The sequence below is a fragment of the Eleutherodactylus coqui genome, chromosome 2, assembly GCF_035609145.1.
Source record: "Eleutherodactylus coqui strain aEleCoq1 chromosome 2, aEleCoq1.hap1, whole genome shotgun sequence".
In the NCBI taxonomy this organism is placed as follows: domain Eukaryota; kingdom Metazoa; phylum Chordata; class Amphibia; order Anura; family Eleutherodactylidae; genus Eleutherodactylus; species Eleutherodactylus coqui.
Window position 1 is genome coordinate 279,142,505 of NC_089838.1, and position 144,179 is coordinate 279,286,683.

Genomic DNA, 144,179 nt, shown 5'->3' on the forward strand with positions numbered 1-144,179 from the left:
TGAAAACCTTCCAGCAACAAATTGAAATTCTTTGCTGCCCTTGATGTACTGACTTTGTCTTTCTCTTTTTGAATTTGGCACTGATACTGTTTCAGGGTCTCTGCAGCCCTTGATGTCCTTGCGCTTTCCTTCTTTTGGAAGTCTGGCATCATGCTTCTCCAAGATCTCTGCAGCCCTTGATCTAGTGGCTTTTTCCCACAATACTTGGAGTCAGGCCTGACTCTGTTCTGTGCTTTTTGACACCATTGATGTACTGGCTCTGTTTTTCTCTTTTTGAATTCAGGCCTCATGTTGTTCCAAGGTCTCTGTAGCCCTTGATGTCCTGGCTCTTTCCCGTTCATTCTTAAATCATTGGTCACTTGTCTCACTCACTTGAAAATTTTACTTTCTTCTGTTTTTTGGAGACTTTCAGAATCCACCACAAGTTTGAATAAAATCCATCAAGGCATGTATGAGCCAATGAAGAAGAAACACATTTTCACTTACTGTATTTATACATACACTAGAATGTCACTTTTTCCAACAAGTTACTGCTGCTTTTCAGTTTACATCTCATTTAAGTGGATACTGTACTTCCTGGACCCAGCTACAAGGACATGAGATCGAGAGTAAAACTGATTGATATGGACAGTACAATTAAATTGATTTTTGAGAATTTTAAAGAATAGATTTAAAATCAAAAAGAAAAAAGAAGCAGTACTCACCACTTATTTTTCCTGGCGATCCAGCACTTACGTTCCTGTGGTCCTCCGAGGGCTAACGTGACTGCTGAAGCCAATCAGTGGCCACTAGAGTTGGGCGAATATACTCTGCCGAGCTTGATGCTCGTTCGAGTATTAGCGTACTCGATGGTGCTTGTTACTCGAACGAGCATCACGCCGTGTTCGACCCCGTCCCAGTTTTTGGCATCTACCTGCTCTATTTTGATGTTCATCTACCATTGGGAATTATACTAGGAGGGTCTATTATATATAGATCCCCCTCAAGTAAGTGAAGACTCTCTCTATTATATACGACTAACCTGCATTGGACTTTTCTGAGAGCAGGAATTCTTTATTTGTTTTCTCTTTTCTTTTCCGAAATTGCTTTGAGAATTTTAGATTTCCCTTGATGCTCTCCCTAATTGTGGGTGATTAAGGTCCAAGGACTACATTATCAGCAGATGGGGACTACAGGCCCTTAGGAAGTTTAGCTGTTAACTTTGTTGGGTTCAAGGCGCTATCCTTTTGTTTATCCTTATCTCTCCTTGATTAGCTGCATAGCTATATGTTGGCCGCTCATAAATAAAGAATAGGGCCACCTCTGGAGTGCAAGCTATGGATCGCGAAGAAAAACAAGGCAGTGAGTAGCGATTCTTTTTTTGTTTTATGTTTGTAGTTGTTTTAATTTTTCTTGTTTGGATAACCCCTTTACTTGTTTGGTGCCAATGGGAAGGCAGCGTTGAGGCTCGTGATGTCGTAGGGCTATAGATGCTCTTCTACAGATCTGTACATCTTTAGCTATTATAGAGCATTATTTTTAAAAGCTGCATTAGGGGATTCAACTAAGTGTGTAGAAACTATTCAGTATTTCCAAGAGTACATTTCTCTGAAAGAGGTTATACTCGAAAGATAGAAGCTAATAGTATCAGTGCAAGTAACAAATATATAGTCATTTCATGTATAAATAAAAGACATAGGGGTCAAATCGAGGCAACAATTATGATATGACCCTGAGACACGTGTCTATTCTGTCCTCAAATTCCAGGAACATAAAAAGAAATGCATTTTCTATTATAAAAACACTCCTTATTGCATTTCTCACTGTGTATTATTAATCTCCTTTTATAAGCATTGCATCTCCTTTAAGTAAACCAATTTAATCTTAGAGCCCCATTGATTTCAATGGATTCCCTCTAGAGATGAGCGAGCACCAAAATGCTTGGGTGCTCATTACTCGAGTCGAACTTTCAGTGATGCTCGAGAGTTCGTTTCGAGTAACGAACCCCATTGAAGTCAATGGGCGACTCGAGCATTTTTGTATATGACTGGTGCTCCGCTAAGGTTTTCATTTGTGAAAATCTTAGCAAATCACCAAAGTCATGTAAAAAACACAGAAATGGATAGGGCAGGCGAGGAGCAACATGCAGGGCTGCATTTCGAGCTCCGAGGTCTCACTATTAAGCCACAATAGTGGCAAGAGTGAGACCCCCCCCCCCCCCCCCGCACTGTCAGCATAACGATTGTTCCCCTCTGCCACAGCTGTAACAGCTGTGGCAGAGAAGAATGATGTTAGCCCATTAAATTCAATGGAGCCGGCAATACAGCCGGCTCCATTGAAAGCAATGGGCTGCCAGCAAGCGCGGGATGAATTTTCGGGAAGGGCTTAAAAATATAAGCCCTCACCTGAATAAGAAAGATTTTAGTGTAAAAAAGAATAAAAATGCAGGCATTCTCTTCAATGGAGCCGCTGCTGCTGCCAGCGACTCCATTGAAGACAATGGTCTGCTGGCACACCTGAATTCTTTTTCAGGGAAGGGCTTTACATATAAGCCATTCCCTGGAAATGAATTAAAAGTGATTTAAAAAACAAACCAAAAAATAGATACTCACCTCCCTTCAGCTGCCGGGGCACAGCCGCGTCTTCTCCTGCTGTCCCCTGCACTGTGGTGCTGAACTGCTGTCATTCAGCTGAGAGCTGCACTGCGCCAATGAGAGGCAGCATTCACTCACCCCCATTCATGAATTCATGAATGGGTGTGAGTGAGATCTGCCTCTGATTGGTCAGGCTGTGACCAATTAGAGGCAGCTCATTCAGCAGGCGGGGATTTTAAATCCCCGGCTGCTGAATACTACTCACAGCTGTTCAGAGCATTTCAGGAGAACTGCCAGCTGGCGGCAGCTGAACTCCGTCTGCTGGGACCAGGTGAGTATATATATATTTTTTATTTTTACACATTTCTGGATGAATTGCAGGGAAGGGCTTATATATTTAAGCCCTTCCTGAAAATTCATTGTGCGATCGCTGGCAGCGCATTGCTTTCAATGGAACCGGCTGTATTGCCGGCTCCATTGAATTCAATGGGCTAACATCGTTCTGCCGGGACAAGGTGAGTATATTTTTTTTTTAACTTTTTACACATTTTAGGATGATTTTTAGGTAAGGGCTTATATTTTTAAGCCCTTCCCGAAAATTCATCCTGCGCTAGCCGGCAGCCCATTGCTTTCAATGGAGCCCACTGTATTGCCGGCTCCATTGAATTCAATGGTCAGTGCTCGTTTAATCGAGACGAGCACCACGTGGTGCTCGTCTCGAGTAACGTGCATCTCGAGCACCCTAATACTCGAACGAGCATCAAGCTCGGACAAGTATGCTCGCTCATCTCTAATTCCCTCACATGTGTGAATTTTCCTGCACATTTAGGTTATGCCCCAGCCCCGCAGCATGCTCCATTTTCCTGCTCATTTGCACACTAAAGGTCCCCATGTAAGTCAATAGGGGTGTGCAGATGTGTGCGCAATACGCAAAGGGATGCATGGAACAGTGTGCAATTCTATTAGAAACAGAACACATCTGGAACTCATTGGACTAAATAGCCATTTAAATCGGCGCGTGTTTGTATGCCGCATGCAAATAAGGCTGCATCATGTAGTACACCAGTTCTCCCCCTTTCCACAAACAGGAAGACAGCTGTTACTCTACATGAGTCGGCCATGGAGAGGCTGGCACGGTGAGTCAAACTTCAAGGTAGGTTTATGCTGAGGCATTTCAGAATAACACATACAAAGGGTTACTGTATATACCAGTCTCGTGTCCATGCTGCCCGTGTCTGCGTTCGGCGGTTTTTGACCCCTGCCAGTTTTGGTCCACCTACAACATGAGGCCATTTTATAATTTTTTTGCAGGGCCACTCCAGTCTATCCCTGTATGAGTGTATTTGTAAATGTCCATAATATGGATCTATACCTGTCCAGTGTCATGCTACCAGTAGTGACAGGTTCCCTTTAACCCCTTCCTGCTCCAGGACATAAGGGTACATCATGGCAGCGGTGTACTTCCCGCAACTGGACGTAAGCTTACGTCATTTGAATAGCACGAGATCAGAAGAGATTTTGCGCTATCCAGCAGCGGGAGACGGTTGTCACCGATAACTGTCCTCCTGCTGCAACAGCGTGGGTGCATAGGAGCAGTGACCCCCGCTGTGAACCCCTGGGAAGCAGAGAGCCTGGCTGGTTGACATGGTAACAGGATGCCACCTACAGGCGTCCTGTATTACCAGTGCATGTGATCGCTATAACAAGCGATAAAGCATTGCAGGAGAGAAGTCCTGCAATGCCTTATCAGGCCTTAGTCAGACGGGCATTTTTTCGCACGATTTGCGGATCGCATGACTGATGCGCATCCGCAAATCGCGTGACCGGTGCCCGAAAATCGCCCGAAAATCTGCTCCTAGCCGCGTTTCATTAGAAACGGGCCGGAGCTGTCCAGCGCATTGCATTCAATGGAGCCGGCAATACAGCCGACTCCTTTGAAAACAATGCGCTGCGGGCGAGTGTGGGATGAATTGTCGGGAAGGGCTTAAATATATAAGCCCTTCCCTGCAATTCATCCAGAAATGTGTTAAAATAAAAAAATATACACTACCGTTCAAAAGTTTGGGGTCACCCAAAGAATTTTGTGTTTTCCATGAAAAGTCACACTTATTCACCGCCATGCGTTGTGAAATGAATAGAAAATAGAGTCAAGACATTGACAAGGTTAGAAATAATGATTTGTATTTGAAATAACATTGTTTTTACATCAAACTTTGCTTTCGTCAAAGAATCCTCCTTTTGCAGCAATTACAGCATTGCACACCTTTGACATTCTAGCTGTTAATTTGTTGAGGTAAGCTTGTGAAATTGCACCCCACGCTTCTAGAAGCATCTCCCACAAGTTGGATTGGTTGGATGGGCACTTCTGGCGTACCATACGGTCAAGCTGCTCCCACAACAGCTCAATGGGGTTCAGATCTGGTGACTGCGCTGGCCACTCCATTACCGATAGAATACCAGCTGCCTGCTTCTGCTGTAAATAGTTCTTGCACAATTTGGAGGTGTGTTTAGGGTCATTGTCCTGTTGTAGGATGAAATTGGTTCCAATCAAGCTGTCCACTGGGTATGGCATGGCGTTGCAAAATGGAGTGATAGCCTTCCTTATTCAGAATCCCTTTTACCCTGTACAAATCTCCCACCTTACCAGCACCAAAGCAACCCCAGACCATCACATTACCTCCACCATGCTTAACAGATGGCGTCAGGCATTCTTCCAGCATCTTTTCATTTGTTCTGCGTCTCACAAACGTTCTTCTTTGTGATCCAAACACCTCAAACTTGGATTCATCCGTCCACAACACTTTTTTCCAGTCTTCCTCTGTCCAATGTCTGTGTTCTTTTGCCCATCTTAATCTTTTTCTTTTATTGGCCAGTCTCAGATATGGCTTTTTCTTTGCCACTCTGCCCTGAAGCCCAAAATCCCGCAGCCGCCTCTTCACTGTAGATGTTGACACTGGTGTTTTGCGGGTACTATTTAATGAAGATGCCAGTTGGGTACCTGTGAGGCGTCTGTTTCTCAAACTAGAGACTCTAATGTGCTTATCTTCTTGCTTAGTTGTGCAACGCGGCCTCCCACTTCTTTTTCTACTCTGGTTAGAGCCTGTTTGTGCTGTCCTCTGAAGGGAGTAGTACACACCGTTGTAGGAAATCTTCAATTTCTTAGCAATTTCTCGCATGGAATAGCCTTCATTTCTAAGAACAAGAATAGACTGTCGAGTTTCAGATGAAAGTTCTCTTTTTCTGGCCATTTTGAGCGTTTAATTGACCCCACAAATGTGATGCTCCAGAATCTCAATCTGCTCACTGGAAGGTCAGTTTTGTAGCTTCTGTAACGAGCTAGACTGTTTTCAGATGTGTGAACATGATTGCACAAGGGTTTTCTAATCATCAATTAGCCTTCTGAGCCAATGAGCAAACACATTGTACCATTAGAACACTGGAGTAATAGTTGCTGGAAATGGGCCTCTATACACCTTTGTAGATTTTGCACAAAAAACCAGACATTTGCAGCTAGAATAGTCATTTACCACATTAGCAATGTATAGAGTGCATTTGTTTAAAGTTAGGACTAGTTTAAAGTTATCTTCATTGAAAAGTACAGTGCTTTTCCTTCAAAAATAAGGACATTTCAATGTGACCCCAAACTTTTGAACGGTAGTGTATATATACTTACCTTGTCCCGGCAGCCGGAGTTCAGCGCGGCCGGCCTGCAGTGGGTGTGAAGGGGGTGTGAGTCAGACCTGCCCCCTGATTGGCTCAGCCCCCCCCCACCCTGAGCCTGCTCGGACGAGAATGCAGTTACTCGAGAAGAGTGATGCTCGCTCGAGTAACTGCCTTATCCGAGCATGCTGGCTCATCTCTTTTACTATCCCTTTTCATCTCCGTGCGACACAGATGCCATGATGACCTCTTCCGGTCACAACGTGCCTGCAGAATTTGTCAAACCGACTTCTTTTAATCCTCAATTTTCCAGTTGACTTTAATTTTCACATCTCCTCATAATCATCCCTCCCACAGTGCTCCACTCAATGCCCCTCATGGCTGAAATTAACTCATGGGTGCTGTTACACAAGCAGTAAAAAACTATCACTAGTGGTCACTTTTTCCCGACCATTGGTAGCCTGCAACTGCAAATGTAGCCCAACAATTAGTACTATTACACACTGCTAAAGGAGTTATCAGAGTTATTTAAAGGCCTCTCATGAGGCCCCCCATGGTGTAGAATAACAAAGCAGTTGATACACTCTTCTCTCTGCTCTTTCCCACCAGCATCTCCAGGTTTCTGCTGTGTTGTGTTTTTACAGACTGCAGTCAGGCTGTTTTGTCCCATAAATATGCTGCTGCAGCCAATGACAGCGCTCAGCGATTATTACTGAGCGCTGTCATTGGCTGCAGCAGCTTATTTGGAGCTTAGACTTACTGTAGCCTGTAAAGATGTTGTCAGCAGGGAGACCCGGAGCTGGCAGCAGAGGACAAGTGGGGAGCAGAGAGGGGTGTCAGCTGTTTTACACTACTGAGGACCCACTGAGAGGCTTTTATATAACTTGTACAACCTATTTAACCCTTTGTTTGATAACACTTTGCCGGGTTACACCTGCGCTTGAAGGTGCAACCTGACATTTATTGGGAAAATGTGAGCACTAGCAGCTGCTCCTAGCACTCATGTAATATCAGCCATAATGTCCGTACTAACCTTCATTAACTGATAGTGTCCCCAAGGCCTGCATTAAGTCAATGAGCCTTCTGGCCTCCATTCATTGAGAATATATATATTTACTTTCATCGCTCCTCCTACTCCTGGCCTCTGCAATCTGCGCCGCCTGAACTGCTCACTGGGGTCTTCGTGGTAGAGCGATCACTACAAGCAGTTCTTGGCCTTATCAACACTAAGGCTAAGGCTGGATTCACATGAACGTATATCGGCTCGGTTTTCACGCCGAGCCGATATACGTCGTCCTCATCTGCAGGGGGGGGGGGGGGGTAGAAGAGCCAGGAGCAGGAACTGAGCTCTCGCCCCCTCTCGGCCTCCTCTCTGCCTCCTCTCCGCCCCTCTGCACTATTTGCAATGAAAGGAGGTGGGACGGGGGCGGGGATAAGTTCTGAGAATTAGCCCCACCCCGTCCCGCCTCTTCCCATTGCAAATAGTGCAGAGGGGCTGAGAGGGGGCGGGAGCTCAGTTCCTGCTCCTGGCTCTTCCAGTCCTTGGGTGAGCAGTGTGGCCAGAGGAGACTGCAGAGGACAGGAGGAGAAGAAATGATGCAGATGAGTATATATATATATATATATATATATATATATACACTACCGTTCAAAAGTTTGGGGTCACCCAAACAATTTTGTGTTTTCCATGAAAAGTCACACTTATTCACCACCATGCGTTGTGAAATGAATAGAAAATAGAGTCAAGACATTGACAAGGTTAGAAATAATGATTTGTATTTGAAATAACATTGTTTTTACATCAAACTTTGCTTTCGTCAAAGAATCCTCCTTTTGCAGCAATTACAGCATTGCACACCTTTGACATTCTAGCTGTTAATTTGTTGAGGTAAGCTTGAGAAATTGCACCCCACGCTTCTAGAAGCATCTCCCACAAGTTGGATTGGTTGGATGGGCACTTCTGGCGTACCATACGGTCAAGCTGCTCCCACAACAGCTCAATGGGGTTCAGATCTGGTGACTGCGCTGGCCACTCCATTACCGATAGAATACCAGCTGCCTGCTTCTGCTGTAAATAGTTCTTGCACAATTTGGAGGTGTGTTTAGGGTCATTGTCCTGTTGTAGGATGAAATTGGTTCCAATCAAGCACTGTCCACTGGGTATGGCATGGCGTTGCAAAATGGAGTGATAGCCTTCCTTATTCAGAATCCCTTTTACCCTGTACAAATTTCCCACCTTACCAGCACCAAAGCAACCCCAGACCATCACATTACCTCCACCATGCTTAACAGATGGCGTCAGGCATTCTTCCAGCATCTTTTCATTTGTTCTGCGTCTCACAAACGTTCTTCTTTGTGATCCAAACACTTCAAACTTGGATTCATCCGTCCACAACACTTTTTTCCAGTCTTCCTCTGTCCAATGTCTGTGTTCTTTTGCCCATCTTAATCTTTTTCTTTTATTGGCCAGTCTCAGATATGGCTTTTTCTTTGCCACTCTGCCCTGAAGCCCAAAATCCCGCAGCCGCCTCTTCACTGTAGATGTTGACACTGGTGTTTTGCGGGTACTATTTAATGAAGATGCCAGTTGGGTACCTGTGAGGCGTCTGTTTCTCAAACTAGAGACTCTAATGTGCTTATCTTCTTGCTTAGTTGTGCAACGCGGCCTCCCACTTCTTTTTCTACTCTGGTTAGAGCCTGTTTGTGCTGTCCTCTGAAGGGAGTAGTACACACCGTTGTAGGAAATCTTCAATTTCTTAGCAATTTCTCGCATGGAATAGCCTTCATTTCTAAGAACAAGAATAGACTGTCGAGTTTCAGATGAAAGTTCTCTTTTTCTGGCCATTTTGAGCGTTTAATTGACCCCACAAATGTGATGCTCCAGAAACTCAATCTGCTCACAGGGAGGTCAGTTTTGTAGTTCTGTAACGAGCTAGACTGTTTTCAGATGTGTGAACATGATTGCACAAGGGTTTTCTAATCATCAATTAGCCTTCTGAGCCAATGAGCAAACACATTGTACCATTAGAACACTGGAGTGATAGTTGCTGGAAATGGGCCTCTATTCACCTTTGTAGATATTGCACAAAAAACCAGGCATTTGCAGCTAGAATAGTCATTTACCACATTAGCAATGTATAGAGTGCATTTGTTTAAAGTTAGGACTAGTTTAAAGTTATCTTCATTGAAAAGTACAGTGCTTTTCCTTCAAAAATAAGGACATTTCAATGTGACCCCAAACTTTTGAACGGTAGTGTATATATATATATATATTTTTTTTTTTATTTTTAATTTCACTGCACCAATTAAGTTTAAAAAAAAATTCAGCCTTCCACCGACCCCAGGACCGGACCGGTCCCCCTGGGATTTTTCCTGGTGGGTTCAATGGCTGGTCCGCCCCTCTGCTCATGTAACACAGCCCTTGTGGTACCTAACTGCTTTAGAAACCCCTGAATGTGAGTTTATGTGAGTCATTCGAGAATGATTAGAAGGAACTGATGAGACAAATAAACTCTGCTGACAAAGAGCTACAAAGCTGCTTTATGTAATTACTCCGATTTATCTGATGACAGTACCTGTCTCTTCTTCTCGCTATGTCACCTTTAAAAATGTTCTTCCTCATTGACTTCCTCCAGAACGAATGTCACAGCTTGAAATATTTACTTGGTTTTCAATGCTTCCGCAAGCAAAATACAACATGCTAATCTAATGGCGTAATAGCGAATGTGACACTCATCCTACTAATATTCTCACATTGGGACCAGTTGAGTAACACTTATACCCAGACCTGCTATCTTGTCTGAGTTATTAGATCCTCGTCTGTCTGCTCTAATCATTTAGATGCCGCAGTAAACTCATAGGTATTGATGTGGCTACATTACGAGAGGAGAAATGATGATGTGGTCTTTGCCATACTCATACATACGGAGAGCGAATGATGAAGAGGATTGATGCTCAGTTTAGTTAGAGGGATTCTACAATGAATATGTCAAGGGAGAAAAGTGTTCTCTTAGTCATAATCATTGTACTCTGAAAACTGTAAGGCTTGGGAATTATAGGGTTAATAAATTGGTTTCTTGTGAACAATCCATTGAGAAGCCTAAAAAGAGTTTTTGGATTTAATTATGAAAGTGTGTATTCTCATGTAGAGCGTGGCCCAGACAAAAACCGTACGGCAAAACCATGGTTTAGTGCAAATTAAGGCAATGAGTCTATGCGGGTTTTTTCTGCATGATAGTTACATATTGTATAGGGTGTGTCAACTGTATTTTTAATGCGTAATAAAACCATATAGAGAAAAAAAACTGCAGTAATTTATAGTAAAATGCAGTTTTGCTGCACAATAATTATCCTTTTGCTACACTGCAGTTTCCAGCAGGCTTTGGATTACAATCTTGCCCGGTAGCTGGTTTTGATTGGGTTTCATATTTTTTTAAGGGTGCATTCACACTTAGCCCTCTCTCATGTTTTTTTCAACATGTAACGCTGCACTTCTAGCGCAGCGACAAACACTGTCAGAGTCTGTTCTAGTTTTGGCGGCCGAAGTAGAATGCAGCAAAGTGCCACAATTTATATCGCGGCATTTTCAGCAACGCCTGTGTGAAAGGGGCCTTAGAGATCGTCACTGGTGTAACTATAGGCGATGCAGGGGATGCGGTTGCACCCAGGCCCAGGAGCCTTTGGGGCGCATAAGGCCTCTCTTCTCCATATAGGGAGCCCAGTACTATGAATAAAGCATTATAGTTGGGGCCCTGTTACAGGTTTTGCATCGGGGCCCAGAAGCTTCAAGTTACGCCTTTGCCTTAAGGGATTAAAAGAAGTTGCGGGGCTCCAAAATAAACTTTTGCACCCAGGCCCATTAACCTTTAGCTACATCCCTGGAGATCGTATCCCCTTTTTGCCACAATTTTTAAATGAAACCCAATTGTAATCAAGCATTTTTGCCATGATTTTCGAAAGCTGCTAAAAAAAACAAGATATGACCACAACATTGATTATAACTAGAGATGAGCGAGCATACTCGCTAAGGCAAACTACTCGAGCGAGTATGGCCTTATTCGAGTACCTGCCCGCTCGTCTCTAAAGATTCGGGTGCCGGCGGGGAGCGGCGGGGAGAGCGGGGAGGAACGGAGGGGAGATCTCTCTCTCCCCCTCTCCCCCCCTGCTCCCCCCTGCTCACTCCCGCAACTCACCTGTCACCCGCGCCGGCAGCTGAATCTTTAGAGACAAGCGGGCAGGTACTCGAATAAGGCACTACTCGCTCGAGTAGTTTGCCTTAGCAAGTACGCTCGCTCATCTCTACTTATAACCTTTTACCAAAAATGTTCAAAGAAAATTTTTTCTCAAAAGCTTACCACAGTTTTCCTTTAGGTCTTTGGACTCACACCCACTTGCGTTTTTTTAATGCTGCAATATCGCTGTGTTTTTTTTACGCGATTGTCAATGGAACTTTCTAATGTTAAAAACGCATCACAAGTTTGTGCTTTGCAATTTTTGTGTGCTGCGTTTTTAACATTAGAAAGTCCCATTGACAATCGCGTGAAAAAAACGCAGCGATATTGCATGAAAAAAACGCCCAAGAGAAACACAAGTGTGCAGGAGCCCTTAGGGTGCCTTCACATGGGACGGAATATTCTGAAGGATAAAACATTTTTTAAAGTCCCGGACAACTCCTTTAAATCAGGCTGACTCAATAGGTTTAACTATATTTGCTCAACATTGCCATGCACATCTTTACTATATCATATAGTACAAACACAAACGTCTTAAATGCCACCTGCCATCTGTTTAGACTAGCAGACCTTGCTACAATTGAATAAAGAGAGGTATGCCATTAGTGTAATTATATATGCAAACACATAGCGGGTGCAGGAGATAATCTGATTATTCATTTGCATGGTAACAGTATGAACACTCTGCTTTTCTCTGCCGATTGCCACGGCTGCATTCGGAAATCCCTCCGGTGGTCAGGAATGGGAGATGTGTGCATTGTTGCGGCTTTCCAGTGATAATACGGCGTACACATCCTACATGTTAAATATGTCTCAAAAGGCTAAGCGTGCAGCTGCTGCCTAATAAGTCCTGAGCAGAAGAAAGCAGACGGCTTGAAGAAGAGATGGATACAAGGAAAGTCATCATGGACAACATACTATATTCGGGAGCAGAAGGCGCATTAGAGGTGATCTAGGGATTGTGAGCTGAGCATACAGTGCGCTCACTTGTGCAGAATCTCCAGCAGCTGGCGATTAGCTTGTCTGATGGCGTCCAATAATAGTCAATAAAGGGCTTGTACCAGAATTACAAGTTGATAATCGTGGGGGTCCCAACACTTAAAACCCTACTGATTCCGAGAATGGATGTCCCATGCTCCTCGTCTTCCTCGCTGTGGGCTGACTGTACCCCCTGCCGTAAAAAAATACACACATCTGATTAGCCCTATAGATTTACATTAGCTCCATATTATAATCCTCTCAACAACAACCTAATACAGAGCAAAACTACATTAGTCTGAAAGTGACCTAAAGGGTGGAAACACACAAAACAGCTGGCCACATGTGTTCAAATCATGCCCACCTGTGTTGGCCAATGGCCACTGAATTACTGGCAAACTTGTGCAGCCATTGGCTACCGTGGGTAGGTGCGATTTGGTTGAGTGTGGCCAGCTGCTTGCTCTCTGTGTTTCCACCTATTAACCTGCTGATCTTAATGCATAGATATAAGAATAGAACCAAGCTTATTCCATCAATACGGTACCAGAACAAGGAGTACTACATAGATTCAGTACAGGAAACAAGCTTGATGTATAAATACAGTACAAGAACCGAACTTACCACATAGATACAATACTAGAACCAAGCTTACTACATAGATACTATAGTAGAATCAAGCTTGCTGCATAGATATGGTACTAGAACTGAGCTTACTGCATAGATATGGTGACAGAACATTTACACACATGCATAGGTGCACTTTTGCACATACATAAACCCCCATAGGCATACATTTTATGTTCAATACATTTTTATTAATTTTACAAATATCAACATCCTGTACATCACTGGCCTTATAGGACTTGCAAAATAGAAATGACTAAAAAAGCTTATAAGCCAAAATTGGAAAGGTTAGGTTTGAATCCAGTCACCTCACAAACTATTCCACGAAACCCCAAACATGAAGGAACAGAAAAGACAGAAAACCAAAAAAGAAAAAGGAAGGGGGAAAGGTGGGACTTTATAATGTGTAATCGCTTTATTCACTGGTGCTGTCTAGTCAATATGGGGGTATTCCGGATATCTGTCCATATAGCCCATATGCGGTATAAGACATCATACCCTGCCTCAGAGTTCATAGCCATACATTTTATATTATATACATACGTAGGCATACTTTTACAGAGTCACAGATAAGATTATGTCAAGGCAAGAAGATCGCCTAATGGGACGTTCTATATTTTTACTATTATTATTCTAACCTGATCAGATTCTACGAGGAAGTCAGCTCTAGGCTGGACCTGGGAGAATCTATTGATCTCGTATATCTGGACTTCTCTAAAGCATTTGACACTGTACCGCATAAGAGGCTGATATATAAAATGAGACAGCTCGGATTGGGTGAAAATGTGTGTATATGGGTAATGAACTGGCTCAATGATAGAAAGTAGTGGGTGATAATAAACGGTTCATACTCTGATTGGGCCACAGTCGCTAGCGGGGTGCCACAGGGTTCAGTGTTAGGCCCCATTCTGTTCAATATATTTATCAACAACCTGATAGAGGGGCTGCACAGTAAAATATCAATATTTGCAGATGATACAAAAATATACTAGATAATTAATACAACTGAGGACAATGTACGGCTACAAACGGACCTAGATAAGCTGGAGACTTGGGTAGAAAAATGGCAAATGAAGTTCAATATGGATAAATGTAAGGTTATGCACATTGGCAGGAGAAACAGATGTAATCAATATACACTAAATGGCGTACTGCTAGGGAAAAGTAAGATGGAAAAAGACCTCGGGGTACTAGTGGATTGTAGATTTAACTGGAGCAACCAATGCCAGTCAGCTGCTGCAAAAGCTAATAGAGACTTGGGGTGCATTAAAAGAGGCATAGGGTGAGGGACGAGAACATTATTCTCACACTATATAAGGCACTTGTCAGGCCTCACATGGAATACTGCGCACAGTTCTGGACACCGGTGCTCAGGAAAGATGTTACAGTGCTTGAGGGGTTTCAAAGAGGGGCAACTAAATTAATAAATGGAATGAAGGGACTGGAATACCCAGAGAGACTATCAAAATTAGGACTTTTCACCATGGAAAAAAGATGGCTAAGGGGAGATCAAATAACTATGTATAAATATATTAGAACACAATACAAGGATCTGTCCGATGATTTGTTTATGCCCAGGACTGCAACGGTAACAAGAGAGCATCCGTTACGTCTAGAAGAAAGCTGGTTTCATCACTAACACAGAAGTGGTTTCTTTACTGTAAGAGCAGTGAGACTGTGGAACTCTCTGCCTGAGGACGTGGTGATGGCAAAATCCATAGAGGACTTTAAGAGGGGACTAGACGTCTTTCTAGAGCACTATGATATTACAGGATATAGACATTAGGTGACCAGCGGGTTTGTAGTTCCAGGTCTTATATTTAGGTAGGAACTATCAAAACTTCATCCAGGGATTATTCTGCCATTATGGAGTCGGGAAGGATTTTTCCCCCAAATGGGCTAATTGGCTTCTGCCTCTTGGGGTTTTTGCCTTCCTCTGGATCAACTAGGGGTTGAAACAGGCTGAACTAAATGGACATTGTCTTCATTTAGCCTAACATACTATGTTACTAAGTAACATATTCCTTTTTATATGTTAATAGATAAGTTGGCTGGGAACTCTGGTGACCATTAATCTGTGGGAAGAAAGGCGGTCTCAAAAAAAAGACATCTTATCTGCAGACAATGTGACATACACCTTCCAGATGAGTTTCAATACTCCCTATGCAGAAGGTATCACCCATTGGAGCTGACCGGAACACCCATAATGCATGATGTGGCTATCTAAGTAAAGAATTTCGACCAGGAGTCAATACAGGAAGCTCAAGGACTTCTTTACTCAGCATTCTAAATGTTCAAGATGCCAGAAGAGACCATTACCTAGACCCTCTTCTGATGAGGAGTTTCAGAGTCTGGACAAGACATATTCTTTTTTCAGTGGAAAAAATCCGCAAGCTTCTAAGATCCATTTGGTCAAAGGACCAAGATGTTGATTTGGAGGACCTAGGATCTTCAAAGCAGACAATGCTTTAAATAAAGCAATGATGGTAGAATGGAAGCAACCGGAGAAGTGTATGGTCCTTTCAAGACAGTATAAGTCAATGTTCCCAATTGGGGAGGAACAAATCAACAGCTGCAGGCTGCCCCCCCCCCCCCAAAGTTGATATGGCGATTGCGAAGCTATCATGTTGCCCTGTGGTCCCAGCAAAGAAGAGATCCAGCCTGCAAGATTCGATAGACTGACAGATTGCACCCTGAGAAGCTGCTAATCAGCATCATCTGCTCAATGCTCTGTTGCTGTAGCCTCCAATGATGTGGTTTATTAATTAAAGAAGGATCTAGCTAAGGTCCAGACATACATAGATGAGGGGTATCGAGAGATGATATTCTCTAGGCTTTTAAAGCGCTAAGCCTTAAAGTTGAGTTCCTCTGCAATGCATCAGCATAACAAAGCTTGCTGCCAAGAGTATGGGCCTTGCCTCAACAGCTAGGTGGACTCTGTGGCTTCAGCCATGGACAGTGGATAATACTTCAAACCCCTGTGGGGTCTGAAAGCCTGCTATAACATCATGTATTTTTGTTGACCATTAAAAGGTATCATATCTACAAGATTACTTGTTTTTTTCTGAGAACAATCACACTATACTTTAAAATATCAGCTTTGTGGCCAACTGTATGAATCGGACAAGTTGTTTGGCTTCAAACTTGATACGATAATAGAAGGACTAGCGGACAAGAAAGGGCTTTCAGGGCTGATCCTGTACATCAAGGAGAGGTAGAATTCGCCCAAGGAGTCAGCAAACAAGAATGCAATATCAGTGTAACTTTGGTCAGAAAAGGGGCACTAGACACTCAAGAGGCCATGCCATTTCTCATGCCATGTTAATGGTCCCCTCTCAGCTACATTAGACGCTCTGGTAGGAGGGTGTCTCATCCTCTTTCATTAAAGTTGATTAACATTAATACACGACCTATGAGTCCTAAAGATAATCATTTTGACTATGCTATAGAGTTCATACCACTTCCAAGAGACAGATATGTGTGCACCTCCAGTTTGTCCCGAGAGAAACAGATGGTCTTAGATGGCGCTATCTCCGAATACATAAGCAAGGCAGCACTAGGGAAAACAGATGAACAAGTTTAATCAATGCTCATTCACTTTCCATAAAGGGTTCCAGTATTTCTGATGGCAAGAATGATGCATTCTGCAACACGTTTGTTGGCATCAAAAATATTGAAGTCCTGATGGATCCCACTGTAAGTCAATGATGGGTTCTGTCAGGAGTTTTAGGAAGGGTTTGAAAATAGATGTATCGTGGCTCTCATAGCTCCCTTTTAAATGGAAGACATGATGCCAGCGAGAAGGTAATCTTGTGTGTCATGAGTGACATTTCATAGAATAGAAATGGAAGTGGCTTCCCAGGCATAGCAAAGCACATGAAATCAATATAATCAATAATTACACTATATCTTAATAGGCATCAAGTACGTGTGAAGTTTACAGCTGGGATGTAAAGGGCAGGAGAGTTTGGATAAGCAGATCTTTATCAGTGGTGACATTCTTGGTATGTAATATAAATGCCCAGACTGGGTAATGTGTCTCCCTTAAGATGGTGTTTCGAAACATATTGCTTCCTAGTAATGTGCAGTCATCCATCATTGTGTTGTCCAGTTATTATCTGCTAGGAGATAGAGCATTTGACATTTTTATTGAGAAATGTTATTTTCTATAAACCGCTTTATTGCTCAGTGTACATGATGTTTTCTGCTTCCTTCTTTCAATGACATGTACACTGTTATCGGTGATAGAGAAGACTTTCCAGCACAGTGAGGCCACGTAACCCATTGAGGGAAAACTGTACCTGTATATTATATTCTAGGTAAGGTGACCAGACGTCCCTATTTAGGCGGGATGGTCCTGTTTGGGACCCTGTGTCCCACTTTTAAGATATCAGGTCACCATTATCGCGATTACCAGCCGGGCTGCTGCAGCACCATTGGTACAGATTTTGACTGGAAATCAGCTGCAGCTATGCAGCTGATTTCATACTATTTGGCACTCCCCCTCACCTCCTTAGAAGACTTCCCGTAGTCATTGCTCCTCGGCTTCCAGTTCTCTGCAGCCTGGTCAGGTGAGGCCACTACAGTCCACTGGGAACGAGAAGCTGGGGAGCGCTGAAGGCGGTAAGCCTTTGGAGGTAGTGAGGGGGAGCGCCATATAGCATGCAACCAGCTGTGGCCGATTTCCAGTCAAAATCTGCATCATTGGTAGATTTTTGGGATGCAGAAATTGCTCCCTGTCTTGAGCCAGCTGTGTACTTTATAATGAAGGTAAAAAAATTGTATGTTGTGATGAGCCCTGCCCCTAACCAGACCCCTTCATCCCGTTTTGACTGAGAAAGTCTGGTCACTTTATTCTAGGGCAGTTTTATCAATATACATAGTTGTATGTTCTATAATACAGCGCTGCTGGAAGTTGCCCATTGTGGGCCTGCGGCACCCAACCTTTTGGGTTGAGGCATCAAACCCCTTATTCCCACCTTCCTATACAATCAATTTTTTGATCCAACATACTAATTAAAACTTCTTGCTGCCCTATAATCATTTCATTTCTCCTTGTAAGGTTTTTCCATGCTTGAGGTTCGCATAGTACCAGTTGGGGGGACCTTGGACTACAGTAGCTCACAGGCAGCAACCTATGAATTATCCTGTAGCAAGGACATTAAACACAATACTAATACCCTAAGAAGAGTACCTTCAGGTGGGGCACATCAGTATATTTGCTGCAGCAGTGGCCACATCCAGATTTTGATTTACTTGTGCAAATTTTACTTAATTGTTGAAGTCCACAGCATAAATAAGCATGCTATCGATCAAAGAGGGTGCATGTCTCTTACGGACGTTTTCTACTGCACGTGAGATTTTAGAAGTCTCCCCCTGGCTTTTACAATAAAGGCCATCTTCTCATGTGGCAGAATCATTGAAAGCATTGTGCAGAATACCTGCAGCAATTCTGTGGTGGCCAAATCTGCACTCAAATGATTGAGTTTGCTTGTGGAACAGCTGCAGAATGCAACCCTTGTATTTCAAAGGCCCCTTCCCACAAGGCACAGTCACTGCGAGCGTTCTGCACCTAAATGACTCCAGATTTGGCCATGTTTTAACCTGAACAGCTGCAGAACTCAATCCTTGATGCCCATTAAGAGTGTAGTTGTCCTTGTGAAGTGACCCAGTACATCCTGGTCCCCTCCATAAATGTCATCTTACGTTGATGCCCTGTGCAAGCCTCTCTTGTAATTTCCAGTGTGTGTTGCACAGCTGCAGCACTTTGGGTTTTATTGAAAATGAACCTTAAGACTGCATGTAAAATGTATCAGTTTGTCATGTCACATGGTATGAGAGAAAGTATAAATGGGTGTGCTGAGAGAGGGGAAAAGTGGTAGCTAGTCATCTTCAACCTGTGTTTCATCTTGGCTACCACTAACACAGAGCCACATGAAGGCACCTTCAGCCTTCTTGTGGTGAAAATGGAGGAGAGAGATTTCCCATGCTGTTTGTGTTCTGGATGCAAGTGGAGTGAGCCCCCCAGTAAGAGCATTTGTAAATAACTACCTCAAGGCCAGTGAAGAGGTACTACCTAACCGTCTAAGTTTTCCTACGCAGCCATCCTGAGCCTAGATCCCCGTGTAGAGACACCCTTTAATTGGCACACCCACGAGTCTACAAGTCGGGGGTGGAGGTACTGCAAGTTAATAAGTTTTGTTCGCATGTGTGTCTTTTAGCCATGTAGAGGTACTACTACATTCAGAAGTCATTTGCCTGCACTGTAAATGAACAGCCTTGTATTACCTTTTTCAGATTTTAAGTAAAATTTTATGCCGGGCTCTAATCATTCCTAGAGACCTGTGGTACTCAAGAACTATTTGTAGCTGCATTTATTCTCTGCCATGGGTGATACTGGTGTGTAAAGGAAGGGTGGGCATATTCCTATCCTAGGGGTATCCCTGGTGGCCTGCAGTGATACTCTGGCCTTGGCTGCGTGTCCCCCTCCAGGAAGGAGTCTGGTAAGTGCTTCCCTGACAAGCCAGCACTTTACCTCCCTGCTCCCCACATATGTCAGGTGTTTCCCTATGGGACACTGCACTTGTATGGTGAGGGTTGAATTTCACAGCAAAAAGAGAGGAAGTTCTGTAAAAATCAAGTTCTGCAGAAGTTTCCAAAACAATGCAAATTCAGCGTGGAAACTAGCCACACCATGCAAGGGGAGTTTTTAAATCTCTTCCACATGGCTTGTACTGTAAATGCTACAGGATTTCTGCTGCAATTCTATAAGCATATCCTGACTGAAGGCAGCCTTGAAGTGTTAGGAACACTAGGTCATGGTTTTGCAATCCACAAACCAACGTGGCTACATGGAGAGTATACTTGACCCACAAATCTCATATGCCTCTGGCTCACCATCAGAGCCACAGGCGCTGCATCTTTTTTATTTTATTTTCTTTATCATTTGATCTCTTGATATCTTTTTCAAGACGGCCCTCTAATAGGATTTGATCTATCTATGAGGTGCCTTATTGCTTCTATTAGCTAATATTAATGAGCCGCATCCCTATCCTTTGGTGGGTTTTGAGCACTGGAGTCACAACTGCTATCTTGAGCACCTTCTGTCAGTCCAGACAGGTGACTATCTTTATCCGCTAAGCGGCTGGTCCTTTGCTCATAGAAAAAAAAAAAAAAAAAAAAAAAACCCCGTTTCGGCGCGGGACAACCCCTTTAAGTTCTATGAGTCTATCTACATTTTTGTAGATTCCCTGAATTAATCCATCTCGACTATCTACACTACCCGCAAACACAACCTAGTGAAGAGCTGTGTAGCTCACTTGTGTTTTGCCTCTGATCTTATTTTATGATCAGACACACTAATAGTTAAGATCAAAGAGTGTCCTTGTTATCGACCATCGTGTCTCTGGTATCTAGTATCAGGACCTCTTGACCAAGAATATAAAATTGTTGTGTGGAAGGGATACGGTGACATCCCTTTGTGTTTATGTTTTGTGAGTCCCTTAGCCCATACATGTCTTTTTAAAAGGATCTTAATAAAAATTATTATTTTAGTCTATAACTGTGAAGGGCATAACTAAAAATTCTATAGACTTACCTGCTCCTGTGAATTACTTGACCCACAAAGGAGCAAATATGTCAAGTAGCTCAGACAAGGGAAGGTAGTATGTAGCCAAAAAGCAGGTTTACACAAATATCTATGGCCAATCTGCCCCAAGTGAACATAGATTTCTGTGTCCCTAAGGCAAAGTCTGCTACTCTCAACCCAAGTACCAGACATACTAGTCCTACAGAGACCAGTCAACATGCATGAAGCATACTATATCTCTTCCCCCAAACCAAGAATGTTGTCCATGTTAGGCAAAAAAAAAAAAAAAAAAAAGTTTGGTGAGACAGGATTAACCAAAATGTGTTTATTTCTACATAGATTCTTTGTTGGAAAGTCTTCTCAGAAGATATTTTCCAGCCACAGTAAGAGCAACAGCAACAACTACTAATGTTACAGAACCAATGGCCACCAGCACCCACAGCTGCAGAGGTTTATGTGTTGCACTCATTTTGGAAGCTTCAGGTTTTCCTGCTTCGGAGATTTGGCTAGGCTTGGGTCCAGTCACTAGAAGAGGACCTAGTGTGGCCAGGCCATGTTTCTCTTGATGAGAACCTGTCAGAAGAAACAGTGAAGAATTGTATACTTCATAGTCACAGGAACACCAGCTGTTTCGACACATGCTTATCTGCATATTAGAAGGTGGGGGGGACCCAAAGCATGGTGAGGGGGTTACAACAAGTCTTACCAACATCTCTTTTCCCAATGCCCCTTGACCTTCCAGAGGAGGAGCCCCAAGTCATTCCATGGCCTGCTGAAGCAGCACAGTTCCTGGTGGAGCAGCACTGACAGATGCCATTTGGGCCTTCCACAGGTGACCAACTATAAGATTGAGAGAGAGAGTCAGCCAAGAGTTCCAAATAAGGGATGATTGGCCATTAACTATTGTATTCCTTACCTCCTAGATGCTTTATTGTAGGAGCAGGCTTTGTTCATAGGGTCAGGGACCTGGTTGATGTCAGCAGCCCTCAAAGAACAGGTAATGTAGATCTAGGACAGCACATTTACTCAAGTTAATCACTTGGGGATTCAGCTTACTTTTAAAATGAGTTTACATAACTGGACATTCACAATAAATTAAGGGTGAAAAATTGGGGGTTAGATGCAAGCCAATGTGGTGAAATAGGAGTCCTCACCGTAGAGAAGGCACTGTCTGCGAACCGGAAGGCATCAACCATGAAGCGAAGCTCATCTGCTTGAGATCTTGGAGAAACAAAGGCTGAAGAGGAATCATCTTGCATCCCATCCATCAGGCACCTGTAGAACACATTTGTTGTAGATAGGTTGCTTGATTTGTGCAGTATAGTAATAGTAACTCACCCATTGTTGGAGATGATCTCATAACGAGGATTGGAGGTAATGTCTGGAGTAGTGGTGGCCACACAGCTATCAACAAACAGGATCATTGGGATGTGATTCTGGGTGTCCAGGGAGGCTTCTAGGTAGAACATATCACCAAGCTGGAAGACCAATGATGGACTGGGAGCACTCCAGTCCTCTGAAGAGAAAATACTGTTTGTTAGAATGCAAGGGGGGGGGGGGGTAGATTTAACTTTCCTACATTCAGAGGGTAATTATGCTTGGAGTAAAGTTTATATTTGCAGAGTTATCCTATACATTTCTAGCATATATATTAGCTGTTTCTGTAACTGGTAGTTAGGGTCTTATTGAGAATTAGAATGTAGAGGCATGTCTTGACACAACATGTCTCTTATTGGCGCATGGTGGTCCCCCACAAACATAAGTCAAGGAGGTTCTGCACCATTTTCTAGAGCTGGAAAGCTTACCAGTCATGAGACGCAACGAGAAGGACAGTCTCTCTTCTGCAGTTATCGTTGTGCTGAATGGAATCCATGTTGGCTTGATGGCATTACTGCTCACATTGCCGTGTCTAGACAAAGAGGATACTTTCAGTTCTAACTCTGGTATTCCTCTACCCTGCAGCTCATGAATATCCAAAACCAGTTCTGTGTCTGGCTGTTACTAATAAAATGCAAGTTTCTCCAAAACTACTGTACAGATCCACACAGCAGAAGGGAAAATATATATATTAAAACCCCACTGCAATTAGTGTGACAGGCACACCCTTATGGTGTCAGTGTCTTCAGTGAGTTGCTAAAACATGACAAATTTCCTTTAAGCGTGACCAGCCACCCATACTGGTCTAGACTTACCTTGGGTAGAAGCACTGAACGGGAACCACAGCAGAGTTGGACCTGATAATGGGCACGTTGCTGGAGGAAGTGGGGGTGTAGCTTAGTATGGAGTTGTAGATGAGCCAATCTGGAGTCATCTTAAAGAAAATATTACAAGCTTAGTCAGCTTTTTCATACTGTAAGGAACAGGAGGGCAGAAGCTTTATATTAGAGTAAGACGTTCTCTTTAAGTGTAAAGCAGACAGCACCACTGGAGATAACCATTATATTTTATAAGTGTTCACTAGACCTTCATAATACCTACAAACTTTTTTTAGTTGCTGACTACAGTTTTAGCAGTGCCATATTGGTTATGGTGAAGCATTAAGGGTGGTTTCACTTCTGCATCAGGAATTCCACTTTCCTGCTCAGTTTGGGAGCAGGAAAGGGGATTCCTGGACCGGACGGACAGACTCCATTGGCTAATGAGGTCCCTTCTGCATGCTCATGTGAAGCCGCCCCAAGTTATCCCACCTTAGGGTGACTACCCACTACAGTTTTTTTTTCACTGCGAAATTCGCAGCGTTTTTTTTCCTGCAAGGCTCTATGGGACTTGTAATGTTAAAAATCACGATCGCGGTAAATTGCGATTTTAACATTACAAGTCCCATAGACCCCTGCAGAAAAAAAAAAAAAAAAAATGCAAATTTCGCTGTGAAAAAAAAAACAAAAAACACCTGTAGTGGGTAGTCACCCTTATGGTTTACAAGGAGCAAATAAATTCAACTCTACTACATATTTCCAGGCCCAACATGGTCTTTGCCTTGCAGAAGACTAGCTTAGAGGGGCTGTCTGGTTACTAGGCAATCCCTTTTTGGATAGAACACCCGCATGAAAACAGAAAGGTTAGCCCCCATGACCACCTGAATCCAGCACTGCAGTCATCTACGGTCCCGGCATTTGTTGTGACATGTCACAGGAAATCACATCACTGCTGCAGCACGACTTCCTTGAACTGCTGGGGCTCAGGAAGTAACTGCCGATGTTGCAGCAGCCATCTGATTTCCTGTGACGTCATTTGTCAAAGGAATCACCAGGACTGCAGTGCTGGATCCCATTGGCTGTGGAGTGGCAAGTACCCATTTACACAAAAGAGGTCCTATTGAAAAAAAAGGGGCTGTCCAGTAACGAGCCATCTCCTGCCACAGGATATGCTGACATGGTTCGATCGCTATTGTAAGCAATAAGGCATTGTAGTACTGCAGTGATTTAGCATAGCTACCACAGCTTTATGGTTCAAGTTGCTTTCAGGGTCGTTTTTTTTTTTTTTTTACAGATCCTAGATATGTTATATCGGTAATGACAAGTACTGTACAATAAATTGCACACACCAGTTATCATGCATTGCAAAACCCATAAGACAAGGTAAAATGCTTATTTTGCCTCCTACTCAAAAAAAGTTATGGCTTTTGAATAATAGAGATGCTATGGAGTGTGGAATAGGGAATAGGGAATATCCTTTTAAAATTATATCACCACACCATTATAAACAGCCATATGGACTACAAGACCAGCACACAGTAATCACTCACCTCTAAGCTGTTCCCACATTCTTGAAGGCCATTATCAAAGACCACCATAGTATCTGTAGTCTCAGGTCCATAGCTACAGGAACCCAGGGTCAGGTCTAAGGGCTTCACCAGCTTACCAGTCCCATAGAAGTCTCTCTCCACACTCACCACCATCCTGTCCTCACCACACTGTACACTGATAGGAGAGTATGGAGGGACTACAAGCTGTCGGGACTGAGAACTTTCTGCAAGATTCCTGGAGCCCCATCCAAATCCAGGCTGAGCACCTCTCTGAGCACCAAAGCCAGACCAAGGGTTTCCTCTAGGAGAGCCCTCTCCAAATGCAGGTTGTCCAAGTCCTCTAGAAGATCCCCATCCAGGCCGATCATTCCTCTGCCAACTATCTGACTGGTGCCGGTGTCTAGACAAGGCACTGCTAAAGCCTTCCACATGGATTAGCACTATCACTATCCAAATCCAGCACTCCATCTTGTCTAGAGAACAAGGCACATAAGGAGAGAGTGGATGGAGCTGAGCTTTATACCCCACCCATCACCACCTGATGCCTCATTACACTCAGCTGAACACTTCTATCATCGGTGGAAACCAAGGTGGAAGGGAGATTTTTGATGCCACTTTTTAGGCAGCTTTTTTTTCATCCCCTGGCATTAAGGACACATGCACTTGGGCATTAAAAAAGTTTCACCCAGGGTTCTCTGGCGCACCTTGGATCGGACAGTATATGGGTATCCGTCTATGTGTGTCTGATGTGCTAAACACCGCACATTGCTATTCCCATCTGAAAATCTGCCAAGAATAGGACATGCTGCGATTTTTTTTTTACATGGACATGAATGGGAGCTATTTGAGGCCTATTCTTTGGTCCGAAAATCGGACAGAAAAAAACGCCATGTACCATAAAATGCAACAAAATTATCAAATGTTGCACAATGTTCATAATTTTGTTGCATCTTTAAAGATGCCTAGAGATGTGCAGACTCGTTGTATGCCACCCAGCAATTGGAGTGAAATTCCAACAAATTTTGCAACTTTAAAAAAAAAGGTTTTGGCCACATGGCACTGGTAACTGTGCTTACGCTTTAGGGCTTATTTAGACGACCATATATTGGCTGGGTTTTCATGCCGAGCCAATATACGGTGTCCTTGTCTGCAGAGGGGGGAGCATGGAAGAGCCAGGAGCAGGAACTGAGCTCCGGCCCCTTCCCCGCCACTCGCCACTATTTGGAATGGGAGGGGCAGGGCTAAGCGCTGATACTTAGCTCCGCCCCCATCTCACCGCCTACTATTGCAAATAGTGGCAAGGGGCAGAGAGGGGGCGGGAGCTCAGTTCCTGCTCCTGGCTCTTCCATCCTCCCCCTCCTGCAGACAAGGACACCGTATATCTGCCGGGCGTCAAAACCCAGCCGATAAATGGTCGTCTAAATAAGCCCTCATGAAGGGAATCCTATGTGCACATTTACGCTGCATATTTGTCCGATGGGTGTTGTTTTTTTTTTTGCGCAATCCTGTGCTCATTTTACCGTATTTTTTGCGCATTGATTTTCACCTGGCAACTATGTAAGGCTGCATTCCCACGAACGTATATCGGCTCGGTTTTTACGCCGAGCCGATATACGTCGTCCTCATGTGCAGCGGGGGGAGGATGGAAGAGCCAGGAGCACAGAAACTGAGCTCCCAACCCCTCTCTGCCTCCTCTCCACCCCTCTGCACTATTTGCAATAGGGAGAGGCAAAATGGGGGCAGGGCTAATTCTCAGAACTTAGCCCTGCCCCCGTCCCGCCTCCTTTCATTGCAAATAGTGCAGAGGAGCGGAGAGGAGGCAGAGAGGGGGCGGGAGCTCAGTTCCTGCTCCTGGTTCTTCCATCCTCCCCCCGCTGCACATGAGGACGACGTATATCGGCTCGACGTAAAAACCGAGCCGATATACGGTCGTGGGAATGCAGCCTAAAATTAGTTTAATATGTGCTATGTTCCTGCACAATACACATGAAACTAGAACACGTTGCATATTTTTTTGCGTAAACAAAATTCGCACAAAATATGCTCATGTAAACAAACCCATTAAAATCAATTGGTTCTATTTACTGCATACTATAGCTGAGTTCTGTGCGATATTGCTGTGTTTTCTGGCAGGGATATCACAACTTTGTGGCGCTACAAAGTTGCGCGACTTTGTAGTTCCACAAAACCCCATGATCAGTGCTTCCTGGTCATGGGATTCAAAAACCCCGCCTCCAGGAAGCGCTGGCTCTGATTGGTTCTCGAGCACTGCAGCTCTTGATGAACTAATAATAGCCACTCAATGCTGTCTGAAGACTGACCAGGGAGCTCTAGCTGAAGACTACAAACAAGTGCCGCAGAAGTGCCAGAGGAGAAGTGTGGCGGAGCGGATAATGCCTGTTAGGTAAGGTACTGTTTTTTGTTTTTTCTTAATGCAGCCATGGCTTATTTTAGGGACAAATTGTAGAACTTCCTATCATAAAAGTTGCATTGCACCACGCGAAAACCGCATTTACGTGCGATGCAACACATGCACGATTTTGTCACTCGTGTTAAAGTGGCCTAAGGCTGCATTCCCACGAATGTATATGGGCTCGGTTTTCACGCCGAGCTGATATACGTCATCCTCATCTGCAGGGGGGGAGGATGGAAGAGCCAGGAGCAGCCCCCTCTCCGCCCCTCTGCACTATTTGCAATTGGGAGAGGCGGGACAGGGGCAGGGCTAATTCTCGGAACTTAGCCCCGCCCCGTCCCGCCTCCTTTCATTGCAAATAGTGCAGAGGGGCGGAGAAGAGGCAGATGGGGGGCGGGAGCTCAGTTCCTGCTCCTGGCTCTTCCACCCCCCCCCCCCCCTGCAGATGAGGACGACGTATATCGGCTCGGCGTGAAAACCGAGCCGCTATATGTTCGTGGGAATGCAGCCTAAACTTCACTTCACTCAAACCCTGCTGCCTTTTCAAGGCTCCTTAAAAAATCCTAATGAGGCCACTTTCACACAGCCGTGAAAATCGCGTAAGATTTGTGCTTTCTGAGACACTCAAATCTCACATGAATATATACCGCAGGGCTTTTGCACATGGGCAACAGCAATATCCCACCTGTGTTCCCGCAATTTTTTGTGTGCTATTGCTGCGTTTTCTCACAAAAAACATTGTGGCTGCTCGTGATTTTCTTGCGAATTTTGCCGCAGTGTTTTCACGAGGAAGCGAATAAAACTTTTTAATATCAAAGTCGAACTGCACGAAAACTGGGATTTTGTGCGATGCAACAAAAAACGAAGGCTCCATAAGGAAACGTGGGCTACAAAACATCGCAAATCGCGACAATATAAAACATGCCGTCATTTTTTTTCTCATAAGATAGCAGCAAAGAAAACACCACTAATGTGTAGGAACCCATTGGAAGTGTGGGCTTTACATACTTGTGAATTGTAGCGTTGTCACATCGCGAGAAAATCGCGGGATTTTGTAGCCCATGTGAAAGCGGCCTCATTCTTTTGAATGTTTTCATACATATAAGCATTTTTTCCCCCCCTACAGATTGTGGGGCAAATTAATCAGTTTATGCCAATATCATGTTGTATAAAAGTTGCAAATTTTGGCTACACCATATTTATGACTTTTACCTTTTGTAAAGTGTTAATATTGTGGGACGTGGCCTAGTGAAGGTGTGGCCTCCCATGGTCCATCACATATACTATAAGGCCGCCTGCAGACGAGCGGGTCGGATCCGGCGGCGAGAATTCTCGCCGCGGGACCCGACCCGAGCGCCTGCAGAGACGAGTGCATAGTCACCCGCGCCCGGCGGCCCTGGCTCTTTCATGTGCCAGCTGCCGGGCAGCCGGCGCATGCGCAGACCGGAGCCGGCGGCCGGGTGAGTGATGTATCTGTGCGAGGCTCTACGAGCCATGCACAAAAATAGGACATGCCGCGGTTTGTTTGCCGCGCGACATCTCGCGCGGACAAACCGCGGCCGTCTGAATAGGAGTGCATATTGTAATGCACTCCTATGCAGGCTTTGAGTGGCGGAAATCCCGCGGGAAATCCCGCCGCGGGATTCCGCCCGTCTGCAGGCGGCCTAACTAGCTGATATACCCGGCTTCGCCCGAGTTAATTTGGTACTGGTGTTTATCTGGTGTTCACACGGAAAATCTTATGAAGTCGTGGTTACTTTAGAGATACCGGAAAACATATATTTACCATTTTGCATAATTCTCTGCGTTACCCAGGAAATGCCATGGGAGGTAACCATGCGACGTTTCCTTTATATGAAATGACATCAAGAAGTGAGAGAATTAGATTCTATACGTAAAAATTGGACACTAATTCTATTGCACTTGGAATTGAATAATCGAGTTGGGACCCATTAACTTTTCCTATTTATGACATAATCAATGCCCGTGCCAAATTTCATGTTTCTATGACACCAAGAAGTGAGAGAATTAGATTCCGTACGTAAAATTTGGACGCTAGTTCTTTTGCGCTAGAATTGAATAATCGAGTTGGGAACCATTAGCTTTTCCTATTTATGACATATTCAATGCTTATGGCAAATTTCATGTTTCTATGACATTGGGAAGTGAGAGAATTAGATTTCGTACGTAAAATGTGGATGCTAATTCTTTTGTGCTTAGAATTGAACAATCGAGTTGGGACCCATTAACTTTTCCTATTTATGACATATTCAATGCCCGTTCCAAATTTCATGTTTCTATGACACCAAGAAGTGAGAGAATTAGATTCCGTACGTAAAATTTGGACGCTAGTTCTTTTGCGCTAGAATTGAATAATCGAGTTGGGAACCATTAGCTTTTCCTATTTATGACATATTCAATGCTTATGGCAAATTTCATGTTTCTATGACATTGGGAAGTGAGAGATTTAGATTATGTACGTACAATTTCAACGCTAATTCTTTTGCGCTAGAATTAAATAATCGAGTTGGGACCTATTAGCTTTTCCTATTTATGACATAATCAATGCTTGTGCCAAATTTCATGTTTCTATGACACCGGAAAGTGAGAAAATTACATAACGTACGTAAAATTTGGATGCTAATTCTTTTGCGCATGGAATTGAATAATCAAGTTGGGACCCATTAGCTTTTCCTATTTATGACATAATCAGTGCTCGTGCCAAATTTCACGTTTCTATGACACCGGAAAGTGAGAAAATTACATAACGTACGTAAAATTTGGACGCTAATTCTTTTGCGCATAGAATTGAATAATCGAGTTGGGACCCATTAACTTTTCCCTTTTATGACATATTCAATGCTCGTGCCAAATTTTAAGTTTCTATGTGAGAAAATTACATTCCGTATGTAAAATTTGGACGCTAATTCTTTTGCGCTAGAATTGAATAATCGAGTTGGGACCCAATTACTTTTCCTATTTTGGAGATAATCTATGCTTGCGCCAAAATTCATGTTTTTACGACATCGAGAAGTTGGAGAACTTTTGGCGAGTCAGTGAGTCAGTGAGTGAGTGAGTCAGTCAGTGAGTCAGTGAGGGCTTTCGTCTTTATATATATAGATTTATGTCACAAGCTGATGTAAATTCTAACTGAAATTGACCCCTGCTCATAGAGAGAAATGCATCAAACTTGCTGCGGAGGAAAAGTGATGCAGTTACCCGTAGCACCCTGATTCAGAGGTCTTATTGTATATGAGAGTATGGCTTCATGAAGGTATGTTGTGGTTGATGACGTAAGACCGGCTTCACATGTGGCAAAATCGCTGCGGCCATTCTGCAACAGAATACCCATAGCAATTAGGTCCCCGGAACATGGGCGGATTTGAATTGTGGAATCCGCAATCGGCAACCGCGTGGACGTTCCGCTGTTAAAGTCCCCCATAGGAAAGCATGGGCTTCCGCAGCTCCCTGCACACATGTGGATTTAAATTGCGGATTCCGCGAGAGGAAAATAAATCGCAGCGTGCTCCATTTTAGTGCAGATTCCGCGCGGACAGGCTCCATTGTTCTCTATGGAAACATTTGATCCACAATTCATCTGCAATTACATTGCGTATGTATTGTGGATCTGTAGGCGGATAGTTCTTAAGTTTGCTTGGAGACCAGGAAGGGAAGTGGGGGAAGGCACCATTGGGCTTGCAATTTTCTTTCTGCTCGTGTAGTGGCCCAGTACATCCATTCCTGGCCCCCTCCATTATGTCATACATGTCATGTCTTATGTTAGTGCACTGTGCAAAAGTATCTTGTCATTCTGTTATGTGTATTGCACAGCTGTAGCAAGTGAGGAGTTGCATGAACCTGGGAGATGCTTGCAATGTATCAATTTGTCTTGTCATGTGGTATGAGAATATAAATAGGAGTTTCTGAGAGCGGGAAAGAGAGATTTTTCTGGGTTCCCGAGAGAGAGTGCCGGCTGCATGAGGGTACCTTCAACCCTCATGTAGTGAAGAATGAAGGAAGAGGAGTGTACGACTGGGCCTAGTGCAGAGGTACTATGTGATTGCGTTTCCTACGCACCGTCCTGAAGTCTTGGATCACCGGGTGGAGGCATCCAGAACTTTTGCCTTAGTACATTTTTTGCCACACCCTGACCATTACCAGGGACCTGAGGTACGTTACTTCTGTCTGTGCCTCCATTTGTTTACTGCCGAGGGTCATACCGATGGGTTACGGAATAGTGGCGTCACCCGTGACATCTGCTATCCCTGTTCTTCAGTTTATTGGGCATACCTATCCCAGGGGTGTCCGTAAGAGGCCCAGGGCTGCCCTGGTGAGGCTACTTGCGTCCCTCCAGGGGGGAGCGTGGTAATTGCCACTCTAGCAAGCCAGCATCTTGCCCTCCCAGCAACTCAACTTACGCCTTGTGACCAGAGTCACCCTATGCGATGCTGCACCAGCCTACTTCTAATTGGCATCACAAACAGGATGGAATCCTCTGTGCCGCATTGTCCTACCTGTGATAATGCAGAGGTACTGCCTAAAAAAAAACTTGCAAAGTTGCAAGGTGTTCCAACAGATTACAAATGTTTACACTTCAGGTTCCCACCAAAATTGCTCAAAATGGCACTCAATGACCACCTCTCTCCAACTTGTTCCTGGCAGATGTTTGGCACCAAAAGGACCACACCCTGGCTGAGCGCGACGTTGGGGGAAGGACAACCTCCACCAAAGCGACTAAACTCCAGTCCCAAGACAGCCCCCAAAGGGAGGAGTTACCTGCAGCTACAGACTGCTTTGAACAGAACTCTTGAAAACCTTTTTCTAACAAATATTTCCTCCTGTGGCGTCCACTGGTCCGCCCATTGCAGGTATAGCTGCTGGTTACCCGCCATCACAACCAAGATTCTTTTGGGGTGACAAAGCGAATGTGGTGGAATCAGATATCCCTAGCAATTCCCCAACCACCTCCTAACCGGGTCTCTACTGCCCTCATGTCTGAGACTACAGTGGTGAACATCCCTTTGCCTAGACCACACGGGAGACCAGTCCCACAGTTGCTGCTGTATGATGAGAACAAACCCAACCTCCCGTGGATTGTAATTCATCGGGCCAACAGGGTGGCCTGTACAGTCATACTCCCAGGGTTGCATCCCTTTGTTAGGGACTTGCAGGATCCTGGGGTGAATATGTTTTTCCAAGTGAAAGGACACTTCCGCCTCTGGAGACAACTGTGTCCCCCACTCACTAGTCCAGTGTCTCTGGAGAAGTTCTGCTCTGATGGTGCTACTACGCCACCCAGGACTGCGACTCGTTGCCACAGAGATCCTGACAGCCCTTTGTCGGTGGCCTCTCTGGGAATTTGCTCCTGGGAAAGTTCCTTAATAGAGATGAGCGAGTATACTCGCTAAAGGCAATTGCTCGAGCGAGCATTGCCTTTAGCGAGTACCTGGCCGCTCGAGACAAAAGGTTCGGGTGCCGGCGGGGGGCGGGGAGTGGCGGGGGAGAGCGGGGCGGAACGGTGTGGAGATCTCTCTCTCCCTCTCTCCCCCCGCTCCCTCCTGCTGACTGCCGCTTCTCACCGCTCCCCCGCGCCGCCACCCGAACCTTTTGTCTTGAGCGGGCAGGTACTCGCTAAAGGCAATGCTCGCTCGAGCAATTGCCTTTAGCGAGTATACTCGCTCATCTCTATTCCTTAACTCTCCCAGAATCAGAGGAGGAAGACAGAGATCTTTGTTGCTCAGGTGATACGGCGACAACCTAACTCTTCCTTGTTCTAAGTAAAGGACTTTGGTAAGAGACTTGGTTCTTTTCCCCAGTTAAGCCCCTTCTAATACAAGAACTCCAAAGTTATTTCCCTTTTGCATAGTCATGCACTAAATGTTTTTCATATTGAAAAGTTCATGATATGGTTGAAAATGTTTGCAATGTTCAAGAGATGTGCAGGAGGAAGTTTATTTTAACGTGTTTCTTATTTTTCTGCTCACTTACACTCAATATATAGTAATTTATTCCTTTAAAATGTGATATGCTCAATTTAATATATGCTTAGTTTAAAAATGTTCCCGTGTGAGTGAAACTGTATGTATGATATTTATGATCTATGTTGGCTTAAGGTTTCATGTTCCCCACGTAGTGTTTCAGTGTTAGTCCCCCATCTAGTCTGTCCCAGTAGGTGGGACCTTCCTTTCACCTTTTTCCTTAGTCACGGACAGCGGTATTAACTCAAGCTACTGACTGCCGTAGACTACTACTTTTTCAGGGAGAGTGATAGTCCTTCCACTCGTCTCTTGTGTTCCTGCCACTCGCCCTTCTCTAATTTTTGTAGTTGGTAGCGTTGTGTTTCCATTCTCTGCTAGAGAAAGCGAAGTTCATTCCACTTATCTCATTTCTTTTTTCTGTGAGGAGAGGAGTAATGTATGTGCCCCATAGCTATACTAGTATTCCCAAATTCTGTTCAGCCTAGTAGGAAATTCTAAATGTACTTGCAAGTCATATTCAATACACGCTATCATAAACTAAAAGCCAAACTTAGAAATAACACTACTCGATAGTCTCAGTACACGAGGAGTGGGTTAATCCTTCATATAGGTAACCGGAGGGTAGGAGCTGTGTTTATAGGTTTCGCCTTGCACACTCCGTGACTGCGCAGAGGCCTCACAGGTGAAATGTAAGTAATACACTGAAGATAGCTTAACTCCGGATCTTACACTTTTTTTTTGGAGGCGCCGAGCTTGGCTTATTTTTAAGTAGGGGGAAATTGTAGTGGCCCAGTAAATCCATTCCTGGCCCACACCATTATGTCAAACATGTCATGTCTTACATTGGTGCACTGTGCAAAATTGTCTTGTCACTGTTATGTGTATTGCACAGCTGCAGCAAGTGAGGAGTTAAGTGTTTGCATGAGCCTGAGAGATGCTTGCAATGTATCAATTTGTCTTGTCACGTGGTATAAGTAAGAATATAAATAGGAATGTCTGAGAGCGACAGAAGAAATTCTTCTGGGTTCCCGAGAGTGTGGGTGCATGAGGGTACCGTCAACACTCATGTAGTGAAGAATGGAGGAAGAGGAGCAGTTCCTGACTACCTGTGTGACAGCAACCATGGCTGAGCGAGTTTCCGACAGAGCGTGAGCAAGGGAGAGGATGCATACGACTGGGCCTAGTGCAGAGGCACTATGTGATTGTCTTTCCTACGCACCATCCTGAAGTCTGGCATAACTGCGTAGAGGTATGCCCATTTGCTTTTGGCATCCGGCGGTCCTGAAGTCTGGGATCACCAGGTGGAGGTGTAAATCCGCATGGAAAAACTCTTGATTCAGTGATCGTCCGCAAGCATTTTTAATTCATTTCTGTGATGAATAGCAGGTCTCCCGCAGCAGAAAAACCACATGTGCCGTGTCCAGGCAGCCCCATTGTGGAAGATTTCTGAATCCCGTATAGGAGATTTCTGAAATTCTTTCATACGGCTTCTACTGTACACGCTGCAGGATTTCTACAGCATTTATGGTCTGTGTGAAGCTCACAAAAAGCTCTGACCTGGTTATGTATATTAGTGCAACATGCCTTTCTCCCTTTATCTTAACATAAGAACTTCACCTATGGAGTCAATGCCTTGAATATCCATTTAGTACTTTGGCGCTCCTCAGATTTGAACATTGTAAAATCCCTTTTCACAGCAAGAAAGTTTTTTAAAGTGTTGACCTCTGCAGACTGGGCATGCTCTATAAATCCTAGGATAAAGTGAAGATTTTCCCAGGGTCAAATTGGGACAAAGGGGTGTGGTGAAAGAGGCCAGCCCTTATCGCAACATATGATTTAACCCCCACAATGTTATTAAAAGTACAGGGCCAGTTCCAAAAAAATTAAATAGCAAATTTTGCATTCAAAACCCATTCCATTGGTGTGGATTGATTGTAAAGCAACTGTAAAGCCGCAGCTAGTTCTATGCAATGCAGCTCTCCCCCTCACCTCCTCTGAAGGCTTCCAATTGTCAGTGCTCCCTGCATAATTGTTCCCTGCAGCCTGTAGTGGCCTCTCCTGAGCAGCAGTGCCCCAAGGAACAAAGTCAGGGAGCGCTGACAGCGTAAAGCCTACGGAGTAGTGCTGCTTAGTAATAGGCTATGGCTAATTTCCAGTAAAAATCCAGTCAAAATAATTTCCTGCTGAAATTTTCGCTGCTGACATTCTGCAGCATTTCTGCCCTATATAAACATGCCCTAAGTCAGCTAGAGGTATGTCTTCCGCAACTGTACTTAAAGGGGTTGTCCCGCGCCGAAACGGGTTTTTTTTTTTTTCAACCCCCCCCCCGTTCGGCGCGAGACAACCCCGATGCAGGGAGGTAAAGAAAGCTCACCGGAGCGCTTACCTGAATCCCCGCGCTCCGGTGACTTCTCTACTCACCGCTGAAGATGGCCTCTTCCTCCGTGGACCGCAGCTCTTCTGTGCGGTCCATTGCCGATTCCAGCCTCCTGATTGGCTGGAATCGGCACGTGACGGGGCGGAGCTACACGGAGCTACACGGAGCCCCATAGAAGACTGCAGAAGACCCGGACTGCGCAAGCGCGGCTAATTTGGCCATCGGAGGGCGAAAATTAGTCGGCACCATGGAGACGAGGACGCCAGCAACGGAACAGGTAAGTATAAAACTTTTTATAACTTCTGCATGGCTCATAATTAATGCACAATGTACATTACAAAGTGCATTATTATGGCCATGCAGAAGTGTACAGACCCACTTGCTGCCTCGGGACAACCCCTTTAATGCAGTATGGATCAAGTTCAGATTGCATGTAAAAGACATTAACAGCTTCAGATGTAATGTGGATACTTCTGTGCTAGGATTAAATGCTGTTGTACTCTGAACATAGGTGTACCGCCAGAGGTCACAATGGTGACTGCGCCCCTGTGGTAAGGGGGGCCCAGGGGCCACCCTCCGCCACATACATATGCACATTCAGTGCATTACTGGCTGGTCACACTGCCGGCCGCAGCAATCATGCAGCCGGCAGTGGTGCCAGTCAGAGAAGCCGAAACCACCCTTGTAGTTCTGTAGCTTAAACAAACATGCTGTTGAATGACAGCCAACTGCTGTGCATTTGGCTTGGAAAATACCTGACCTCTTTCACCGGGTGTTCTCATGGCCAAGTTAGCCACGCCAAAAACTTAAGTCACAACTATGTCTGCTTTCCAAAAAAAAAAAAAATAATTCACATGAACAAATAGCTGTGACTGTCACAGCTACCTGCCATTTTTTCCTCTTCATCTACATAGCTGGCTGCGGTGTAATGTGGGGAAGTTACTGTAGCCCCGAAATTCCTCGGCTGGCAGAACTACTATTAAATGCCTCACTAGAGGCATTTGTTACTGTTCAGCAGTGCTAGCCACTGCTAAACTTCCTCCTCTCCCCTCTTTTGGCGGCTCTTTTTGCATGCAAAAAAAAAAATTCGTTTGAAAGAAACCATTGGTTTTGATGGTCAGTTTATTTCTGCAGCGTTCTTAACTGTGAAATACACTTGTGTGCAAAAGGCCTAAAAGGTGAAAATCTGCAGCAATAGCACAGGCAAGATCTGTTTTATGACAATTTAAATACATTGTACGAGTTTAGTTTAGTAGCAGTTTAGTAAGAGTAAAGCTAGTTTTTTGGAGGCCATTAGATGGCCATATTGGGGGGTATATTTTCCTTCCTATATAGTCAGTGCTATAATTAACTGGTATCGATTTGTCAGAACATGATCCAAGAAGGATTACAGATACAATACCCCCATGGAGCAGCATACAGACCCTCATCTGTTTAAAGTTGCATGGAGTTGTACCATCTTTATCTAAGCCCTCAACAGCTCAGTAGCAGTCTTACAGGGGTTCTGAGTCTTAATCACCCCCCCCCCCCAAATCCAGCAGCAAAACAGACTATAGACAAATGTCCTCTTGCAGCTCCAGAAACAGCTTCCCCAGCTCTTAAAGACTGCCGTCAGCCCATAGCCAGGAGGTCATGGGTTTCTGCAGCTAGACTTCAAATACGAATTGCCGAGGTCTATGACTGATGTCACAGGCAGCAGTGAAACAAACTAAGATGGAGCCTGTAAGCCATGACAGTGAAGGACTCAGTGGAGCTTGGACAGGCAGGTATGGGTTTATTTTTCTGCATGGCCAGCATTAAGTAGTTCTGTATGCCTCCATATAGAAGCTGTACTATAAAACCATACAACAGGAACGGAAGTAGTCGTGCTCCTTCCACGCTCAGTATGAGCTAGACCTGTCCCACAGAAAGCAGTCAACATGGGGTTAGGTATATTGTGCCTCTTCCAATCGTTGCCCACTGTAGAGCTTATGAACAAGAAATGGATTAACCAAAATGTGTTTATTTCTACATAGATTCTTTGTTGGAAAATCTTCTCAGAAGACATTTTCCAGCCACAGTAAGAGCAACAGCAACAACTACTAATGTTACAGAACCAATAGCCACCAGCACCCACAGTTGCAGAGGTTTGTGTGGTGGACTCCTTTTGGAAGCTTGGGGTTTTCCTGCTTCGGAGAACTGGTTAGGCTTGGGTCCAGTCACTAGAAGAGGGCCCAGTGTGGCCAGGCCATGCTTCTCTGGGTGAGAACCTGTAAGAAGAAACAGTGAAGAATTGTAGACAGCATAGTCACTGCAACACAAGCCAGTGTGAGGAACATATCTAACCCATGAATGCTAGAAGTCAGTCCATGCTATATTTTTACAAACAGGTAGACTGTAGCTATTGAGGTGTACTTGGGTGCAAGATTCACCTAAGGCTCCAGTAAAATGCATGAGCAAGATACTCAAGCTATTGCCCAACTTAATGAACAGGATGTTGACAAAACACTTGTGCCACACATCTGTCAGGCTTACCAATATCCCTCTTCCCAAATCCTCTTGGCCTTCCGAGGGATGATACCCAAGGCATTCTCTGGCCTGCAGTAGCACAGTTCCTAGTGGAGCAGCATTGGCAAATCCCACTTGGGCCTTCCACAGGTGACCAACTAGAAGAGATTGAGGATCAGCCAAGAGGTCCAGTTAATGATCAACCATCTAAGATTGTGGTAGCTGTTTGACCAAAGATACTTGCTTGGTTACAAGTAGTCTTACCTGCTAGATGCCTTGTTGTAGGAGCAGGCTTTGTTCATAGAATCAGGGGTCTGGTTGATAGGAGCAGCTCTTAATGAACAGGTGATATAGATCTAGGATGAAGCATTTGTCAAGAGCTAACTTTAAAAGTGAGGGTGTATACTAAAGTACAATTTTTTACATAACATTTTTCTTCATGAAGTTAGGCTTTGTGAAGAATACATGGGTTCTCAAATAATGGGCAACCAAGTTTAGTCACATGATAGCCATCATGGAAATTAAGGGTTTATACAAGTCAAAACTGTATATGCAGAGCCTGGTGATATAGCTCTAGGACAAAATGTTTACCCACGTTAATCAGTTTTTTAGGTTTCAGCTTTCAAAGTGAGTTTACATAACTTGAAATTTACAATAAATTAAGGTCCCTGTGAAGAATTGGGAGTTTATGTAATCCAATATGATGGAAGTAGGAGCCCTCACCGTAGAGAAGGAACTGTCTGCGAACCGGAAGGCATCAACCATGAAGCGAAGCTCATCTGCTTGAGATCTTGGAGAAACAAAGGCTGAAGAGGAATCATCTTGCATCCCATCCATCAGGCACCTGTAGAACACATTTGTTGTAGATAGGTTGCTTGATTTGTACAGTATGTTAGTAGTAACTCACCCATTGTTGGAGATTATCTCATAGCGAGGATTGGAGGTAATGTCTGGAGTAGTGGTGGCGACACAGCTATCAACAAACAGGATCATTGGGATGTGATTCTGGGTGTCCAGGGAGGCTTCTAGGTAGAACATATCGCCAAGCTGGAAGACCAGGGATGGACTGGGAGCACTCCAGTCCTCTGAAGAGAAAAATACTGTTTATTAGAATGGAAGGGGAGATTGGAAAATTTAACTTTAAGCATAACCCTCCGAATGTAGGAAAGTTTATATTTGCAGAGTAAATCCTATACATTTCTAGCCGTTTCTGTAACTGTTAGTTAGGGTCTTATTGAGCATTAGAATGTAGAGGCATTTCTTGACATTACATGTCTCTTATTGGCACCAGCACATGGTGGTCCCCCACAAACATAGGTCAAGAGATTCTGCATTGTTTTCTAGAGCTGGAAAGCTTACCAGTCATGAGACGCAATGAGAAGGACAGTCTCTCTTCCGCAGTTATCGTTGTGCTGAATGGAATCCATGTTGGCTTGATGGCATTACTGCTCACATTGCCGTGTCTAGACAACAGACGGGATAGTTTCAGTTCTCACTGTGGTGTATTGGCCAGTAGATATAATTCATGGTCAGGCAATAGCCTGGAGAAGATATATTTATTGGCTACAACAGTCTACCTTAGGATGCAGTGCAAAACGAACAGAACAGAGGGGTTGCCAGGAGTTCCACACCTCTGGATGTACCATCACATGGCTAAAACAGCTAGCTTGCATACTAACATTTTTTGGAGGTCAGGGTAGATTTCAGTGCACCAAAACCTGGGAGAGACTTAGGAGGAATGTGATTACTTCTAAGCCAAGCATGCATATGGGGTGGACAGGTGAAGATTGAAGTTTGCCAGAAAAGCATTAGACAGCCATACCCATTAAGTCAATTCTAAGATTCCTTGGATTGCACAGTACTTTATACCATGTACAGCAAACAGAATCCATTAATTCATTGCTGCACTGCTAATCCAAGCAGCAAAATAAACACCCAATTGCAGCATGCCAAGAAAAGCTCAATGAAAACTAGGGGCATTTACCCAAAAAAAAAAAAAAATGTGTGGGTGCTAATGTTTTGAACTACATCATGATGCATTGGCTTTGTGAGCCACTGAGTTAGACTTTTCCAAGGATCATCAACAGGCCCCATTCACATCTGTATCAGACATTCAGTGGTGATTTCATCCAACAAAGTTTCAGTAAGCATATAGACAGATAATATTCAATGGGGTCCATCTGGTATGTGCCGCTTATGGAATTGGTTGTTCAACAAATACTAGTTCAGAATGAAAGAAGCCTAAGGGCGCCTACCCACTTGCGTTGCCGATTTTTGCGCGTGAAAAACGTGGCGTTTTTTGCGCGTTTTCCGCGGCGTTTTTGCAGCCCTCCATTGACAATCATGGGTGCATTAAGAGAAAAATAAGGAGACATATGCAACTGACAGTTCCTATGTGAAAAAACCCCACAAAACGGAAAAAAAAACCCAGATGGGCAAGAACACATTCTATACTAATTGCTCTTGAGAAAAAAAACGCAAAACATCACAGGGGGGGGGGGGGGGGGGGGGGGGGAACGCAAGTGGGTAGGCACCCTTAAAGAGACCTCTACCATCTTTTTGTGATTAACATAAGGTAGTGACTCAGATTACAGCAATATGTCTGCAGTGTGGACCTGTGTAGTAGTTGGAAAAGTGTACATGGGCTGCTACTGATGAATATACAGGACTACTTTTAGTCCTCTATGCATTTTATGAGATGCAGGCTTACACCCCACCCTCCAGACACTGACAATGTTTGCCTATTGCTGTGCATAGCAAGAGCTAGCAATCATTTCCTGGAGTGGGGTGTGTGGATACACTGCAGCTCATGAGTATTCAGGACTAGTTCTGTGTCTGGCTGCTACTAATAAAATGCAAGTTACTCCAAAACTACTGCACCGATACATACAGTAGAGGGAGGAAAAATACACAGTAGTCACTGACATTATGGTGCCCTCAGTGAGTGCTGCAAAAACCTGGTGACAGATTCCCTTTAAGCAGTGTATAAGAGTAGTGTCCAGCAGCATACAGAAACAAAACCCAGTAGTGAGGTGGGGAGATGCAGAGCCGCTCTGGGAGACTAAACTTCTTAGATCTCTTCAATACTTCATAGAGTATTTAGAAAAACATGGCAGCATAAGTGATGAAATTCAGATTTTAAGACTTAAATCTTCTATGTTTTAAAAGAAACAGGAGAGACTTCAACCCCTCTTGGTCTTTATCAAGCTTCACCTACTATCCGCCATACTGATCTAGACTTACCTTGGGTAGAAGCACTGAACAGGAACCACAGCAGAGTTGGACCTGATAATGGGCACATTGCTGGAGGAAGTGGGGGTGTAGCTTAGTATGGAGTTGTAGATGAGCCAATCTGGAGTCATCTTAAAGAAAATATTACAAGCTTAGTCAGCTTTTTCATACTGTAAGGAACAGGAGGGCAATATGGTATTTGCAGAAGCTTTATATTAGAGTAAGACGTTCGCTTTAAATGTAACACAAACAGCACCACTGGACATAACCATTAATACGTTCCACAAACATTCACTAGAACTTCATAGGTGCATTCAAACTTTAAAAAGTAGCTGTTTAGCAGTGCCATATTGTTCTGGTGAAGCATTAAGGGTGGCTTTACATCCGACTCAGAGGTTCCACTTTCCTGCCCTGTTTGGGAAGCAAAAATGGAATCTGTGTCCAAATACGCCCGTCTCTTGCCAGATCTGAAGAGCACTAGACACCACTCCTCCCATCCCCATTTACTGTAAAGGGGTCAGTTCACACAGGAGGTCCTATTGAAAGTTGGGCTGTCCAGTAACCAGACAACTCCTTATTGCCACAGGCTGTAAGTTTATGTCCTGGCAGGCTGGTACTTAACTTATGTCCTGTGGATGGTGTAGAGTCAGAAGAGAGCCTGTAGCAGGAGCTGGGTGACTGATTGCCTGCTGTGAACGGGAGGCCGGCTTCGATAAGAACCATCGATTGCCTGCTATTAACCCCTATATGCCATGATCAATGTACATCACAGCATGTAGGGGTTTTACAGAGGGAGTGCCATGGTCTGGGCCTGGTTGCCATTGTAAGCAAAAAGGTGTTAAGTACTGCAATGCATTATTGTAGAGACCATGGCTTTTACAGTTAAAGTGCCCCTTCAAACAGAAAAAAAAAACAAAAACCCACACAACAATGTTCAGAGAGAAAGTTAAGTTATGGCTTTTGAATTGTAGAGATGCTATGAAGTGTGGAATAGGGAATATCCCTTTAAAATTATATACCACCACACCACTTATGTTTCATCAAACAACCATGTTATAGAACTACAAGACCTGCACAACACAGTGATCACTGACCTCTAAGCTGTTCCCACATTCTTGAAGGCCATTATCAAAGACAACCATAGTATCTGTAGTCTCAGGTCCATAGCTACAAGAACCCAGGGTCAGGTCTGAGGGCTTCACCAGCTTACCAGTCCCATAGAAGTCTCTCTCCACACTCACCACCATCCTGTCCTCACCACACTGTACACTGATAGGAGAGTATGGAAGGACTACAAGCTGTCGGGACTGAGAACTGTCTACAAGATTCCTGGAGCCCCATCCAAACCCAGGCTGAGCACCTCTCTGAGCACCAAGGCCAGACCAAGGGTTTTCTCTAAGAGAACCCTCTCCAAATGCAGGTTGTCCAAGTCCTCTAGAAGATCCCCATCCTGGCCGATAATTCCTCTGCCAGGTATCTGACTGGCGCCGGTGTCTAATCAAGGCACTGCTAAAGCCTGGCACATAGAGGAGCAGCACCACAACTAGCCAATTCCAGCACTCCATCCTGTCTAGAGAACAATGCACACAAGGAGAGAGTGGATGGAGCTAAGCTTTATACCCCACCCATCACCACCTGATGCCTCATTACACTCAGCTGAACACTTCTATTATTGGTCTAAACTAAGGAGAAAGGGGGATTTTTGATGCCACTTTTTCGACAGCTTTTTCTTTCATTCCCTGTTACGGGTGGATTCAGACGACCGTATATCGGCTCGGTTTTCACGCTGAGCCGATATACAGTGTCCTCATCTGCAGGGGGGGAGGGTGAAAGAGCCAGGAGCAGGAACTGAGCTCCCGCCCCCTCTCTGCCTCCTCTCCACCCCTCTGCACTATTTGCAATGAAAGGAGGCATGACAGGGGCGGGGCTAAGTTCTGAGTATTTGCCCCGCCCCTGTCCCACCTCTCCCCATTGCAAATAGTGCAGAGGGGCGGAGAGGAGGCAGAAAGGGGGCAGGAGCTCAGAGCACTGCTCCTGGCTCTTCCAGGCTCCCCCCCCCCCCCTGCAGAGAGAGAGACGACGTATATCAGCTGGGCGTGAAAACCCAGCTGATATAAGTTCGTCTGAATCCAGCCTAAGGGTGCATTCAGATGATCGTATATCAGCTGGGTTTTTACGCCCAGCCGATATATGGCGTCCCTCTCTGCAGGGGGAGGAAGCTGAAAGAGCCGGGAGCAGTGCTCTGAGCTCCCGCCCCCTCTCCATCCCCCTGCACTATTTTCAATGAGGAGAGGCGGGATGGGGGTGGAGCTAAATCCTGGAAGTTAGCCCCACCCCAGTTCCGCCTCCTCTCATTGCAAATAGTGCAAAGGGGCAGACAAGGGGTGGAGAGGAGGCAGAGAGGGGGCGTTAGCTCAGAGCACTGCTCCCGGTTCTTCCAGCCTCCTCCCCCTGCAGAGAGAGACGCTGTATATCGACTGGGTGGGAAAACCCATCCGATATACGGTCGTGTGAATGCACCCTTAAGGCTTTATTCACAGGAGAGTATATTAGCCGTGTTTTCACGCCCAACCGATATACGTGACCATCTGAGGCATTGGTTTCCAATGCATTCGTTCACACCGGCAAATATACGGCACGTAAAAGCGCTAAGGCTGACTTCACACTGGCAGGCACAATATAAACGGCCCCATATCGCACTCCCCACCATGAGAATTCCCCGAGGATGCGAGGCATTTTCATGTCAAAACGGGAAGAAGTGAAGAATATTTTCAATGGGCTGCAATGCAAGAGCATGCAGAAAGATAGAACATGCTGTGATTTATTTCCTGCATCACATCGCATTGCATTCACATTTGTACAAGATGTGTACGTCTCGCAACGCACAAATCTCGTGCAATTTTCTCACCCATGTAAAAGGGCTTATTCACAAGACAGTTTTTATGCTCAGTTTTTTGTGAGCCAAAACCAGGAGTGGAGAGAAAAAATAATGGAAAGATTTGTATGTCTCCCGCATTTTGGACCCACTCCTGGTTTTGGCTCACAAAAAACTGAACATAAAAACTGCCGTGTGAAAGCGCCCCAAAGCCTCTTTCCCAAGAACGTATATCAGTGGTTGGACGATATACGCTGTGATCTGATGCATTGACCACATGGCCGTATTCCCGCGACGTAAAAGCGCCCGGGCGGCTAATATAACGCCAGGCCCAAAAGATAGTCCTGGAACTATCTTTTGGGCTAGAACACGTCGGCTGCTGCATGGGCTCCTATGGGAGCCAATGAGAGCGGCCAGAGAAGGGAGGTGGGAGGGAGTTAAGCAGCGTGACTGCTAAACTCCCTCCCTCTTCTCTACTCACCTCCGGCTGATTCCAATGGGAGAGGGCAGGGCCAAGTGTCACCCCTTCCCGCCTCCTCCCAATGCTGGCTGCGGACAAGGGATGGGAAGAAGCTAAGCTCCCGTCCTCTCCCCATTCCTTGTCTGCAGCCAGCAATGGGAGGAAGCGGGACAGAGCGGCGCTTAGCTTTGACCCCGTCTGACCCCTCCCATTGGGAGGAAAGAGGAGGGGAGACAGCGAGGGGGAGAAAATGGGAAGGATCAACGGCATGGCAGCCTTGGCGTATATGCGTCGGTGCCCATGCCGTATGAACGGGTGCACAAACGTTAGATTTGTGCACCCATTCACAAGGTTTTGCACCTCACATAGTAGCGTAAAACGTCCGACCGTGAAAACGGTGGCTGATATACGCTTGTGGGAATAAAGCCTAAGGCTGTGCTCACACGTGGCATTTTTTTGTTGCGGTTTTCATCCGCAATTAAAAACTGTATCAATTAGTCACGAACCTACTGAGTTTGAGAAGCAAAAAAGAAGCAGAATGACCAAAAGTTAAGGTTTGAATAAGTTTTATTGTTTTAGTTTAAAAACTCTCATATAAAGTGGTAAACTGTATAATTTGTTATAACCCATTAAAAAATCTAAGATTGAATCTCTACTCTGAGTACAAGAATGTTACCTTTTATTTTTGCTCTTTTGCTATGTACGCCCTCTGCGTGGGGAAAATTATTGCATAAATGGCATGTATTTCGGTTTGTGCTACTTTGTGGTAATAAAAACCTTTTGAAACTGAAAAAATACTGTATCAAAAAACTGCATGCAATTTTTAACAATGCTATGTGTGTGCTTTTTTTATTTTAAATGCATGCAGTTTTTTTATGCAGTTTTAGGCTGGATTCACACGAATGTATATCGCCTCGGTTTTCACGCCGAGCCGATATACAGTGTCCTCATCTGCAGGGGGGGGGGGGATGGAAGAGCCAGGAGCAGGAACTGAGCTCCCGCCCCCTCTCTGCCTCCTCTCCACCCCCTCTGCACTATTTGCAGTGAAAGGAGGCGGGATGGGGCGGGGTTAAGTTGCAAGAATTAGCCCCACCACCGTCCCGCCTCTCCTCATTGCAAATAGTGCAGAGGGGCGGAGAGGAGGCAGAGAGGGGACAGGAGCTCAGTTCCTGCTCCCGGCTCTTCCAGGCTTCCCCCCCCCCCCCTGCACAAAGAGACGACATATATCGGCTCGGCGTGAAAACCGAGCCGATATACGTTTGTGTGAATGCAGCCTTAAATTGTGGTTGAAAAATGTAACAAAAAACGTAATTTGTGAACGCAGCCTATAAACCTCACTTCACTCAAACCCTGCTCCCTTTTCAAGACACCTTTAAAAAAAAGCCTAATAAGGCTACTTTCACAAGGCCATGAAAATCACGTGGGATTTGGGCTTTGCAAAACACACAAATCTCAAAAATGTGAACCCCATTTGATGTGGGGAAAAAAATCACAGCATATCCTATCATTAGACGTTCCCTCGAAACGCATCACCCATTGTTTCCAATGGGGCCGGAAAACACACTGCATGGCGTGTGATGTACATGTGAGTACAATGCAAGGTTTCCCATTGAAAACAATGGGAAACACTTGTCAATTCTCCAACGGAGAAAGCCAATCCAGAGGATCGCAACTGTACCGAAATGATGGGAGACGCTTTTGGCAGAAAAACGCCTCACATCCGCGGGGACATCGCACATATAAGACGTAACTTATGCCAGAATTCTAGTGCAACCCCAGTAATAAATGTGCTCACAAGACACAAGCACAACAAGGTCAGAAATGATTGACAGGTCAGCACTGAAGGGGTTAAACCACCTGAGAAATGTTGACTGAAATAACAGATTTAATGCAGATTGAGGCTAAATTAATCCGTTTTTGCCAGTGTAGTGTTGTATAAAAGTTGCAGATTTTGGCTACACCATATTTGTGACTTTTACCTTTTCTCGCTAATTTTGTAAAGTGTTATTATAGGGTGTGGCCTAGTGAAGGGGGCAAGGCCTCCCATGGTCCATCACATGTACTCACCCTAATTAAGCATTTTAATGCCATTCCGAGCATCTCTGCCGATCGCTGCATGCCAACACTTCTGCGTGTTTTTTTACATACACGCAGTAGCGCCCTATGTGAATCGTTTTAAATCTGCCAATTATGATTGGGAGTCGATTGTGGCAAAAATTAATTGATGCGAATATGTAGTGCGTATGAGAGAACATATAAACGCATTTGCTCATGAGAAGGAGACCTCAAAGTATCCTAAAGGAGACCTCAGGAATTTGCAGAATTCTGATGCGGAAATTAAAAAGAAGTGACATTGGAATTCCGCACACGGATTTTGATGCAGGTTTTTGAGGTGGAGTTCAAGCAGCAATTCTTCGGTGGATTCCGTCATGTGAACCCAACCTTATATTTCAAGGGTTAAATTCCAGAGCATAAACAGACATCCGGTGGAGTTAGAATCCACAGTGTTTTTCAAAAACGTTGCAGATTCATTGTGGAAAATTTCCGCACCCTGTAAAGAAGATTTCTGAAATGCCTCCACATGGCTTCTACTGTAAACGCTGTAGAATTTCTACAGCGACTCTGCCATCGGAAATCCCTTAGCTTCCATGGCTTGTGTGATGCTCACTAAAAGCTCTGACCCGGTTGTAATTTTTGTGATAACTTTATCAGCATGAGACACAGCAGTAGGAGAGCTCCGGTAAGGCAAATCCCTTATCCGCTGCCATCGGGCCTCCTACTTCTTCAGACACTTCCATGGTCACCTCTAGGGCTTTCCGAGTGCAGACGTACACTTTGTTGTGTCCCACGGCCTAATCCGATGCAGTGTAGGCTTCCAGCCTACTGCAGCCTAGTCGAGCAGCTGAAGCTACTGGCTAAATTTGTGGGGATGCTCGAGCAGCCACTCGCGTCTGTGACCCAGAGCTTGGGAATTCCCCAATCCAGCAGCTGGAGCCCTGGCAGAGACCACCTGACTTAGGGGAGCAGGTAAGGAGGCTGTGTAATGGGCTCATAGCCCCAATAATGGTGGCCTGAGTGCCGCTGGGAGGGCCCACAAAACAACTTCCTGAGGGGGACAGGAGACTCCATCTTCACCCCAAGCTATACACATAGCTTCAGTAGCCCCTGGTAGAAGCCGGATAGTCCCTCTGTAACAGACACGGTACTAATCCACAGTCGCTGCTAACACCGCCAGCCCATCAGAGCCCTTCCCGGAAGCAGAGGAAAAGTATGAAAAGAAGGACCCATCAGCTTTCCAACTCCATCAGGGCCGCAGTGACCATGCATGGCATTGCCCTGATCAGATAAGGTAGGCAGAACTGGGGCCTCTGCTCTCCAGGCATCCAGCGCAGACATCCCTGCGCCCGTCAACGGCCTGCTGAGATCCACCTCCAACCCTTGGCTACCTGGCCGCAGCTTTGCAGACAACTCCATATTCACCCGTACGCCGCGAAGATCCGCCTGACTACCAGGAGAGGAAGTGACAACGGCTCAGCTGCTCTGCTTGTCCCTAAAACGATACTGCAGGCTCCCCACGGACTCCACCAAGACGAACATCTACTGAGACCGGATGGCAGGGTATGACCTGTCAAAGGTTGCCTCCCCTGCTCCATCCTATTCTATATGCCTCATCACCCGAAATGACTGCTTTATTCCATTCATCATCCATCACTCACGCATAACTAATCTGCAAAGACTGCTTTTTCCCTCCACTGCTTTTGCTCATGCTTATGTTTTGCTCCATATTCCATACTAACTGCTCCCCCCTTCAACTATGCTTCACCTTCCACAATAGCCTGCTCCACATACACCCTGCCTTACTAACCCAACTGCTCAATCAAGCATGGCAGCTCGACAGGGCAGGGGAAACGTGGACTACACTAAATGGCCTAACATCTTGCATATTAACAATATCATCTCTGCTATAGCCTCTATCACCATCCTCATTGCAAGCCTTAACGCTTTCCTCCTACGCCCACATCTAATGCACTCCATCCACATTAGCCCTTCTCTCCTCTCCTCGCCCATGCACAGCTCACACCCACTATTCACCTTCCTCAAATGCCTCCATCCCCCTGACACCACCAAGAAATACCTTAGCCACCCTAACAAATCCTCCCACCACCTGCTTACCCTCTCCACCCTACTACTTCTAGCAGCTGGGAACATTTCTCCCAATCCTGGACCACCTCTTACTGCTCCCTACTACAACCTCCTATGAACCACACTAAAACACCGCCCAAATCCAACCCCTAGCCCCTGCGCACCCTCCCCTATCCCCTTCTAATGCACCCTCTGGAACTCCAAGTCTTCGTACAACAAACTCCCAACTATCCACAATCTCCTCACCACTAAACATCTCAACCTGCTCACCCTCACCTAAATGTGGATACAGCAGACTGACACTGCTTCCCCTGATGCACTGTCCTACAGTGGCTTGCAGTTCTCCCACACCCCTAGGTGCAGTGGAGCAGTAGGTGTCCTCCTCTTGCCGAATTATATCTTCCAAGTTATTCCCCTGGTGTCCTTACTCACCTTCCTGTTGTTTGAAGTTCATACACTCCATCCACTGTCCTTGCGAACTGCAGTTGTCTACTGACCTTCGGGTCCCACCTGCTTATTTTTGGACCACTTTGCCACCTGGCTCCCCCACTTCCTATCCTGTGAAATCCCTACCCTCATCCTATCACAACTATCACTCACTCCCCCACTCACAGTGATGGCAATACCCTCAATCTAATTTTCCTCCGCCTCTGCTTTGCTTCCCACTTCACCAACTTCCTCCTCCCACTTCACCACTTCCTCCTTCCCACCCCAGCATCTTCCCAGACCCTCCCACCTATCTTACCTACAGGAACCTCTAGACCATCCGCACCCAACAGTTTTCCAACACCTTACAGTCTTCCCTATCCCCCATCTCTCTCCTTACATGCCCCCAATCTGGCTACTGCCCACTACTACACCACCCTCAGACACTCACTGGAGGAAGCTGCACCCCCGTGACCCCAGTCTTCTGCTGCAGACCGCAGCAAGCCTGGATGACATCATAAAAGCACTTCATCCGGTGGTCCTCTAGGTGTACTGAACGGCTGTAAAGAAAGTCAAAACATCCCGCAGGCTTCCTCCACTTCAAATTTATGCTCAAAACCTACAACCTTGCCCTCCACCTTGCTAAACAAGTTTATTTCGCCTCCCTCATCTCCTCACTATCCAACAACCCAAACAACTTTTCAACACCTACCACTCCCTCCTCAACTTCAAAGAGCAGGTCCTAATTATGGATCTCAGCACTGGAGTGCTAACCGCCCACTAAAAAAATTTAGAATGCTTTATGTATGTCTTGTGTCTTTGTCATGCATGTGGTATGAGTCAGTTTTATGTGTATTAGCACTTCCAGGCATGAAAGGGTTAACGTCTGATAATGTCTGGTGATGTCTGGAAAATGTATCAATTAGTCTAGGTGTGTATTGGTTGGCGTGCACATGATGTGTTGTGAGGTGTCAAGGAAGAAGGTTGTGAGTAGAGAGTTGGAGTTGATCAAGCTGGAGGAGAGATGGGCTTCTGCACCTGCCAGGGCTCAGCCATGGCAGACTCCCTCCTTATAGAAGTTTGCTGAGAACGCGTGGGTATGAGAGCACAAGAACCGCATGTTCCTATTCAGAAACCGCAAGTCATGTGAGAGCAGTGAGTGACTGCCTGATGTTAACCACAAGTGTGAAAGAAGTCTATAGTTCGTCCAGTTGGGAGAGTTTTTTCCAAGAGAGAGAGATCCAACAGATAACAGAGACTGTGGATGTATATAGCTCGGGAAACCCGAATTGCACAAGGAAGAGGAAAACAGGTGAGCAATGTAAGCCTACGACTACTAATATAATCTAATACTGTACAAGTTGCTTCATACAAGTTCTTCTGCTGACTGAAAAAGATGTTGAAGTAAAAAGAACAAGACCGCACGTTCCCGGTTTTCGTAGAAAAAGTACTTTCTGTGTGTGGATTACTCTTTATTCAGGTTGGATAATCTGCCGCTGATTTAGGAATGTTGACATCACGGTAACAAAACAGGAACTTAAGGTAAATCAGGCTACTAAATATGATCTCTCCAGGTTAGTAGTCTTTGGAGGAGACAGTATGCCCCATGACAGGTTGCTACTTCGTTTGCTCTGCTGTCTCCTTGGCTGAGGCCCTGCTCCTCGGATGTTGCAGGGCGGAGCTTGGCATCACGAACAGGATGAATACCTCCACACCAAATGAATTCATGAAGAAGTGAATTGAATCTTTCCCCCTGCCAGATGCAGAGACCAAGTGAGAAGCTTTATTTGAAGCCGAAAATGTATGTGACCAGGAAGCGCTACAGACTAGAAAAACACTGATGTTACTAGACAAAGTTGAGTTGCCAGATTCGTGTACCCAAATGGAGAATTATGGTGACAATATGGACTTTCAAAATGTCGCTCAGCCTTCACTGCCCTTCTCTAAAGAAAAGCCCACTAATTCTTCCTGCCATAAAGTTCCCACAGTGAACACTCAGCAGAGTGAGGAGAGTGTCGGAGACGTACAGATGGCTAATACAAAAGTTTTAGGAGGTGTGCCAGCAGGATACCTGCCACCAAAGCCACAGTTTTACTTTGGTGATGAGAGAGAGGTGATGGACTTGCTGCCCTTTCTTTCTCCACAGTCTCTAAGAGCAGCAGCTGTTGAGGAGAGCACTGAGGAGCTGGTGAGCTCTACTGCCAGCATGGAGCTTGGAGGAGTGTCCTTGCCTCTTGCCACAACTGTTGCTGCTCCGCAGTAGGTCTACCCGCTATTGTGGAGCCCAGTGTTGGAGGACTGGTGAGGATGAATACATCCACTAACTTTGACCCGGAAAGAAAAAGAGACTGGCTGTTACATTTTTCCCTACACGTACAGAATTTGTGCCTTCTCTTTACCCACCGTGGATACTGATCCACCAGGACAATGATGCAGCAAAACAAGCTTTGCCCTCACACCTGTTACCTTATGTGGTGGAGTATGACACAAACTTTTCATTTGTATTTGTGGATGACCGAGATGATTGGCCTAGAGCAGGGGTCCCCAACCACCGGTCCGTGGACTAGGCCTGGGCCATTGGAATTCTCCACAGCGGTGCAGGGTACTGTCTGTCAGCAGACTTGACAACAGGTGATGCCCCCACCTTTTGATTGGCTAGGCCGCTGGCCTGCTAAGTCCGTCTCTCTGGAGGCCACTGTTGCCATTGTGCAGTTAAATGTCTGCGGTCGTGCGTTTGCAGCGCAGACACTATCGCCACCTAAGTACTCCAGTGCTATCTATATGGTGGTGGAGCTGCAGCGCTGTTCCTGATATATGGTCTTATGTGCTAAGCCAGAGTAAGGCGATTAGCAGCAGGGTTCGGGACACAAACCAAAGCGGGGTCCGGACGCAACATGACATCCCAGACCCACAGATGGCAGGGCAGGGGCGACAAGCAAGCCAGTGGGGACAGCCTATGTACAAGACGAGTTACAGCAGCGTGTGTGGACGGCACATCACAGACGCCAGCTGGGGATGGCAGAGCAGCGGGAACATGACTTTGAACCGAACAGTGTGAACAGCAGGGTCCGGACGGCACATAGCACGGCTGCAGGTAAAACAGCCAATCAGATGCTGGGGGCGTCACCTCCATGTCAAGTCTTTATGCTTTATGATGTGAACACCCCTAACTTCCAGTGTCGACTTAATACAACAGTACCCCGCCACAGACCAGCAATAAACACTGACAGTGTGCTCTGCAGCAGCTCAGAGCACATTGTGTGGGCTGGCCTCAAAAGATGCGGCTCCTGTCAGAGAACATTATTCAGGGCGTGCCTTCTTTCAGCTATAGGAAGCCGGTACAGTTGTATTATGTCACCACTGGAAGTTAGGGGTGGCGACATAATACAGCAGTCTTGAGATCTGTAGACGCCACCAGCTTCTGATTGGCTGGGGGCGCTACCGTGCTATGCGACTGTCTTACCTGTCTCAGTGGCCTCAGGAGGAATGCAGACCACCGCCGCCCACAGTAACAGCGCCAGAGCCCCAGCGCCAACACTAAAGCCAGCATTCAGCCTGTTGGATGGGAGCTAACATCCTTGCTAAGCTAACAGACTGTCAAGGGGGGTGAGTCACAGCAGGCGTCCTCCATAACCCCACCCCCATATGACCAAAGCCCCACCCATGCCCCACCCCCAGGCGCCCTGCTGGGCCATGGAAAAATGATCTTGCTTTAGGCCGGTCCCTGGTGCAAAAAAGGTTGGGGACCACTGGCCTAGAGGACTGTGGCGGCAGTCACAGGACTTTACACTGTCTAACCATGCAGAGGAACAGGACAGCACAAAGGAGGACAGAGAGGTGAGAGACTATACTCAGGCCAGCTCTTCTTTATGTTCATCGGTTGGGATTCATTCTTGGGAAAGTGGTGCAACACCAACAGGATTCAGCATTGAGTCGGAGTCTGAAGAGCCTGCAGAAGATGCTAAAGACTCTTGTTTTTCCCTGTTGAGAGATATTTTGCAGTTTTTCTTTCCCTTTTTAATTTCATTGCCAGAGACTACAAACTAATATCCTTCCTTTTTATTACAAGTATAATGTTTTATTTTATGCTTGATGGTCATTTATAAAGTTTAACATAGCGTTATGTTTAATAAATATGCCAATGTTTGGAGTGCGAATGTTTGGAGTGGTAAGAGTTAAAGTTTGGAGACATGGTGGTGTGAGTAACTATCTAGATTAGGAATATGTGAGGAGACAGTAGAGCCCTGTGACAGGTTGCTACGTTGTTTACCCCACTTTCTCCTCGGCTGAGGGCCTGATCCTCGGACTCTGCATATCCGTCACTCATTCACTATCTGTACTTGAACCAACGACAGAGGAAAAAGTCTCCAGACTGCATTCCTCTGCTCGCTCCACTACCTGCGCCTGTGATCCTCTCCCCTCACACCTCCTCCAGTCCCACTTCCCAGCTGTCATTACTCACCTCACCAACATCTCCAACCTCTCCCTAACCTCAGGCATTTTCCTCTCCTCTCTCAAAAATTCCATCATATCCGCTCTGCTATAGAAACCAACCCATGACCCAACTAACGTTAAAATGTAATGTCCGATATTTACCTAAAATGATCTATTAAGGTACCACTACTCTAATCAGTGACAACTGCTGGCTATTTTAAGATGGATCTGGTGGCGTAGTACCTCCTTGTAATAACTCCTGTTTTACTTTCTTTGTAGTTATCCCAAGTCAGTGTTTCTCAACTCCTGTCTTCGGGGACCCCCAACAGGTCATGTTTTCAGAATTTCCTCAGTATTGCACACGTCATGTATATGTCAGTGCTTCAGACATTGCCACAGGTGTTCTTACCATAGGCTATCCTGAAAACAGGACCTGTTGGGGGTCCCTGAGGACTAGGGTTGAGAAACACTGGTCAGTATCTAATCTCCAGGTTACCTGGCCAAGAATTGCAATGGACCATAAAATGTTTAGTTCTTGCTCTTCTAGTGTATCTCGTTATGAGTCTTTCTGATCCAGACACAGCAATGTGAGCAGTAATGCTATCAAGCCAACATGGATTCCATTCAGCACCACAATATCTGTTGAAGAGCGGCTGAGTTTCTCCTTGCATCTTATGACTGGTAAGCTTTCAGCATTGGGTAATGATAGTTTATTGGCCTATGCTAATGCAATTACTTCAAGTATCCTGCCTTTGTCTAGACACAGCAATGTGAGCAGTAATGCCATCAAGCCAACATGGATTCCATTCAGCACAACGATAACTGCAGAAGAGAGACTGTCCTTCTCATTGTGTCTCATGACTGGTAAGCTTTCCAGCTGTAGAGAATGGTGTAGAACCTCCTGACCTATGTTTGTGGGGGACCACCATGTGCCGGTGCCAATAAGAGACATATAGTGTCAAGACATGCCTCTACATTCTATTGCTCAATAAGACCCTAACTAGCAGTTACAGAAACAGGCTAATATATATGCTAGAAATGTATAGGATTAACTCAAATATAAACTTTCCTACCTTCAGAGGGTAACTATGCTTAGAGTAAAGTTAAATCGAACCCCCATTTGCATTCTAATAAACAGTATTTTCTCTTCAGAGGACTGGAGTGGTCTCAGTTCATCACTGGTCTTCCAGCTTGGTGATATGCTCTACCTAGAAGCCTCTCTGAATGCCCAAAACCACATCCCCATGATCCTGTTTTTGATAGCTGTGTGGCCACCACTACTCCAGATATGTCTTCCAATCCTTGTTATGAGATAATCTCTAACAATGGGTGAGTCACTATTATCATTCTGCACAAATCAAGCAACCTATCTACAACCAATATGTTCTATAGGTGCCTGATGGATGGGATGCAAGCTGATTCCTCTTCAGCCTTTGTTTCTCCAAGATCCCAAGCAGATGAGCTTTGCTTCAAGGTTGATGCCTTCAGGTTCACAGATAGTGTTTTCTCTATGGTAAGGGCTCCACATCTACCATACTGGCTTCACAAAGCCCTTAGTTCTTCAAAAATCTTATGTGAAAATTGTACTTTAAAAGTGAGCATGTATACTAAAGTTACTTCTTTTGGTAAATGCTTTATCCAAGATCTACATCGCCTGTTTGTTGAGAGCTGCTCTTATCAACCAGATTCCTATTCTATGAAGAAAGCCTGCTCCTACAACAAGGCATCTAGCAGGTAAGACTACTTAGGCAAGAATCTTGGGTCAAACATCTAGCACAATCTTAGATGGTTGATCATTAACTGGAGCTCTTCGTTGACCCTCACTCTCTTCTAGTTAGTCACCAGTGGTATCTGCCAATGCTGCTCCACTAGGAACTGTGCTACTGCTGCAGGCCAGAGAATGACTTGGATATCACCCCCTGGAAGGCCAAGAGGATTTAGGAAGAGAAACATTGGTAAGCCTGCCAGATTTGTGGCACAAATGTCTAGACAACATCCTGTTCATTAAGTTGGGCAATAGCCTGAGTATCTTGCATTTTACTGGAGCCTTAGACTAACCTTGCACCCAAGTACATCTCAATGAATATAAAACAATTTTCCTGTTTGGAAACATATAGTCTAGACTGACTTCTAGCATTCATAGGTTAGATATGTTTCCCACACTGGCTCGTGTTGCAACATCTGGTGTTGATGTGATTATGCTGTCTACAATTCTACACTTTTTCTTCTGACAGATTCTCATCCAGAGAAACGTGGCCTGGCCACACCAGGTCCTCTTTTAGTGACTGAAACCAAGCCTAACCAGGTCTCCGGAGCAGGAAAAGCCCAAGCTTCCAAAATGAGTGCAACACACAAACCTCTACAGCTGTGGAAGCTGGTGGTCATTGGTTCTGTAACATCAGTACTTGTTACTGTTGCTCTTAATGTGGCTGGAAAATGTCTTCTGAGAAGATTTTCCAACAAAGAATCTATGTAGAAATAAACACATTTTGGTTAATCCGTGTCTTGTTCATAAGCTCTACAGTGGGCAACACTTGTAAGGGTTGGAAGACCATGTTGACTGCATTCTCCATGGGACTGGTCTCTCTCATACTGAGCGTGAAAAGAGCATGATGACTTGGATTCCTGTCATATGGATTTGTAGCACAGCTCCTATAGATTTCTACATGGAGGCATATAGAACTACTTAATGCTGACCATACAGGAAAATAAAAGCTACTAGACTTACCTGTCCAAGCTCCAGTGACTCTACTGTCATTGTTTACAGGCTCCAGCAATTGACATTTGAAGTCTGACTGCAGAAATCTGTGACATCCTGTCCATGGGCTGATGGCAATCTGTGAAAGGGGAGCTGTTGTTGGAACTGCTAGAGAACAGTTGCCTATAGTATGTTTTATGTTGCCAGATGGAAAAATAAAGACTCTTTATTCATGTCAAACAGTCCAGTAGATGTAATAGCATCGGAGGAGAAAGAGTGTCCCAAAGAGGACCACGAGGTGAGAGAACTAATGTGTCCTAGCCCTTCGCTATGTTCTTCCATTGGAATTCAGTCGTGGGGAAGCAATCCGAGTAGTTTGCCTTAGCGAGTACGTTCGCTCATCTCTAGTGCTGTCACACCTTGATATGGAAGCCCCAGGACCTTCAGGTCCATAAATTGACTAACTGGTGACTTAAAAGCCTGTTTTCCTGTATTTGAAAAGTACATCTGCGTCGCACTGAAGAACTGCCAAAATGTGCATTCTTCTAGAACATTATATTTTAGAATCATGTGACCTTTCTATTTAAAAGGAACCCATCACCACCACCTCACTGCTAAAACAAACTTCACTGGCCAGCAGGGGATGAAGAAATCAATCACTTTTCATGCTCTCTCTTCTTAATAAGACCATGTCCCTGGGTTGGGTTCAAAAGTTATTCTGCATTGTATGCAAATCTGCAGAAAAGCGTCATCAAGCTGAAAAGAGGCCTGCTGACTCATGAGATGCAGAGCAAACCCCGCCCCTTTGTCTAGCTCATCATATCCTCCTTTACACAGGAAAGCCTAATTGTGCCGGTACAGAGGCTCCTTAGAAAAAGAGAGGACATTGGAAGTGATTGATTTTTTTTTGCCCTGCTGGCCAATTAAGTTAATTTGGGGGTGAAATGGCAGTGAAAGATTCCATTTACAGGTATAAAATGTTGCCGTGACTATTAAAGGAGTACTTAACAAAGTGTAAATCTTATGGGACATTTCATACAGGTAGAACTATTCTGCAAAATACAGTATAATTTGCCATCGTGCAAAACATTCTGCACCAAAATCATCATGTCTAATATGCTAATGTTGATGTGGATTTAAAAATGGCTGCTGCTATTTTGTATCAAAATCTGCATTCAGACATGTGGGTTTCTACACCTGCATGTTGAGAAAAATTCCATTCTATGTGAAAGGTCCCGATAATATCACATACAGCCATAACTCTCTGAGATGACCACCCAAAATGCTACAAAAAAGGTCTTCTACTGAGAGTGGTCTTCTCAAAGACGATGGCTTGCCTACATAAGCTCTTCTATGAATCCTTTGAAGGGTGTCCCGTTTTATGAAGTCCCCAAGAAGTAACTTTAGTCCATGAGATGCACATTCCATTGCAGCAATATGTGGATACTTGTCCATTATGATTTCCCAAGCAGCTTTCATATTACTTGCATTGTCAATCAGCAAAGCGAATACTTTACCGCTCTCAATTGTCTCTACCACTGCACACATTTCACTGCTGATCTACTCTGCAGTATGTCTGTTCTCTCCAGTTTCAATGCTTCTATAAAAGACTGGTTGAGGTGTTATCACAAAGTTGATGATTCCTCACAGATTTGTCCATCCATCTGTAAGTACTGCAAGACATAGTGCTTCACTGATTTTTCCTTGTACAGATTCCATCACACGCTCATATTCAGGCTCCAAAAGAGGCTTGCTCAAGGAATGTCAGCTTAGCAAATGATATGATGGTCGTAACATTTTAAGCTTCCTGCCTATATGCATTTTCAGTTATAGACAATGCTGATCCAGAAGCATATACTGCTCTTGCAAGGGCATGATCAATTTTCTCCTGACTTTCAGGTGTCATTTAGAGATGAGCGAGCATACTCGCTAAGGACAATTACTCGATCGAGTATTGTCCTTAGCAAGTAGCTGCCCGCTCGGAAGAAAAGGTTCGGCCACCGTTGCTGGTGAGAGGTGAGTTGCGTCAGTGAGCAGGGGGAGAGAGAGATCTGCCCTCCGTTCCTCCCACCTCTCTCCCACCGCCGGCAGCCAAATCTTTTCTTCCGAGCTGGCAGGTACTCGCTAAGGACAATGCTCGATCGAGTAATTGCCCTTAGCGAGTATGCTCGCTCATCTCTAGTGTCATTTTATCTATAAATGAAGGTATTGTGTGTTTTTTGTGAGACAGTGGTTTGCAATACTCCTTTACCTGAAGATGTAATGATCCAGAAGCAGCGGAAATAGTGTTTCTGGAATTAGAACTCTAGAAGATAAAACTACTTGCCCTTTCATTCTGGTCCTTATCATCTAATTCCATAAAGTATTTTTTAATGTCTTCAGGGCACCTCTGGCATGCAAGAATGTGTTTGTCATCCTTGTAGCATTTGGAAAAGAATATTTCTTCTCATAATATTTGCAAACTGCAGCTTTGCTCAGCAGAAATTGCACTGTGGAAATGTTTTCAAACTCTACAAGTTGTTCTGACCATTTTACTGAGAGGAGGAAAAGAAAGACCTATTTACTGACCAGACTATAGGTAAATATTATGCTGTGATTAAAGATGGGAAGGCCTGGAAAAAAAACGGAAAAATTGGGAAAACCACTTTTGCTTTTCCTAAAGCCATTTTTTATGTTACATAGTTTGAATGCCGTACTATTTCTTATTGGAAAAGAACATATTGTACAAACATTTTTCCCCAATTTTTTTTCCAGGCCTTCCCATTTCTAGCTGTGATGGTGGAGAACATTCATAGGAATCATTTAAGGGTTGCAAAAAAAAGCCACAAATTTTTTAAGACAACTGTATCCTCTTACCTGTCAGCTAAGGCCTGAGAGGAGGACAGAAACTATCATCTCCTGTATACCAACAATTATTCAACTATAGGACTTGCAATAAAAACACTCATTCAACCTTATCACGCTAGAACTGGACTTCTCTCGCTGCAGAATAAGACTCTTTACCCAATCTTTTCCTCCCTTTCCCCTCTACTCCCACCTTTAATTTGCTTACTATATAAATAGGGACCCTGCCGCTTATGGTAGTAAGAGACTATCACAAATAGATAAACTATTAAAAGGTGATGGCTACATCCAATGAGTCAACTAGAAAAATATATGGTCAGTTCAACTTTACGTTGTAGTGTGATGCAAAGCTGTTCCTTTTTGCGAATGCGGCCGTCTAATATTATTTATGGTTCAAAAAGTATGTTAAGGCTATATAAAATTGGTGTCATGATAGTCATACTAAACTGCAGGTTCATAATGGAACACTCACTCTACACTGACAGCGACATATTCATGTGCTAGACGTTGCAAGGTCACTTATCATATGGGAACATATGCTTGTAACTAGATATGGATTAGTGCACATCCTCACAATGATAGTGTGCTGATAGTTCACAGTAGCGTGAGAAGCATAATTTAGTGATTGCAAGGTGGTCACTTGTCAAGTGTGAATATGGGTCTGCACCTAGAAGTGGATTTGAGCACCAACTTCACAATGACAGTGTACAAGTAGTTCACAGTGACGCACTGCATAAGTGCTGACCCAAGTCGAATGTAGATGCTGCACTACAATGACCCTAGTCTGATAAGAGAACTTCAAGTCGGTGCTAGAGTCTATTCTTACTCCAGATAAGTTTGATATTGATCCAAAATAACACCCCTAAAGTTTCCCTAGCTACTTCTGGATAAGCGGGATATTTCTAAGAACACCCCATCTTTTCCCATGGTCACACTCTCAAGCTCTCTCATTCTCGAGCTCAATGCATTTCTATGGTCAATTTGATAGAACTCTCACCAGGAGCAAAGTCAAAGTGATAGAAATTGATATCTAGCTAATCGAACGGTCATGATAGCGACACGAAGGATTATCAAATTGCTATGAGATCAAAATAATAAAAGTTGATATTTAAATAATTCAACTGCCATGATAATGACTTAGAGGATTTTCAAATCACCATGTTGTCTGGCAGCATGTCAGGCTGCACATCTGCCTCAGGCTAGACAGCCCGGGTTTAAATCATGGTTGGGCACTTCAGCATTTAAACCCGGGCTATCTAGTCTGAGACAGATGTGAACACCGACATGCTGCCAGACAACATGGTGATGGTATAGTCCCTCGGGGCTTACAAATAAATATCCCACCCTCTATGAAATTACATACTTCCAACCCTGAGAAGGGGGAAAAAAAAATCACTTTTGGAGCATAATTCAACCTTACTAAAAGAAAATATAGAAAAAGCCAAAAAATTCATGTATGAACCAGACTATGAGATGCGATAAACATTTGCACAAACTAACAGTGAGAAATATACGGCCTATACACAGGACTGAAAACAGCATCAGTTTCATTGAGATCTCAGGACAGAGCCTATGATACTAATACTAGCAGGAGAATGGACATGAAATTAAGCTCTTCTAACTGTGAACAGTCAGGTAACGAGTCCTCACGCACCATTCAACTCAAGGTTATAACAGAGGTGGGAGACGTTCTTGAGCTAAAAGGAACCTTCCCTGAGAGCATTGTTTTTTTAGGGCATCCAATCTCCCAGTACATGTTGAGAGAGAGAGAGGAAGGAATAATGTCTGGGATACTCTCTTTTAATGTTGGCATGATGGGGAAATCCACTGTGTCAACAAGTTCCTCTGTAGTGAATGAGCATACAAGTCAGAAAAGTGCTTTGGAAATAATCAATTTCTTCAGTGTTAGTTTGGGATCTTTTATTCCCAAAACCAAGTATATCATATTTGATTGGGTTAAGGTCATTTCTCTCTTTACCCATAAGTTCCGATGGGCCAAGTTCTTCAGCACACACAATTGCAAACAGAGCCTTGAACTGGGCATTGTGGAAGATGACCTTCCTCACTTGCAGATGCTGAATGAGTTATTGGATGATGGAGAAAGGGACTTGGGAGATAGTCCTTTCACTGATCTTAGGCCTAAAAGCACCAGGCCTCCTCCTGTGGGAGCAGATACCAGCATTGATATCTTTAAGCACATGGTTGTGAGTGAGCTGAACAGCTTGGCCCTTTGCAAACAAGCTTCGGGATCTAATCTATCCGGAGATTAAATGCAAGTGTTACACACACTGGAGGGTACTAATGGACCGACCACAATACCAGGAGATCTGTACATGCATCATGGAAGACAAGAGGAGTTATTGTGTGTTGAGCCATAACCCTACTGACACCAATCTGAATCAGATATTCAAAAGTTTGACAGATATAAGAACTAGTTGCTTGATTGGACAGGGGGAAACTGTCATTTATGTTGCCCAAGATACCACAACTGTCAACTTTTTACAGTTTACCTAAAATCCACAAAGGCCTCTCACCACTGCAAGGTAGATCGATTGTCTCTGGTATAGGGAATTTAACACAGAACATTAGTGTATGTCATGATTGAGTCCTTAGGCCCTTCGTGGAGGCACTCTACAGCTCCATTCCTCATGAAGTGGGATGTTAAGCTGCCAAGTTCTTTTTGAATCAGAGGGGTTTACATCTCCATCGTTATAATGAGTTGTTGCTGGAAGTCCTTGAATTCATTTTGAAACACAACATATTCCTTTTAAATGGCAGACTCTTCCACCAGCTCAGGGGTACAGCAATGGGGAGCCCCTGTGACTGCACTTATGATAACCTGTGGGAGGAGAGCTGCGTTTGTGTTGAAGGAAATGACAAATGGACTAGTTGTGTGTCATTATGGCTGAGGTATATAGATAATGTGCTTATATTGTGGGCGGGTACACCTGAATCCTTTGTCGACTTTGTGAGAAATCTGAATGCCAACAATCTTGGTTTGTCCTTTACATTGGAAATACATAAATACAGCTTGAATTTTTTTGGATCTAATCATTATGAAAAGGTCCAGTCCATCGAAAATGCACTGCTATCAATAACTTGCTGCAATGGGATAGTTACCATACAAAAGGTAGGGGTATCCATAAAGGCCAGTTCCTACGCATTAAGAATTTGAAAGAATGGGAGATGGTTAGAGTTGAGCGAACATGCTCATCCGAGTTTGATGCTCGTTCGAGTAGTAGCATACTCGATGGGGCTCATTACTCAAGCGAGTACCATGCAGAGTTGGACCCCTCCCCGTTTTGACCCCTCAACGCATTACCACTTCCTGCTGTGACATGCCAGCGTGTACACGTCCACAGCAGTATGTGGGAGGATAGAGGATAAGAAAAAAACAACAACTCAGCACCCGGCGGGCCCAATACAAAAATGCTCGAGTCCCCCATTGACCTCAATGGGGTTCGTTACCCGAATAGAGCTCTCGCATATTATAAAAAACTTGACTCGAATAACGAGCACCCAAGCATTTTGGTACACACTTCTCTCTAGTGATGGTACTTTCATTAATCTTAGGCCTAAGAGCACCAGGCCTTCTCCTGTTGGAGAAGATACCAGCATTGATATCTTTGAGAACATGGTTGTAAGTGAGCTGAAGAGCTTGGCCCTTTGCAAACAAGCTTGAGGATCTAATCTATCCAGAGTTGAAATGCAAGTGTTAAGTAAACTGAAAGAATGGGATGAGATATGTCCATCAGATTTCAAAATAAGGGTTATCCGAGTGATGCAGGGTGACCAGCCTTTGAATATGCTCATAGCCAGAACAGGGCAGATCTGCTGGCCCCAAGGACCAAAACCAAGACGAGAGACATAGTAAGAATAGTTGGCACCTTTGACTATCAAGCGCATGATGTTTGTCGGATTAATAAATACTGGCAGAGTCCGATTGCTGATCCAGACCTTTAGACGAGAATCTCGCATCAACCAGGAATTACCTTCAGAAAAAGACGCAGTCTTAGAGACTATCCGTCATGAAGCCCGAGGAGACGCGGGGAAACATGCTGCCAGCTTCTCCCGCTCACACAACAAAAGAGCACTCTAGCCACAACTCCAGGACGAGTGAAGAGACCAGCGCTGACAGCGGGAGCGGAGTGAAATACAAAGTGCAGGGCTGCGGAGCAGCTGGCTCATCAGACACATGGGCTCCCTCGTCTTCCCCAACGCAGAGAGAACCCTCCCCCTCTGCATCGGCCATGTGCAATAGTGAGCAGGCATGGGGGAAGCTGCTAATGAGGTCTGGAGCAGGGATGAGGAAGAGAGGGATCAGCACAAGTCACCAGAGAGGGGGAGAACAGATGTGGAAGTGACAAGGAGACATCTTCTTGAGACTTATCAGCACAGTAGGAGAGCGAAACCGGGGAAGGGGGGGGGGGGTTGGGCTCCCTACTTCCCTCACTTGGTCAGTTACCGGAGAAGACTCTGCACAGCAGGTTTAGATCCAGAGGTGATGCATTCTGTGAGCACCAGGGGAGGCTCCCCTCATCACACCCCCCACCACATGCATGTAGTCACGGTCACAGAGCCCTCCATCTCCTGGCAGGGCCAGCAGTTTACACTCCTGGTTTCCACCTGATGGTAAAAACCCCAGGCATGTTTAATCTCAGTGTCCCTCTTCTCAGGGTTCCCGAGCTGATTATCACAATTGGGATTGGAAAGCACACATCAAAACTTTACCCACAAAATTGGAAATTGACTCTCTATTTCAACATCTAGAACATAACCAAAAACAAGCCCTGACCCAAATTCAAAAAGAAGTCCAACAAATAGGTCACAGAGTGAGCAAAGTTGAGGAGTCACAAGAACAGACCCGTTCAATGCTGGAGTCGCATAGTCAAGTGATATCAGCTCATTCTACTTAGATCACCAGTATCCTCATCAACATTGAAAATTTAGTAAACAGACACAACAGGAATAATATACGCATCCGAGCTTTACTAGAGGAAGTTTTAAACTCACATTTAGAACAATGAGCTCAGAAGTTTTTTGGAACTTTAATCCAGAGATCTCGAGATAAGCCCATAGAAATAGACTGGATACATCTGGCTTTGGGCCCCAAGAATCCTGACCCGAAGCGCCCTCGCAACATTATCTGCCGCATTCATTTTTTCAAAGACAAAGAGGACTTTCTAAAAGGGGCTAGAAGCAGGTTACCCCAATTCAATTTATGGCAGACCTCGCCAGGGAGAACCCTGCAACTCTGTAGAGCCTTGAAACCGCTTCTGAAAGCACTTAAAGAAAGAGAAACTCCCTATCGCTGGGGTTACCCTTTTCAGCTTTCAGCTTGGAAAGAGGGGAAATCAGCATCACTTCGCTCTTTAGGGGATCTCCCAAATTTTCTGGGGACATTCAAATTACCTATATCATCATTGCCAGATTGGCCTTCCCTGCCAACTCCAGCTCCAAGAGAGACCTAGCACACAGCAGCGTCGAAAAAACAGAGATCGGCGTAGATCCTGGTTCTCCAGCTTGAGAAAATGGCCAGCTCACTTAGCTCCACCATATATAACAATTCTAATACCTCGAGATGGTTGACTTAAATATGTCTAAATGTTTTAGTCAGGGTGAATTATTGTTATGATCTGTTACTGCATTTTCTTTGATGGGTTGGGACGTGGGATATTCACCCTGTGTCCTTTTCTAATTACCTATTGTCTTTCTTCCATCTGTTTAATATTCCTCATTTTTTAAAATCATTGCCTGGTTTAATATTAATATACATAACCCGTTAGGGTTTCAATTCCTTTCGCGGGAGCCGTTTGGAGTGCTCCTACGCTAATTCCTTCCATTACCGCTAATAGTTTGGACAACATAGAGAGTTGTCCAATGACTGGTCCTAGACTAGTAGTAGACCTACAAATTTCGGATTTAGCCCCGAATGTTTATATTTCCCCCATCTCAGTGCCCCTCCTCTCCCTTTCCCCGATGGACTAGATGGTTACTATGGATAGTTTGACATTTTGCTCCTATAATACCAGGGGCCTAAACAAGTCAGCTAGGAGAGGCCAGATACTAAACCACCTTCATAAAAACATGGTGATGATCGCTATGCTACAAGAGACCCACTTTGTCGCTACTAGCATCCCAAAATGCAAATCTAAATTTTATACCACCTAGCACCACAGTCACCACCCTGACAAAAAAAATCTGTGGGGTCTCAATTGCCATTCACAAACAACTCCCTCATCTCAGAGGTCGATCCTGGGGGATGTTATATTTTCCTTAAAATATCAACAGGTTCAAAGGTCCTAACCATAGCCAATGCTTACTTCCCAAACCACTCCCATGTGTTCTTTGGACTCCGGACTATTAGGTCACGTTCAAGATTTGCAGAGGGTTCGCATATAATATTTAGAGGTGATTTCAATTATGTTTAGACCCTGTAGTGGATTCTTTGGCAGGCGGGTCTGGGGTCTCAATTTCTCTTACACGCAAGCTTAAAAAAGTATTGGCCTCCCTGAGGCTAGTCGACATATGGCAACTCTTACACCCAGGTACTAAAGACTACAGTTACCACTCCCTTGCCCACAATAGCTATAATCGTATAGACTACCTATTTATCTCCCATGATATTCTGGACTTGTCCCCCTTTTGTACAATTGGTATTTTCCTGTGGTATGACCATGCTCCGGTTTATGGGGCCCCTGGAGGCGACCTTGCGAAAGATTGGATTAGGTCCTAGATTTTTGAGCTGGATTATGGCTTTGTACCATAAACTGACAGCTTGAGTAAGAGTAAAATGGAGCCCTTTCCTCCAACCTGAAAATTATTAATGGCATGAGACAAGACTGCCCCTTATCACCCTTCCTATACGTTGTGGTGAAGGAGTCTCTGGCCAATGCTCTAAGATTAAATCCTGAAATACAGGGGTTCAAGACAGAAACATCGTAACACAAATTGTCCTTGTTTGCGGATGATCTCCTGCTCTACCGTACGAACCCCCAAATCACCCCGTCTGCCATTTTAAGTGAGTTTGAAAGGTTTGGTAGAGGAAGTAATTTTAAAGTTAATGTCTACAAGTCTGAAATCCTCAATATAACAATCCCACAAGCTGAGGCCTCAACTCTCAAATCATCATTCACTTTGCGTTGGAGCAATGATTACATTAAGTATCTGGGGATTCATCTGGCAGGTGATCCAAACCATCTATTTGACTTGAATTACAAACCAATGCGCTGTAACTTCAGAAAAAATCTTAAAAAGTGGCCCCCACTTACCATCTTGTGGTTTGGTAGAATTAACACTGACAATGGATTCTCTACCAAAAATCCTATATCTATTTCAGACTTTACCTCGAAGACTCCCAAAAGCTTACTTTTCTCAGATCCGACAGATGTCCCTGGATTGTGTTTGGGGGAGGCTCGAAACCTAGGGTGAAATTCAAGACACTTTTACGCTGCAAGGAAAAAGGAGGAGTGGGTCTTCCAAGCTTTTCTTTATACCATAAGGCAGCTATATGCAATTGCGTTCTAGATATTATTCATAACTGATCTAAACTCTGGGTGGAGCTAGAACACCAGAGTGCTCCAAATCAGATTCTTGGCTCACCCACAGTGAGCCGTCAAACTCCAATAATGTCACCCTTCCTAAGGGGGCTCCTGGACACTTGGAACAGCTTCACTACTCGCATGAGGTTGGTGTCCCGACCAGGTCCCCCTCACCCCCTGGTGGGGAATCCGGACTTACTTTCTTTTATGGGAGGCATGTCCCTTTTGACAGGACTGCAGCCCCACTCCCAAGGGTCAGAGACGTAGTCTCGCTTTCAGGCATTCACCCGATTCAGGAGTTTATGGGTGGGGCTCATGGATCAGTGCATGGTTTCAGTATATGCAGATTAGCCACTTTGTCCGTTCCCTAGGACCCTTATCTATTATCTATTCTCCTTTCCCCTCTCTCCCAGTTAAGACATTTGTGTACTTCCACTATGCCCATCTCGGCTGAAATCTCAATCCTATATTGCCTTCTATTGGCGACGGAGACGAGTAATGATATGGTAACGTGCAGAGGGAACTGGGAGCGAGAGTTCGGAAAAGCATTCCTAGAGGACTTATGGTCTAAAGCTTTTTCTTTAACCCACTCTCTCTCGATTTCCTTTAAGCACCAGGAGATCAATTACAAATTACTGACTCAATAGTATAGGACACCCACGCGACTGGCCAGGATGTACCCAGAGATCCAAGACACCTGCTGGAGATGCTCACAGGAAAAGGGCAGTTTCCTGCATATATAGTGGTCTTGCCCGCGGATCTCTCCATTATGGCAAGAGATTATCAATCTATACAACACAGTATATAGAGATGCAGTATAGCGACTTTTTCCCCAGAAGCAGACCTAATTTCCATGATTCCAGGACCTGTCAAAAATTAAAAAAACCCCATCAGATTTTTTTCTCATGGCCATGCGCCAGATTATTCCAAAACTTTGGAAATCCCCTGTCCCCCTGACAAAAATAATGTGGCTGGAATCCCTGGATCACATAATTCATATGGAAGAATTTAATGCAGATGATGAAAACAGACTCACAAAATTTTATTCTACTTGGACGGCTTGGTTGCTATTTTGTGGGTCATCTTAAGTGGAAACTTGGCTTCAAACGGGCATTGTAACATCATAGATTGGAACCAAATACTAAGTCTCCTCTCCGCCGTGGGCACTTATACCCCCTCCTAAACCCTTTTGTTAACTCTTTCCACCCCTCCGCATGCCTTTGTTCATATCTTCCTTCAATATGCAAATGGATTTTCCACGGTTTCTTCTCCTACCAGGTCTTTGGTTGTGGGTTTGTCGGCCTCCAACCTTAGGTCAGCAAGATTTAGAATAAGTAAACACAAGCTTAAATCACTACTTTATTGTACTGCTGAACATGCCAACTATGGAGAGTATGTTTACAGTGAAGTCATTTAAAAAAAATCTTAATAAAAACTTGACGAACATAAACTTCTTTCTTCCACCGGGCACGTACAAATGTGCAGGCTGTAAGATATATTAAGAAGAGCACTTTTTACTAGTGTTGTAACAGGTCAGAATTTTTGGAATAGGAACTTCATCGATTGCCACTTGCAATTTAACTACACGGGCATGTCCCAAAAACTATCTAGAAAAGATGATGCAACAATTCAGGCGACAAATTCTTGCCCACAGATAACATCTTGTATGAAGACACATATATAGCCACACATATCCGCGAATGTCATAATAATGACCATATAGCCATTTCATTTCAAGGGGTGGAGATTGTACGGCCAAACGGACGGAGAGGTGACAGACAATAAATTGATGTGCAAGGAGTCAAAATGGATCTTTCGGTTCAATACCTGCCATCCTCAAGGATTAAACGAGATACTATTTTGCTACCTTTATTCAGCAGATACTGTTCACATGACATTTCTGTATTTTTTATAGATTTAATCGGAAGGCACCATTTCTATTTTATTCAGGAGGAATTTCTCTCTAATTATGACATTTCATCATCTGGTCTCAGCAAACTACTCATGGAGGAAAAAGAAGATGACTAAAAAGGTCCTTTTACATGCAAATTAAGATGATTAAAAGTGGTAATGGTCATTAACACTTTATGCAAATACATCGCTAAATCTTTCAAACTTTCGGCTGTTTAAAAGATTCCTTGCGTGTGAAAGGACCTTAACACAGAGAAGTCTAGCAGTAAAGGCCCTTTTACACGCAAAGATAATTGCTCAAACTTGCGAAAGATTGAAAGATTTAGCAATAGTTTTGCATAAATTACATGCACGGATTATCATTCCATTTCCCTCATTGGCAAAGTGTTTTCCTCCATGAGTTGTTTGCTCAGTCCAGCATGCATCTGGCTGGAGCATTCCATTGTTCTCCGCTTCTCAGTAGCAGCAGGGACGTGTGCTTAGTGCAAGGGATTTTCTGCCCAGCGGGATTCCCTTGTTTTCTCCTGACATGTTTGTCTTGCACTATCAATGAAATCATTGTGTATGCAGGGTAAACAAATCCATTGTGGAGTCTTCAGTGGCTTCAAGGATGGATGTTAAGCAGATTGCAATCCATCATTAAAAGAAAAGTGCAATTCTCGGCTGTTTGAACAAATGTTAGGCGATATTCGTTCCATGTAAAAGGGCCTTAATAGTTGAAATTTCCTGCAATTTGTGCATTATCCACTCCATCCAAATCGGTGGGTTGACTGTCATCACAGGTCCTCCAGAACAAAACATGACCTACAAAGGTCATGACATAAAAAACACAGCTCTTGATCTAGCCAGGACAATCCTGAGCAGGGAAGGGGTATTCCAGTAAGGGGCCTTTTTTTTTTCTTTAGTTACCCCAAAAGGGTGAAAACGGATAGATTACTTGGTGTCCCACTGATGGGACCCCTGCAATATAAGCCGCTGCCAAAAGTGTCTGCCAGCGTCACGTCCCTCTTCCCTTTGAGATATTTATGGGCACATAGTTGTGGGAGAAAAAGTGTTTTTCTGACAACCGGGATTAAAGTGGCCCCGCAGTCCTGGACGTGCACGCACCACCTCTTCTGCCAAATGCACCACGGCCAGCACCTCTTTTGCCGCCAAATGCACCACGGCCACCACCTCTTTTGCCGCCAAATGCACCACGGCCACCACCTCTTTTGTCGCCAAATGCACCACGGCCGCCACCTCTTTTGTCGCCAAATGCACCACGGCCGCCACCTCTTTTGTCGCCAAATGCACCACGGCCGCCACCTCTTTTGTCGCCAAATGCACCACGGCCGCCACCTCTTTTGTCGCCAAATGCACCACGGCCGCCACCTCTTTTATCGCCAAATGCACCACGGCCGCCACCTCTTTTGTCACCAAATGCAGCATGGGCACCACCTCTTTGGCCACCAAATGCAGCACAGCCAACTTTGCTGCTATCCTCTTTTGGTTTTGCGAATTTTAATGTAACTTTCTTTCCATCAATTTTCCCATTCTTCATTGCTTCTTTTGCAGCTTTAGCATCTTCATTTGTAGAGAATTCTACAAAACCAAACCTGCGAGAACACACAATACAACATTAAGGCTAGGTGCACACACTACCATATTTTGGAGTGCATGCTGTCAGTGTTAATCCTTGGACAGCACACAGACATGTTATATGCCTATGAGACTATGCACATTGACTTTTTTCATACAAACAGACTGTCCACCTGAAAACATACATCATGTCCTATTCCTGTCGGTTTCAAGGATGAGAAATAGCGCAAGGACATACAATGGCATATCTTGTGCCAAAGCCAGACAGCACACAGACTAGTGTCCGTGTGCTATCCGATACGAGCTGCGCCCAACCTGCACCCACAGCTAGTGTGGTGGAGGCCTAAATGAAGGGACAACCAATGTTTTACGTTTATTCCAGTTAGTATGTTGCACTGAAGCATTTCAAACCTCACTTGAGTACATTCATTTTTATTCTTCTCGTTCGAATCCGTCTACAGCCACATAAATACTGGCTGGACGGAGCTCAATCAGAAGCTTTCTGACCAACTTTGCAATTTCTCCCAGGACGATGAATTGCACATCTGACAATTCAAACCTAGCACTTACCCCAGTGATGCGCCAGTGTCTCTGTCTTTTGCTATTCTCGCACTAACAGATCCGTTAAATGCTTCTTTTAAGGTTTCCTTAGTTGTGTCTTCAGAAAGGCCATTGACAAGCAGCGTTTTTAATTGAGCTGATTTTAATTTCGTTGATCCTAAAACAGTTCAGGAAGATTGGTGAACACCCAAATCGACATTAGAACAAACCAGTTAGGGTACTAGTACATGAGCGTTATCAACACATCCTGAGCATTAGTGGTGGTTGCTAACTACCAGGCTGAACTTGCAAGTACCGATGCAGCCTGGCAATTAAAGCTATATCACAAGTGTTGGTGGTGGCTCATGTCATAGCACCCTTACCAGGATTAAGAGATGCAATTCCTACAGCTGGATCAGTACTTGACTATCTAGAGAAAAAAAAAAGTTCTCATCAGAAGTTCAGATGGTTTTATCATCATTTCCAACATAAGACTGTCAAGTTTTTTGGGTGGGGGAGGAGGGAAGAAAAAAAATATTCGTACCTTTTACACCTTGAGAGGCATGTCCTAGGCAGAACTCAATCTGTATTGCCCTGCCTTCAATCTCTGTGTCGTTACAAGATTCTAGGGCTTCCTTTGCTTCTTTTGCAGATGAAAATTTCACAAGAGCATTTCTGTGAAAAATAAAAAAAAAGGTTCAATGACATCATGATCAATAGTTTATATTCTTATTGCTAATCCCATGGTCCCGATCCCTACCCAGATCTGAACATCTTCTGCATCACAGAAGAGAAACTAGGAAGCGGTAACCTCTATCTGCTACAACGTACAATGCTTACTTACCCATTGTGCTTTCCTTGCTTAGTTTTTTTTATTTTAATGGACGTTGCCTTCTCGAAAACCTCCCGTAATTGGTCTTTGGTAGCACGGAATGCCAAGTTCTTTACGAGAAGCACCTCGGAGACAACTAGGAAAATAGAAATACAATTCACATGCATGTACACATTTAAATTAAAAGGCAATACATTTCTTTCACAGCCCAAGGTTTAAGGTTCTAGTTTTTGAAGTTGAATTGCCATTTAAAACTTTATAGTTTGGGCAGGTCATAGAATAGAAGTGAAAATGCATTTTTAACAGCTGACAGCATTTTTTTAGCCTGTTCAGATGAGCATGAAGTCCATCCTCAAATGGAAGAATTTAATACAAATCAGTCAGCTGAATCAGAACTTGACTATCGAAATGTATTTCGACATAAGTTCTCAGATTCTCTCATTGGTCATTATGTCCATCCACTAAACCAGTGGTTCAAATTGAAATACTTTACTGACAAGCAAGAAAGCAACCAACATTGCTGCCTCCAGCATGGAGAAGTAGTTTAAGGAAATAAATCCCCAGGAGAAGTTATAAGTGTTGAACCATTGGTTCAAATAGTGTTGCTATACACTTACCTCCCACCGATACTCTTCCGCTTTTAGCCTGCTGATTCTTCACCCCAGTGTAATCTATGAGCATTGGGCGACCATCAATTTCTGTACCTTGCATGTTTTGGATGGCTGCATCAGCCTCTGCTTCTGTGCTGAATTCCACATAAGCAACCCTACATGAGAACAGAGAATTAAGTATTCCTACACCGAGCCATCAACAGCTTCTCATCAGGCTTATAGCTGACTGTAATTCAAGCAGAATATAGAAATGCAGATATTCAAGATAACAGAAATATTTCTACATCAGTGTATAAGCACATTTATGAAACTGACTCTATAGAACAACGCCTATTCAAAAGTGTGACTTTAGCATTAATTACAATTACAGTAAAGGCCTTTTTACACACGACGATTATCGCTCAAAAGCCATCTTTTGAGGGATAATCGTTGCGTATAAATGTGTGCCCATCGTGCACTTTTCGTCCATCGCTGACTTCAGGTCAGCATGAAATCCGTCGTCCCTGATAAGAGGGACCACACGCTGAGTTCTCCACGGGCAGCGCTGATAACATTCTTTAACAGCTGCTGTCCTGCTGGAGAACAATAGTGATGTATTTAGAGAACAGATCACCATTCTCTAAATACATGCAAATGAAGCTAGTTAGCTACTAATAGGCTGCTTAGCCCATTAGTAGTGAATGCAAAATGATCGTTCAAAACCGTCAGTTTCTGACAAATGTAAATGGAGCTTAAGTTTTAGATTTTACCATTTACATAATTAAAGATATTTAATGACAATTAACTCACCCTTTATTCAATCCATTCCTTACAAAAGGAAGGCGAATGTCTTTGGCATTTCCGAACATCTCTTGTAATTCGTTCACACCTATTCTATAAGGTAGGTTCTTCACAAACAGAATTCGTGCCTCTCTCTCTGTTGACAACATTTGCGATCACGCAAAATAAGTTAGGAGTGAAGTGTGCAAACAGCTGGTAGACAGAGTTAAGACACAATATGTTTCCATATTAAACAAATTAAATACCTTTCTTGTTTTCAGCATTTTTGCTCTTTTCAGCAGGAGAATTAACCTTTACAACCTCTTCTACAGAAGACAAATCCAAAACGCCAAATTTCCTAGAATACAAACGGTACGTGGTTAAGGGTGGTCCGCTGCAGCTTTCAGATGCTACATTAACCAAGAATTTAAAAAAAAAAACAAAAAAAAAACACAAAAAAGCCACTTACTTTGTAACTCCAATAAAGTGATCCTGCACAAGTAAGATTTTCTTAGAGAAAGCCTCCATCAGAGAATCTTTTAGCTCCTTAAAGTCCTTAATAGACTTCAAGTTGGCAACAAAAAACATCAAACCTTGTGAGAGAATAATAAAAGTGATTAAGTGAATATTTAAACAGAAATGCTATGGCAATGTGTGACAATTAGTGGTGGGGCAACAACTGTGAAAACGAAGCAACCCAACATCCAATATTCTGTATTAACTGTCTTCCTACATCAACGGAGAAAAGTTATATTTTTGTTTTTCTTAAAGTGGGGATTAAAAACACAAAATGTGGGGTGGGGTGGGGGCCTTAAGGGGTGGGAGGCAAATGTTAACTAATAAAAATATATGTCTGACCTTCCTCATCCTCGGATTCTTCCTTGGATAGCTCCTTGGTTGCCACTTCCTTTACAATCTCCTTAGCAATCTTCTCCTCTTCTTGAGACTCTTAACGATGTTAAAATATATATGATCAGAAATGCTAAAGTGACAGCGGGCTGTATGGCATGGATGGAAGAAAGCACTTCCCAGTTATCACAAAAGGATTGCATTATGGGTTTGCATTGAAAACATAGGTCCACTACTAATGACTGAGCTCTCTTAACCCCTTCATGACGCGGCCGTTTTTTTTTTTCCATTTTCGTTTTTTCCTTCCCCCCCCCTTAAAAAAAGCCTAACTCCTTTATTTATCCATTGACATTGCTGTATGAGGGCTTGTTTTTTGCAGGACGAGTTGTATTTTTCAATGGTGCGATTTAAAGTACCATATAATGTACTGAAAAACTTTTTAAAAAAATTCCAAGTGGAGTAAAATAAAAGAAAATTTTTAATCGCTTTTTATTGCGTTTTTTCTGGGATACAGGGTGACTGAAAAAAGCGCATTTCTTGTGTTCTCTATTTTTTTTTTTCGGACGACGTTCACCGTGCGGGATAAATAATGTGCTACTTTGATAGATCGGACTTATACGGACGCGCCAATACCAAATATGTATTTTTATTTTATTAATTTCCCTTTTTAATTATAGATATAGCAAAAGGGGGGGGTGATTTCAACTTTTATTACTTTTTTTTTTTTTTTTTTTACAAATTAAAAAACTTTATTACTCTTTTTTTTACTTTACATTCAAGTCCCTGGGGGACTATAATATGCGATACTTTGATTGCTCCTGCAGTATGACGTAATGCTATCGCATTACGTCATACTGCATTCTGACAGGCAGCCTATCAAGCCATCCTCCTAGTGGCAGAAGCTATACCCACGGTCTTTAGCTATGTTCCCCAAGGATATAGACGAGAAAAATGTTTAATAAAATTCTTTACTATAAGCAAAAAAAAAAAAAAAAAATTATTTCCAGGAATAAAACAAAAATGAAAACAATTGGTAATACCACATTTGTAGAAGTCCAAACTTAAAAATATTGCATTTATCCTGTTCACTGAATGCCGTACAGACAGAAGAAAAAAAATTCTAACTCATGAATGGAACAAAAAAACATGACAAAACAAAAAAAAAAAAAGGGAAATGGTTTGGGAGTGAAGGGGTTACGCAGTACTGATCAGTTTACACCTTGTGACCAGTAGTAAAACTTCCAACTTCTCTGTCCCCTATAAAAGTTGACTATTGCAGTCAACACCAGATTCTGTGGCAATGCTAAAATCCAAAAACAAATCCAAGCCAGGTAAATACCTTCGGCTCCTTCTCTCTTCCGTTTCTTTTTCTCTGGAGCAGCTACATTTATCGGCAATTCTTTTTTGCGTTTTCCAGATCTCTTTACAGTTTCTAAATGGAAGGGGAAAGTATTTAAAATAAAATAAAAAAGCAAAGACAATTCAAGATAGTTTTCATGAGACACTCCTAGGAATCCTATACTGAAGGTCCGCAAGAAACTAGTTGTCTAACCCCTTAAATCTTCCATGATCACCACGCACTGTGAAGTGTTGCTACTATCCACAACTACTGCCGCTTCCCTCTAAAATGTAAGTAAATAATAGTGCAATAGTGCAAGATATACAAACTGTAAATAACCACAGGTAGTTAAAATAACTGCCTGAAGGCCCGTTTACACGCAACGATTATTGCTCAAAATTTGTCCAAACGACTGAAAATGAGCGCTAAATCATTACACGTAAATGCAGACATATATAAACGCCACCACATAAAATCCATCGTTCAGACACTGGAAGACTGAGCAAATACTTCCATTTAAATGTATTTAGCTCATCTTTGAAAAGACTGCAGGATACGCAGGGCACTCCTGAGTTTTGCTTTGCATACATAACAAGTACACTGTGTACTCTGCTTCAAGGAGAACAATGGAATTTGCCAGTAGATGTTTACACAGCTGGGCGTGTGTTTAAACACACAACCAGCTCAGCAAACAACTTAAGAAGATCATTAAAGGTCCTTTTACATGCAACTGAAGATGATTAAAGTGTTAATAGCCATTAAAAGACATTACCACTTTATTCAAATACATCGCTTAATCTTTCGGCTGTTTGACAAATTCTTTGCGTGTAAAAGGACCTTAACACGTAGGGAAATCAAGCAGTAAAGGCCCTTTTACACTCAAAGATAATTGCTCAAACTGCCGAAAGATTTAGCGATTGTTTTGCATAAATTATATGCACATATTATCACTCCATTTCCCTCATTAGTAAAGTGTTTTCCACAATAAGTTGTTTGCTCAGCCCAGCATACGTTTATTGCATAAAGATGTCGCTCAGCTGAGCAAAACATCTGGCTGCCACATTCCATTGTTCTCCTCATAGCTTCTCAGTAGCAGCTTGAACATGTGTTTAGTGTCATAGCATTGCATCATACTGCTATTGAGTGGGCAGTCTATCAAGCCACCCCATGGATTCCCTTGTTCTCTACTGGCATGTTTGCCTTGCATTATCAAAGAACTCATTGTGTATGCAGGGTAAACAAATCCATTGTGGAGTCCTCAAAGGCTTCAAGGATAGATTTAAGCAAACTGAAATCCATCATTTGGGCCTTAGTCACACGGGCGTTTTTTCACGCGATTTGCGGATCGCATGACGGATGCGCATCCGCAAATCGCGTGACCGATGCGCACAAATCCCAGCAAATCGCCCGAAAATCTGCTCCTAGCCGTGTTTCATTAGAAACGGGCCGGAGCTGTCCAGCGCATTGAATTCAATGGAGCCGGCAATACAGCCGACTCTATTGAAAGCAATGCGCTGCGGGCGAGTGTGGGATGAATTGTCGGGAAGGGGTTAAATATATAAGCCCTTCCCTGATATTCATCCAGAAAAGTGTAAAAATAAAAAAAATCTATATACTCACCGTGTCCCGGCAGACGGAGTTCAGAGCGGCCGGCCTGCAGTGGGTGCGAGTCAGACTTGCCTCTGATTGGCTCAGCGCTGAGCCAATCAGGGGCAAGTCTGACTCACACCCCCTTCACACCCACTGCAGGCCGGCCGCTCTGAACTCCGTCTGCCGGGACACGGTGAGTGTGTATGTATATATATATATATTTTATTTTTACACTTTTCTGGATGAATTCCAGGGAAGGGCTTATATATTTAAGCCCTTCCCGACAATTCATCCTGCACTCGCCGGCAGCCCATTGCTTTCAATGGAGTCGGCTGTATTGCCGACTCCATTGAATTCAATGGGCAAACATCGTTCTTCTCTGCCACAGCTGTTACAGCTGTGGCAGAGAAGAATGATTTGTCTTCTATATGTTCTCAATGGGGTCGGCGCTGCTGCCGCCGGCCCCATTGAGCTCATATAGAGAAGAGAACAGGAATCGCAGATCGCAGATAGGTGCGATCTGCGATTTCTGTTCTATAATTTATCGCAAATCGCGCGAAAAAACGCCTGTCTGACTAAGGCCTCAAAGAGAAGTGCAGTTTCCGTCCACTTGAATGAATTTTGAGCGATAACTGTTGCGTGTAAAAGAGCCTTAAGAGTTGAAATTCCCTGCAGTTTTTGCATTATCCACTCCATTCAAATCGGTGGGTTGACTGTGTCATTTGACAGTTCCTCCAGAACGAAACATGACCACAGCTCATGATCTAGCCAGAAGAATCCTTAGCAGGGAAGGGGTATTCCAGTAGGGGCCTATTTATTTTTTTTTTTCTTTAGTTACCCTGGATGGGTGAAAACGGGTGTCTCTCTCCCCTTTGAGATAGGCATATTTATAGGCACATAATTGTGGGAGAACAAGTGTTTTTCTGACACCCGGGGTTAAAGCGGCCCCCCAGTCCTGGACATGCACGCACCGCCTCTGCTGCCAAATGCACCAACCTCTACTGCTGCCAGACACATTTGGTTTTGCGAAATCTAAATCAATTTTTTTTCCATCAATTTTCCCATTCTTCATTGCTTCTTTTGCAGCTTTAGCATCTTCATTTGTAGAGAATTCTACAAAACCATACCTGCGAGCACACACAATACAACATTATGGCTAAGTGCACACACTGACACATTTTGGACTGCATGCTGTCAGTGTTAACGCCTTAGTGACCAAGTTTTTTTTTCTCCTTTATTTATCAATTGGCGTAGCTGTATGAGGGCTTGTTTTTTGCGGGACAAGTTGTATTTTTCAATGGTGCTATTTAACCCTTTCCAATCCAATTTGTATCCTGGTTTTCCTAGGGGGCTTACTCTTTTTCTGCCGTTATACAACAGCGCTATATGCTGGCTAAAGCCAGTACTGCATGAGGTGACACGTTGGATAGGCTCCGACAGCAGAGAGGCTGGCAATGTACAGTAAGAGAACCCCGACGGATGTCTTCCAACATCGGAGCTATACAGCCCTAAATCATAATATCTTCAGAGGTCAGACAGTGGATTGGAAAGGGTTAATGTACCATAGAATTTTTAAAAAGCTTTTCAGTACATTATAAGTGAAGAGAAATGGAAAGAAAATGAAATTTTGCCATCTTTCAGTGCGTCCTGTTTCTTCGGAACACAAACTGCAACAAAAATGACCTGATATCTTTATTCTATGCGTCAGTACGATAACTACGCTACCAAACATACATATTTTTTTTTTTTTTGCTGTACGACTTGTATTTTTTTCAAAGAGATTACATTTTTTTATGTTACTTTCGGCCGCCATCTTCTGAGCGCAATAACTTTTTTATTTTTCCGTTGACATAGTTGTGCACGGGCTCAATTTTTGCGGGACGTCCTGTAGTTTGCATTGGTACCTTTTCTGAATACTTGCGACATTTTGTGATTGCTTTTTATTGCATTTCTTCTTGGAGACAGAGTGATTAAAAAAAGTGCATGTCTAGCGTTCTTTTTTCTTTCTGATGACGTGTGGGATAAATAATGCATTACTTTGATAGATCGGACTTTTACAAACGCAGCGATACCAAATATGTATGTTTGCTTTAGTATTTAGATTCTATTATTATAAATATGGTAAAAGGTTTTTGTTTTTCTTTTTTTTACTTTTATTTAAAAAAAAAAATCGTAAAACTTTATTGACTTTATCTTTAGGTTTTCCTCCAAAGGGGACAACAACTTGTAATGCTTTGATCGCTCCTGTACTATGATGTAATGTCACAGCATTGCATCATACTGCTATTGGGTAGACAGTCTATCAAGCCACTCAACTGGCATGGCTTGATAGGCATTCTGCCATGACAGCCGTTTCGGGAAGGCCCCTGGCTGCCATAACACCCTGTGATCGCATCACACGGGGGGAGGGGAGGGTTGTCGTTCGGTGGATTTAAATGCCGCTGTCAAAATTGGAATTTAATGGGTTAACAGTTCCGATCAGCCACACGGCTGATCGGACCGGTTGTCGCCAGGCGTCAGGTCTAAGATACAGCCGGCGCCCGTGATGTATGGAAAGAGGTTGCAGCGCAATCTCTCTTCATACATAGACCAACGATACGGTCGTCAAAAGGCGTATTGGTGGTCACTAAGGAGTTAATCCTTGGATAGCACACATTATAGGCCTATGAGACTATGCCCATTGACTTTCACACAAACAGATGAAAACTTACGGCATGTCCTATTCCTGTTAGTTTCAAGGGTGAGAAATAGCACAATGACATGCAATGGCTTGTCCTGTGCCAAAGCCAGACAGCACACAGACTAGTGTCAGTGTGCTATCTGATACCAGCTGCGCCCAACCTGCACCCACAGCTAGTGTGGTGGAGGCCTAAATGAAGGAAGGGACAACCAATGTTTTACATTTATTTCAGTTAGTATGTGGCACCGAAGCATTTCAAACTTTACTTGAGCGACTTACAAGCCAAGAGTGCATTTATTTTTCTTCTTCTCGTGTGAACCCATCTCCAATGACTGGCTGGACGGAGCTCAACCAGAAGCTCTCTGACCAACTTTGCAATCTTTCCCAGGACGATGAATTGCACATCTGACAATTCGAACCTAGCACTTACCCCAGTGATGCGCCAGTGTCTCTGTCTTTTGCTATTCTCGCACTAACAGATCTGTCAAATGCTTCTTTTAAGGTCTCCTTAGTCGTGTCTTTAGAAAGACATGAGACAAACAGCGTTTTTAAATGAGCTGATCCTAAAACAGGAAAAAAGAAATACAATTCACATGCATGCACACATTTAAATGAAAGGCAATACATTTCTATCACAGCCCAAAGTTTAAGGTTATAGTTTTTGCAGTAGAATTAGCATTTTAAACTTTATAGTTTAGACAGAACATAGTATAGAGGTGAAAAAAGCATTTTTCACAGTGGCCAGCGAATATGAGTATATATTTATTTTAGCCTTTTCGGATATACATGAAGTCCATCCTAATAAGAGAGATGGAATAATACAATCACAGTGCCACCTAGTGGAAGGCAGCATTCCTTCACGGCAAAGTTAGACTCTTTATACAAGCCTTGTACCAATGACTGGGAATTAAAAGCAAAGCCAGACTCCATGTACAGACAGCTGTTTCAGGGTATTTGCCCTTCAGCAGTGTACAGTAGGAGTCTGGCTTTGCTAGTGAGAGGCCTGGGACGGGGATCTCTCTAGTAAAGCCAGACTCCTACCGTACACTGATGAAGGGCAAATGCACTAAAACAGCTCTCTGTACATGGAGTCTGGCTTTGCTAGTGAGAGGCCTGGGACGGGGGTCAGAAACGCTATTTTTTCTCCTTAGGGAGAGCACCTAGACGGTGAGTGAGGAGATTCAAAAGGCTATTCCTGCTCCTCTGGGTAATACGCAAATAAGGGAGATGGAATAATACCTCCAAAGTGTACTCCTACTGTACACTAATGAAAGGCAAACACCCTGAAACAGCTGTCTGTGCATGGAGTCTGGCTTTGCTTTTAATTCCCAATCATTGTTACAAGGCTTGTATAAAGAGTCTAACTTTGGCTTGAAGGAATGCTGCCTTCCAATAGGCGGCACTGTGGAGGTATTATTCCATCTCCCTTATTTGCATATTACCCAGAAAAGCATGAATGGCCTTTTGAGTCTCCTCACTCACGGTCCAGGCGCTCTCCCTAAGGAGAAAATATAGAGTTTCTGACCCCTGAAGTCCATCCTCAAATGGAATAATTAATACAAATCAGTCAGCTGAATCACAACTTGACTATTGAAATGCATTTCTACATAAGTACTCAGATTCTCTAATTGGTCATTATGTCCAGCCACTAAACCAGTGGTTCAAATTGAAATACTTTACTAACAAGCAAGAAAGCAGCCAACACTGCTGCCTCCCGCATGGAGAAGTACTTAAAGGAATTAACCCCACGGGAGAAGTTATAAGTGTTGAACCATTGGTTCAAATAGCGTTACTATACACTTACCTCCAACCACTCTGCTTTCAGCATGCTGACTTTTCTCCCCAGTGTAATCTAGGAGCATTGGGCAACCATCAACCTCTGTACCTTGCATGTTTCGAATGGCTGCATCTACCTCTGCTTCTGTGTTGAATTCTATATAAGCAATCCTACGTGAGAACAGAGAATTAAGCATTCCTACACCGAGTCATCAACAGCTTCTCATCAGGCTTATAGCTGACTGTAATTCAAGCAGAATATAGAAATGCAGATATACAAGATAGTAGGAATATTTCTACATCAGTGTATAAGCACATTTATGAAACTGACTCTATGGAACAACGCCTATTCAAAAGTGTGACTTTAGGTTTAATCCCTTAATGACCGCAGATACACCTTCTGACAGTCTCACTTAACGGCCTCACTGTGGAATGGACCTGGGGTCTGTGCGGGTGACAGCTTTCAGCAATCAGCTACCGGAGGTAGCCAACAGCCTGGAGCTGTAATGGGGAGCCGTGGTGAGCGGCTCCCGCTCACATGATCAACGTTATCCAACAGATAACGTCGATCACGTAAAAGTTTTTAAAAAGTTGAAGTTCAATCTCTCCTCATCGATGCGGTTGGTGAGAGTAGATGAAACTTCTTACCGGAGGCCTCCGCATTTGAACCCTGACACGATTCACCTCCACGCACCTCCCCGGCTTCTGTGCATGCAAAATGATGGACACTTGTGCAGGAGCCGGGGTGGCCAAGAGCCTGAAGCAATGACCAGCGGCCTCGTTGAGCGGTCCCCGGTCACATGATAAAAAAGGTAGCGATCTACCTTAGGCCGGCCTCACATGAACGGATAGAAATGGTGGATTCCGCATGTGTTTGACCCGTGGTAATACGTTGATCATGCATTGAATTACACAATTCCGCTCACACCAGCGGGTCAAAATTACGTAATCCACTCACAGAAAACAGAACGCGGCATGTTCTATTTTACTGCGGATATCTGCAACATAGAGCCCATTGCCTCTATGGTTGCGGATATACCCGCAGCCCATAGCAAACTATATTGTGTACGGGCTGCGAGTACCCACGTCATCACTAAGCAACGGCGCTGGAAATCTAAACAAAAATAGGTGTACTGCGCATGACCGCCTGTGTAAGTACGCAGTTATGCACAGTACATAACACAGCAGTACGCAGGGCCCCGGCTGGGATCCGCTGCGGGCCTCTGCTCATTCCACATACGGCCGTGTGAGCCCAGCATTATTCAGATTGTTACCTGTAAGACGTAATTTACAAGACGCCCTGGGAACGCTGGCCTTCCTGTAGTTCCAGGAGCAGCTTGTTGAGTGCCTTATCGCCCATGTAAATACCCATGTTTTCAGATATACCACACAGTTTACATTATAACTTTTATCTAAGAATGGCAAAAAGGGAAGTGGGGCGGGGGATTATTTTTAGGGAGTCAATTTCTTTTCCGCACAAGTGAGCAATGGGGCCTGGAATTTATTCAGGTGCGAGTTGGAATCCAATAGGTGTTCCCTCCATTATTGGTCTAGCCATGTGTCCAGTAAACAGATTGGGGCTACAATGGGTATGTTCCTTAACACGGGGCAAACAGGGGTATTCATTTTGCGGTTAAAGGCTTCATTCACATGTGTGCTGTACAAAACAAAACCTGTTTTTAAAATTACGCAATTGCAAAAAAAATAAAAATCGTAAATGTTTTCCTTCTGCTTTGCTTAGATTCATTCAAAAACTGTGGGGTCACTATACGCAGTACAGCCCTAGATGAATTCTTTAAGGGGTCTAGTTTCAAAATGGGGTCACTTGTGGGGAATCTCCATTGTTTTCGCCGCTCAAGGGCTTTACAAGTGTGCAGTGGAACCTGAAACCCCTTCAAGCAAAATTTCTGTTCTGAAAGCCACCAGGTGCTCCTTTCAGTTTGGGCCCCGTTGTGCATACGAACATAAGATTAGGGCCACAATGGGTAGGTTTCTGAACAAGGGACAAACAGGGTGTAATGACTGTGGATGTGGAACCACTGTGCCAACCTACCAGGTAGGTGAAGATCCGATCCAGCACAGCTGACAGCCAACCCCAGCGTGGAAGGTAAGATACCAGATGAACAGCCCCGTATACAGATGGTAACTAAGGAAGGTATCTTGCCCTGAACTGATAACCAGGAGATAGAGACCCCTGCCTATAGGTGGAGCACTCATCCTGTTAAGGACAACCCCACAGTCTTCCTTTAGGCACTGACTTACCCTGGTAGGCTAGAACACCTACAGGACAAAGCTAGAACAACACCAGGGAGTACAGAAACAAAGGAGGAACAAGCGGACAAGGATAAATAGAGAAGCGGGCAACAGGAATAACAGAGCACAGAGTACACAAACGAAGAACACAAGCAGAACGCAAGGTAACTGCCGAAGCAGCAGCTGGACATGAAGTGAAGGGAACAAACTCTCATCAACACTGCAGCAAGATCTGACAAGTCCAGGGCAGCTATATAGTACGGTGATTAGTAAAGGAGCATTAGCTGAACAGAAGACCAGAAGCTATAAACCCCAGGAGTGCTGGATGAGAGTGATTATAAGCTCAGGGAACAGAGGGAATGGGACGATGCCAATATTTGCCAGACACAGAAGCAGAAGATTGTGTCTGAACAGTGCACCTAACACAGCGGTATCCTTTTTGGGGTGCAAATCCTCATTTGCATGTGAACTATAAAAGAAAAAATGCCTTCAAAATGACATATTTGCAAAAATATGACATTTTCCACTTTTTTCTCCTCTAAATTGTATTAGCTCATGAAAAAAAATTGTGAGGTCAAAATACTTATGACACCCCCTCAGGGAATACATTATGTTGTGTATTTTTTTAAATGGGTCATTTCCCGGGTTATCTATCATTCTGACACCTATGAGCCTTTGCAATCTTGGCTTGGTGTAGGAAAGCAAAATGGTCTTCAAAATGTTAATGAATAATGTTAAATTTGTACTTCTTTTAAATGGTTAAAAAAAAAAAAACTAACAGTTTTTCAAATCTGCTTCCAGAATAAAGTAATCCGATAGAAATATATATCTTATCAAAAATGTGTACAGTATATTTGCAAATATTTGAGGTATAGCATTTGAAAATGTGAAAAAAAATTCCCGTCAGAAAACAAAGGAGCTGAAAGCAGATAAGAGCCCTCCGGCTAGTAACTGCATTCAGCTAAAGACTTCATTTGCACACTAATAAGCTATTAAGTTGCTGAGTAGCTACTTAATAGTTTATGCAAAATGATCACTCAAAGCTGTCACTCAAACTGTTTAAGCGATCATTGCTCCGTGTAAATGGGCCTTGAGTTTTAGTGTTCACCATTTACATAATTAGTTTAATATATTCAATGACAATTAACTCACCCTTTACTGGATCGATTCTTTGCAACAGGAAGGCGAATGTCTTTGGCATTTTCAAAGATCTCTTGTAATTCGTTAACACCTATTCTATAAGGTAGGTTCTTCACAAACAGAGTTCGTGCCTCTCTCTCTGTCGACAACATTTGTGATCACGCAAAATAAGTTAGGAGTGAAGTGTGCAAACAGCTGGTATACAGAGTTAAGACACAATATGTTTCCATATTAAACAAATTAAATACCTTCCTTGTTTTCAGCATTTTTGCTCTTTTCAGCAGGAGAATTAACCTTTACAACCTCTTCTACAGAAGACAAATCCAAAAAGCCAAATTTCCTAGAATACAAACGGTACGTGGTTAAGGGTGGTCCGCTGCAGCTTTCAGATGCTACATTATCCAAGAGTTAAAAAAAAAAAAAAACAGAAAAAAGCCACTTACTTTGTAACTCCAATAAAGACATCCTGCACAAGTAAGATTTTCTTGGAAAAAAATTCCCTCAGAAATTCTTTTAGCTCCTCAAAGTCCTTAACTGACTTCAAGTTGGCAACAAAAAACATCAAACCTTGTGAGAGAATAATAAAAGCGATTATGTGGATATTTAAACAGAAATGCTATGGCAATGTGTGACAATTAGTGCTGGGGCCAACAATTGCGAAAACGTGTCCAATATCCAATAAGAACACGTTTCCATGGATCACACTTCTCCTCCCCCCCCCCCCCCCCATCTTGCCATCTGCCAAACTTGTGATCAACTGCTCATGACTGAATCCACAAGTATGCAACTATTCATTTACACAGCTAGTGAAGGAACTGCATTTATGTATTCGCATAGGGTGAATACACTATGTATTTTCTGGGCCATTTTACCAAATCTCATCCATACACTGGAAAAAAAAAATTGCCACAGATATTGACCCGCAGTGGTGCGATTTGAAATCCACAGAATGCTGTGAATTTACAGTGGATTTAATCACTTGTAGGGGCCTTGCGTGGCGCATCCTAAGCTCTCACTCACAGCCTGAAGGTTGCGGTTTCAATTTCTGCACTGTTTAGTTAGCTGGCTCAAGGTTGACTCAGCCTTCCATCCTTCAGAGGTACCCAGCTTGCTGGGGGGTAAAGATGACTGGGAAAAGCAATGGCAAACCACTCCGCAAAAACACTCTGCCAAGTCACCCTAGGACTCTACCTTTTACCTAATCCCTTTTAATGAGTAGGGTGAAATCTGCCTGCACCAAATGCGGATTTTGCCATGGAATCAATAGAAAATTTGCCCTGTGTGGCCATTCTGCAACCGGGTCATCTGGGATCAACGAAAATATAATTTCTTCTAATTGTGGACATCGTTTCACAGGGGCAGAGGGATCAAAAATTATATCTAAACTTTTCACAAGGCAGATCCCTTTTATTAATTTCTTCTAAAAATGGCTCAAAGAATGACACACTCCTACATAAACAAGTGTCACCACCACCTCAATTACAATATATCTGGTGTATACATGCTGCACTGTTGACTCAAAATAGTTTAAGGTGTAAACACTAAATCTGGTTATAAACTGGTTAAATTCCCAAAAGGTAATAAATGGGTATACCAGCCTAGGCTATTCAGGCCAGCCCCCAGAAAAGCGTGAATCCCTACGTCCGGTGTCCGACCCCAATGTCATTTTTGTCGGACCCAGAACGGTTAGTAGCATCCTATTTCATACATCTGTGAGGGAACAGGACAAGCATACGGTTTCTTCCACTATCCAGATGTTCCCAGATGCTTTCTAATTAGCAGAAGCGGGATGTTTCAATATCCAGATGTTCCCAGATGTTTATTTTTAATTAAGCTTTTTCTTTACTAATGGGAAATTATAGTATTAACCCCTCATATGGATTCAGTGTAGATGTAACACAGATATAGGTTCATGGATAGATTTATAGGTTCGACACGTTATCGCTTTCAGCGAATTCATCAGGAAACGGATGTTCCCCCGAACCTTATCTGGAGGTGTCGGATAGAAAAACGAAAGACATCTATATACACCCATATCTCTTACATGGATTATAGATATTCAACCCCATCTATAATCCATGTGAGTTTATCATGGATCAAACTTAATGAGGTGGATGCCAAATGTAGGAGCAATCTCTCTTGCCTAATTCCTAAGATAAAGGTCTCAGCATGTATAGGGTAGCTGATAAAGCAGTATCTCAGAGCAATATCTCAGTTACAGATCAAGACCCTATGCCAGTGATGGTGAACCTTTTAGAGACCGAGTGCCCAAACTGCAACCCAAAACCCACTTATTTACTGCAAAGTGCCAACATGTCAAGGTGCGGGGCTTATCACGACGTATGATTTTTACCCCCGTCGTTCTAAAAAGGACAGGGCCGTTTCAAAATAGGCAGCGTGAGATTTTGACTGCTTTTAGGATGCGGAAATACTGCAGAATGTCCTCAGCGGAAATTTCTGTAGAGCATTTCCGCATCCAAAAAGCAGTCAAAATCTGAACGCTGTCTATTTTGAAACAGCCCTGCCCATTTCTGCCACTGTAAACATACCCCAGCGATAAGTGACCCCTACCCAGCGGCCCGAGCGACAATAGTGACCCCCCCACTCCCCAGCAATAATAATTACCCCCCCCCCATTGGCCCCAGCAATAATAGTGCCCCCCCCCCCCCCCCCCCAGTGGCCCAGGCAAAAAATGGTGACTATCCCCAGCGATAATAGGGACCACCTCCAGCAGCCCCAGCGATAATAGTGACCCCCCAGCAATAATAATGACCCCCTTCCCCCACAGCGGCCCCAGCGATAATAGTGACATCCCACAGCAGCCCCCGGTATAATAGTGACGCCCCCACCCCCCTAGCGGTAATAGTGATCCTCTGCAGCGGCCCCCCAGTAGCACAGTGACCCTCCGCAGCGGCCCCCCAGTAACACACTGACCCTCCGTAGCGGCCCCCCAGTAGCACAGCGACCCCCACCCTGCATCGGCCTCCAGTAGCACAGTGACCCCCCTTTCAGCAGCCCCCCAGTAGCACAGTGACACCCCGCAGCGGCCCCCCAGTAGCACAGTGACACCCCACAGCGGCCCCCCAGTAGCACAGTGACACCCCACAGCGGCCCCCCAGTAGCACAGTGACACCCCACAGCGGCCCCCCAGTAGCACAGTGACACCCCACAGCGGCCCCCCAAGACCCACATCCTTACCCCCTCCTCCTCATGGAAGCGCTGCTCCTCCTCTGCCCAGCGCGCATATTAACTTTTTCCTTACCATTTCTGCCCTATTCAGCAATTCCAGCAACCTGATTGGTTGTTTGGTGAATCAGTCAACCCAAAAACCAATCAGGTTGCTGGAATTGCTGAATAGGGCAAAAGTGGTGTGGAAAAATTTAATATGCCTGACAGACACCTCCTCCCCCTGCTCTCGCGGAACCAAGGAAGAGACATCGGGGGAGTGGGGGAAGAGGATAACGGCTGCAAACTGACGTTACAGTGTGCGCCAGGATCAGCGCAGCTAGCAGTGCTGCTTAGTGAATGGTGAGCGGCCGACGGCGACGCGTGCCAGCAGGGAGGGCTCTGCATACCATAGGTTCGCCACCACTGCCCTATCCTAATGGTAGTAGTTAAAAATAACAGAGCAGCATTCAGGCATAGCTTCCAGCCTTGATGGTAGGCTCTTGGACATCAATTACAGAAGCTCGAAGCAGTACTGTGCCGCAACACAAACACCTTTTCCTCTGAACTATGATCATTTGGGGAGGGAATTGGACAAGCCACAACTCCAAAAACAACATCTGCAGCAAAATCAGAGGGCACAAGTAATGCTACATATGTATGTAAAGCCACAGAATGACTTTAGAAACTATAGAGACGACATTCTTTGTATAGCGCCAACTTATTCTGCAGCGCTTTCAGGTAATTTATTTATTACCCCCCCACCAAGATGGGTACTTATTTTACTGACCTCAGAAGGATAGAAGGCTGAGTCGACCTTAAAGGCTGGCTACCTGAACCATGTGGAGATCGAACTTGCAACCTTAAGGTCGTGAGCAAGAGCTTAGGACTGCATTTCTGCTCCCTAGGCGACCCTTCCTAAGGGTAAGCAGACTGTCTGCCATCATCGAAAAAAGCTTCTGATAGCTGCCACGGCAGCCTGGGGCCTAATTAATGTCCCCATGCGTGTCAAGCGATTGATTCCTGTGGCAATATCTGAGGCACTGACAATAATTACATCACCGGTGAAATAGTGAGTAAATCCAGAAAACATGACCTGTTGGGGTGCCGTGGGGCCTGAATTTGGGAACCTCTGTATTAACTACCTTCCTACACAGCTATATCAATGGATAGAGAAAAGTTATATTTTTGTTTTTCTTAAAGTGGGGACTAAAAACAGAAAACGTGGAGTGGAGGTCCTAAAGGGGTTAAAGGCAAATGTTACCTAATAAAAATATATGTCTGACCTTCCTCATCCTCGGATTCTTCCTTGGATAGCTCCTTGGTTGCCACTTCCTTTACAATCTCCTTAGCAATCTTCTCCTCTTCTTGAGACTCTTAACAATGTTAAAATATATATGATCAGTAATGCGAAAGTGACAGCGGGCTGTATGGCATGGATGGAAGAAAGCACTTCCCAGTTATCACAAAAGGATTGCATTATGGGTTTGCACTGAAACGAAAGGTCCACTACTAATGTAAGCTTGATGACCATTAGGAAGAAAATCATCATGGGACCTGAGCGGTTAATGCTAAATATAATAAATATGCCCTCAGTAATGATGGTTAGGGATTTAACCTTGTGCTTGAGTTCAAGTCAGGGTCAGACGAGATCATCATTGAAAGATTCTTGAATATCTGCCCCAGTAGCAGCTGGCCCGACGGCATCTGATTGGCTAGCGCAGAAATGGAGGGAAAAAGAGGAGCGAAATCACTGGCCTAGAAACAGCAGCTGATTGGCTGGCTGAAGAACTGAGGGAGGGAGCTGTTCTATAAGAATCCTGGAGATTAGTGAGGCAGCAGTAGTTAAAGAATCCAAGTGAACGTTCCTCTGCCCTCCCTCCCCTTTTGGTTTACCCCATCGCGGTATTTCATTAAGAGGGAAGCCTCAATTAAGTTATTGGGGCCATAAGTTATATGGTTACTTGTGTCGTGGCGATCAAGTATTCGTTTGAGGGGGACTTAAGTTGGGTGAACTAAGTCCTCATTTAAGTTATTACAAAGTTGAAGATGTTATGGTGCTGAAGTCAGATTGACAAGGCCTTCATAAGTTATATGGGTATTTTTGTCGTGGTGACCAAGTATTACTTTATTACATGGTGATTGATTATATTGGTTTATGGGAGGAAAACTCCCCAACGGAACCCTTTAATAACATACTGTGGCCTTTTTATCCCCAAAATGCTGTCATGCGTTTTTATTAAATGAAGTTGGTTTAATTATATGTCAATAACGCATAAGATCCCATGGCTCCCTTAAAGACCAAACACTGAATGGCACGTCAGTTAAAAATGTCACCATGGGGTTTGCAGTATAAAGTCCCATAAATATTCAATATTTGAGGCATCGCTTAATAGGCAAATGGTAAAAGTACAACATACTGCAACTCTGAAGCAATACAATATGCTGCACAAGTGACTGATCTCAAGTTCAAGTACCACTGGTGGGTCAAAAGTAAAAACAAGATTTTTGTACTTACAGTAAAAGCTCTTTCTCGTCATGTTTATTTGAGGACACAGCTAAAGACTGTGGGTATAGCTTCTGCCACTAGGAGGCAACACTAAGCAGAAAAGTGTTAACTCATCCTACTAGCTATACCCCTCCTGCAGGCACCAGCTACTCAGATTCTACGCAAGCAGTCGGAGCAGCCAAGTAGGATACAACAACAATAGGTAATAAATAACAATCCTCATGAACTGTAACTCATTCCAACACCACGTGTGAACACACAGAGGCCACGCCAACCAAGAGGAGTATAGGTTACAGTCCTAACAACAGACTAGGTGGCTGCTGTGTTCCCCAACGAACATGACAAGAAAAAGATTTTATGGTAAGTACAAAAATCTTGTTTTCTTGTCTGTATCATTGGAGGACACAGCTAAAGACTGTGGGTCGTTCTAGAGCGGTTTCTCAAGGGTGGGAAAGTATAAGAAGATGCATGTAGTAAACAAAACAATTATCAGCTCTTTAACTGCGACTAGCGCTAACGTATGCCTATACATCCAGTATGCTTAGAGAAGTTACCGGTCTTTAGCTGTCTCCCCCAATGAACTGAACGAGAAAGAGATTTTACTGTAAGTACAAAAATCTTGTTTTCTTGTCTGTATCATTGGAGGACACAGCTCAAGACCGTGGGTCGTTCTAGAGCGGTTTCTTGGAGATGGGAAAATATAAGACGACGACGCAAGAAAGAGTTATCAGCTCTTTAACTGTGACTAACGCTAATGGATGCCTATACATCCGGTATGCTTAGAGAAGGAGTATAAGGCGGTCAGTGTTATGGCCCCATCCACCCACCAGGTAAGAGCTCCCGACGAGACACCCACCTCCCGAGTAACATTTGCCGTAACACGGCCTGATGATATGATATCCTTGGCACTGTAAACCTCTACTGCGGCGGATCGGAGTCAGTGCGAGAGTTGTTAGGATTACAAGCAGAGAGCTAGGGTGTCTGAAGAATGCCACTCGAGAGAGGTAAGCCAGCAAGTTCATACAGAGCCCGCTTGTGACAGGTGCATCCCTTGGGCTCAATCGCTATAGATAGAAGGGTAGACCGATGTTACCATGCGGCGGCTGCGGGTCCTCCCAGTTCAGCTGGGCGCTGGGTCCCGTGGTCGGGGCGCATCCCCCCGGCTACTTGTCCGGCTGCCGGGGGCGTGGGAGGCTGGTCGGCGCGGTGCGTACTCTCGTGGGTCCAGTAGGAGCCATGTGCCTGCGAATGCAGCTCCGTGCTCAGTCTCCTGTTCATTTGATTCTGCTGGGAGGTGTTTATAAGGCTGGCAGTGAGGTGTATTCACTGCCAGTTATTGGTTTCTGCCAGTGTGTTTATATCCTGCCTCTGTCAGTCTCCTGTTGTCAACTTGTTTGCTATATCTGCCAGGTTATCCCAACTGCCTTGGTCTGCTTGTATTTTCTGTTGGTTTATTCATCTGCCCTTCCTGTCGGTATTCTACCCTGTCCCATCTTGGTATGCCAGCGTCCCTCCTCAGTCCCTAGCTAGAGTAGGGACCGCCGCCCAGTTGCCCGCCTGGGATTAGCCAGGAGTGGAGGCCAGTAGGCAGGGACAGGGGTTGCGGGTAAGTTCTAGGGCAACCCGGGCTGGCGTATCATCGGGTAGGATACCGTAACATAATAACTGTCCCTTAAAATTACCCTGTGGGTTTTGTTTTGCTCTCCAATGGAGACTATGAGTGTCCTTCCTAGTCAGTTGCAGGATCTAGTGGGCGTGATCCAAGACCTGTCCGGTTGTATGGTGGCCCAGGAGCAGCGAGCATTGTCGTCTATCCCTGAGCCCAAGTGTCCTCTCTCTGAGGTATTTTCAGGGGAGAGAAGCAAGTTTTTTGTTTTTCAGCAGGCATGTAGACTGTATTTTCGGATGCGGCCCTGTTCCTCCGGCTCAGAGTCCCAGAAAGTGGGATTGGTTACGTCCCTACTGCAGGGTCCCCCCCCCAGACGTGGGCCTACTCCTTACCCGAGAGTTCGGCTTGCCTGCAGTCAGTGGATCCGTTTTTTCAGGAACTAGGGCGGGGTTGGCGGTGTCACAGCTCATGTCTCTATGTCAGGGGCAGCAGTGGGTAGAGGACTATTGGTCTAAGTTAAGACAGTATGCTGGTGAAACCTCCTAGAACGATAGTGCCCTCAAAGATGTGGTTTTTGTTGGGTCTTTCTGATGATGTCAAGGATCTACTTATTTCTCATCCCGCTCCCCTAACACTCAATGAGGCAATGGAATTGGCAGTAAAAGCTGACAGGAGGCTGAGATCTAGAACAGAGGAAAAACGGCCTGTAAAACTAGGGAATCTTCCAGACCCGCTTCCACTTCTTCCACACCAACTCCTGGTGCCGAGCCTATGGAAGTGCACCAGCTAAGTCCCGAGGAACAGCAACGGTTCCGGATGTCTCATAGTCTTTGCCTCTACTGTGGGGAAGCCGGACATCTGGTAGCAACCTGTCCACAGAAGCAACTGCAATGTCAGTCTGAACCAGCGGAAAAACTTCAGATCCTAGGCGATTGTCGGATCGCCAAGGATCACAGGTACTCCCTAAGTTGTTGGTGCCTTGTCAGATGGGCTTCCGGAATTTCGGTCGGTCCGGGCAAGTCTTTATTGACTGGGGGGCTCCGCCAATTTGATTAATTTAAATTTTGTCAGACCTCTGATGACTGAATTCTCAGCGCTAAAGTCCCCTATACACTTCCCTAGCATTGACTTTACCCCTCTGTCCGCAGGTGTTGTCCAATGGAGGACTCCCATTCTGCAGTTCACTGTGGGTGTTCCCCACTCTGAGAATCTGTCCTTCCTGGTTATGGAAAAGGATGTCCATAGATGTGGTGCTGGTATGCAGTGGTTGGCATTGCACAACCCCCAAAATGACTGGTCCACCCGGGAATTGACACGTTGGGGGTTGTCTTGTTGTAATCATGTAACTACTGTATCCATGTGCTCAGCAGATACCGTACTTATCCCCAAGTATTTGTCTTATTTTAGGATGTATTTTCCAAGAAAATGTCTGAGACTTTGCCTCCTCACAGGGAGTGGGACTGTGGTATTGATTTAATCCCCGACAGTCTAATCCTTTAGGGAGCCATTTTCAACTTGTCTGGGCATGAGCACGAAGCCCTTAAGTCCTATATCTCACAATCTCTGGCCAAACGACATATCAGGCTATCCAGGTCCCCTGCCGGGGCAGGTCTCTTCTTTGTGGAGAAGGATGGGACATTGAGGCCTTGTGTGGATTATCGGGCCTTGAACAAAATTACAGTGAAGAACCAGTGCCCCTTGCCCCTGATTCCAGATTTATTGAATCCGGTAGTAGGGGCCCACTGGTTTTCCAAATTGGACTTAAGGGGGCGCTTACAATCCAATTCGCATTCGTGAGGGAGATGAGTGGAAGACCACATTCAACACCCCGTTAGGACATTTTGAATGTCTGGCCATGCCCTTTGGACTTTGTAACGCTCCTGCTGTGTTCCAGGGATTTATGAACGCAGTCTTCCACGACTTCCTGGGGGTATTTATGGTCATATATCTGGATGACATTCTGGTGTACTCCCCGGACTGGGATTCCCCGTCATGCGGCACCTGAGGTTGGTTCTGACCCGTTTGCGTGAATACCAGCTTTTTGTCAAGTTAGAAAAATGCATATTTGGTACTAAGCAAGTGTCTTTCCTGGGTAATGTGATTTCACCCATGGAGATTCAAATGGAATCTGATAAAGTGGCTGCAATCTTCCAATGGGTCAGATCAAACAACCTAAAAGCTCTCCAGCGATTTTTGGGTTCCGCAAATTTTTACCGCAAATTCATTAAAAATTACTCAGTTATTGCCCAACCCCTGACAGATCTTACCAAAAAGGGGGCCAACTTGGTAAGATGTTCACCAGGGGCCCTAGAGGCTTTTAGTTGTCTAAAAAGGGCGCTCTCCACTTCCCCGGTGTTAGTACAGCCGGACGCGCGGCAACCGTTTTTTATTGAAGTCGATGCGTCTGAGGTGGGGGCAGGAGCGGTATTGTCTCAGGTCGTCAGCGGGAGAACTGGGTATAGCCCTTGTGCGTTCTTCTCACGGAAGTTTAATTCGTCGGAACGTAATTACGACGTGGGGAACCGTGAGCTATTGGCCATCAAGTGGGCTCTAGAAGAGTGGCGACACCATCTTGAGGGGGCTAGACACCCCATTACCGTGTACACTGATCACAAGAACTTGGTATATCTCGCCGATGCTAAAAGACTCACAGCTCGGCAGGCCAGGTGAGCGTTGTTTTTTGCCAGGTTTAACCTCGTCGTTACATATATTCCAGGGAAGAACAACGTGAAGGCAGACGCCCTCTTACAGAGTTTTGGTCCGCCGGAAAGCGAGACGGTGGCTCTCAAGAATATCTTGGCACCTGGGGTGGTGGTGGCAATTGTAGAATCTGATCTTGTTCCTCATCTACAAAATTGTCAGCAGGACGCTCCCTCAGGGGTGCCGGAAGGCAGATGGTTTGTGCCAGAGACCTTGCATCTCAGAGTCATTGAAGAGTCTCACTCATCTGTTCTCGCAGGCCATCCGGGGGTTCAGGGGACTCTGGATCTTTGTTCTAGACACTTCCGGTGGCCAGGCATGTCTCAGGAGATCCGAGACTTTGTTTGGGGATGCTCTGTCTGTGCACGCAGTAAAAGTCGGCGTCAGGAGGGGCCTCTGAGACCGTTACCGGTACCTTCTCATCTGTGGGCGCATGTATCGGTAGATTTTATCGTCGATCTACCTGAGTCTCAGAAATTCAGCACTATCTTAGTGGTTGTCGACCGGTTCTCTAAGATGGCACATTTTGTGGCGTTAAAGAAGTTATCTACCGCGATAGAATTTTTCAAGATTTTTGTAAAAGAAACCATTCGTCTACATAGGGTTTCCAAAAAAATTGTATCTGATCGTGGGGTTAAGTTTGTTGCGCAGTTTTGGCGAGCCTTCTGCAGAAACCTGGGAATGTCGCTTTCCTTTTCATCAGCATTCCACCCGCAAACTAATGGTCAGACTGAGCGGAAGAACCAGGATTTAGTTCAATAGTTATGGTTGTTTGCTAATAAAAAGGCTCATCAGTGGGCAGAATTCCTGCTGGTGGCAAAGTTTACGCTAAACAACCGTACTTGTTCTTCCACTGGGGTAACTCCATTCCTTTGCGTATATGGTCAGCCTCCTCGCTTCTTTACAGCTATTTCTACTCCGTCTGCCTGTCCTGCAGCTGATGTCGCCACAAATGCACTGCAGGGGGTATGGAAAGAAGTACAGAAGAACCTGGAAGCAACGGGGGCTCGTATGCAGTTGTGTAGTGGGAGGAGTCTGTCAGTATCTGAACCTTACAGGATGGGACAGAAGGTATATTTGTCTTCTAGAAATCTGAAATTGAAGGTTCTGTCTTTGAAACTGGCGGCGCGTTATGTGGGTCCCTTTGTCATCACGCGTGTAGTAAATCTGCTCACTTATGAACTTGATTTGCCAACTACATGGAGGGTTTATAGGGTTTTTCATAAGTCATTATTGAAACCTTTTGTCCCTTCGGTGAAGGCCCCATTCTGTTCAATACATTTATTAACGACCTGATAGAGGGACTGCAGAGTAAAATATCAATATTAGCAGATGACACAAAATTATGCAGGATAATTAATACAGATAAGCCTGGACATGGTGGCGGGGTCCCAGAGGTCCCTCATCAGAGGGGGGTAATGTTACCATGCGGCAGTTGCTGGTCTTCCTGACGCGGCGGTAAGCGGGGTCCCATGGTCGGGGCGCATCCCCGCGGCTTGTTGTCCGGCTGCCGGGGACGCGGGTGCCTGACCGGCGTGGTGCTGGTGGCACCATGCACGCGCACCTGTGAGTGCAGCTGCCATGTACGAGCTCCCTTTTATTATGTTCTGTTGGGACTTGGCTGTCTCCCTCTCTCTGCCCCTGGCCGGAGGCTTTTGTTTATAGGTCGGGCAGAGACTGGCAATCACTGCCAGTTATTGGTTTCCCTCAGTGTCCTAGCTAGTCTGCCTCTGTTGGTCTCCTGCCTCTGTCATCTTGTCTGCTATACTTGTTTCTATCCGCCAGGTTTTTCGATCTGCCTCAGTTCTGCTTAGTATTGGTTATTTTCATCTGCCTATTCTGTCAGTATTCTACCCTTTCCATCCAGGTACGCCAGCGTCCCTTTTTCGGTCCCTAGGGAGAGTAGGAACCGTCGCCCAGTTGCCCGCCTAGGGTTAGCCAGAAGTGGAGGCAAGTAGGCAGGGACAGGGGTTGTTGGTGAGATCTAGGGCACCCGGGCTGGTTTATCAAGGGTAGCATACCGTAACAGCTTGAAGGCTTGTGGGAAAAAGGTCTTGTTTCCACGGAACAACTGTCTTTGAAGAAGACGTATATCCAGCTGTCTACCCCAAGTATATGTGTTACCAAGAACTGATCTTCCGCCCAAGTCAAGATCGTTGAAGTGTGCTTCATGACCTTGATGCTGCGTGTCCCGACAATCCCTGTACGCGACGTCTGTTGTCTTGTTAGCTTTAACCAAAAAGGTAACCCTGTCCGCTGGTGCTAAAAGTTGCAGAGACAGGAGGATGGATCGAATATCCATATTGATTGTAACTTCCCTTTTCGGGACTAAGGGACTTGTTCAAAGAAATTCTTCAGCCCATCCCAGCTGGACAGGCTGTTGAAATCAACAGTACAGCTGGTGAAGGGTTAGGAGGAAGCATTCCAGGTGAATGTGTGGGGGCTACAGCTACTGGCGAAGGAGAGCCAAAGCTACCAATTTATCCAGGTGTATGAACATATATAGTACACAGGCCTGTGTGAGAGAATATCCCGCTGGGAAGGCTCAAATGAACGATGGGGAAACATGCGTTCGGCGCGTCAGCCATAGAGACTGTATTGCGTTTCACCAAACCGGACACTAGAGGATGCCCTGCTGGTGGGTACAACCACTGATTTTTAGTGTGTCGACTGGATTAAGCATGCATGAACTCTCAACACTTCGGTTTAGCAGCAAAGCATTTGTTGGACAGACTCCACCTCTTGGATCAGAGCTCTTTGCATTGTACCTGTGGAGGAAGAATCCTTGGAGAATGCTCTAGGAGCGTATTAGTACGCTGCTCTGAATTTACAGCGTACACCTTTCGGCAACAGTCCAGCTATCTCCATAGGGGAAGATTTGTGGCCTGTTCTGCAGCCAATTCAGGGTCAGCAGGGAATTTCGTCCCAACAATTAGTCATCCAGCAAAGAAGTCATGAGTGAACCACATCCACATGGAACAGCTGACAACTAGCAGTCCAGTGTTTATAGAATGCACTAGATGCAGTTTGGTTCCGAGACTGCCTGCAAGAGACATTGGGCCAATACTAGTTCAGTGTCTTATAGGGCTGACCGGAGTAGTGCCAGGTGGATCTACAGCCACCTGGCTGCCTGTTGGGGGATTGAACACCAGACTTACCACTATATAGAACAAGACTGTTCGTAAGAGGAGATATTCTCTGACTGGATGTAATCTCATATCACTGTGGTGAGACGGAACATAGTATGTGGCTCTGGTCGTCCCCTGTCTATGTTAAATCCTGGGCTCGGACACTGTGCAAAGGCTGGATGCTAGGAAACTGCCGGCGGACAATTATAGAAGGGATAGCCGTTAGGTAAGGCTCACCCATTCCAGAGCAGAGATGAGGAGCGATTTGTCCGCAGAATTCCTCTGCATAGTACTCTTTCCAGTATGGAAGGTACCACAGGTCTAAGTAAGGCCAGATTCATTCTGAGGTTAATATGGCAGGAGGGAGGCAGGCCTACGTTGCCTAGGACTTAGGGGCCAATTTGGAGAAAGGGGGCTGGAGAACAGGCTGTGCAGAGAATGGACCGTAGACCTCCATAGTGTAGGCCCCAAGCCAGGTGGCTTGCGAGCCACATCAGGGCATGATGACGTAGTCCTCACGGCGACTGTCAAAAAAGCAGGGCAGCCAAGCAGTCAGTCTGTCATGTCGCTCAGCATCAAACACAAGCCGCATGGAAACGAGAAGGGCCACATTGCAGCAGGCAAACGAAAGGCTGCATAAATACAAAAAAAAACTGCATGGCGAGCATAGTGGCACAGGAGAGGGCTCCTGTTACAGGGGCAGAGATACTCAACTATTTACTTACCTAGGCTGCCAAGTGTCATGATGCTGGGGAATGCTCCTTCGTATCCAGCAGTGAACCCCATCTACTCGCTGACCTACGGAGAGGGGAAGTGCTCCGGGATGGGGAACCCTCTGGTAGGCAGGTCACTACCAAACATAGTTGATGTGCCTCCATTTCTTCTTGGAGGAAGACAGACAACTTGCCGTCTGCCCTCCTCGTGGGGGAACAGGGAGAGTCCTGCCTGCCCTGCGTTTTCCCCATCCATGTTCTCCTGAAGACTGCTGATTGAAGAGGTCTGCCTCCTGCAGACACTAAGCTAAAAACCGAGTAGCTGATGCCTGCAAGAAGGGTATAGCTAGTAGGTGGAGTTAACACTTTGCTGCTTAATGTAGCCTCCGAGTGGCAAAAGCTATACCTACGGTCTTTAGCCAAATTCCCCAATGATATAGATGAGAAAAAGGTTTAATAAAATTCTTTACAATAAGCAAAAAGAGTTCAAAGCCCCACCCCCTTTATGTTTTTCAAGGAATAAAACAAAAATTAAAACATTTGGTAATACCACATCTGTGTAAGTCCGAATTTAAAAATATTGCATTTATCCTGTTGATTGAATGTCATACAGACAGAAAAAAAATTCTAACACAAGGAAAAATGGTTTGGGAGTGAAGGGGTTTAAGCAGTACTAATCAATTTACATCTTGTGACCAGTAGTAAAGCTTCCAACTTTTCTGTCCCCTATAAAAATTAACAAATCCAAGCCAGATAATTACCTTCAGCTCCTTCTCGCTTGCGTTTCTTTTTCTCTGGAGCAGCTACATTTGCTCATACACTCCTAGGAGTCGTATACTGAAGATCAGCAAGAAACTAGTTGTCTAACCCCTTACATCTTCCATGATCACCACGCACTGTGAAGTGTTGCTACTATCCACAACTACTGCCGCTTCCCCTCTTAACCCCTTAGTGACAGAGCTTTTTTGCTTTTTTCCATTTTTGTTTTTTCCTACTCCCTTTTAAAAAAATCGTAGCTCCTTAATTTATCCATCGACGTCGCTGTATGTGGCTTGTTTTTTGCAGGATGAGTTGTATTTTTCAATGGCACTATTTATTGTACCATATAATGCACTGAAAAACTTTTTAAAAATTCTTAGCAGAGAGAAATGGAAAAAAAAGGCATTCCACCATCTTTCGGTGCGTCCTGTTTCTACAGCACACAAATTGCAACAAAAACGACCTGATATTTTTATTCTATGGGTCAGTACGATTGCTACGATACCAAACTTGTATAGTATTTTTTTTTGCTGTAGTACTTTTATTTTTTTTTTTAAGATATTTAATTTTTTTCAATTATTTTCTGCGGTCATTTTGTGCGCGCAATACCTTTTTTATTTTTCCGTCGACGTAGTTGAGCAAGGGCTCATTTTTTGCGGGATGTCCTGAAGTTTCCGATAGTAATTGGGAATACATACGACTTTTTGATCGCTTTTTATTGCGTTTTTTCTGGGAGACAGGGTAACTAAAAAAGTGTATTTCTGGCGTTCTTTATTTTTTTTTTTCAGACGACGTTCACCGTTCGGGAAAAATAATGCACTACTTTGATAGATCGGACTTTTACGGACGCGGCGATATCAAATACATATTTTTATTTTACGATTTTGATTTTTAATAATAGATATGGCAAAAGGGGGGTGATTTAAACTTTTATAACTTTTTTTTTTTAACAATTAAAAAAACGTTATTGATTATTTTTTTTACATTACTTTGAAGTCCCCCTGGGGGACTTTAACATGCAATGCTTTGATCGCTCCTGCAGTATGACGTAATGCTATAGCATTACGTCATACTGCTTTTTTACAGGCAGTCTTTCAAGCCACCCTGTGTGGATGGCTTGATAGGCAGTCTGCTAAGGCAGCCCTGGGGCCATTCATTAGGCCCCCGGCTGCCATGACACCTGCACAGCTCCCCCGATCTCACTGCGGGGGGGGGGGGGGGGGGGCGTGCGGGACCGAACAGCCGAATGGCCGAGCGCAGCTATTGCCCACGGGTGTCAGCTGTAATAAACAGCTGATGCCCGCGCTGTATGGAGGGAGATAGCGCCACTACCTCCCTCCATACACGTCCTGCAACAGCAGGACATAGTTTTACGATAGGGCTGTCACTAAGGGGTTAAAGTGTAAGTAAGTGACAAATACATGAATAGTGCAAGATATACAAACTGTAAATAACCGCAGGCAGTTAAAATAACTGCCTAAAGGTCCAAATGCTCAAAATGTAAACGCGGGCATTGTGCACTTTTCGTTTGAATAATAATTTTAAGGTGAACTTAAAATCTATTGTTCAGCTACCGAAAGGTAAAGCAAACACATTTACCTCTCAATAGACCGTACGCGGTTATATCCACAGGAGTCGGCAGATAACATTGTAATCTGCCATCAGCCGCGAGCAGAAGAATGCAGCTGTGTGCACAGCCGAGCGAGTAATCACACGCTGGGCCCTGCAAATAGCTCCTGGAGGCCCTTTTACATGCAAATGAACATGATAAAGTGTCAATGGCCATTAACACTTTATACAAAGAGATCGCTAAATCTTTCCATTGTTTGAAAGATTATCTTTGCGTGGAAATGGGCCTTAAGTCCCCTATGTTGATACCATCGGCTTAGAAGGGTGTAGCTACTAGCTGGGGATACAAGCTGCAAATTTCATCTGAATTAGGACAACTACTCACAGCCTAGGAAGAAAAATACAATATCATGTGGATGTAAAGTCTGCTCTACCAAGAACAAGTGCAGCCAGCCACCCCTGTGATAATAGTGAGTCCATTGTATATGAGCTTGTCCTTTCCATCAGCCTTCTGTATATCCAGGGGAGCGCAAATGTCTTACGCTATTCATTTGGCTACATATGTTTAGTGTTTGGGCAGGCGGCTATTAATATGAGAGGCAGCCCATTATATTCAGCAAACACTAGTGTATTGGACTTTAGATAACAAATCCATACCAGACTCCACTTTATCTTCGCTTTCTGCCTCTTGACCATTCTTGGCTCCGGCTGGAGGTGCAGCCGTGGCTGGAGGTGCAGCCGTGGCTGGAGGTGCAGCCGTGGCTGGAGGTGCAGCCGTGGATGGAGTGGCTGCCTTCTTCAGCAGTGTTTTAACCAGAACCATCATCTGTTGAAAGACAATAAAATGTAACAACCAGAATAATGTTTATTTTAGCCGTTCATTTTTCCAGCAACTCAATAGAACAAGTGGTCATAAGACACTTAGAAAACATCGTATCTGCAGTAAGATATTTCATTCTCTAGTTCCCAGACTCCTCTCTTCCATCTGCACGCATTATCCATTCTGATATCAGTGGGAAAATCAGAATTAAAGACATTGGAAAAATCTGATAAAAACTTGGCAAAAAAAAAAAAAAAATGTGCAGTATCTTTGCACATATTTGACTTATCGCAGTTGAAAATGTGAAAAAAAATTGCAGTTTTTTCAAAAGTTTCCCAATTCTGGCGCTTTTAACAAATATACATAAATTCTATATTGGTCTATTTTTACCACCTAAGTGAATTACAATATGTGGTGAACAAACAATGTCAGAATTGCTTGGATGTGCAGTTATGTGAGTTATTATATGTTAGAGTGACACTTAGCAGATTTCCAAAATCTGGTCTGGTCATTAGGCCCTCCTGCAGTCCCCCGGGTCACCTCACCTCCAACCGGCCGATTCTTCTTTTTCCGTTGACGAAGCATACATTGCCGGCATTCTCCTTCCTGCGGGGCGATGTACCCAGTCGCTAGTGATATTGCTTTCACTGCCTTGCAGGGAGTGTCCAGCTATTACCAAGACTGCACATGTGCGCTATCGCCCTGCAATAATGTATGAATACTTGCAGCAAGACAGCTTGCATGCACAGTTTTGGCAATAGCTCAGCATTCCTTCCTAGTTTGTGAAAGCTACATCACTAGTGATGTTACTCACACCGACCTGCAGGAAGAATGCCGGCAATGGACGCATCATAACAAGAAGAAGAGGATCCCGCCAGCTGGAGGTGAGGCGACCAGGGGGAACTGGAGAAGATCGGTTAGGAGAAGATGCAGTAAGAAGGCTGCTTGAGGAGGATTTTTTTTAACGACCTGTCCAACTTCAACTAAGAGAAGTATATGTTACAGTCCTAACTACAGACTAGGTGGCTGCTGTGTCCCCCAATGAACATGACGAGAAAGAGATTTTATTGCAAGCACAAAAATCTTGTTTTCTTGTCTGTATCATTGGGGAATACAGCAAGACCTTGGGATGTTCCACAGCAGTCCCTAGGGGGTGGGAAAAATATAAGACAACGCATGTGTAAAGAAGCATAATCAGCTCTTCAACTGCCACCACCATTAATGGATGCCTATACATCCAGCAGGCTCAGAGACAGAGTATAAAGGGGTCCGGGTAACGGTGCCATACACCCACCGGGAGAGATCTCCCAACAAGGAGCTTCCTACGAGGCACCCGCTGTCTGAGTAACATGCACAATAACACGGACTGACGATATGATGTCCCTGGAATGGTAAACCTGCACTACTGCTGAGCGGAGTCAGTGAGAGGCGCCCACCTCGGAAACCCAAGGGCACGGTTTGGGTTGTCAGGAGTACCAGCAGAGATCTACGGCAACTGAAGAATGCCACTCCAGAGAGGTAAACTTACAAAGTCTGACAGATGCAGCTTGTGACCGATACGTCCCTTCTCCCACACACTTGCAATTGCGTTTTTGTTAACGCGATTGTCAATGGGACTTTCTATTGTATAAAAAACGCAACGCACGCAACTGCGTTTTTGGTGCGTTGCGTTTTTAACATAAGAAAGTCCCATTGACAATCGCGTTAACAAAAAACGCAACCACAAGTGTGTGGGAGCCCTAAGTCTTCATTGATGTGGATCCAGATACCATGTGCAGTTAGGCAATATGCAACAGGACGTATAACAACCTTCTCCTGATGACAAAATGGCCAAGAAAAACTCCACCCGATAGCTCGGGAGGGAGAAAACAATTAAAATGCCATGCTCCCCGCCAAGGCTAGCTGCACATGAACTCAGGGCTCGAGAAAACTTGGCTGTACCAAATTCAGTACGAATAAGTGTCCAGAAATTTGATGTGGTGGCACCAGCAAGCAATGGAGCTGAATCCTTAGAGAGGGGGGGGGGGTTCTCTGCAAAACCCAATCATCTGTACGACAGACTCGTTGCGTGCTGAAAATGTAACTGCGGTCCCTCCTATTTCTCTTTTTTTTCCCCTTCAATGAGGAGGGCCTGTCTAGCTGTCGACCTGGTCAAATGACAGGCTCCAGAGAACTCCAGACTGCAAACATTGCCTTCACAGTCCCACCTGGAAGAAGGAAGGTGATTGAATCCAGATACCAAAAAAGACCCATTGCGCCCCACAACCGTGTCTTGTCCGGGACCCATGTTGACCATTGCTGAGGGGTGAGGTTCAGAAACAAGGGGCAATGGAGACACATGCCTCAAAAATGCCAACAGTACTAACACTCTCAGACAGTGACCATGGCCACAGCATCCACCTTCTGCATGAAGCCTAAGGGTGTTTGAAGAAGTCTAGCCTTGGAAACGGCGATTCTCTAGGTAGACAGCTAGGGTTGGTCCTTTAGGCTGGGGTCACATGGGGCGGATTCCCGACGGAAATCCCGCGGTTTGGCCGCAGCGAAAAACCACAAGATTTCCGCCGGGAGAACCGCCGCGGAAAAACCCGCAGCGGCTTTGCAGCGGCCCGGCCGCTCGCTCTTCTGCTGCGGCCGGTGCTCCCATAGAGGAGAGCGCGGCCGCAGTGGAAATAAAAAAAGAATGCACATGCTGCGGTCGGCAAAGCCGCGCCACAGCCGCGGTTTATGCCGGATTAACCTCAGCGGATTGGCCATCCCGTGTGGACGAGATTTCTGAGAAATCTCGTCCACTTGGTTGGCTAAAACCGAGATTAGCGGCCGCCGGCGGATTTGCTGCGGCGAAATTCTGCACGGAATTTCTGCGGCAAATCCGCCCTGTGTGAATCCAGCCTTAGGGCTCATACCCACAGCCGTGACTGACTCAGTCAGCAGAATATCGCAGAGGAGTCTGCCATGGCGACCCCCCCTAAAACCTCATACTTACTACTCCGGATCCTCCGCCCGCATCCCACATGGAGGGCCGGCCCACATGCACAGTACAGCGCGTGATGCGCCGGCAGCGTCAAATGACGTGGCCGGCGGTGCCGTGTATTACCGCCGTGTAATACTTTGGATGTGCTACAGTGGAAGTATAGCGTGACAGTCGGCTTCCATTGACTACTATGGAAGCCGGCTGCGCGTGTCCCCACGGCAAATAGGACATGCCGCGGGTTATTTCACACGTGAACATTGAGCTATTAGGTTCAATAGAACCTAATAGCTGTGGTGTAATCCAGCGAATTTCCGTCGCGTGAAATGTGGTGGAAATCCGTCCGGGAGCATTAGCCCTTACCAAGATGTAGTTGCAACCACATGATTTTAACTAGGCACATGAAAATTTGGCGTTACATCAAGATCACACAAGTACGTGAATCTCGCTGGTCCCTTTGTGGAAACATCAGCAGTAGGGAGAGACGAGTGCTAAGAATTGAAAGCAGTATACGTGTATACTGTTCCACGGTCTTCTGCAAGCAAGAAAGCAGGAGGATCGCCGCGTGCTTCTGGATCCGTCTGATGTAAGGTCTTTGTATCCCGGATGGCGCTCTATAAAGCGTAGTCTGAAAACTGAATCAGACATGTGTAAAAGAAAAACTTACCACCAGTGGCTCTCAGCCATACTGGTGGCAGAGGACCTGCGCCCATCAAGACCAGGTCCCTTAAGAAACGGCATTTGCATTCTGGGACGTTAATCCCAGGGACTGTAAATTCAGGGACTGAGTCCATGGATGATGGAGACGGCCAAGCTAAGAGTTCCCCGTATGCTGGACATTTAGCTGATAACTTCCCAATATAATTTGTCCTGGCGCAACTGCTTAGGTACTCCAGCAAATGTTCTGCTGACGCAATTTCACTGATTTGGAGGGAGGAACATCAGCCGTAGAGAGCGAATTAATTTTCGCCAAACGTGACGCTAGAGGATGCATGACATCGCAACTCTTCGGATTAGCGAAGCTTTCGTCGGGCAGGATCCACTGTTGGACCAGAACCCTATGCATTGTACCTGCGGAGGAGGGATCCGTGGAGAACTCCCTATGAGTGTAGTAGGAGGCTGCTCTGAACTTCCAGAGTACACCTGACGGCACAGCAGTCCGGCAAATCCACATAGTGCAAAATAGGTGGCCCGATCTGCTGCCAAATCAGGGTTAGCAGGGGATTCCATCAAAGCAGTCTATGAGTGACCCCCCTCCGCATGGACTAGCGGTCCGGTCCTTCTAGATAGCACTAGATGCTATTTGTGGACCATTTGGTGCGGAAAACAAATCGCAGCACGCTCCATTTGTGTGCGGTTCGCGCACGGACGGCTTCTGTTGAAATCAATAAAAGCCGTCTGATCCGCAGCCCGCTGGCAGCTGACACTACGGATGGGCCGTGGATCAAGATTTAACACTTAAGTGGCCTTAGGCCTCATGTCCGCGGCATGTGGGGAATCCTGAACACAATCCTTCCATGACCGCGGTGGGTGCCCCTGTGTGTGCAGGCAGCCACGTCCGTGCAGACCTCTCTTCTTCCGGCTTCCCTGTACAGCAGATGGTCCGCACGGCTCGCCAACAGATGTGTGCAGGACAGTCTTTTTTTAAATTTTTAGGCCTCATGTCCACGGGGAAAAATCAGGCCCGCCGCTGATTCTTCATGCAGAATCCCACAGCGGGTCCCTCCTTTCCCCGCGGACATGAGGCTAAAAAGAAGAATTTACTTACCTGTCCGGACGCTGCGGACCTGCCCTCCGTCGCGGCCGGATCCTCTTTCTTCGGCCCGGCGGATGTGCTGAGCACGTTGGCAGCATGCCGCGTGCATTCGCCGGGCACTCCATTTTTTTTTTTTTTTTTAAACTCCTGCTCTCCCGCACGCAGAGAGCAGAAATTCAGGTACGGGTGTTCCACGGATCCGGGCGGCTTCCATAGGCTTCAATAGAAAAATTCGGGAGACACGCACTAAAATGGAGCATGCTGCGGGTGTTTTCCTGCACACGCAATCCGCGCCTCAGGGGAAAATGACATTCGCAGGCATTTAACTACCTGCGGGTGTCCAATGCATCCCTATGGGGCGCGGATCTGTGTGCGGGGAAAACGCTGCGGATTTTAAATTATATTTTTACCGTGGAAATGAGGCCTTAGGCCTCATATCCATGGGCAAAAGAAGAACTAAAATCCGCAGTGGATTTTAACTCTTCTCCTGCCTGCGGATCCGCACCCCATAGGGATGCATTGACCACCCGCGGGTAGATAAATACCCGCGGATCGTCAATAAAAGTGATTTAAAAAAAAATGGAGCATGAAAAAATCTGGACCATGCTCCATTTAGGTGCGGGTCTCCCGCGGGCTTCTATTGCAGTCTATGGAAGCCGTCAGGATCCGCGGGAGACCTAAAATAAGAATAACTTACCCGCAACAGGCCGGGCAGGTCTTCTCTTCCTCACGGCCAGATCTTTCTTGCTTCGGCTTGGCGGATGTGCCCGGCGCATGCGCACGCCATGTCGCCGACGTGCCAAGGTCATCTGCCGGCGGAAGAGAAGAGGTGCCCGGCCCGCTGCGGGTGAGTTAATTCTTTTAAATTCTTCTTTTCAGCCCTCGTGTCCGCGGGGCAGTCCATGTAGAATCCGGAGCGGGCCTGATTTTCCCCGTGGACATGAGGCCTTAAACTTCTGCTTTTCCTGCGGAATCCACAGGCCGTCCACAATGTCAACTGCTGACGGACCGCGGATCGGACGGCTTTCATTGACTTCAATGGAAGCCGTCTGTGTAAGCACAACGGGAAAATGGAGCATGCTGCGATTTTCCACTAACAGAAACTGCAATTGCTTTGCGCTCGTGTGCAGAAAGAGCCCAGGACGACCGTTACACCCTCCCCCCACAACACTGGTGGTATCACCCTCGGGGGCCACGTGGAACACCCCACTCCTTCCACAACCACGTGCTCCTCGGCAGAGCATGCGGACGGTAGTGAGTGACGGGGCGCACACATTAAGTACAACCAGCGGGAAAACAAAATGGCGTCGTCAGAGCATCACGCACCTCGAGCATGAGAGTACGCTCCTAAATACGCATGTGCGCAACTACCCCACACTGATCCTGCACCGCCATTGTACAGCTGCGGCTCGCAGGCAGCGAGGGGCACACGGAGAGAAAGCCTTACATTGTGGATAGATTAGCACAAGCACATCACGTCGGCCGTTAATACGTTTGTTTACCGTGGCTGGGTTCATCATGTCAGCGGCTGATGTACAAACCCCGCGAATGTGCAGGTCACGTGTCCGCATGGCTCACGTGACCACGGAAAACAGCATGGCTGCAAACATCACGCCCCTAACGAACGTGTAGCCAATGACAGGCGGGGAAGCTGATTTGGAACGCACACCTCCAACCAATGAAGTAGTGAGACAGCTACTAACCTATCAGCTGATCCGCCACGACGCTGATAGTGCCCAACATGGCCGCGCGGGAGAAGGCTCCCACGTGGGTACGGCAGCTTTAGCAGATGCCTGTATGCTGCCGCGGGGACGAGGACGGCGTGTGGCGGCGCCGGTGTTGCCACTTCCCTGCCGGTGTCTCGGTTGTGAGGCTCAGGGACGCGCCGGCTGTCGTGTGGTGGAGTCACGTGCTTGTAGTCCCTGTTGGTACATAGTGGACAAGCTGCGCCGCACAAGCAGGCTGAGAAGGCGGGAGCGCTGACAGCTGTGTGAACAGCCTTTCCTCCACGTGTAAGACTTTACATGGGACTGCTAGCACAAGCCGTGACTGGACATGAGCGCTGTGCTGTGCGCTCTTGCACAGGCCTTAGGACTCCTGCACACTTGCGTTTTTCTTGCACGTTTTTTTTCATGCGGTATCGCAGTGTTTTTCTCACGCAATTGTCAATGGGACTTTCTAATGTTAAAAATGCATCGCACAGAAATCACAAAGCGCCTACTTCGATGTGTTTTTAATATTAGAAAGTCCCATTGAGAATCATTTGAAAAAAAATGCAGCGATTCCAATAAGTTCATTCACATGATGTATATTTGCACACAGCATGACCTATTTTGTTGCGTACTATGCAGCCCAATAGGCCATTGAAGTGAATGGGCCGTGCAAATACATGGTGAATGCGCAGGAAACCTGTGTATTCACTGTATATTTGCGCACCATCTCAGTGGGCCCATCTGCGCTCTTTTTTGCGTGCGCAAATATACAGGCATAAGCGATTTTTGATTGCGCAAATATGCAGCGTATTTGTGCGACCGAAATACAATTACACCTGTGTGAACGAGCCCTAATAGTGACCCTGATAGTGGTCGCAGTAAAAATAACGACCCCCACAGTAGTGATACCCCCAAAGCAATATTAACCCCCCCTCAGTAATAATAGTCCCCCATCCCACATACTTACCTCCTCCTAGCTGTCATCGCCGCTCCCCCTTTGCTTGCGCTGAGCCTTGATGCACACTGACATCAGTGTGTGGGCCTGGCATGCTTCCTACCCGAGTCTTCTCCTGCGGAACTGATGGGCAGGGGAGGAGGATCCCAGCTGCACACTGATGTCAGTGTGCACCGGAATCAGCGCTAACAGCATGATTACCAGCGGAAAGCTGCGGCACCCCCACTGGTAATCGCTGCAGTGGTGAGCGGCATCGGCACGTCACGGGCCACATAATATGAGGCAGCGGGCCGGATTCAGCCTGTGGGCCTTGTGTTTGACACGAGCCCTAGACTGACTAAACCAACATACTTCTAGTTGTACAGTCAATCATTCTTGCTTTCTGTCTGACCACATTGTTGACTCATTTTGAAACTCACAGACATCAAAACCTCTAAATTCTCCCCTAAAGTCCTCAATAAGGGCTCCTTCACACTGGTGAGGGCGATATTGGATTGTGATTCACAGCCCAATATTGCCCTCGCAATCAATGTGAGGTGAAAATGTAATTTGCTATTTGTAATCCTCCATCTTTTATTTGAACAGCCATGAACGTTCAATGTATAAATGTATAAGAATAGTATAACTGAGTCTTAAGGCCCATTTACACGCAATGATTATCGCTCAAAATTTGAGCTGTAATCGTTACATATAAAACTCTGACATCGGGCACTTTTCGTTTGAACAGTGATTTTAAGGTGAACTTTAAATCCATTGTTCAGCTATTGGAGATAAAGCAGTTTGCTTTATCTGTCAGTAGATCGCATGCTGTTATCTAAGCGGGGAGTCGGCAGTTAACATTCTATTCCACTGGTATGACAACTCCTGGTCACCAATTCTGGGTAAATTAGGATAAACATTAATGACCCGCTAAATTCCCCTCTTTCTCAGCCCCCCCTCTCTTTTCCTCCCCCCCCCCCCCCCCCCCCTCCCTCCAGTTTTGGAGTCAGGATGAGGACGTGTCACGCATGTCGGTCTACTGAAAAGGATACTCCCAATGATGTGTCTGGTAATGTGTAATAATGCGTAGCTAATGATGTAATGTAACTTGCGGTCTTTAGACTTAGTAATGTGATGTAAAGGTCCACTGACATGCAAAGACAATCTTTCAAACAATGGAAAGATTGAAAGTTTTAGAGATTGTTTTGCATGAAGTGTTAGTGGACACTAATGTCCATTAGCACTTTATCAGCTTCATTTGTGTGTAAACAAGCCACCTGGAGCTGTTTGCAGAAGACAGGATGTGGTCTGAGCTCTGCACACAATTCCACTGTTCTCGCAGGGGCTGTCGGCAGAATACAATGTAATCTCCAACTCCCTTGCAGAACGCAGCATGCAGTCCCTGTTATCTTCTCTCTTGCTGAACTATGGATTTTAAGCTCACCTTAAAATCATCGTTCAGCCGAAGAGTGAACGATGGCAGTGTTTACGCACAATGATTATCGCTCATGTGCCATTGTTTGAACGAATTTTGAGTGATAATCCTTGCGCGTAAATGGACATTAAGCTGCAACCTTTATGCTTTGTATATAGATCTAATAGTTTACAAACGTAGGATAATTATTCACCACTACGCTTCATTATCACTTACTTTGAATACATTCTTATTGCTAAACCTTTAATACCGTCTTACTCCCTTTAAAGCGTAATCTGAACTTAAAACTTGCCCCTTGCAGCAATACGCCTGGATATGAGGCGTTTTCATGTAAAAATAGCCTCACGTCACTGTGGGGAATCCCTTGTTCCCGTCGCAGCTGAAGGGATTACCCGTCCAGGATGAGGAAATCCCACAGCCGTGGCAGAGGATTACGGAATTCTCCCATTTCTTTAAATGGGGCGCTGCCCATAAAACGATAAAATCGCAGCATGTTCTATATTGTTTCCTACGTTACATCGCGTGAGTGAAAACATGGGAATGAAAGCATTGAAAATCATTGGAGAAATGCAAACCAGAAACCAGTTTCTCTGCAGATGCTCCCACGCAAGTACTGGCTGGAAACCACAACTGATGCACAGGGAAATGGAGAAAGTCCAGCATTGGGTTAAAAGCTTTCAGTCTTTATTAAATGATCCAGGCAGACCTAAAGGAACAGAGGACATGTGCCGTCTTACATGTTTCAGGCAAGCATGTTGCCCTTAGGGTTCCTGCTCATGGGTGGATTTCATTTGTAGAATTCGCAATCAGCATCTGCATGCACGATCCGCTGTCTCAGGTCCTCATAGAAATGAATGAGCGTTCTAAGTTCAGTGCAGACATGCAGATTTGAATTATGGATTCTGCAAGCAGAAAAGAAATTGCAGTATGCTCCATTTTAGCGCGGAGTCCACGTGAACGGGCTCCGTTCATTCGTAACATTACGCATGCGTTGCAGATTTGTAGGCAGATACTTCTTAGGTTGCTTGGAGACCAACCTAGGAGATGGGGATAGGCAGGGCTTGTTTGTAAAAAGTTCCTGCAGCCATTTTTGACCAAACATTATTGACATGTGGTGACTTGTTGCTGAAATACTGGACTTCCCTGCGATATGGGACACCAACAGTGCCCATTACATTGACAGAGCAGATCGTTGTGCCAGTCCCGCAAAGCCAGCGCTTAACAGGGTTTTACTCAAACGTATTTGTCGTACCAAAGAAGGATTACTCAGTTTGTCCAGTACTGGACCTCAAATGACTGAACCGCTACTTTCAGATACAGCATTTTTGCATTGGAATCCATCTGCTCGGTCATAGCGTACTTGGACCACCACAAATTATTTTTGTCCATCGGCATCCAGGATGCGTATCTACATGTTCCAATTCGGCAAGCGCATCAACGGTTCCTACGGTTTGCCATTGAAGGCAGGCATTATCAGTTCCAGTTTCTACCCTTCGGGTTGGCGACGGCTCCTAGGGTCACGGCTTCACTAGGGTGCTGGCAGTGATAATGGAACTCCTTTACTCCAGGGGAATCATAGCCATACCTTACCTGGACAATATCCTCATCATGGGCCCATCGCGGATGGCCAGCCTGGAGAGTTTTTGCATTTCCTTACTCACTCTGGAATGCTTCGGGTGGAAGGTGAATTATGCCAAGTCATCGCTTGTCCCCTCACAATGTTTGGACTGGGGATGACCCTGGACACTGCACAGGCACATGTGTTTCTACCAGCTGTAAAGTGTAAGGTGCTTCAGCGTCAGGTTCTGGGCCTTTGTCAATGCTGTTCCATTTCCATCCGGCATGAGATAAGAGTCTTGGATCTCATTGTGGCGCCCTCTCCGGCCATGCGCCTTGTGCAGTTTCACTTGTGGGACATGCATCAAATTCTCTCTTTGGAACAAGGACTTAATGAGCCTGGACCATCGGATTAGTCTTCCAGAGTCGCTCCGAGGCTCCCTGGAGTGGAGGGTATCATCTCCTCTCATACTCCAAGGTCAGTCATTCCTCGACTGGAGAGTGGTCCCCACTGACGCCAGCCTCTCGGGCTTGGGGAGGAGCGCTCCCTCCTCACACCGTCCTGGGCCTGTGATCTGCGGCAAAAGCACGTTTCCCAATCAACGTGTATCTTCGGCCAATTTATCTGTCAATTCTCAACTTACCTTGTTTCAGAGACCGTTAGCTACTCTTCCATCAGTTCACACCTTCATACAGTGGGTGGCGCATATGGCTCTGCTGTACCATTCACCTCTCCCGGTGTGGGATCTCAATTTGGTGTTGGAAGCTCTATAGTGACATCCCTTTGAACCCCTTGTGCAAGTGTCGCCTTGCATGCTGACCATCAAGGTGGCATTCCTGGTGGCCATCACCCCCATTCAGAGAGTCTCTGAATTGGCAGCACTCTCACCAGTACCACTATTCATAGTTTTTCATCAGGACAAGGTGGTCCTGTGTCCCAATCCTTCCTTTTTGCCAAAGGTGGTATTGGCCTTCCACCTCAATGAGGACATTGTTTTACCCTCCTATTATGCGTAGACGGTGCTTCACATGAAGCTGGCCCTTCACAAATGCTATCTTGTTCAAGCTCTGAGAATTTACTTGGTGCAGGAAACCCAAGGGTGCACTCTGTGATCAAGCCACCTCCAAGGGTGGATTTGTTTGACAGTGGCTGAGGCCTATCAGGCCAAGGGCCAGGCTACCATTTTTGAGTGACTGCTCACTCGATCCAGGCTGTGAAAGTGTCATGGGCAGTGCGCCATGGGGCATCTGCTGCACAGGTGTGTAACGCTGCTACATGGTCCTCTATGCACACCTTCACCAAATATTACAGGGTGCATGTGGCGGCATCGGCTGATGCCATCCTTGGCCACAAGGTTCTACATTTAGCTGTTGTCTGACAACGGTCTCTCATCATAATACTGCTCGTGTATGTACCACTGTAGCCTGTATCCTCGATATTCCTGACAAGAAAACTGAATTTTTTACTTACTGTAAAATCATTTTCTTGACCAGGATTTCGGGGATACAGCACCTCCTTTTATTGTGTTAGCAGGTTATGTGGCTCCCTGTTGGAGCCCTCGGTTTTCAGATTTCACATGATGTTACTAGTATCTTGCTGTTCTGTACCGTATTATTGTATTTCATGTTTATGTGGTTCACGGTTTTGGTTGTCTTCTCTGCTAGGACTTCTTCCACTGCTTGCTGACAAACTGAGCTTCCCCAGCAGGCAGGAAGGGGTATAGCTGACAAGAACAATCAACTTTTGTTCAACCTTTATGTCACCTCCTAGTGGCAGCTATTACTCACTGTATCCCCGATATCCTGGTCAAGAAAAGGATTTTATGGTAAGTAAAAAAAATTGTTATTTAGACCGGTATGTAAAATACTGGCCAATCAGGAGGCTGGAATCGGCACATGTCACGGGGGCGGAGCTATGTGATGATGCGTACAAGGGGGCGGAGCCAAAACGCCGCTGTTGCCGAGCCGAAGGGAGAAGTCCCATCCTTGCAAGCGCATCTAAAAAAGCAAGAAGACACCGAAATTAGACAGAGCCATGGAGACGGGGACGCCAGCAACGGAGCAGGTAAGTGAATAACTTCTGTATGGCTCATATTTAATGCACGATGTATATTACAAAGTGCATTAATATGGCCATACAGAAGTGTATACCCCCACTTGATTTCGCAAGACAACCCCTTTAATAAGAAATGGAGCATAGCCTAAATGCAATCTCGTGTGTCAAAACTATCAGCATTTTCGGTTAAAAAAATGCGTAAAACTGAACTAACTCATAGTTGGTAAAAACTTATATTAGACAGTTTAAGTATGTTCCAGATAAATCTGGCATTCTTTAAAGGGATTATCCAGGGTCATAAAAATAGGGCTGCTTTCTTCCAAACACAGCGCCACCCTTGTCCATAGTATTTTTGTGAGTGGTCTTACAGCTCAGCTCCATTAAGGTGAATGGGAAGTGAGCTGCGGTAAGTACCATTAAAACATGGCTGCTTTCTTCCACAACTCATAGAAAAAGTTGGTGCCATGTTTAGAAGAAAGCCGTGTTTTTATAACCCTGGAAAACCCCTTTAAGACTAAGTTTGCACTGTCTAACTATTAGACTGTATTAGTGAATTTTTCCCTTAGTGCCTAAGGGCTTGGAATAAGGACTAGTAGGCATTATCAGTGCCACCATACAAGGCTCTAACATTTCGGAGTCTATCAGACGGATCAATTATCATGGCAGCCAAAGTCAGCAAATGGAAGTGGAAGAATACCCCCCAATCTCTACTCTCAAGAACCCAGCCAAAACATTTACCAAGTAAATCCATAATGTTCTCCACCTGAGTTACCGTAAATTTGTTTTCTATTCTTCGTTCACAAAACGGCAGTGAACAGGTTAACCACAGAAAGTTCACCACTGAGATTAAATTCGACTACAAGCACAGAACAAACTGAAAATGTTCTAACTCTAAATGAGAAAGTTTTCATTCATCTTGTATTTTTAAGACTGAAGCTTGGGAATTCCTTTATTTTTGATGGGTTAATTAAATAAGTAATTAAATCTTAAAACAAACTGATCTGAATCAATTGTGTTTGTTCTCAGATTTCGGGGAGTTTTTTTGAATCAATAATCATCAGTCGAATAGCAGTATGAATGAATGCAGCAGCACGTCTCTGTGCATCACATATCCACTCATCCTGCTTCAAGCCCCAGACCGGATTTAAATCGTCCAGTATTTTTCCTGTTTCTCTACCGTTGTCACATTAATGGAGTCTGTTGTGGCCAAACTCTTCGTCATTTATAGTTTCATCTATGATGGAGATAAAACATCAACCGGCACATATAGGTCCTTGAGATATCCGTTTGTTAGAATTGTATTTAGATATTTCTTAGTCATAACTGTTTCTTTTCCTGTTGTTTTTGAAAAAGTTTTATAGAATATGGCTACCGAACACCCCAAACGGAAAAGGCATGTGACTATGACAAGGGCAACTTTAAGTCAGACATTTTGCCACTTCCTACGGTCACCTATAAAACCAATTGTTAAAAGCAGCTTCCTTCACCTCCTCCCACTGTTCGCAGCCATCAGCAGTTTCCCCATCTTCTGTGCACTATTTTTTCTACCATGTTTCCCTTAAAATAAGACATACCCTGAAAATAGGACATAGCATGATTTTCCAGAATTTTTGAGGATGCAAAAGGATTTTTCAGGCTTTTTGAGGATGCTTGAAATATAAGCCCTACTCCAAAATTAAGCCCTGCTAACAGTTAATTAAAAAAGTCAATTTAAATAGTGTCCAGGCAGCTATACATGTAAAAAGGTTAAACCTTTTTGAACAAAAATTAATATAAGACACTGTCTTATTTTCGGGGAAACACGGAATTACCACTGCTGCCTGTAGGGTATTAAAGGGTGTTAAAGTATACCTTCAATTTAGGTCATACTTAACACTCAACAGGTATAGTAGAATTAACACTCAGGTATGCCTAATTGTTTTTCGCTGCAGTTTCACGATTTCACCTGAGCCGTTTCATCCAGCTTTCCTGACTTCTCCTGTCCTGAACTCGGTTTGTAACTTGACCACAATTTATCTTACTATCACCTTCTCTGACTCTGTCCCCATCTCTCCATTTGCGCAAGACCTTGATCTGTAATATCGACTAAGTATCTGCTTGTCCCGTCGGTATCGAGTTAAGGTCCCTCATAGCGGTCTTATTTTTTCTAAAATTCAGAAAACTGACCTTTTCAAAAGTTTGTTCATCTCAAATATTAACCTATTAGCATATTTTAGGAGTGTGGCAGGAAAAAAAACATGCAAATTTAGGGAACACATACAAACTACATGCAGATGTTGCCTTTGGTCAGATGTGAACTCAGGACCCCAGTGCTGACCATATTATATATGCCTATATTACATATCGCTTTCAGCAGGACTATTCTTGCAGTGTTCCAGGCATGCAGACCCACAAGGAACACATGCCAGCCCAGCTTAGGTGGCATAACAGATGGCCTGGCACCCAAGGCTAGTGACCACCATGTATCTTAATATGAATAGTCATTGTATGCCAGTATTAATTGAACATAGTATACAACCAGAGGCGTGACATGAAGCTTCTGGGCTCCTGGGAAAATCTGTAACAGGGCCACCAACTATAATGTTTCATTCATAGTACTGGGCTCCCTATATGGAGAACTGAGGCCTTATGGGTACCTAAAGGCTCCTGGGTCCAGGTGCAACCGCATCCCCTATACTTATGCCCCTGTATAGAACTGTCATGACCATAATTTATGTATAGAGCTAGTCCCTGGTTACTGTATTATTTTAGTATTGTATGGTGGTATTGGCTTAGACATTGCGTGGCGCTGATGGGCATAGTATAATATGTTATTCTTATTTCACTGGATGGTGGTTGAGGCACGATATGGCATTCTAGTTTGGCAGCTGCATATAACTGTAACACATGATATATTTGGATACCGTACTGCATAGCATTCTTCTGCACGGCCATTTATACACAATACAGATTATTTGCTGGTGCCAACAGAAGATACCACAAAGGATGAAATCCAGCATAAAGCCAGCTAAGCATCACTAAGTGTTAGCATTCCAGCTATCTTTCCACTTCTGCATTTGTGCAAGAACTCTGCCTGCCCTGACCTCGACCTGCAATATCAACTACGTATCCGCTTGTGCCTTTGGCACCGCGCCAAGGTGCCTCTTAGCTATCTGTATCAGCTGACACTGCACCAAGATTACTCTTGGGATAACGAGCTAGGGACGCCTGCAACTAAGACTAAATCCCACTCGGAGAGGTTAAATGGTGAGCTCTAGAAGACCCCTTTTGTGCAGTCCTTAGGAGTAGTCTAAGGGTATGGTCACATGTAATGGAAATGCTGCAGATCATTCGCAGCAGAAAATCTTCTGCTAAATCTGTAATATTTCCGCATTCAATGTTGCTTTTTATAGGACTTCATGAATGCCACGTTCCAAGGGTAGCCCAGATGATAGTGATATGTAAGATGCATCACAGAAGGGGAAATATAAAAAAAATTACCATGCAAGTAGCTGACTACCAGATGAGGGAGGTAATTACACCTGTGCAGGACACCAATAAAACAACCACTCACACTGCCTCTTGATATAGAGGGGGGTGGCTGCTTGGCGTACACTCCTACACATAGTGGATACAGGGTGCCAGACCATTCTGATATATGTAGTACACCATGCAGACCAGCAACCTATTAATGACGCCATGATAAATCGGCGGGTTTCCCTGCATTTCCACATTGGTACTGCCACCCTGGGCTCCCCCTGGAGCCTTAAAGTCACACTGCATGTGAATGATAGATAATAAATGCAAGGCATTGGTTGGATGTTGGCCAAGATACATGAGCCCACTAACCACTTCACGGTTCCTTGCGTTGTAGTGGGTCCCTACACTAATATAAATGCATCACAGAAGGGGAAATAAAAAATTAAAAACAATCACAGAAAATGGCTGTTACTTACTGGGTGAGGAGTGCATATAGATGCATCCTCCTCTCACCATGCAGGTAGCTGACTACCAAATGGAGGAGCCAATAACACCTGTGCGGGACACCGATGAGACAGCCACTCACACTGCCTCCTGATAATGAGAGGAGTGGATACTTGGTGTACACTCCCACACATAGTGGATACAGAGGGCCAGACCATTCTGATATATGTAGTTCACCATGCAGGCCAGCAACCTATTAATGATGCCGTGATAATTCGGCGGGTTGCCCTGCATTTCCTTCAGTGAACCACATTGGTACTGCCACCCTGGGCTCCCCCTGGAGTCTTAATGCCACACTGCATGTGAATGATAGATAATGCAAGGCATTGGTTGGATGTTGGGCAAGATACATGAGCCCACTAACCACTTCACGGTTCCTTGCGCTGTAGTGGGTCCCTACACTAATATAAATGCATCACAGAAGGGGAAATATAAAAAAATGTAAAAACAATCATGGAAAACGGCAGTCAACTACCTGCCTGGTGAGAGGATGCCTCTATATGCACTCCTTACTCAGTAAGTTATGGCCGTTTTCTATGATTGTTTTTAAATTTTTTTATATTTCCCCTTCTGTGATGCAGATGACAGATCTTTCTCACTCTCTCCTCCGCTATTCCCCCGACGCCTTCCTATAGCACGCTCGGATGAGAATGCAGTTACTCGAGAAGAGCGATGCTCGCTCGCTCGAGTAACTGACTTATCCGAGCGTGCTCTCTCATCTCTATTTATAATCATTATTTTGACTGCTAAATAATTATTTTATATTAGTAAACTATGCAGTATAAAAGTTTTGGAATGAAACATATTTCCAAATTCAAATTGGTACAATTTTGGCGGACGTAGTAGTGCTAGTTGGAAATTGGTGCATTTTATGGTGCAAAATAAACTATATGAATAGGGTGTTTTTTCATGTTTTTACCCTCATTTTATGTGATAAAATCAGTAATTAGAGCGCTGACTAATTTTGTTTTTATATTAGTATATAAAGCAGAATTCAATTTGTGGTTTCAGGAATACAAATTGGTGCATGTTTAGGTGCATGCAGCACTGCTATGCAAAAATTGGTGCATCTTTCCTACTTTTGGCGTGGTGTAAAATGCACCACATTTACACGTCTGTGCGCCACTTTTGTAAATTCTGCTTTATTTAAGACATTCTAAAAAGAATTGGTCCAATATACACCAATGTTCATTAATAAGGGCTGATGGGCTATGTTTGTAAGAGGTGGTCTAGAGGTCACTTCCTACAAATCTGTCATAAGACACTGTAGGAGGTTGTCATTTTTTTTTTCAATTTACAACTAGTTGAGTCCTCCGCTGAGATGTCTTAGAGGTGACTCGCTTTTGAACAGTTACCATGAACTTTCCCAACAATGAATTCTCAGACCTTGTTCGGGTTATTAAATCCCTGGCTCATCTAGTATTAATCAAGATAGCTACATCCTTTTATCATTAAGCCTGTGGACTCCTTATGGGTCTAACATTTACCACAAAGTGAGTTAAGGTATTGTCAGGTCTATAGATCTTAACAGTCCCTGGGAAATGAGAGCATTAAGCATCTACATTTATAACACATTTAAAATCAATTTATTGTCTCAGAAACTGAGCTTAATCAAATCAGACCATTATACTTTATCAAAGAGCATGGAAATAAAGATACACTCCTTCTCCAGTGTATGTATTTTCTGTCTGCGTGGAATATTGATCGCAGTGAAGAGATGGGATTTTGAGTTGGAAAGGTTTATTTAACCGGGGTTGTTCTTCTACTTGCTGAGACTTCTACATTAAATGGGAGAAACTTTGGACTTGTAGACGAATCAAATAAAGATAGTGGAGCTGAAAAGGTATAGCTTGATGAAATGAAGAAATATCCATCTCAGTTTTTCCAACATTTCCCAGCCTGAACTGTCCATCTGATTTATACTTTCGGTGAATGCCATTGTTTTCCGGTAATAATGGAAAACCAATGCACAACTTACTCGCTGTGAAGAGCATTACTATCAGAGCTTGGCTATACCTCCATAAAGTAAAACAGTAGATCAGCACCTTTTGATCCTGAGGATACATGCACCCAGGTTTTGTTTCTGTCCAATTTTAAGGCCAAAAAGTTGGTCCAAAAATCGAACAGAAGTACAACCCATTCCTTTGAATGGGTCTATGCACATGGATTATTTTTACATGGATGAATAGTCCTTGTAAAAAAAAAAATCACAGCATGTCCTATTACTCCCGAAGAATAGCACGTCGATGTGCAGTATTCAGCACATTGGACAGCATATGAATGGAATGTCCATGTACTGTTCAATCGAGTTGCACCCAAGAACCTCAAACACAACTTTTTGACGCACCTGTGCAAGTAGCCTTAGGGTTTCTCATTCAGTTGATTGTTAGATGTCATATTTAGAATATTGATATTTGGAGGTTTGGAAAGTGGGAATTTCAACCAATAGAGAACTGTTAGCAGCAATCAGCATGCTTGGTAATTATCTCATTAACGTATGCTTAACCTGGGTGCATGTATCTGCAGTACTGTAGAAATGCCTGCATTAAGGCTAAGGTATTGGCAAGGACACAGTCACTCACACAGTCCATATAAAGTCCATCCAGCTTTATTTTATTCCAGCAACAGAAGATCAGCACAGAAATAGCCATTTGCTGCATGTAAACTTTGTGCAATAAGCAGAAATAAAACACCTGCCCAGCTGGTCACTAACTAGGCAATGCTGTGCTCACTTAGCAGTAAAATGCAGTGTTTGTCAACAAACAATTAGAAGTTTTCAGTAGACTTGTGAGCACTCTCAGGATCTGACTCAGACTGCCTAGGATTGCAGTCTTTTAAGTCCCAGTAATGAGTTCAGTGGAGGCAGCTGAGCTAATTGACAACCAAGGAGAAGTTCTGAACTGGATTGGGAGTGATGGGTCCCACTACCAACCTACCCTTCCCTCCAATAAAATCCAGCCTGTAGCGCACTTGAATAACTCAGCAAACAAAATTTACTGAACAAAACCATTATTTCTGGATTTTTCATCTCACCCAGGCTAAGCATTGGGGTGAGATGTACGCTCCCTCCAGTAACTTTCCTGTCACATGCCTGCATTACTAAACAAAATTATTAAAAATACCCTACCATTTTATGTTTACAGGTCCTCCTGTGATACAATCTAGTACAGGTTTCAAATGCATTGTGATATGTTTTGATATCAATAAAGGATACCAACAAAGCAAGGTATTCCTGGCTCACTCTATTGGGTCCTGCGCCAGAGAGCTCTTCATTCTAACTACAGTGTTTAGCTCAATTCCATCACCGGCACAGCAGGTATCCGGCAACTGTAGAGCGGGCAGCAGTCCAAAGATTATTCTTCATATGGAAATGGTGTTGTGTACTCACAACCTAATTGGGTGAGCAAGTTATATCCGCTATCTAATTAGCCTGGCCAAAGAGTATTCACATGAAGCGCCTTTTCTTCTCTCCTAGTTCAACTGATCAGTGTCAAATCAACCTTGATTGGGGTTAGGAGACCAGTGGACGGTCCTACACCATGACTGAAAGCCCTTATTGTATGTACCCACAGAAAGTGAAGGCTGTAAATCATTAACTCGAGCCCTACACAGAAATGGTAAGATAAAATTAATAAAATACACATTATTCAGAATGTCTCTCCAACAAACCATACATCAACCTTCTCAACCAGTTCTGCTCAATAATATCCTGCCTGTGGATTGCGTGCCATATTCAAAATGGCAGGCTCCCTTTATTGTCTGTGAGTCCAGTGGCCAGTCCTACTCAGTGATTGGCAGTTATTCTTGTATGCACATTCATACGGGAAAAGCTGTTAATCACTGAATAGGACCACCAATGGACTCCTAAGCCCAGAAAGAGCAGGTCTTTAAATCATTAACCTTTAGGTTATACTGAGAATTTTCTATACATCAATTTTCTCAGTTTCTTCTTCTCCACAACATGCTGTCTACAGATACAGAATATGTAGCAGTGCTAATGCATCTCATGTTAGCATAGCGCCTCTGCCATTCAAACGGAGTGGTAAATGCCATTCTAAATGGTGTAACAGTGCGGGATGCCAACACAGAAGTCATAGAGCACCAACCAGCATGGTTGGTGTTGTTACAACTCTAGGATAGAATATTCAATGTAACTGATTCCCTTTGAACACAAAAAGACAGCTCTAATGTGAATAGTGTAAAGTATGCAATTTGCTTATTGTCATTGAAGCACCCTTACAAGGTAATGCATGCAGCTACTGTAATTTTTAATCATTTAATTTCCAAGAGTGGATTGAGGGCTGTTTTAACCAGAGAGCAAATGGTGCACCTGCAGAAGCATAATTTCAACTTTGTTTGCATCTTAATGTATATATGCCAGCTATGTTGGATTGGGACCAGGATGACATCACAGCATCAGCTACGATCCATGTTATACACACATCAGTGCATGGTCAGTGTAATTTCAGTGCTGGACATCAACATGAGCATTTCTCTGCTGGTGAGTGGATGGATTGGTTGGGAGGTTTGTGTCCCAATAAGCCAATCAGAGTGTTATGTCTGCGGGGCGCTCCATGCCTCATCATGCACGCAAGAGCGGGGTCCTAAAAAAAACCGCTACAATTCTCACAATATTTGCAAAGACAGATTACACCACTCCAAGCAAAGATAGAAGGAAACCTGTCCCTTACTAATCAGAGGAAGTGGAGCATTCCTGCCTAAGAGTGGGGTAGGCGCCCCAACAAGGATGGCCCCATGGAGAGATGCACAAAACACATAACTGTTCCACATAGAACAGGAACCCCACTTAGAACTCTCATGCATATGTATAGTAAACAATAGCCAGTCCAAGTGTTCTCACACCAAGGTGAAAGAGTCAGACACTGAACTGACATAAAAGGAACCGTGTTAGACACCACCCACCTGACAACACACAAGACATCAGACGTTTGGAGGCTGCACCTGTCAAAGAGAAGGAGAGAGGGGGTCTGCATAAGATGCAGACAGGAATGCAGGTGTCTAAACCGTCCTCATGGAAGGTGTGAGAAACACTTCAGACTAACATGCATAACACAGAATGGGAATAAGACAGAATGAATAAAATGACCAGCAACTTGTAGCCAGAGGAGCTGGTATTTATGCGCAGCAGACCAGAGGGGATTCGCTGGCTGGAGAGACTCCACACCCAATCAGTTCAATTATCCCACACCTGTGAAGCTGTGCTCCTGGAAACCCATAGTACTACAGATCCCAGTAGCACAACCTAACACAGAGATTGTACACATTTATTTCTGTCTCCTCAGAGGACGCTGGTTATTCTCTTAGTTTGAAAGTGTTTCTGGTCAAGTTGTAGACTCCTGTCCTGTTCCTCAATTCAGGAAAGTCTGTTTGGCTTTTCATGTAATCTGGGGTGTTTTAACATCTATCTCCTGACTATTGGCTATTTATGCATTTGTGTAACATCTGGTTCATTGTGTCCTCGTGAACATTTAACTGCATATACTGTTGTACATTCTTTGCAGTCATTATTCCTGTTTCCAACAAGGTAGAGTCAGGTTTGCCCCAGGTTCCTGATGTGGGGTTATTCTCCTCATGGTGGGTACTCTGTTTCTAGTTAGGGTCTCCACACATTAATAGGTTAGGGTCAGATTTCCCCTGTATTCCCAGTTTGTGGTTCCATTATGTGAATATTGTTTTATCTATGTTAGTATATTGTGTATATCCATCCTTTTAGGACAATATATTACGTCCAATCTAGACGAGGTGTTTTGCGTTCAACTCAGACGCAATAACTCTCAGTTAATTCCTGGCTAAATCAATATATTTCAGTTAATTAAAGCAAGAAATTTGCTGTCTACATTAACTCTTAAGAACAAGATTAAATAATATGATGCATTAAAAATACAATGCAATACAATTAAGACAAATGGCCATATATAGACTTTCCTTTTTTTGGTTCTTTCCTCCCTATTAGAAGGCAATCTGTGAATCTGACCTGGCCATCTCCTCTTTTCATTTTCTACCTATTTAAAAGAATCTCAGAGTAATACAAGACCATCTGGTTTTGTGGTTCTGTATTCCAGAATTCAGGTTAGGTCTGCCATGTAGACTTCCAAAACGTAATTGTCAATCGGCTTCCAAATGTTGGTTCAGCAATAACCATAAAAACACATGAGAAAACTGAAGCACTCGAAAACCGTATGCTGCAAGCTTTTATTGTATTTTTTGTTTCCCTGGTAAACAACACATTAAACAAAACCGCAATCCAACCTCTTAACATTTTATGGAGCAAAATATCTCTCCACATCCACCATGCGTAATATTGCCTCACCCTCCCCTAGACGTTATCACTTTTATGTTTGCTTGAAGGATAGAACCTTTTTTTTCCCTCTTCGACAAATGTATTGATGCCACATTCTCCTAGACAGTGGCTGGTTAGGAAGTTTTAGACAGGTGGCTAATTGTTCTTAGAACTTTGTCTATCAATGAGTATGTGTGTGTATGTCTCTTTACATTTTGCAAATAGCTGACAAATGTTTGACTCGATGTGATGTGAAGCTATAGTAATATTAGTATTAAATAATGTAAAGTATCACAGCCAAAGCAAGTAACGGTAGATTAATAGGAGATGACTTTCTGATCCCGAGAGTTCAACCAAAGGGAGCTCCCATAATTATGTAAATTAAGGTGTTGTAGCCCCTTTGACACTGCTCAGACTCCCCACTGGTTCTAAGAATGGGGGAACCTGTTCCCCCTCATCCTCACTGGAGGCTTATTGCAAGTCCCACAGTGAGGAGGAGATTGAATGGAGTGGTGGTTGGCATGTGCTGTGCTTCTCCAATCACTTTCAATATAACTGCCAGAGATAGCCGAGTACAAGCAATCAGCAATTTCCATCAGCCCTATGGGAATGAATGGCATGTTGGCGAGCACTCCATTCAGTTTGACATCACTGTGGGTGGGAGAGAAAACAACATAGTGATAAAAACACTAAATCCTTTTAGTGTTGAGACCCAATGGATTATAAAGCTATCCCCTATCCTTTGAATAGGGAATAACTTTAGATTTTGGGATATCCTCTTTAAGTGAATGGGGCTGAGTAACAGTATTTGCAGTAGCCCTATTCAAATACAGCAATACATGACTTCAATACCGTACCTCCTAACTTTTGAGCAATGAAAAGAGAGACAACTGTAGCAGCACGCATAGTGCACCGCGACAATTTTTAGGAAGGACACACCCTTTTAATGTTATGGGTCATTGAATTTGATGATCCAGATACAATTTTTAAGAGTTTTATTGTGCAAAAGTAGTTAAAAAAATTAAGGAAAAATATAAATTTGATATTGCAATAATTGTATTGACCCAATGAATAGAGTTAACATATTATTTATACTGAATCGTGCAGGCTATAAAAAAAATGGGGGGAAAAAGCCAGAATTGTTGCTTTTTTGTCATCTGAATGCCAAGAAACACAATGAAATGTAGTTTAAAAAATCACATGTACCTTGAAATGGTACTAGTGGAAACTGCAACTCATCCCACAGTGGCCAACGGCGATATTATTTAGCCAGTAATCATGTGGCCATTAGCTGCTGCCGTGGGTACGACTTGGCCACATGCAGCCAGCGAGGCAGTATACACTTAGCCGGTGACACACCAACATATTTTGGCCTCTGTTTTTGTCCATAATATGGAAGTACGTCCCAGTCTGCCTGCAGGGCACCAGACCAGAAATCCGAGCATCGCAGAAATGTACAATGCTTAGGGTTTGGGTCAGGAGCTCTGCGGTCAGGTCAGATCGGGAAGCATGTCCATATTATGGACAAAAATGGAGGCCAAATTAAGACCGTGTCACTGGCCTTATCGTCTCCCAAGATTATAGTAAAACTACATGTCCTGAATGTCTGGAACAGTCAGGGCATACTGGAAATTGTAGTTCAATCAAAATCTCAGCAGATGGAGGGCCTAGATTTTGATGGAACTACAACTGACAGCTGCAGACTAATGGCATGCTGGGAGTTGTAATAGGTTGAACTGCTCCCATCAGCAGCATTTTACCCCTAATTATCCCTCCTCCTCTGGCATTATCCCGCTTCACTCTCCTATATGTGATGCTGGAGGTGGAGGGAGCTATACCAGCTCCTCTCTTACCTCCACTGCAGACTGCCCATGAGTTACACAATGAAGGCCCTGCAATGGTCATGTAATGTCATTGCAGGTCCTTCATCCACTGTAGCACCATAACTGCACTGATAATACAGGGCAGTATTATAAGTGCAGTTTTACTGTGTAGTAAGGGTGGGCCCACTGACTGACCAGCCCAACATGAATCTGCCTGGCCTAGTGTATGACTGAGGAGGAGCATTGTAAATCCAGGATTGTTGTGCTGAATCTGCGAGGGTTGGGATGCACGACTTCCTTTATACTGGTAATTAGTAGGGACCTCCACTTTTGGACTCCTCCTATATGAGCAAATAAATAAAGTTTTAAATTGGCAAACCTGCCAACAGATTCTCTTTAAAGCACTTGTCTCGCAACTGATTTTACCTGTCATGCAGAAATCCCAGCTGCAGCTCACCCCAAAATGCATGGCTGCCAGTGATTGTGCATGTGCACCACTGCTCCATTCTAATTGGGATGACAGAGATAGCGGAGTCTATGGTCCCACAGAAGGGAATGGCGCAGTGGTGCACATATAAGGCAAAACACTACCATACACTTTGGGACGAGCTGCGGAAAAACTTCAAAAGTGCAACTTAGGGGCGGGGGGGGGGGGGGGGGAGTGGTATAATCATGCATGTGAATATAGTTTGATTTGAAGCAGCAAGCTGTAATTACTGAGTCACCACTGCCACAAGTGCTACGAGAGCGGGACTTCTCTCTAACATGACATCCGCTTGATGACAGCTGTGGCGGTTCCCTGGTTGGATGCTACAGCTATCAGTCAGAACTGTAGAACAACGTATGATTGCACCCCTCTACCTTGTCTCTGACTAATTCTGTCAGCAGTTTTACATTGGCAAAACTGCTGACAAACTCTCTTTAGGTTCCATACAATAAAGCCCTCTACATTATGCATGTAATATAAGTGGATGTGGGAGGTCCTGCTAAGCATAGAAGAGCAACAAGAGATACAGATGGGGACCGGGTAGATTACTTCAGGACTAGATGAGGTGCAGCTGGAATATCAACAGTAGCCAATTAAATATGCATTGACATATGTTGTACGTATCATAGCCTAGATATCGACTGTAAGCAGTTTCATTTATAATTCTGGAAATTAAAGCCGGACTCATCCCTGTTCTGTACTGACAATATTATGTACCTATATTTAATTGGCCAACACATTGATTTTGCCTGATGAATTTTTTCTTTTGATGATATTAGTCACAGGATGATTCATAAGGGCCACCTTGAATATCTTCTGAACAAAAAGAGATACAAGTAGGAAACTTCATAGAACACTTAGATGGGTGTGCAAAACGTTTTCGCACTCTGGTGGTTCCTGTCGGCTATCTTGGTGGCAGCCATTCTGGATTCAGCTCAAGACACTTCAATAAAAAGGGGTCATGGGATACACTATTATAATTAGAGATGAGCGAACGTACTCGTAACGAGTACTTACGCACCCGAGTACCGCCATTTTCGAGTACTTCAGTACTCGGGCGTAAAGATTCGGGGGGCGCCGGGGGGCTGGGAGAGGCGCGGCGGTGCGGGGGGGGGGGAGCAGTGGGGAACAGGGGGGAGCCCTCTCTCTCTCCCTCTCCCCCCCACTCCCCACTGCTACCCCCCATGCCGCCACGGCGCCCCCCGAATCTTTACGCGCGAGTACTGCTGTACTCGAAAATGGCGGTGCTCGGGTGCGTAAGTACTCGTAACGAGTACGTTCGCTCATCTCTAATTATAATGTACAATTTCATCAGAAACTGATAGGTAAAGTCATATTTTCTATAGCTGCAACCCTTTTTGAAGTTATGGATGATGTCATGATGATTACTAATAAAGTTGTTATGTTCAACTTTTTGGTAAGGAAACCGCTAAGCACATGTATTGTCAGGTACCGAAAGATGTTATTAACAATCCGAGACTTGTTTGTTTGAGCTATTGTCCGGCCAATAGTTGTCCCGTATAAAGCCACCCGTAGACTTTTTCTATGATCTTAAGGTCATTCTCCACCACCATGCTTGCAAACAGCAGCAAAGGTAATGGGACTAGTCATCTCTCCAAGATACTCATGGCTGCACAATATATATTCGTAGTATCCAGTGTAATTCATAAACATAATGAAATATTTTGAGGTCCCATCACATTTCGACTTCCAAAAGTCATAATGGGGGTCATTTATGAAGCCTTTCCTGATACACGCCATAAATGTATGGCACCAAGGGCCAGTAGTTATCAGAGTGGGATTATGGCTGTAAATTGCAGCCGCAGTCCCATTGCAACCAGCAGGATGGAGCTGAGCTCTGATACCAGTGATTAAACTCTTTAAATTCTACTGTCATTGCAAACGGCAGCATCTAGAGGCTTTAGAGATGAAGGGGGCTCTCTCCATCACCCCATTGATATGTCTGCGATCTGATCTCGGGGAGCCAATGGTTACCTTGACAACCGGAGATCAAATCCTGTGAGGGTCAGTGCCAGGGTTCCCAACGGTCTAGAAATTCCTGGACAGTCCCTAAAAATTAGGGACTTTTTCCAGTGTCCGGGAAGAAAAATAGATGTGTCTGTGAATTTTTTGAGGATTTTGGTTGTTGCGCAGATTATTATGATTGTAATTATTGTCATTTTATAACTCACGGTAAATGCTGGTAATGACATCATATCAGTATCTGACCTCCAGATTTGTGTCACTTAGCCCGCTTTCACATAGCCGAGAAAATCGCATCGCCCATTGTTTTCAATGGGACTGGAAAACACATTGCACGGCATGCCAGCGTGATGCAAGGTTTCCCATTGGAAACATTGACCTGAAGTGATGGAGGGCATATTTGACAGAAAAACGCCTTGCATCTGCGGGTAAATCGCACGTTGGCAAGCGTGATATCGGGCCGAGTTTTACGGTCCAATATCTCGCTCGCCGTCTGTAGCTAGCCATATAATCTTTACCATTCAGAGTGGTTTCCCAATCTGTACATTAAAAAAAAGTTGGCTGTCCATGATATTTTAACAAGTTGTCCAGAAAAAATTAAAATTCACGTTGGCAACTCTGGTCAATGTTCATCACTGACAGTAACTGTGCCTCATAAGCGATCAAACGATTGCAACTTCAAGTCCCCCTGTAAGACAATGTGGTAAGAAAAAAAAATAACAAAAAATGTTTTCATGTCCAACCCCCCCCCCCCCCCCCCACTGAAAAAATAAATACAATTTTTCCAATAGGACTATGTATTATTGGAAAGATGCAAATAAGAAAAAATCCCCACAAATTTGGTATTGACACATTTGTAACGACTTGTGCTATAAAGGCCTTATGTCATTTATCCCATATGGTGAAGACTATTGAGAAAGAAGTATGATTCTTCCCAGTAAGAGAAACAAAGTAATCCTGTAGATATGATACCTTTTAATGGCTAATAGAGATGAGCGAACGTACTTGGCCACGCCCCTTTTTCGCCCGAATACCACGATTTTCGAGTACTTCCGTACTCGGGCGAAAAAATTCGGGGGGCGCCGCGGGTGAGTGGGGGGTTGCAGCGGGGAGTGGGGGGGGGAGAGGGAGAGAGAGAGGGCTCCCCCCTGTTCCCCGCTGCTACCCCCCGCGCCGCCCCCCGGCGCCCCCCGAATCTTTTCACCCGAGTACTGAAGTACTCGAAAATCGCGGTGCTCGATCGAGTAATTACTCGAAACGAGTAGGTTCGCTCATCTCTAATGGCTAACAAAAATACATGATGGTATAGCGAGCTTTCCAACCTACGCAGGGTTCTTCCTCAGGCATAATGGAACAGATCTAAAGACATTTTTATATGAAAAAAGGGGTTTTTGATTATGGCTGTTTTTGATTATTCTGCAATGCACAAAAAACTAAATAAAAAGTGAACAAAAAGTTGTATGCACCCCCACAAAACAGGATTCATGATAATGTCAACTAATACCACAAAAATCAAGCCATCATACAGCTCCGTAAATGGAAAAATAAGAAAAAATTATGACTGTCTGAATACGGGGATGCAAAAAAAAAAAAAATAGTCAACTTATTCTGCAAAAAATGCAGATAAAAAAATTAAAAGTTATGTGTCTCTGAATACAGCAATGCAAGAAAAAAATTGTATGCACTCCAGGATAAGATGCATCACATTTATAAAAAAGCACATGTTCCTTGGTAAGTTTCATCACTATTTGGCCGTCCATGAGCCCAAAAATGAAATTTACACCAGTTAAAAGCTATTGTAGATTTGAGCTACATTTAAAGGGGTTGTAGCAACACGGGGGTTAATGAGTACGCCAAATGGTCACTTTTACTTCTTTGTTAGTTTATTCATACAAGCTTTAGCAGAACATAAACGACTGGGTCTCCAGAGAAATAATGTTTGCAAAAGTCCTTTTTAATTTAACCCTCCGTAGTCCACAGGAGGAGCAAGTAAGTCCACAGCTGATGGAAACCGTAATAAGTCCATTTGTTCTCACAGACCTGTGATTGTCCAGAGCGCAGCTGGTCCTTAAGTTGTAGTGTCTCCATCCCCTAGTCCTAGGGCAGGTGTTCCCCAAGGGTCCTGCTGGAACAACGTAGATCTTTGTCCACAGCATCTCTCTGCTCACAACAGAAGTCAGGTTACAACTGAAGTCTGGTTCTCCCAGACACACACACACCTCCTCCTCACTTCCACCTGTCTCCTTACATAGCTTGCTTGTTTAGGTGTAAGATCTGACCTGGAGTAAAATTGGACCGATCTACATCACAGAAGCTAACAACCTCTGTGGCATATACCTTCCATTCCAGACCACACCTCTCACCCTGTTACACAAGTCATAAAGTGATTCCTTATCCACCAGATAGTGGATAACTTTTTGATCATTGGGATCTGACCTCTGGGACCTCCACTGATTCCAAGTATGAAGGCCCAGTCAGTCCATGAGCAAATGGAGCAGAAGTCGTCAAGTGTGCTGCTGCTCTATTCACTTCAATGACAGTACTGAAAATTGCCGAAGTGCTTGAACACGGTAATCTTTGCTGCTATCATTGTAATGAATGGAGTGGCAGCACTCATGCCAACATACCTCTGCTCATTTCACTCGAGGAACAATCAGACCTCTGTTCAATGAGGGTCCCAGCAGCCGGACCCCACAGATCCTATAGTTATCCCCTATCATGTAAATAGGGGATAACTTCATAACTTGACTAAACACCTTTTAATATTGATTTCTGCTGTAAATTATTGTAAATCTATCAGACTGCTGGAAGGCTTTTGCTAAATACCACTTACAATCTTGAAAAGTGGCAAAGAGGCATAAAATTGAGTCATTTTCAAGCATGGAAAAGGGCAAAATTTGTGATCCCACCCAGCTGTTCAATATATACCCCTAATTCCGTATAACTAATACTGTGCATAATGAAATAAAGTACAGAAGTGATCCCTGCTGCCATTATTGAACCACCAATTGTGGACATTGGACTATGATGCTAGCTCATACAGTAAATGAGTATAGTTGGCTCACACCACCAAAGATAGTGCGTCATTATTGGATATACTGTATGTTGTAATATATACTTTGATGTACCAGTGCAGTCATCTTATAAAAGTTCTGCAGCCTACGGCTCATATAAACTACGGCAGTAAGTGTTAGTGGGACATTATTATCCTCTACCACCATGCACCTCTATTACATCCCGTACTACTGTACAGTGCAAATAAAATGAATCAGATGGAATTAAAACAACTAAATGTATGTTTTGGAGGGATTTTAGATTGTCGGGTTCTGCGGTGACCATTTTCTGTAACTCAATCTGCCAGTCACCTGGGGCCTGTGTTCTGTACTTTAAATGAAGACATTAATGCTCCATTTTATCTCAGAACATTATTGCCTGTAATGTTCCCTCTATTAGACACATCAAAATCTGCTTGATGTGAGAGCTGTCTCTTACTGATTCTGTCGCTTTCTGCTTTTCATTAACATCAAAACCAATTTTCTGGAGTTTGTTAGATAAGTGAAGCGCACGTGTGTGCCGCGTGATAGCGAGAGCGTACAGTATGTGTATGTTTACACTTCAGCTTCACGTCTGCTTTATTCTCCCTGCTCTCCTTCTTCCATGGCTGTACATGGAGGGTTAATTAGTGTTCAGGAAAGTTTCTTGTCAACGTTACTTTTGTAGTATTAAGGACCAGAATAAAGTTACAGATAATACACTGTGTGATGTCAGATAGGTGTTATGCACACAGACATATTATGTAGGGTTTATGTATATGGCCATGGAGCTATAGCATAGGTACAGAAGAGATGCATGAGTACCCTACTGTATGTCCATATGCCTCTGATTTCATTCATAGGCATACAGAGGTTTTTGTCAGATTTTGTAAAAATCCAACTGAGGGAGAGGTGCAAAAATATGGAAATGCCTTAAAATCGATCTCTACATGTTTTTATAGAAATATGATTTATAATCCAATGTAACCTAAGTGGAGGTATAATGACACAGCTGCTGCTGGGAGAAATGAATATCTGCCCGAGTAACAAGTTTCACTGGTCAGGAGTTTGAGCCGCTCAGCTGTTGTTACCAGTTAGTGCCCAAAACCATGCAGAGCAAGGCAAGAGGTGAAGTAAACAAATTTGGTGGGAAAGCTCCCAGCCAAGCATAAGTCAAAACTGCAGTTCAGTGCTAATGCATTTCGGACAATTTTTCCATATTTGTTTTGTCCACCCCCTGTAATTAAAGCTGCTATTCCCCTTTGCAAAGTGTGTAATATGGTCCCTCAACAATAATGTTTCATTTATAATACTGATCTCCTCATATGAGGAAGAGACTTCATGAACCCCCAATGTTCCAGAGCCCAAGTGTGATTGTGTAGTAACCTGGTGGGGCACTACAGCATAGAAACACTTAATTGCAAGTCAAGAGCACCTGTTCTCACTACAAATCATTTAGCAAAGGGTAGTAATACTGAATTTCATTTAATAAGAAGACAGAGTCAGGATAGGGAACTAAACAGTTAAGTCAGCTTAGCCAGTTTACTGTCATAGATCATGTAACTGGAGCAGAGCTTAGAAAAGCCGCTGGAGTGAAGAAGAAGGGGGGACTTCCTTTTTTTTTTCATCTGTGTTGCAGTTAGAAAATACAACATTGCGTCGTGTAATGAGAAGTTTGCAGACAACTTCAGAAACCCTGTATGCAGCAAATTAATCATCCACTATGCTGGGAGAAGCCTGCTTTTCTCTTCAAAACCTGATGTCATTTCAAGCTGGGCTTACATGCTTTCCAGCTCTGCTTCCAGCCAGCAGCCTACACAAAGCATTGTGAGTTGCAGAGTCCTTCCAGACAGTTCCCTTGGCATGAGTACTAGAGATTGTTAGCTCATGTATCAGGTTGGCAAATTACTGTTAGTTGGGATTTTAGGGGTTTTCAGCCATAGTCAGTTCTTTCTCTATAGCTCTTTTTATCTCAGGTGCTGCCTCCCCAAGGCTTACCCTTTTGTGTATCAGGTGTTAAACTGTGCATATGCCTTTTACTGTTTAAATATTCCTGTAGACTGCCACATACAAAAAGTAAATGGTATGCCTGCAGTTTACTAGCATATGTGTGTTAACCTTATTTTGCTACCAAGAGCTTTTAACCCAGGCACTGGCATCACATTCACCTAATTCCATTAGTCATTCCTATCCTGTTGTTCACCGTCATCTTCATGCTCTCATCGCCACTATGACACAGCTCCTCAGCCTCCTCTTAGAAACTGCTCGGAGAGTGCAGGCCTCTACTCGCTTGTTGCATTTTGTAACTGCATCCTCTGCACCCACTATAGTTTTGTTCCTACCAACAGAACAAAAGGCATATTCATTCTCACATTGTTGGATTACTCCTAGAGCAATCTGTGACATCACAGAGTGAATCGTGGGACCTTCTGGAGTGCACAGTGCTCATGGTCCAGCTGATGCAATCATGAACATCTGGTAAACGGAGGATTTCCTTCAACCTGCTCCATTCTAGACTGCTCAGTACAAACTGGATCACACCATAATTAGCACACTGAAAACTGGCTTGACAGCTACATCCTTGAAGTTTCTTCATCCATTTTTATGTCTGCCCAGGATAAACTACATCAAAGTTTTTGCATTGGGTGCCACCATATAATAATGGATGGAGCACGGCCAGCACAGTCTGAGTATGCTCTATGGAATGTGCTCCAGTAATAATGAACAGCTAAAGAATGTGCTCAAGAGATGCCCCTGGCATCAATGTAGATCAGGAGCATGTGTTCTGTACTCTGTGCATGCTCAAAATATAAAAATGAATATGCTTAACATTATGGCATGTATAGAGGAGTAGTAAAGCTCTGCTTTACCCCTCTACACTGAAGTGGCCTGAGAGCTGTGGCTGTAAGGCCACCGACCCCCAGTCTGTGATGCGACTGGGAGGGAGTGATGGAGAAGGGACAGGTGCTCTCAGTGCCCATGAAACCCCACTTCCCAGTTAGCTTCAGGGAGTGGGAAGGATAAGGAGTGCTTATAGCGCTGTGTCAGGGAGACCCCTCTGCCATGACTGGGAAGGGGACGGAGAGAGATGGTGCACTAAAGTGCCAGAGCAGAGTGCGAGGAAGGGCTAGTGAGTGATGAAGGAGGCTCCCAACTCCAATGATGCAGTGCTAAAATCCCTACTGCTTCAGCACTGTGAAGATCAGCCCCCACTGTAGGGACTGTGATGAAGGGCTGAACCCCACCCCTGAACATGGGATAGAACATTCTCGGCAGTCTGCAGGCACCAAAAAAGGAATAAGAGCTGCATCACACAGAGTAAGTGATGCAGCTACTGGAAACAAACAGAGCACAGCAGCATCTGTGTTCAAGGAGCAGCACACAGAGGGAATTGGCAGCAGCAACAGTTTGGTGACCAAGCAGCAGAGACTGGTGATGTGGTAGCATCCACTGATTGTTAAGAGTGGCCTGAGCAGCACTTTCCTCAAGCTGTGTGACAGCACAGGCAATAGAGTAAAGGTTCCGACGATCAGGGACGAAGTCGGAGGACCAGTTGGACCCATATGATATAGGCCAGTGAGGGTCACTCCACCCGCTGGTAGAACAAGTGAGTGAGGGTCAACTTTAATAAGGCGTGAACACCATGGGATTTTAGCTGGTTAGCTGGCCTGCAGTAGTTTGAGGGATTGCAGATTTGTTAGTGACAGGAATGTGTTGCTTAGAGAGCTTGGATATATTTGATTATTGTGTTACATCTACATGGGTAATGGGATAGCGCAGTAAGCTACCTGAAGAATAGGGAGAGTTTGAGGGTAGGTGTCGTAGTGGGATAGACCTGTGATGAAGAGTGACGTCAACGACGTTGGGTGTATCATGTGAAGATACACAGTTCCCGCGGGGCAGAAGAGGTTGAGGCTACAGGTAGTGAGGCAGATTTTGGACATGTTCTGTGAAGACCCAAGTTAATGTCAGGTGGCCTGCTCTTGCCTGGCTGAAGTGGTGATGTAAGGAGATGTACCCGACCATGAGATGTGATGTTATGCTGAATATCTTTAACATAACATTCAAGTATAACTGTCCTCCTATGGAGTTGAAACATAATATAGTCATTGTCCCTTCAGAAAAGTTCTTTTGTTCGAAAAAACATGCTGCCTCTACCAGTCACAGCTGCGCCACCCACCTGTTTAATCAGATTTTCTATGTAAATTAGAAACATGATGACGGGGATGGAATATTTTGAGGTCACATCACATTCAAGTCTTCAAACTTTGCTATCCCTGCATTATTACCTGCTGATTATATTTTACATAATCTACTCCTAATGACGATAAAATACAGTCAATACTAATAAAATGGCTCAGCACATATAACTTCTTCAATTTACTGGCACCTATAGTAAGATCTAAATCTACAGATGTAGCACACATCAATATGCTTGCAGTGTGATGTTATACCAATGGACAATCACCCTATAATTAGTGGTGCCATGGCACATTGATGTAACCCTTATGATTAGCAAGTAACATTCTCACCTGCTAATTGATATTGATCTCCTTGTCACTTGTTCGGCTAATGAGGGCTATAGCTACTTGTAGTTTGTGTGCAAGATAAATTGCAGAATCTGGGATCAAGTTTATGTAAAATCACAAAAAAGGGCACACTTAGTAATAGAAGGACAGGTTCAAACATAAAATCATAGAGTTGGAAGGGACCTCCAGGGTCATCGGGTCCAACCCCCTGCTCAGTGCAGGATCACTAAATCATCCCAGACTGATATTTGTCCAGCCTTTGTTTGAAGACTTCTATTGAAGGAGAACTCACCCCCCCCCCCGTGGTAACCTGTTCCACTCATTGATCACCCTCACTGTGATAGGCGATAGCAAATCCGGATGCTATTGTCTGGTGTTTGGTTGTGATTATATAGCGGAGAGGTGATGACATAATGCCCTCCCTCTGTGAACCATTCACATGCTGCTAACAACATTGACCTACATGTAAGGGTTTAACAGCGGGGATCGGTGTTGCAGTAGGAAGTTCGCTGTCAACCACAATCGGGCCCCATTGTGGATGGCACAGACTCAACTTCTGAGCCATGCCATCTATAAGGCGTGAACTTATGTCCTGGTGCAGGAACTGCTTTCCAGCCAGGCTGTAAGCTTATGTCTTATAGCGTTATTGGGTTAACACCAATGATTGTGCCAGCCGGGCTGAAATTTGGGCCCTTGAAGTATATGGCCTTGACTGCACTTGTGACCACTATGGTTTTTAGTTGACCAAGAACTTCAATAAAATGTAGGACCTGAAGAATTGACCAATCTTTATTTAAAAAAAAAACTATAGAGATTTTGTTAGATCTAGACTTCAATCATCACGGTCTTCCACAGTTTTACCTGAATCCAGGAGTATAGCTAAATGTATTGCAGAAGTATCTTGAGGTGTCCACCCACCCACATAAGAAAGGATCCTGACTAATTGCATAATCATGTAATAATTCACAATGGAATCTAACTAATAAGTATATATTAAATTGTATATAGCTTTATAGATGGCATAGGGGCATTTAAGCCATATATAATTGAGTAGAAGTCCTGTGTATTGCATAGCTTATGCATTGGCACTCATGGCAATGAAGCTACTCCTTTGGCTGAGTCACATCCGCTAGGCTGATATTACACAATCTGACAGCAGATAGAAATAATTAGTGATATACCGGTAATCATATTTTCACTTTCTCTATAGTTACTGTAGAATTAGAAAATTAAATTTAACTGTTGTCAAAATGAACATATCTACATCCTAAGCCTAATATCATTGTATTATGACATTTGCAATCCTATTAGTTGAACATTTATTAACATTTTTCTTTCTACAGCTGCTTTCAGTTCATTGAAATGTGCTATACTGTAACAAGTGCAATGTCTGTTATGATTTCCTCATTCTATTAGTATCGTGTTCTCCACCTTCACTGCTTATTACTTTTTCTCACCTGAAGACAGCTGATCACATCTGCACAAAAAACATACTTAATGCATCACTGAATACTTTTTTTGTGTATTTTGATAATTCTAATTTTATGCTTTTGCATGCTACTGTACCATGAAATTAGCTATCTATGAATATTCATGAACACTTACAGGGCTTATCCTGGTTCATGCCACTAAGCTTCCCAACCTCTGGAGGCAGCCTATGTGGTAGATAATGGAATAGTAGATTGTTATTTAATGCTTATTTCGTTTTATGTTAAAATTGTTACTTATTAAAAATACTGTGTATCTTCTTATAATACATTATATTATAAGGCCGGTGTAGCAGTTTCAGGCACTGGGTTGGAGCCTCAGTTGTAGTAACCACAGGTCTGGAGTGAATAGTCAGGGACGAGCCAGGAGTCACCAATGGGAGGTCTGTTTGCAGTACAAATGGAGGAGGTGGGTCACAATTTCAGTAGGGGAGCCAGGAGTCCATATAAGAAGGTCTCAGTGCCATAGTACAAATGGAGGAGCCGGGTAGCATTGTCAGAAGGGAAGCCAGGGGCCAATATCAGAAGGTCTCATTTGAACAGCAGAGGAGCTGTGTAATACCAAGCATGGGAACAGAGCTGTCTGCTTCCTGCATAAATCAGCTCAGTGCATGAGCACCCCACTCCGTCAAAAGGTTAATCAGCGGGGATCTCGGGCGGCTTACCCCAACAATCTACTAAGAATTGTCCATCAATAGTTTACAACCGGACAACCTCTTTACTTCCTCTCATAGCAGAATAGCTAGGATTTCCTCCACCTGGGGTAATGATTTAAAGGAGAATTGCCATTTCAGCACTTCCTGGCTGGAATCAGAAACCTGCGGCTTGCTTCCTGATCACCTTGCTGGATGTTGCGGAAGCAGCGGAGCACAGCAGCCTTATGCTGTTTCTGTAACTTCCATTAAAGTGAATTGGAGTTACAGAAACAGTGTAGCACGGCACTTTAATTCTGTTTATTAAACTCACATGCCATGGTAACAGCTGTTCAAATACAGTACCCTACTTCCTTGCATACCCTGATAAGAAATGCAAATAAGAAAGATGGAACATTACCTCAGCAGTGCCACCTATTGGATGGCAGCATTCCTGCAAATCAATGTCAGAGCCTTTAAACAAATCTTTATAACAATGACTAGGATTTGACCACAAGCCAGAAAACCATACACAAACAGCTGTTTCAGGGTTTTTGCCACTCATCAGTGTGCAGTAGATTTCTGGCTTGGCCTTATAAGTCTCCTCACTCACTATCTAGGTGTCTCCACACACCTTTTAGGTGGTCTCCTTAAGAAGAACTGATACCCTTCCTGACCTTTGATAAGAAATAATACAGATATCTGGGACCTTTACTATTGATGATGACCCATCTTGAGCATAGGTCAGCAATAGTTGAACAGCATGGGGTCCTACACTTGGGCATTCGGTACTGTATTTGGTGTTAAATGGGGAACATTTACTTTAACTATGCAGAATAGGATTCTAAAGGAAAGATCTGCCTATATAGAATAATAATTGGATTTTTTTTTTACTGTATTGTCCCTTTTACTTTTTCATACATAGCACTGCTGAAACTAGAATAGCAAAACTGTTGAGTCTTTGGCTGGACAGAAGATAGCTTCTTCCATCTGCAACACCACCTATGTAGTACATGGTAATCATTGGGGGTCATCATGGAAGTTGAGTTGTACTTCTGCTTGAGTTATTCGTAATACCTGAAATAGACTATAGGATAAAGGAGCACAGGGAGTACTGCTTTTTTTAGGTGGTTGTGTGTGTGTGTGTGTGTGTGTGGGGGGGGGGAGGGTGTTTAGAAAAGACGAATTCTGAATTCAGTAATAACAAGAGGATTTACAACTCTATCTCTATGGACCTAGATTTTAACAGGGTTGGAATATTCTCAGCATACTTGTACCACATATTGAAACAAAGCTGCAAAAATGTTGAAATATCAGAATGCAGGGAGCCCGAGCTGCTGGAGGATGAGGAGGCTCGTAAAATGTAATTTGTCTACATTCCTTATTTGCTTTTAACAACTTGACATGCAGAATCGTATTGTTGGGGTGTTTGAAGTGGCAAATCTATTTCCCATAAAACCTTTAAATGGAAACTCGGCGCTTTAATGAGGGTGACAAAAGGCAAACCTGTTTTGTGCACTCACAAAGAGAGAGCAAAATAGTTGAAGCTACTGAGAGTATGAAAATTTTCAGTCCGTAGCCGGTTGCCAACTTGCATTAAGGGCTCAATCATAAATCATGTTGTTTCAAGACACGGGGAAATGTAGAAAGTAGAAGAAAATGAAATTAAACATAATGCCGTATGTTGGCAATATACCAAAATATAAATTAGTATATTTTAGTGGAGATTTGATGGACTTTCTGCCTTTAACCCCATCTTAACCAGGTTTATGTGAGTTCATGTTGTAGCTTGGGCTAACACAAGGTTAATACAAATGAAAGGAATAAGATGCGGACATTCAGTACGTGTTTAATTCAGTGCTGAAATATGAATATGAAAGTGGTTGGTTTATTGTAAAATCACCTTTTTAGACTGAAGCTGACTGAATAATTATCTGTTTGACCATGAGGCTGCAGGAATAAATGGACAGGCCAGGTCCAAAGAGCTACTTTTTTTAGCAGCTTCATCCAGTGAAGGAGTGGGTTTTCGAGCAGAGGACCACCCCTCTAGGATGACCTGAAACAGTATATGGGAAGAGACGGATGTTTGTAAGGATGTCATTTATGCATAGACAAAATTTGCTGTATGGAGGTAGCGCTTACCCCGCATTTTTGAGACAGATGATGTGTGTGCAGCATCCTGTAGAGTGACCCTGGATACATGGTATACGCTGAAGAGCTGGGAGGGCAAGATGCTGGTTTGTCACAGCGGCATTTGCCACGCTCCCTCCCTGACGGCCGCACATAGCCAAGGCCAGGGTAGCACTGTGCCTCTTCCAGACAGCCCCGGCATGGTGATGCTGAATAAACAGGGAAGCAGGTGTGAAGTTTGTCACGGGTGACGCCACCGTTTTGGTACCCCCCGGTATGAACATTGGCAGGGAAATAAATGAACCACAAACAGTTCTAGAGTTCCTCCGGTCCCCGGAAACAGTCAGGGCCTGGAACAACTTTACTAACGTAACTTCAGCAGTATACAAGGCACAATTTGAAGCAATCACAGTGCGGGCAATTAAATAGACTTGAACAGTAGTACCTCCACACGGTGATCCAGACTTCAGATCACCCGTGCGTGACAGACATAATGGGTGTACCTCTACCCAGTAATCCAGACTTCAAATGGCCGCATAGGAAAATATAAGTTTAGATAGTGCCTCTGCACTAAGCCTTGATACACAGTCACACATGGTTGCTCTCGCTCTCACTATTCTCAGGTGGAGCTCACACTTTCCTCCTCACAAGCACATCCAAGACGGGAAACCTCTCCTCCTCTTCCATGCTTCACTACATGAGGGCTGAAGGTGCCCCCATGTAGCTGGACCTCCTGACTACCACTCCGGAAGACACGGAACACCTTTCCTGCTCTCAAGCACTCACATTTATAACCTCACTCATACCACGTCACGGGATGGAATTGATACATTTGCAGACAGTCAGCTCATACTTTTGCAGGCATTAACCCATCACACGCTGCAGCTGTGCAATACACATAACAGAATGACAAGACAGTTTTGCAGAGAGCATCTACATAAGACATACATGTTGACATTATGGAAGGAGCCAGGAAAGCATGTACTGGGCCACTACATGTGCTACATTGTGGACTCTTGCCATATGAGGCCAGAAGAGCGGTGGCTGTTTCTATTTCCATAGCATTTTTTTGTCATCCATCTTTCAGTTTATCGGCAACAGAACCCGTTTCTCAGAGATTAGCAAGGGGTTTGGTCATTGCACTGTGGTTAATGGGAGGTCTGATTGGGTGACGTTGGTTGAAGTCTTCTGTGAAGACACATCTACTTCATTCACTTGATCAAAGCACAATCTCAATATATTCTTCTTGACATAATGCCATTCTTCACATTGCCTGTAATGAAGAAAAATCACTGTATTAATATGAGAACAAATAAAGTTATGTTGAAAAGAAAGAAGCACATCGTTGTTTTTCTGTAAAATTCTCTGCAAATTTGATATATCACACACCTTCCTTCCCATTGGAAAAATTAGAGTTGACTCCGAGATGGCGGCATTTAAAATGGCCATCAGATTGGAAACATGGCTTAACAGGTCTCCCCTTCCTGGGCAGAGTTCATGCAAAATTAGATTACCAAACCATTTTTATTCTACTGTATATGGGTCTTGCCACACTTTTGGGATGCGCTATATATATAGATTACAGTGGCCTTCTTGGGACTGGCTTTCTACTAGTAGAGCATATGGACAGGGGGTCGTCAATGTGAGTCAACACTTTTAAGGCCGACTTCAGATGATCATAATTTTTAGGGTTTAAACACATGAACGTGTTTTTCTCCTGCTATGTGGCAGTGATTATCATGGACAAAACACAACCACTGATATCAATGTACTTCAATGGTTTCATTTATCGGGATTCTCGTCCGTTAATTGTACGGTCAAGAAAAGATAGGACTTGCCTTATCTTACCCGCACGCAGTATTAACTCTGTGCAGGAAAGATAGGGCAGGACCTATCTTCCCACTATTATTTCACACTCCTCTGCTATAACGTGGAGTTTGAAAAGTCTGAAAAGGCAAAAAAAAAAGATGTTCATGCGCAACTACGTTTCGTAGCAGTGAGTGCAGTTGCGCATACGAACGCCTGGAACTGCCCCTCCTCTGTATTTGGTCCATGTTTTACTGACCATAATACGGAGCTAACATGAGTCTATGTATCTATTCACGTGGCCGTATTTTTCTGGGCTGTATTCTAAAAATGCAGCATGCTCTACTTTTGCCTGTTTTTGGCTCCATATTTCCTTCTACTGAAATTATCTTCTATTGAGCAAATACGGCTAAAACCAATAACAGTAAATGCAGAGGCAAATACAGATGATCAAAAATGATGAAATATTGATGACATACGGTTGCAATGTCATCTGTAACACATCTGTATTTTAGACATGTTACAATATACTCATTTTTGTCCTCATGCACATGGGCGTATTTGAATTACGGAATCTGTGATCAGCACCCACGCAGGAGATCTGCTGTTCAAGTCTCCCATAGGAAATCATGGCACGTCCGCAGCTCTATACACACATGCGGATTTGATTTGCGGATTCTGCTAGTGGCAAATAAATCACAGAATGCTCCATTTTAGCATGGATTCCACGCTCCATTGATCTCTATGGAAGCGTTCCATCCATAATGCATCCGCAATTACATTGTGGATTTGTAGGCAAATACTTTTCAGGGTGCTTGGAGGTTAGGGAAGGCACCATTGCGCTTGCGATTCTTTTTCCCGCGAGGATGATCTGCTGTGCATCAACACAGAAATACCATTGAATCTGTGATTTCCCGCAAGCATTTAAAATTCATTGACGCAATAACTCACAGTTCATCCGCACTAAAACTAGCCTAATTGTAAAAAAAAGGATGTTATGGCCTTTGCATGGGTTCTTTATCCCACTCTGCGCTAATCTTATGCTGTTCTGTAGTATTTGTCAGCACCTTGAAGAGGGATTAGACAGACCTGAGCTGTAGTCCTCTATCCATGGTCCCCTACCTGGTTTACCTTTATGCTCCACACACTTTTTCCTGCTACTCCGTAGTAACTTCTGAGTTTATTGACTTTACCTTGAGTAATATCACTAAATATTTGGTGATTCCTAATTAAAGTCCTGTGCTTATATTTCATCTACACCTCCTGTTTGTTTGCTGCAGTTATTTTGTACATAGCGTTTAATTATTAACCATCTACTTGTTACGCCGAAGCCTTTCCGCGCCGCAGACTGTTCTTTTTTCTGACGTTTACTTTGGTAAAAGATCATTGCATTGTATGTCTTATTAAAAATCCTGCTGCTTGTATCTGACTGCAAAATCTAACTTGTTCTCTAGTATCAAAGTGAGATTGTGACTGTCATACACCCAGCATTTTTAATTACATGTATAATGCATTTCTAGATAGTGTAATTATATATGCAAATACACATTAGTTTTGCGAGATTAGATTAATATTAATTTGCATGGTGTCACTACAAACACACAGAGTTTCTCGGCTCCCCTCCCTCTCTGCAGGCGAAGATCCAGATTCATTAAGTACATAAATTTCCCCTCTTGCCTCGCTGTAATGGAATATGAATTGATGTCTAATGTTATCAAGTGGTGCTATTAGCATCTACTACTAAGGATGGTGCATTACGCTGCATCTTCATTTACACACCTACTCAAACCATTCAGGGCTTAGAAAAAAATAGTTAGACATAAAATTGCATTGGTGCAAAATCCAACTCTGCAGAACTGACTGCAGTATCTCAGCCAAGTCAGTGATACGGTTCTTACCCCTGCACCAAATTTCAGTAATGCAATGATATCTTAGGTGTCACTAATGTACATGGGTATTGGCAGATACCAAGACCTATGAAGTCACATGGAGAAGGCATAAAAGCTAAATGTGACTCCAGACCCACTAACTGGGGAGAATCAAGCAGACTCATTGGTCCTCCTCCACCATTAAAAAAAACCTATATATATTGCACAAATAGGCAGTCTGTCTGTATTCTGTTTGTGCAGAAAGCAGCAAAACCACACCAGTACTTCTCAATAAATAAATACAGCAAGAGAAACAAACTCATAACATAAATACAACTCTAGAACCAAGTTAGTAACATAAATATAGAAATATAACCAAACTAATAACAAATACAGTACCAGAACCAAATTAATAACATAAATACAGTACCAGAACCAAACTAATAACATAAATATAGAATATAACCAAACTAATAACATAAATACAGTACCAGAACCAAACTAATAACAAAAATACAACACCAGAATCAAGCTCATAACATAAATATAGCACCAGAACCAACCAAATAACATAAACACAGCAC

The 144,179-nt window shown here is 44.3% G+C and overlaps 3 protein-coding genes, 1 non-coding gene and 1 pseudogene across 6 annotated transcripts; 1 reads left to right on the forward strand and 4 right to left on the reverse strand.

Moving 5' to 3' along the window:
• Positions 1 to 20,985: 20,985 nt before the first annotated feature.
• LOC136610170 (zona pellucida sperm-binding protein 3-like) lies at positions 20,986 to 24,867 on the reverse strand. Its single transcript, XM_066589415.1, has 8 exons — positions 24,400 to 24,867; positions 22,847 to 22,965; positions 22,460 to 22,563; positions 21,993 to 22,170; positions 21,809 to 21,929; positions 21,571 to 21,662; positions 21,361 to 21,494; positions 20,986 to 21,227 (listed from the first exon to the last, which is right to left on the reverse strand). Exons 1-8 carry the CDS (start codon positions 24,865 to 24,867, stop codon positions 20,986 to 20,988), a joined length of 1,458 nt encoding a protein of 485 aa, XP_066445512.1.
• A 12,307-nt stretch (positions 24,868 to 37,174) lies between these two features.
• LOC136610171 (zona pellucida sperm-binding protein 3-like) lies at positions 37,175 to 42,450 on the reverse strand. The gene is made up of 8 exons (XM_066589416.1): positions 41,980 to 42,450; positions 40,898 to 41,016; positions 39,014 to 39,117; positions 38,562 to 38,739; positions 38,378 to 38,498; positions 37,919 to 38,010; positions 37,682 to 37,812; positions 37,175 to 37,416 (listed from the first exon to the last, which is right to left on the reverse strand). The coding sequence occupies exons 1-8, from the start codon at positions 42,448 to 42,450 to the stop codon at positions 37,175 to 37,177; spliced, it is 1,458 nt and encodes a 485-aa protein (XP_066445513.1).
• An 8,221-nt stretch (positions 42,451 to 50,671) lies between these two features.
• Positions 50,672 to 55,699, forward strand: LOC136610172 (zona pellucida sperm-binding protein 3-like; annotated as a pseudogene).
• Positions 55,700 to 67,652: 11,953 nt separating this feature from the next.
• Positions 67,653 to 107,434, reverse strand: LOC136612607 (nucleolin-like). 3 transcript variants are annotated; one of them, XM_066593072.1, is made up of 20 exons: positions 107,363 to 107,434; positions 101,067 to 101,142; positions 100,974 to 101,030; positions 88,616 to 88,705; positions 84,608 to 84,731; positions 84,413 to 84,504; positions 84,177 to 84,303; positions 80,800 to 80,942; positions 79,426 to 79,558; positions 77,312 to 77,442; positions 74,726 to 74,818; positions 73,396 to 73,485; positions 73,007 to 73,130; positions 72,804 to 72,895; positions 72,568 to 72,694; positions 71,785 to 71,933; positions 71,180 to 71,303; positions 70,880 to 71,010; positions 70,366 to 70,513; positions 67,653 to 69,812 (listed from the first exon to the last, which is right to left on the reverse strand). In XM_066593072.1, the coding sequence occupies exons 1-20, from the start codon at positions 107,429 to 107,431 to the stop codon at positions 69,290 to 69,292; spliced, it is 2,643 nt and encodes an 880-aa protein (XP_066449169.1). In that variant the 5' UTR covers positions 107,432 to 107,434; the 3' UTR covers positions 67,653 to 69,289. The 3 variants fall into 3 exon arrangements, with proteins under 3 accessions (XP_066449169.1, XP_066449170.1, XP_066449168.1); XM_066593073.1 differs by having other exon boundaries at positions 100,974 to 101,048; positions 101,103 to 101,142; positions 107,363 to 107,395; XM_066593071.1 differs by having other exon boundaries at positions 100,974 to 101,142.
• LOC136613708 (small nucleolar RNA SNORD20) lies at positions 70,746 to 70,821 on the reverse strand. Its single transcript, XR_010790931.1, has one exon. It is a non-coding gene; the product is annotated as a small nucleolar RNA SNORD20 (small nucleolar RNA).
• Positions 107,435 to 144,179: the final 36,745 nt, after the last annotated feature.

What these genes read in the sequence shown, in the direction of transcription:
- LOC136612607 (XM_066593071.1), bottom strand. Translation starts at nt 107,431, where the DNA reads ATGCGGACACGTGACCTGCACATTCGCGGGGTTTGTACATCAGCCGCT. An exon ending in AAATGCTGAAAACAAGGAAG is followed by an intron (nt 84,304 to 84,412) that starts GTATTTAATTTG and finishes TGTTGTCGACAG; the next exon opens with AGAGAGAGGCACGAACTCTG. An exon ending in TGCCTCTCAAGGTGTAAAAG is followed by an intron (nt 70,514 to 70,879) that starts GTACGAATATTT and finishes GAACTGTTTTAG; the next exon opens with GATCAACGAAATTAAAATCA.
- LOC136610171 (XM_066589416.1), bottom strand. Translation starts at nt 42,450, where the DNA reads ATGGAGTGCTGGAATTGGCTAGTTGTGGTGCTGCTCCTCTATGTGCCA. An exon ending in GAGATAATCTCCAACAATGG is followed by an intron (nt 38,499 to 38,561) that starts GTGAGTTACTAC and finishes TGTGTTCTACAG; the next exon opens with GTGCCTGATGGATGGGATGC. An exon ending in CAGACAGTTCCTTCTCTACG is followed by an intron (nt 38,011 to 38,377) that starts GTGAGGGCTCCT and finishes GCTTCATCCTAG; the next exon opens with ATCTATATCACCTGTTCATT.
- LOC136610170 (XM_066589415.1), bottom strand. Translation starts at nt 24,867, where the DNA reads ATGGAGTGCTGGATTTGGATAGTGATAGTGCTAATCCATGTGGAAGGC. An exon ending in AATGTGGGAACAGCTTAGAG is followed by an intron (nt 22,966 to 24,399) that starts GTGAGTGATTAC and finishes ATTTTCTTTAAG; the next exon opens with ATGACTCCAGATTGGCTCAT. An exon ending in CATTGGGAAAAGAGATGTTG is followed by an intron (nt 21,228 to 21,360) that starts GTAAGACTTGTT and finishes TTCTTCTGACAG; the next exon opens with GTTCTCATCAAGAGAAACAT.